Source organism: Chiroxiphia lanceolata, chromosome 2, assembly GCF_009829145.1.
Source record: "Chiroxiphia lanceolata isolate bChiLan1 chromosome 2, bChiLan1.pri, whole genome shotgun sequence".
In the NCBI taxonomy this organism is placed as follows: Eukaryota; Metazoa; Chordata; class Aves; order Passeriformes; family Pipridae; genus Chiroxiphia; species Chiroxiphia lanceolata.
Window position 1 is genome coordinate 14,464,810 of NC_045638.1, and position 121,896 is coordinate 14,586,705.

At 39.2% G+C, this 121,896-nt stretch overlaps 1 protein-coding gene, 1 long non-coding RNA gene and 1 other non-coding gene across 3 annotated transcripts; 2 read left to right on the forward strand and 1 right to left on the reverse strand.

The window, feature by feature from the left end:
• The first annotated feature begins 7,993 nt into the window (after positions 1 to 7,993).
• LOC116783554 lies at positions 7,994 to 8,190 on the forward strand. The gene has a single exon (XR_004355750.1). It is a non-coding gene; the product is annotated as a U2 spliceosomal RNA (small nuclear RNA).
• A 10,133-nt stretch (positions 8,191 to 18,323) lies between these two features.
• PHEX (phosphate regulating endopeptidase homolog X-linked) lies at positions 18,324 to 114,699 on the reverse strand. Its single transcript, XM_032680664.1, has 22 exons — positions 114,152 to 114,699; positions 109,905 to 109,973; positions 108,572 to 108,733; positions 93,518 to 93,604; positions 91,675 to 91,901; positions 88,412 to 88,480; positions 86,108 to 86,224; positions 81,695 to 81,778; positions 81,251 to 81,396; positions 74,872 to 74,965; positions 70,361 to 70,489; positions 66,757 to 66,858; positions 50,440 to 50,517; positions 48,748 to 48,851; positions 41,212 to 41,270; positions 31,247 to 31,301; positions 28,069 to 28,136; positions 26,165 to 26,295; positions 23,165 to 23,230; positions 22,965 to 23,069; positions 21,125 to 21,201; positions 18,324 to 18,673 (listed from the first exon to the last, which is right to left on the reverse strand). Exons 1-22 carry the CDS (start codon positions 114,261 to 114,263, stop codon positions 18,571 to 18,573), a joined length of 2,244 nt encoding a protein of 747 aa, XP_032536555.1. The 5' UTR covers positions 114,264 to 114,699; the 3' UTR covers positions 18,324 to 18,570.
• LOC116783271 lies at positions 52,101 to 54,753 on the forward strand. Its single transcript, XR_004355595.1, has 3 exons — positions 52,101 to 52,349; positions 53,363 to 53,425; positions 54,553 to 54,753. It is a non-coding gene; the product is annotated as an uncharacterized LOC116783271 (long non-coding RNA).
• Positions 114,700 to 121,896: the final 7,197 nt, after the last annotated feature.

Genomic DNA, 121,896 nt, shown 5'->3' on the forward strand with positions numbered 1-121,896 from the left:
ATTGAATTTGTCCCAGGTTCCCCTTGGAAATCCAGTGGTTTATTATTATGTAAAGAATTATTTTCTAGGCAAATGTTTATATAACAATCTAGGACTCGTTAACCTACCAGTGAATTTCCAGACAGAAATTTACTTTGGGTTTGGAAACATGAAAAATGGAGTATACATCCCTCTAAGGGACATTTGTAAGGGGTGGACCAACCCACTCTCCAAAAGCACTCCCTGAGAAGGTCTGTCCTCTTTGTGGAAAGTAACCCCTGTGTCTCAGATTTTGTATCTTTCCTCATCAAACATTGTACTTGTCCTTTGCCCAGAGACAAGGTCTGTGGTTAGTCAAATAGGACTTCAAAGGCATCTCTTTTGTCCTAGTAAAATAATAAATTATTGACTCAGATTGTGATATAAACACGTTCACCTAAAAGATAATTACTTATGTTCTTCTGGCAAATAACAAGAAGGAATCAGATTAAGAGCATTTATTCCATAAATAAAAAGTAAGATTGTATCCAAACATCTGTCACCAAACTAAATGTTTCTGCAACCCAAATCCATTTGTTAATTGTCTCCTCTGCCTGGAATGCAGCTGTTTAAGTAATTTCTGAAGTAGCATCTATGTCATTGACAGACATCTGTGCAGATAATACTCTATAAATAGAGAGGCAATCACTTCTTTCTTTTCTTTCCTCCTCCCACCCACCACTCTCTGCAGTGATATCAAGGGAGTCCCAATCCTGGTATTAATTTCTTTTTAGCTGAAATGCACCCATAAACTTTTGCCAAGAACAAATGAATGAAGGAAAGTGAAGATCATTTTTCTTAAGCTGAAAAATATTTTTAGATACCAACCATGGAGATTTCTTAATATTAGAAAAGGGCAGGATTTGCTGAAATAGAAAGAACTTAAAAATAGCATTTAACAAATAGTACAGCATCTATTATTTATCACAGCAGTGTGTGGATAAAGGCCCAAAGCAAACTATTTGACTTTGAAGATGAAACAAAAAGAGGAAGCAACTACTATAAAAATTTCTTGTATTTTCTTTGTGAAAATATTTTCTTGAAATATAGCCTCCACCTAAAACAATCTTGCTGAAGAAAAATAAAACTAAAAAAGAGCTTTAGTTGTTTCCAAATACTCAAACGTTTAAAAGAAAGAAGAAAATTCTGTACAATGTTTCATAGGTGAAAAACATTTTGTGGAGAGACCAGTTCTGTGGCTTTCTGTAGAGCTACAATTCTCCCATTGCACTGCAAGCACACTGCATCATGGACTTATCACAGAGTAGTTCTCGTGTTCCAGACCCAGAACATCTGAACTTGATTGAGTACTCCTTAGGCAAAGGAATGAAAAAATTCTTGAGAAACTTTGTCATGAAACATATACTAATTATAGTATTATTTAAGAATAAAACATTTCAAAATGTACTTTATTTTACAGTTTGAGGGACTATTCAAATACGAAAGTTCGTATATTATTCACTTACAAAGAAAATGAGTTATTACACTAAAATGGAACATATAGAGCAGGGCAGAAAATTCTGTCATGATATAGTTGTGAATTTGAGGCATTCTAGCTAGTAATTGTTCTGTTTCCAAGAAACCTGTGCTTGACAGCAGGCTTTATATAGGGACAGTTTAAGTAAAAAAAAAAAAGCTCCTATGAAATGTCTTCAACAGCAGAGAAACAACTGCACAGGTCCAATGTGAAGGGAACTTAGCAGGGTTGTTGCTTACTGTTGGCTTCAGAAAAATATTTTTGCTTAACTTTCTGGATTGCATAAAATAAGTAAATTCCATACACTAGCTTGCACCTCTCTGCTCGGAACAGCAAAGGATCTTACAATGACTTTGAGGAAATCAGGGTGACTTGGGGTTCTCATGGCTTTGCTGGGCTTCAGCAAACAACAGTGCAGAAAATTAGCCAAATGTTTCATTATTCAACAACTTAATTTAACTCAGTGTTATTATGTGCAAATTTTAGCATATGCACAGTCTGTACTAACAGCACCAACTTCCATTAGAAATACTTCTAAATAATATGAGATACTTGCAATTATCAAGGGATGCAACTGCTATTTCTGAACACCTACCTTTCAAAATATCTTAGTTCAGTTCATATCAAGGTTAGTGTTAGCTGTTTGCATAATATAGCCTGCTAATTGAAATTAGCATCCTCCACAATTAGCTGAAAACCTTTCTTCAGCATGAGTGTGGTGATCTGTTGGGTTTTCCTTGCCTAAGTGTGATATCACAGCATTTAAAAATACTTTGCATGGACCCAGATTGCCATTCGAGCTATACTAAAAGGCAGCACTGCAACTGATTGTTGTATAGACTCACTTCTTGTTGCTCCAGGCAACCTGATCTAGTGGGTAGCATCCCTGGGGAGGGGGGTTGGAACTGGATGATCTTTAAGGTCCCTTCCAACCCAAACCATTCTATGATCAGCAAAACCAGACTTGCATTGCTCATTCCACCAAGACCGTAAATAAACCCATAAAAAGAGTGCAATTCATTTTTGCAAACTTGATAAACCATCCAGGAGACTGATCTGTTTCACCCCAAGCTAAAACATACAAGAGCCCAATGTGACTAATGAGATATGTTCTACACACTACACAGTTTAGGCACAGGTTTGGAAAGTCTGAACTGAAACCCTGACAAGTGCACTGTTCACAACCACTAGTGCTCATGGTAGAGAAATATGGAGAGTCTGACCAAACACTTACTAATTTAAAAGCCCACATGGCAGAGCACATCACAGAGAGTCCTGAGTCCCCAAGCAGCACTGCCCCAGCAGAAAGAATGCCAGGAAAACATCTAGCAGAGAACAGCTTGAGGCTAAACTTTGCGTTAATTTGCTTCCCTACCTCAATCTTTTCCTTCTACTGAGGGCTTTTACAACCACTGCATTTGTCAATGTCAGACATAGACAAAAAGGAAGGCAGTCAGGACAGAGATTAGTGGAAAACTGGCCAAGGGTTGCTCCCTACATTCAGTCAAGTCCTTGTGTCTTGAAGCATGACAGCTTAAATTTTTTAAAGCAGTTATGTAAAATTGAGGCTGCATTTTTGTCCCTTGCAGCAGCAGGTCATTCTACCCTCTGCCCTGGCCAGGAAGGCTCATCTTTCTGGCAGGGAGCAGAGAGAACATATTTTAAATTAACTCCTTGGCTGCCCATGAAGAACTACTCCACAGCACGCTGGGAAAGTGCCACACCACTTCTGAAGACAAAACCACCTTCTCATGATGAAGGACAAAAAGTCCAGTTTAATGCATTGTCCATGTGTGTGGTGCTCTCTGAGCTTTATCTCTTTGCTCCTAAATGATGAGGCCGCAGGTGTATTTGAAAGCCAGGGGGTAGACAGACGAATTTGCTGTCATCCTTTTTTTTTCAGTTTGTGTCAATTTTACTTTATTTTGCCAACAACCCCACAAAGGAGTTTACTAGCTGACCTTTCTTAGATGTGTTGTTACATGTCTGGAAATCAATTTCTAGAGTTATCTGTTGTCTTTTTTTCCTTCCCTGTAGCACTTTGAAATGTGGAGGCTGGGGAGAGATAAGTGATATAGGTTTGCTGGACTGGCACAAATGTAGCAGGGACACAATTTATGACTCACCTCATTCATGGTAGATTATATGCTCTTGAGATGCTTGATGATTTATAGCTGATGTAAATTGTGATACTTACTGTGCCATTAGCAAAGCCATTATCTCTGTCGTGAAAACTTAGGATCAATATATGTCAGCAGAGACAGAAAGAATATTGTGAGTTTGATGATAAAAATGGGTTTGTGGAGAAGGATTCTAGGATTCCATTTGACACAGTCCTTTCAAAATGCTAAGAATAGCAATTTTAATAATGAAAATCCTGAAGTCAGGTAGTTGTGCCCTTTCCAGTTGTGAGGTATGTGGTAATGGCTAGAGTGCATTAGCACCCTACCTCAAAAAAAAAAAATTTGCAAATCACAACTAGGAAAAACTAGCCTGTGACATGATGTGCCAGCCATTTCCTAGATAGAAACTAATAATATGTTGAAATTTTACTTGTTATAATGAAAATTAATTCCCAAAATTAATTCCCAGAATTAATTTTATTCTGCAATTAAAGAAAATGTGTTTTGTAGTACTAATCAGAGCCTTCCACCAAAGGAGAGAATCAGCACCATACATTTAGGTTACTGAGCACAGGCTGGGTGTCACACTGGATAGGCAAACATCTGAGATAAAGCTTTGGTAAGCAAGCCACTGACTACAGTCAGTTCACAATAAATAGTCACACAAACTACTTACTCAAAGTAACTTTAAAAATCATTGCTCTTCAGCTGACAATGCTAAAGATTAACTTCAGTTGTGTTCCAGTTATCAATCCCTGAAGACCATCACTAGTGACCACCAACATTGTGCTATTGATTAAAATTCTTTAAGACCCATAGTCCAGGCAATTATCCATTCACTTAATTCCTTACTGTCTACTTAACCAAACATGTCTCACCAATTTGGCTATTAGGATATGGAAATTGGCTATGGAAAACCACACCAAATGCTTTGCCAGTGTCAAAGTATTCAACATCCACTGCTCTCTCCTCATTGTGTCATCAATCTTGTCACAGAAGGCAATCAGTTCCATCAGGCACAATATGCTGCTGGTAACTCCACGCTGGTTGTTTGAAGTCACCTTTTTGACATTCAAGCACCCGGATAGGACCTCTAAGAGGACTTGCTCCATAAACTTTGTCATGTCCTTCCAAAGCTGCTATAGAGCAGCCACATGGTGACGTTGGCCCACTTGTCTGCTGCTCCTAGAGACATCCCATCTGCTCCATCTGACTTGTATATGTCCAACTTGCTCGAGTACTCCCTTACTCCATCTTCCTCTCCTTTGGGTGCTGCTGCACTCTCACAAACTCTGCAACGAGGTTCAAGAGCATGAGAGGTCTGAAGGAAAGTCTTCAGCAGCATAAAAGGCAAAAAGGTACCAATTCCCTCTGCCTTTCCCACATCCTTTGTCCCTCAATCTCTACTGCATTTAACAGCAGGCTCACAATTTCTTTAGCTTTCCTCTTTAAATTCTGTTATAGAAGCCCTTCTTCTTGTCCTTCACATCCCTTGCTAATTTAAACTCCAGCTGCTCTTCTGGTATCTCTATGTTTTCTTATATTACAGTAAATTAGTTAAATTCATCCCACTGGTAGGAAGAAAAACTCTAAGGAAGAACTCACTGGAGCCATTTACACAAGGGAACCAGCCAAATACATCTAAATCTTTCAAGACTTGGAAGCAGCAACCAGATGGAAAGGGACAATTTCCAGATGTCAACCCTCCATGGAAGATTTCAAATCCTGGAAGAAAGGAACTCATAGAAAATTCATCTTATAAGAGACATTAGAGAAAGAAAATTCATTGTTCTCTTTTGTTGCTGTGTAACTCAAATCTTTTCCCAAACTCTGACTCTTGCTCTATATTTTTAATTCCCAATGCACATTAATTACCAATTGTATTTTAATATTCTGTCAGCACATTATATCTATTTTCTCTTGGAAAACTGGGGTTTTTTTTTCCCATGGGGCATAAGATAAGCACTTTATTAATTAAGCTGCCCAGAAATGAATTCACATGATTGGGAGTGCTACCATTTCTGTCAAGTATGGAACATCATTGTTTGGAAAGATGAAAGACAGCTCTGAAAAAAAAAAAGAAAAGGAAAAAAAAAAAGAAAAGAAAAAAAAATTAAAAATCCGTGGTTGAGCACACACTGGAAGGACAAAGCACTGTGTCGTTCAAATCCTCACTCCCTAAGGACTTCCTAGGAGAATCTTGGTGCAAACAAAATTTTGAAAAAAAAAAGGGTTATAGTCTTCACAATGAAAGACTAAAAGGTTTTCAACATATATATATAATATAATATATATTTATATATAATATATATACAAATATAAAAACCCTAGGAGAAGACAATATGAGTTCTCAATCTTTCCTTCAAAGATTTTAGTTTGCTGCCAGGCATTAACCTTCATATTTCATGTGAACTACACTGTAGTTCATCGAGGGTTCAACACATTCACTGTCTTTGCTACAAGAAATTTGTGACATTTTTTCATGAAATACATTAGGTGTGAAAATAGCAGGAAGAGAAAATAGTGACTATCAAAAGAGGACTGGTCTCTTGTCTTTTTTTTCAAGTGACTTTCCAGCCTGAGGTTGCCACCGCAGAGCTAAGACTAGAATTCATATCAGCTATCTTGCCAAAATTATCTCCTCTTGTCTTTGATGGCAAATGTTTTATCTCTTTTTGTTTTGAACTTTTTTCAGTGACGCGTAAGGAAAGAGTCCCAGTTTCACTTCATTTTCCACTAAAACAAAGCCCTCACTTAGTTACACATTAACATCTGCTGCTTGGTATATTAGTGCCCAGAGCCAGCCTGGCTCCTCCTTTAGTCCCTGCCTTCAGGCACACTTCTCTTTCCATGGCAGGGATCTGAAGCAGCAGGTTTCCAGTTGTATTCCAACTTAAGATGGCAAATAGTACGTTGCTTTGAAGTAGTTCCTTTACACATCACCTCTTTCACTGTTGTACATTGCCCCTATGAAATGCTCTTCTGGGATGATATAACTGTTAACATCTTGATTTCTTACACCATACATGTTTTTTTTGGCTCCTGCAGCCTCTTCCCGTATCAGCTTGAGAATCAGCTTTCTGTTTCTCATTTCATATGGTATTTTGGCTGATGCCCTCCTGTATAATGAGTGTCTAGTCACTTAAGTCAAGGCCTAGAAGGTTTGCCTGGAAAATGAAAGGGCTTTCATGAGGGGGTCATTTTAGATCTTCCTAGATGCATTCATGCTGCATATTTTGACTCAAATTCCACTCAGTACCTGTCTCCTTTTGTGCAGCTTGTGAGACCAGCTTTTAAACCCTTGCTTTTAAACACTCAGGATTTCTATCACAGTTTCGCTTCTCTGTTTTATCACACCTATAATCATACCTCCTGTGTGTCATCTTGACACAGAGAGCAGGGCTCTTTCAGTTCCTGTACTACATAACATAGTTAGCCAATTCCTGCCATAATTATCTGAAAATTGTTTTTAAAATCACATATTTCAAAGTAAAATCTTTCCAGGATTAAAGGTCGCTTATAAGGAGTTGTATTTGTTGGTGATATCCACCCTCTGCAGCATCAAAACCAAGCAAGACTTGGGCACTCTTCATGCGCCCTCTGAACTCCTGGGAAATTTAACTTTGATGAGGAGACATTCAGTGTTTCTGTTCTTTCATTTGGAGCCTCCCCCACTGTACTCTTGACACCAAGGACATTTCACTCAGTCACCTTAAGAGAGGGACTTGTCACCTTCAATTCCACCTGATCTGTCCTTGTTTCCTGAGCTGTCACCTAATATAACACTAATCCAACAAACCAATCTAGAAATACCTTAAAATGAAAGTTTTTCACAGCAGGCATCAAATCCAGATCAGCCATTTTTTAAGCCCATACCTTCCTGTGTGAAATCATCTCTCTCCAGCTAAAACATCCCTCTTGCACTCCTCTGTCCCGCCAGCTTGTCAGGAGTTAGGTACTTTGTTGCTGCCATACCCTCTGCCCATGACCTGGACGCGGTACAGGGATTGGTAGAAGGTGAACACTGTGCCTGTGATCTCCATGCAATGCAGGCCTTCTCCCAGTCAAGTTAAACATTCCTCTTTGGGACTTCCATTGCTTTTGGCAATGTAAACACTTGAATAACTACACCAGTCCACTACAAGTTAGGCTCTGAAAAGTTTTGATGCCGTGGGAGGGCTGGAAAAATAGTTAGGGAACCATTATTATTGACAGAAAAGACAAAACTAAATTTTGAACTTGAGTTCTCCATCTATCACAGAGCAGAGTAAAAATGGTGTGTACAGGGGCAGCTCTGAATTCCGGACAGAAAGCACCAAGTACTTTTTTTATCTATAAAAGCAGGCAGAGAGCAAGGCAGCACATAAAGTGCCACGTCACTTCTCGACCTTTTGGCTAAGATCAAGTGTAGTATCTGTTCTTATCAGTTTAATTTTTTTTTTTGAATATTAGGAAAAAAATTTTTACAAAGAGAGTAATCAGACATTGGAATGGGCTGGCTGGAGAGGTGGTGGATTCACCATCCCCGGAGGGGAAACTGGATGTAGCACTTAGTGCCATGGTCTAATGACCATGGTGGTGTTGCATCAAGGGTTGGACTTGATGATCTTGGACGTCTTTTCCAACCTGACTGATTCTGTGATTCTGTGATCTCTCAAGGTTTCTGTGATCCTTTGCTCACAGGAGTGTGCCTGGAGGCTCCTCACTCCTCTAGTGCACCACAGGGAGGCCAGGTTTTCAGTGTGGTGAAAGGTCCTGCTTGTGGATGGTCTGCAGGAAGTGCTGTGTGAGTAGGCAGTGCTGGTGTGGTGATGCACAATGCAGGGCTGGAGGACAGGAGAGGAGCAAAGCCCCAGGCCTCCAGGTGGGATCTGCAGAAGGTGGCTCCTGAGGCAGGGAAAATGGTCCTCGTGCTTTGATTAAGGGTCCTGATTTGCATGCCATTGGGGAGAGGGTGTAGGTAGGAGCAGGATGTTGGATAAATCCATTTATAAACACTTAGAAGTGACAGGTAGCAAATTCCCACCACACACATACACTTCTCTTTTTTAAGGAACGTTGTAGGGTCAGCCCAAGGTTTAACCAGACACCAATTGCTCCCAATAACACAGAGAAATGACCTCTCACAGCAGTGCAGCTCCACACTCCTTCCCCTGGCTGTGCCTCTATAGCTCAACTCAAAAGAAGGCACTGGAGGGTTGCTTTGTGGTAGTAAATACACAAGGAGCAAGACAAAAACATCAGACCCTGAAATTTGGGGAATGACTGCAGCAGAGCTCCTAATCCCACTTGAAAGGATGGGCTCATGTCCAATTACAGGTTTTTTCCAATCCACTGGGAAAGCCATTACACTGATGGCAATCAGATTGGTGCAGCCATGGCAATCTTGAAAGCATTTAGGATATCTTTGATTAAATGATATAGTGGACAAAGACTGAAATTGCTTCTCTAGCAAAACCCCAGCATGAATAGTTTTTTAATTAAAATTAGGTAATCTGACACTTTCACTTGTAAAATCACTTGAAAGAGAGAAAACAAAAGTGAGCGACAGGAGAAAGGGAAAATGCCTCTTTGTTTTCTCTACTGACTGATTATCACAACACTGGTTTTAAAATCCCTTTGCTTCCCTGTGTAATGAGGTTGATCAAAATTCTCTAAAGAAATAAAACAGCTGCACAGACCTCCAAAATCACACTCTTCTCTACTGCATGTGCATTGTATTCTTTTCAACAGCTTTGTTTCCAAATTATTCTTTCCCCTTCATTGCCTCTGAAAGTCTATTACTGGATTTATTAAAACAAAGCTGAATAAGCATGCTGAATACAGACACAGTGATTGCCTCAACACATGTTTGTGCAAGGACTACTGTGCTAGCAGGTCTGAGCTGCTGGCTGTCACTGAACTGAGGCAGAACAAAGGAAAACCCAGCTGAAAGAATGAAAGTGTTCACTAAAGAAAGGTTCCGTATTTTGCCCTTCTATCCTACATCGAAGACCTGAAACATTAATTATTAAGCTGAAGTCACACCACGACATTTTATTTCTACCCAGGCTGGGAGGACAAATGTTTTTATATTGTCTCTAACATGACCTGACACCTTTCCCCTGTCTGAGGCTGGGATGAGGTAGTGCTGCTGCTGCTGCAAGCTATGCCTTCCAGGGAATTAGCTGGTCTGGAGTGGCTTGGGAAACGACCATGCTGCTTGCTTCCCACTGCTGCCTGGCTGTGATTTGTGAGGGAGAAGGGATGAGGAGAAGCTGGTGGGCAGAGCACACCCTGCATATACACTGCACGTGCCCACTGTGTGTACACACAATGCACACAGGCATTGCACACATTTGTGCTGCACACATGCATTTTACATACATGCACGGGGAGGGAGAGGGAATGCATGAACCCTGGCAGATGGGGAGGTGGCACACCAGTCCTCGTGCCATTGCCTGTGTCAGTGCTCATGCAAACCAAGGTGTGCCCAGCTGCTTAAGCAAACCTCTCTGGGCCAAGCCCCTTCCTCTTCCCATTTCATTTGTTTTTACACAGGCAGGCTTCCCTAAGGAAGCAGAAGGTTTAACCAAAGGGGGTTATACCTGACACAGTGAGGAGGAAGCATTGTACCCATTGCTAAAGTGAGAAGTGGTGCTGGAGCTGCTGCTGACTCCCCAGGAAAGTGGTCGAGCCACCATCACCGAAGGTATTTAAAAGACATGTAGAGATAGCATTTAGAAACACAGTTTAGTGGTGGACTTGGCAGCATTAGATTAACCATCTTTTCCAGCCTAAGTGATTCTATGATTCCTCTCTGGGCAGCATGGGGGGAGAGGCAGTTCTGCAGATGCCCACAGCTATAACACTGCTGGAGTTTGCACAAGCAAAATGCAGGTTCTTTCATTACTGGCCTCAGTCATCAGGATGGCTTGAGTTTTCCTACCTTCTTGATTTTCCTGAGAAACTAACTTTAATTTCTTGGTTGGGACAGAAGATTTTTTTGTTTTGCTAAGTGGTACCATTTTAATGTCTTGGATGTAGTGCAAGGTGCATGGGGTAGGCACACACTGCCTTCTTGGTAAGCAGCTTTATGTGCTTGTGGTAAACCACCCATCTCCTCCCCAGCCACCCCACACCCCAGCAGCACTGTCCCTGCCACGGGCACCAACTCCAGTAACATAAAACTTTTCTGTCTAATCATGGAGACAAAAACAAACAAAAACACTTCAGTGTCATAAATAAGCCCACACTCAGTTCAGTAGGACACATGGAGTTTAATTATTAATAGAACTGTATCTGGAGAAGTCAAATTGAAAAAGCAATTCTGAAATGGTGATAAAGTAACCCTTAAAGTGTTTTAAAATATGAAAATGCAATATCTGCTAAACAAGAGCAAACAGAGTCAGTCCTTTGCAAATGACCGAGAACAGGGCAGATTTTGAAAATATCAAAGGCTAGAAATTTTTTTCTGTCTAGAAGAAAATATGTGTTCCAAGTAGTTATAAGTCAATAAACTCTATGTGCAGTTATCCAGATGGAGTAAAACGCTGGCCCCACAGATATTTATCACTCAATGAACTCACTGAGGTCAGAATTTTACCCTGAAATTCTATTTGTTTAAAACTAATTAATATTTCTGATATTTTTATGTACACTCACATACCATGGACTTCCCATGCTGTGTCCATACATATATACATATATATATATATGTGTTTTTATATATACGTATATATATACATAAAATCTTTTATAGCAGTACTTGTACTAATGCTTTATAAAAATCTTTTACTGATTTACAACACTAAAGAGTTTCTAATTTCTATTTATCATTCTGTTCAGAGGTCACTCTCTTCTCTCTGATGCAAACCACTGATGCCCCGTTCTAGCAGAATGACATGAAAGTATATGTGTTGTCTGATAAAGAGCAGCCCTATTCCACAAAACTCACAGGTGTTTTTGTGATGCAGCAGCACTGCATTGTTTAGCAGCATGGACCTATAAAAGTACCACTTTTGTCAGTTAAAATGCCATGGTATGGAGATTAGTTGATTCATATGATACATGTGCTTTGGTGAAAAGAACAAAAAAGATGCACAAAACTAGAAATCAGTGGTAGAATTGCAGAGATAACCTTCCTGGGTGCCCAAGAGAAAGGAAATAGCCCCTCAAGCCCCATGGCTTATTGGGGTGACCTCTGAGGAGGCACAGCGCTGAGCCCCACCAAAGGACTGAGCTATAACACAGACACGCTCCCCAACAAGTTACAAAGGCAAACAGGTCTCCTCCCCTCAGGCTTTCCTCCCAGCAGGAATTATCTGTCAAGTTTGTAAACCATTCCCCTAGCCCAGTTTGGCAACTGCCTTTTCTGTAAGAACTTTTTATTTCTTGTTCCATATCGTGGCATATGCTCACGTTTCCCTAATTGTTGTATTTGAGAACATAATTTTTTTCCCTGGTTTTACCCAAATACTTTCCTAGTGTTGAAGAGGATGTGACATCATGTTTTTTTCAGATTCCTATAATGAAATATCTGCTGCTCACATTTCAGAAGAGGAGCATGCATCATCCGTATAAAACAACCAAATCAATCATTATTCACAGCAGCGCTGGTATGTTAAATAAACTTTGTGGTAGAAAACGTTTTAAATTCCTTTTGAAGGCATTCCCCAAGCTTTGTTAAGCAGGTCACTTTTTCACCAGTCTGGACAGTAAATATGGATGTGATAAAACTTTCAGAGACATTTTGAAAAATGTGCATCTAAGTTTGCAGTTACTGTATGCATCTGTTTAACCTGGTACAGAGAGCTGTTTCAGTTTTGGTGCTTATGGATGATTAAAATTATATCATTATATCTCTTTCTTTGATCACAATTTAGCGTAACACATTATCTTGATTCTCAGTAACTTCCAACTTTGATGTTACATTTAATAAAATATAATGCTGTGCTGAGGAATCCCACGGGTATCTTTAATTTCTTTTCTTTTTTATTAATATATATTACACTTTAAATGGGATTAAATTGTCTGATTAGTGAAGCAGGCTTTTGCTGCAGCAGTTAAACTCTGAATTCCTCAGGGCAAGCTATAGACATTGTTAAAGCATCTTTCCAAGATGCTGATAAACCCATGAGAGTTAGGCAAGACATTTTCCTTGTGCTGAGGCTGATTTCATCCTCCAACCCCAGCCTTTGCTTTGTTCATTCATCCTCCTCCACAGAAACCTTTGGTTTTGCCCATTGAAATGCTGTAAGGCTGCCTGGTACAGTAGGTGACAGAACTGATGCAGGCTTTTGAAGACAAAATCTACCTGCCACCCCAAACCCAAGAGCTGCGTGGAGAGGCTGTGTCACCACTGAGAATCATTCAAGAGACGCAGCAAGGCCAGCATCAGCCACTGTGCCCACCAGGCACAAATGTTCCTTGATGCTCATAGGCTGTATGCTGTCTTGAAGTGGGCCAGTACCACTGCTTATGGCCACCCAAACAGTGACAGGAAACTGGACAGAGCCCAGGAAATGGGGCACTTAGTCCAGAAAAGTCAAGTTGGTCATGTATAAGGCCTTGGCCCAATCCCTGTGCCCAAACAGCCCTTGACAAGTGCCCGGTCAGGCTCATGAAGTACACGGTGCGCTGAGCTGAAGTTCAAACTCAGGTATGGCACAAGGGCTATCCTATCAAAAACACTTCCAGAAAATGCTTAATAGCAACTGAAAAGCAAAGAATGGGCTGAGAGAGGCATGGACTTGGGGAAGGTTTTTTGGCCTTCTGTAATTTTTTCAGCATGCAGTCCTGTCCAGAACATCTCATTGTATATTCATTTTAATTGCCTCCAGCAGGGTAATGAGGGCAAGTGGAGCTTAATAAACACTGGCTGAGGATGACTATGCAATTCTCTAAGCGAGGAGGTCCTTAGCCTGTCAAGCAGTAATAGCAGCCTGGAGAACCTGGGGCCACATCATTATGCTCTTTATTACATTCCATTAAGACTATATATTACAGAAGTAACATTGTAGAGTTGGACAGTGCCAAGCCAAGCAGCTCTTGCCATACTGTGAGCATAGGAAAATTCTTCATCACTTCAGCTTTTATTGGCTAACACAATTGTCTTTAAAATGGTCAATCAATACAGTATGCAAAAACAAAAATTAAAATGTACAATAGGCTGACTATCAAATAAAAATCCAGATTCAAAAGAATTAAACAGAAAAGGCCTTTTAACTTTGTATAATTCTCCATATAATACTCAACGAAAAGTTGACATAAAAATGCATATAACAATAAAAACTTATATGCAAACCTATCTGATTATTTTATAAATAATTCAACCAATTAGAGTCATGATAGCATTTCAACCTAAAGAATGGTGAAGTCCCTCTGCACAGGGCATGAGGCAGAGCTCTATAATGCACCTGAATTTTTTGGTCCTTCAGCATCCAGACCCAGCTTGGACATTGTTTATGTACCTAAGCAGTTTACACGGGTGAATAGCACAGTTGCCTTTTCAGAGAGCTACTCGTGTAAAGCTAATTCCTTCACAATAGGATCAGCAGAAATACTCACAGTGTGTAAGGTGGTGGTTTTGCATTTCAGGATTAATGCAGAAAAAGAAGGAATAGACTAGACTCAACTAGGATAGAATAGAATGTTTCCATATTTCTAGGACCTGAAGAAGGGGACATGGGGCAGGAGTGGAGGTTGTTTCTTTATGTATACACAGTAGAAAAATATCTCTTCAAATTTACACAGATAAAAATGTTTTGTTCATAGGTGATCCTTCCCCTCCTGGTCACTGAAATAGAAGATTACTGAGCTAACAGCAAGAAGCATTTCACGATATTACTGGCAATTGTAAAAAGTAACAATCTAAAAGCTCTAGAAAAAAAATATGTATGATGAAGGATCCTTTTGCATAGATATAATAAGTGAACCTGAGTGCAACACAGCAAGGCACACATAGACCCAGGAGGCACAACAGGAAAACAAAGCATAGCCAAGTAGCCTGATAAAATAGAAAATGGGAAGAGCCCTCACAAACCATCACTAATGTCTTGTCTGTCCTTGATGATAAAAGTTTTATCACGTTTAATTACCTTCTGCTTTGCTTTGCAAATGATATGAAAGTATCTTACTTCAAAGTGAACTGTAAATTGCATAATCAGCTGTTTGGTTTGAGGTAAAAAGCAGGCAGGTGAGGCAGACCAGGATCCTTGTGTGGACATATGCAAGACCTAAGCCCAAGGCACAGAAAACCTGAGTTAACAGCAAGGATTCCCCAAACTAGGATACTACCGATGAATGTGCCAGTCAGCAGCAGGGACTTCTGACTTTCCTGGCAGTGTGTAGGTGCCATCTCAACTGCTAAAATCAGGGTACAAAATCTGGTCATATGCTTTCTTCTTCTCTTCTAGTGCATTTCTCTCAAACCTTTCAGCTTCCTATATCTCCCCAGCCCAGAACCTGCCCCCTGCCTCCTACAGGAGATGTCCTAGCAAGGATGAAAGAGTTTGCAGTGATTCCTTTGCTGTTGGGAATACACATGCCACAGTTCAAAAATCCTTGGTATTAAACATGAAAGACCTGAGCCTAGCAAGGAGCAGGAGGAGTGACATTTAAGGCAAGAAATGTCAGACATTTCGAAGAAATCACTATCCAATACAGAGAAACAACCCTATAAACAACAAAAGACAGAATCTATCCCACTGGAAAATAACCATGAGAGAGGAGTTCTTGCAAGTGCATCTCTGATTTGAGAGATAAAATTAGAAAATTTAAAGTCACCTGTTGTGAAACCATCTTTGCATAGTCCAATAATTTAGCAAATTTAGATAAGTGTTTGAGTTGATGTCCTGACTTTTCTGAGGACAACGACCGAATTGGTACTACCTTTAATGGGGCCAGGATGTCGACCCTGAACTTTGTGCTGTTGTTCCAAAGCAATCAACATCAAGTTGTGTCAGTGCTCATATGAGCACAGAAATGAAGTCACTACAGCACTCAATTTGCTAAGGAACTTTCCCATTACCAGGCAAACAGTATCCCTTTGCTGAAGACCAATACCTGCTTGTTTGAGGAAAAGGTCTATGAAAATACTGCCATCACAATTTATGTGAAAAATTCCTCTAGAAAAAGTGGCAATTCAAATGATAAATTGTAATCCATGGAACTCAGAAACAGAGCTAGCATGAAGGAAGCAAAAATACTTTTCCTCTTAAGAAAACTTTGACTTTTTCAGGGAAAATTGATAAAAGAATGTTCTTGTTCCAAACCATAATATTTTGTTTCCAAAAAGGGTCAATAGAGCCTTGAGTTTAGGAATGTCTGCTTCTTTCACACTAGAAGGTAGTTCGAGATCCTGTCTTTTTCCATAAATTATGTTTCCATTATGTCCCACTTCTTTCTAAAGAAACATAAGAAAATAATCCCATTTGCTTCAGTTATTTAGCTTCAGTAAACCTTCCTCCACCTTGACTGATGGACAATCATAAAATCATAGAATGGTTTGTGTTGTAAAAGGCCTTAAAGTTCATCTAATTCCAACCCACTACCTTCCACTAGACCAGGTTGCTCAGGGCCCCATCCAATATGACCTTGAACATTTCCAGGGATGCAGCATCCACAACTTCTCTGGACTTCCTGTTTCAGTGTCTTACCACCCTCACAGCAAAGAACTTCCTCCTAATATCTAATCCAAAATTGCTTTCTTTCAGTTTGAGACTATTCCCCCTTCTCCTGTCACTAAATGTCCTTGTAAATAGTGTGTCTCTCTCCTTCTTGTAGGCTCCCTTCAGGGACTGGAAAGCTGCAAATAGGTCACCCCAAGGCTTTCTCTTCTCCGGGCTGAACAATCCCTATTCCCTCAGCCTTTCCTCATAGCAGAGGTGCTCCAGCCCTCCAGTCATGTTGGTGGCCTCCTCCGGACTCGCTCCGACAAGTCGATGTCCTTCCTGTGCTGGGGACTCCAGAGCTGGATGTAGTTCTCCAGGTGGGATCTCACCAGAGTGGAATAGAGGGACAGAATCCCCTCCCTCAACCTGCTGGCAACACTGCTTTGGATGCAGCCCAGGATACAACTGGCTTTCTGGGCTGCAAATGCACATGGCCAGGTCATGTCCAGCCTCTCACCCACCAGCAGCCCCAAGTCCTTCTCGACAGGGCTGCTCCTGATCTGTTCATAATGGGGGCTGCCCCAATCCAGGTGCAGCACCTTGCACTTGGTCTTGTTAAACTTCACAAGATCTCCATGGGCCCACTTCTTGAGCTTGTCCAGGTCCCTCTGGATGACATCCCATCCTTCAGGTGTGGCAACCACATCACTCAGTTTGGTGTCATATGCAAACTTGCTGCAGGTGCATTTGATCCCTTTGTTTATGTCATTAATTAAGCTATTAAATAACACTGGTCCAAATATGGACCCCTGAGGGACATCACTTTTCCGTGATTTCCATCAGGACTCTGAGCCATTGATCACTACCCTCTGCATCTGACCATCCAATCAATTCTTTATCCAACAATATTTGACAACTCCTTGTAAAAAAAGTTTATCTTACTAACATTTCTATACTGATAAAATAAACTTTAAGCATATAAAAGAATTTATATTTTTTGTATATATATGTATAAAAGTACATACACACAGAGATCTATATGGATTTGCAGTAATTAAATCTAAAGAAATTCCACCATGTAAAAATGAATTAATGCACAAGGTATAAATATATATCACTTAAATAAGTATCTTTCTGTTAGAAAAGAAAGAGTTGTTTTTTGTGTGTGTGTGTGTCCCAGTAACAATTATGTGTTAAAGTTTTTCTCTTCAATAAAATGTGTTTTCATGAATATTGTTAGAAATCAAATTAAAGACTCAACTGGCCTGCATTTTTAGTGTATTTATAAGTCCTCTATTCCTAAATTGCTCTTTTTATCCAGACAAGTCAAATGCTGCTGGTAATCTGTTTTTCTGTCGCATATTCTTCCTTCTTTAAAATCACAAATCATCCTGCTCCATCCAGAACATGAGGGCAAAGATGCACACTACTTACAATCCTCTGTAAGACCCAACACTAAAATACCCATAACTTACAACTGGTATAGTATTTCAGGCTTGAAAATAGATGTAGGTAAAGCTATCTTCAGCACAAAGTAAAAACCACCCTCGGGAAAAAAACTACCCACAGTGTGAACAGGAATACATGCTGCAATATTTATGAGTATCATGGTGCTGGGAATTCCCTCTGCAAGCCTTTGATTTTCATCATATATTGATTTTTATCATAAGCTGTTCTAAAATTAGAGGAGGCCACAATCTGACAAGTATCTTTTGTGTTTTAGTTGTAGCAGATGGATACTATGAGGTACTTTCTCAGCTTGAAACTGTTCCAAAAGCTGAGGCACTAATCTGACATATTAAACTGAATTTATATAAAGTCTTGTGTCTTTACATCACACAACATCGTTTATGGCATGCTGGGCTGTGACAGTTTAAGTTATGAAAATGTTGTATCACTCAGCAGATCAGATCTGACTTTATAGCAGGTCTCATGAATTTCTTCATCCAGAAAGAATAAATTTTGTGTAGGAGCATTCTGCACAGCACCCCTGCAGAGCAATAGATTAAAACTGGATTTTAGCATTTACCTCTTGCTCAACTATAAATCAGGAATTAGAATTGATAATGGCAGTTATCCATCAAAAGCAATGCAACTGCAGATGAGCAGGAGTAGTTTTATGGATAAAATGAGTTACTTTTTATTATTATCATTAAAGGAAACCTCTTCTATTTGGAATGTTTCTAGGCTCTAAACAGGGATGATTAGATCCATGCTGGTCATCAACACGGATAAGGAAGATGCATTTGAAGTAACACCTCTCCAGATTTCAGAACATTATTCTGAAATTCTAGCAGTGGTCTTGAGCTCAGCAGTTCACATTGCAGACTCCTGTTGACAGAAGACCTGGAAGGGACATCTACCACAGCCGGCAGGATTCTGCTCCTCGGTTCATCGTCGTATTCCTCGGGCAATTGAAAGCTTTACGGAACTCTTCAAAGTTGCTCATGGCTCCAATAACTCTGCAAAGAGAAAAGGGGTGACCATGCAGCTTGCCTTCTGTTAAACACTACAGGTCTGCAAGCGTTTCGGTGTGTTCACTTCAGGTTGAATTTTCAGGCTTTCATATAATTTTTCCATAAATGAAACCAAAAAGTTCAGGAGAAGCACTGCCAGTTAAAGCTAATAGGAGGACAATCTTATTTTGTTTGGTGCTTTGAGAAGCATCTTGCTTTTCTAGAAATTCAATGAAAAACAAATGCGTTTTGTAATACTATGTCCTCTAGAACAATTTTCTAATCTGACCCTTGGCAGCAAGGGTGGGAGATCAGCAGTAGCCTTGCACATTGAAATCCTTCTTCCAGCACCTGCCAGATGCTGCAGTCCAACAGGCATGTGCATGTAAGCACACACTGGGGTTGTGCTGGCAGTGGTTTCATTTAGATCACATCAGCCAGCTTCCCATAACAATGCACTCTGCCCACCATGGACACACACAAACATTGGGACTTCACAGCTGGAGGGGGCAGTTAGACCCTCTTATTGGGCAGCTCAGCCTCACACCCGTCAGACTCAGCTCCTCAGCTATTTTGGAAATGCAATTTCTGAGCCTTCTGCCCTGACCAGCTTCCCATGCTCTCTTGCTTCCACCACAGGTGGTGTAGTACTGAAAGCGCAGCACATCTCTGCCTCACACAAGACAGACAATGTGTCTGCATCACACACTGGCACCTGCAGGCATAGGGGAAGAGCTTGCTCTTTGTACGCAATCATGGCTCCTGCTTTCATGTCTTCATTATTTGATGTTCTCAGAAATTATTATTTTACCATTGCTAGATTAAGATTGTGTTGTTGCCTGCTTTTTCCTATGCCTTTAAACATCCTGGATCTTACTAGTCTGAAATTTGCAATGGTATTAAAGAGTTTCCTGAGTTAAGAGCAGAAAAGTATCTACTGAGCTATTAATTGTATGCCTTTCTATTGTCTTTGTTAGGCACTGAGAAGGAATTTTTCTATATTGCAGACAATCAGCTTCTCAGCATAGCGCAGCATGATAGAAAACATTCTTATTACATTGATTAGACTTTCTATGAGTAAGAAAATTTGCAGTCATCTGGCACAAAAATGTCTAAAAGTCAGTTTTGTAGGGAGGATTACAAAATGAGGATAGGCTTCAAACAATATATACAGTTTTACTGTAAAAATATTGCAGATACATATTCAGGGACTGGAACGGCAAGAGCTGGTCATTTAGAACTGCTGTTGAAGTTGGTGGGAATTCTGCCTGCCATATCAGGGATTTCAAAGTGAAATTGGCCTCCAAAAATAGCTAAGACACATGTTAATACTGAAAATCTGCCAATTAAAAAGAAATAAAACCAGAATCTATCTAGTGAAATATCTTTATGTGTGCATGCATGCCACTTTTCTACCCAGGTTTGATATTACCACACATTAACTGTGAAATCAGAGTGGGCTGTCTGGATTTCATCCCACTGAATCATAGTAGAGGCACCTTTCCCTGAACAGGTTACCCTGAGCTCCCTTGGTAATCAATAGAAAGATGTACTTGCAGAGTCTAAGTAATTTAAATTTATTACCTGATGAAAGATTATATATATGTATATATATACATAGAGAGAGAGAGAATACTGTATTGGAGACACTTCCACTATGAATCAGCTTGTGGAGTTAACATCCTTCCTCCAAATAAAGAGGTAATGTAGCACTTGACTGAGGGCAAACATACAATTCTTAGTTAAGTAAATACGGCTGACATGAATCCCAACAGAAACAACTTGTTCTTGGTCACACAAACTCTCTGAAGAAGCTGAGAAATAAACTCTGGCTTCCTAATTCCTATGTAATCTTTAAAACTTCCCCCTTCCAACCTTTCCTTGGAGTTCATGAGTGTCTGTGGTTAGGGGAGTCTGTGGGAGGCCTTTTGGGGAAAAGCACAGTTACTCTGGACTATCACAGCTCCTTCAAGCAAAGTGCCACTTGAAGGCCAATGGAAGAGTATAGTCTCAAATTAAATTTACAGGGCATGTTTTGCTTTGCATTATCAATATAATTCAAGGTAGTCACTTAGAAGCTTTTAATGAACTCAGGCAGATTAAATCAAGGATGCTCCTAATATTTGCTGTTTTCTAAACTAGAATTGCTTAGGGAAAGAAAGTGATAGATGAGGCATTTTACATACTCAGGCCATGATTACAGGACATCACAGGGATCAGACTGCATTCTGGTTCAAATGCTTTTGAAGGTAGATGCAAGCTCCTCAATTTTACAGAAGAGCATTTGTAACAGTGAAAGATAAGCTAATAAAACCAGTTCAATTTCAATCTAAACCAACAGCACAGTCCAATTTTATGCTTGCTCTTACCCCCCTCTTAAAATGCTAAATTTCAGCACTTCTGTTCTGCAGTGATTGATTCTGTATGTATACTGAGGAAATACATTATTTGCACTACCTGAACTGTGGAGGGCTGTGAGCTCCAGTATATATTTGCTCCCTCGCAGCTTCTGGTCTAAAGGAGTTGCATCTTACCTAATAAAATATAAAAAAAAAGAAACAGGCACATTATCTGGGATGACTTTGTAAGTAAGCAGAATGTAATGTCATTGTTCTTAAGATGCCTATTACTGATAGAATGCATTGAAGGGAAAGACACCATAAATTCCTGCTTTGTCTCACCTTCGCTAACCTGCAGTTTTCTGTTGGTATATTCTCTTGTTTTTCAAATCCTCTAATGGATCCACCCACTGTTTTTCTCTATCCACTCTATCCCATCATCTAATCACAGCCACTTTACTAATTCTTTTTTTGAAATTCTCTATAATGGTAGCTTGCTTTTCAGCTTATACTGCAGCATCTCACACCTTAATAATTACCAAGCATACTTCTTGGTCTCAAAGCTATGCCATTTTTATAAAAGGTACATATAATGATGCTTATCATCTCTAGACTTGAAGATATATTACCTGACATATTTATTCCACGCTGAAATGTCAGTTTCTTTTGAAATTACATATTTTCCATCAGCATTCCCTAATTCACTAATTCTGATAAGATACTTAACCCAATTGCAACTAACTACAAAACAGGGTAGACAGAATATTTGCACAGCTGAATAATCCCTCTTGTGCTGTATCCATTGCATGAAAAATCTCATTTAAGCTGCCCCTGCCTTACCCAACTCCCTGCATTGAATGTTCCTATCGACAAAATCCTTTAAGCCAGATAGCCTGTAGGATTTCAGTGGACTTCAGTGCAATTTTGTCTGGCTGAAGACAGCCCTGACAGTTTGAATAAGTCTATTCAGTTTCTGGAGCTCTGTGGAAATAGGCTGAGCTCAAGGGTACCTTGCATACCCTGCTCTCACTGTGCATGTGCCTCCCCTATGAGGGTCCACTGGACACGTAATTGCTTCAGTGGTCCTGTAATACTCCTACAGCTTTGAAAATTTCTTGGAGAAAAATTCACACAGTATGAAACTTAATTCAGCATAAACTACCAAAGTGGAATCCTTTCTCTGCTCAGTGTTGTCAAACTGAAATTGCCACAGGCCCGTAGGCTGCTACACTGACTCTCAGAAGAGAAATGATTTTCATCCAGGACTGGTTGCATTGGGTGCTGTTTCTTCAGTCTGGGATGATTTAATTCCTTCAACTGGTGCGCAAAGTTTTATAGTCCAACTTTTACTTCTCATGTAGGGAGTTTGTCTCAACTTGTTTAACCAAATAAATAATTTCTGATCCTCTCCTGCTCTACATTTTTTCTAAAAAATTCACACTGCTTATCAAAGTTTTGTTACAACATATTTAGTGTGCAGATGGGAAAAAATACACTAAGACTCTCTTCATTGCTGCTTAGTTTCATTGAACAACATTAACAGTAACAAATAGTGGTGATACATTTTCAACAGGAATCTGTGGTGGAAGCAGTTAGAAACTGCTGTGTATTGCAAGCACCAGAAATCTGGGAAGTTGAAAAATGGGAAAACTGAAGGAGGCTAAGGACTCAATACTCACAAGAAGACCCTTAGTGGAGGGAAGTAGCAAGAATAAAGAAAGCTGCTGTAACAACACTGTGCAAACACAAAAATAATTTCAGCAGTTCTGGCACAATGGATAGATGAGGACAAAGAGAAAAAGAGAAAAGAAATAATAGTCCCATGAAAAGTCTCTGCTTATATTCTGAAAAGTCTGGTTTTGGATCATGTGGATTGTTGAAACAAAGCAGGCTCATCTCTGCACTGCACATTGTGCAGGTTAATAAATGGGGACTTGTAAAACATTTGTGTTACTCACATGGGCATAACTCAGAAAGAAAAGCTGGTTGTGTGTGAACTCAAGGCCTGGCAGTAAAGGCTCTTCTTCTCCTCCCCTCTTTTCTGTAATCCATTTCCTGTATGCCTGATAAGAAAGAGTTACTAAGTGCCTTTCAGCAACATGAAGATATCCACAGCTTTTTTTCATACTACTGTTTCAGATATTTTTCGTCTGCTTACCCTGAAAGCTTCTCTCAAACCTCCATTATCTGCAATGTTTTCTGCCAAAGTCCTCTTGCCTTTCACCTGACAGAATGAAAGAACATCAGTCATTTGACCCGTTTCTGAACTTTCTTCTTGATCAACTTCTAGAATGGGAAAAAGTAAAACAAGGAGAGAATGACCTCAATCAATTTCAACAATCATAACTTTGGTTAAGAAAACAGGGTTTCAATGGGAAAACTGTCAGTAAAAAATTTTCTGTGATGAGTTATCCTGGCTCTGGTCCTAGATCTATGTAGCACAAAATATAGTAGATAAAATGCACTCAAGAATCCAGACCCTGATCTTTGACCTGAGCATCAGTAATTTTCCCCCTGAGGACTGTTTTTATCTGTTTACATGTGAGATCCAGTAGTCCCTTTTTTAAACTTTTATCTAAAAGGTTATATTTATTTCTCTACATAACTCTTCATATAATACTGGGATACTAAAATAACTTTTAAGTTGTAACATAAACAAGCATAATTAAAAATAACTGTCAGAGACAGAATTAATATTGATAGTATATTCAGTGCTCTAAAAATGTCTGTGAAGAAGATTTCTGTTGCTTCTCTCTGGTATTGATTCCAAGAGCAAGAGTAATAGCAACAAGGATATATTTCAAGAAGCAGCACTACATAAACTTTGTGAGAAATCCAGCCTCCTGGCATTACCAAGTGAAATAGCACTGTGAAGAAATCCTAATTTCTGCTAGATCAGCATTACCTCTGCTCACCCAGCGTACTAAGGTCTTAGTGTTACCAACTGTAATTGTAATTAAGCAGTTTTGCTCTCTATTATGACTTGAATAAGCAAGATAATTGAGCAGAGTTTTGAGCAGAGCTATGAAGGTCAATGCTGGCCTGCAGCCATAGGCTTTCCCATGCCACAGGGATCAGTATAGTGGGCTCACCTTAGTTCCAGGATGCTAAAAGGGGGGTAAACGGAGCAGAAGAGGTAAAAAGATCCAGGACATAGCTACGTACCTGTGCCCCACCACTCAGTGCAGATGAGCACCCAGATTGGCCTCAAAACAAGTGGCTTGATGCCTTGGGTACAATGTTACACCCAAGAGTGCAATAAAGGAGAAAAGGGAGCATTAGAGGAAAGGCCAACCCTTTCCTGTCAGCTCTCCCCTCCACTCAGGAGGCTGGAGACGGAGGTGAAAGAGAAGCTTTTAGGAGAAAAGGTGCTGGGACACCAGGGAACTTTCACACACACCAGCTACCTTTTTTTTTTGGCCTTCCCTTGCAGTGGGCTTGTGAAGGAGAATGATTTAGAGTGTAAGATGAGAGTAACCTCACAGTAGCACTTGGGCCACAGGTCATTTTAATAAGTGGAAGAAGTCTTTCTGCTGACCTCAGGCATCTCTGGATCAAGTATTTGAGACTAGTCTGTGCAGACAGTTTGTGACAGGGCTCAGGGACCACGATAAGCCCTTTATTTGATGAGATGACTTTGTGTGATTATTGCACTCTGAAGCTATTTCTATATCCACTTTTTCTTTCATTACACTTCTCTTCTGCAGACATTTTTATTGTAAATCAGAAGAGAAGGAAGAAGAGTAAATAGGTTTCTTGATCCATGAAAAATATTCATACAAAGGTAAATAACCTGCAGACTATTGATGTAAGTGACAGGTAAAAATAAAAAAAAAAGATCTTTGCTTGCATAGCTCTTCATACAAAAGCTATAAAATATGGCAGAAAATATGAGGATTTTTCTATCATCTAAAAAGTGCTTTTGGTTATCCTGTGGAAATGGGATGACAAGGCTGTGGGTAACAGGATCTCTCTAGTAAGCCCATTTATGGACTTCAAAGGCAGTAGCTACACTGGAGAAGAACTTCAGACCTACCTCACCTCAAGGAGATGAAGGGGATAGCTAAACCAGTGGCAGAGGCATGGAAAGGGCTCAGCCACATCCCTGGGGAAGGTTTTAATGACCTTCTTTAAGTGGCACTTTCGTATTGACAGTTTTTTGTCCTACATATATTCAGGAATGAGCCTGAGAATTTTTATTTATTGCTGGACTTCAGGCTGGACCACAACATGGCTTTGTTGTCTCTGAGACTAACACAAGCAGCCTGGGAAAAGTGTTAAAATTATTGCTGAGCATTCTATGTGACCTCTCTATCCTTAAAAGGCAAAGATGAAATAGTATTTCTAAAATGTAAATAGAGGTGATAGAACTGAGTGGGGATTTCAGTATGTATTTTTTCCTGAAACTTAAGATTAAAATCATGTCCCAGCCAACATTACTGGAATTTCAGCTATTCATTTCTGAAAATCTGGGATTTATCCTATTTATCTTCATTTTGGACATATATATAATGTGTACATTTTCAGGGAAGCCCATAGCTCTGATAAAGAATCAAACAGAAACCATTCGCTTGCACTTTCTTTCTCAATCCTTTTCTATGACCTACTGCTATCATACTCCTTTGATTAGACATACAAATGGGGTCTGTGTGCATGCATGGAAGAAATTGCCAGAGTTCAATCTGAAATAAAGTAGGGTTTATGCATCCATTTTATAACCACAATAAATAACAGGCAGAAGTGTTAAAGAAATCTATAAAACATGCTATTATATTCTTTCTAAAAAGAGTGACTGCTCAGTTTTCATTACAGACCTCATTTTCAGAAGACATTTAACATGCTCACAATAATTAGACCAGCCCTGCTGAGTGGCTTCATCCTCTTCCTCTGATTCCAAAACAATGTGATGGGGAGAAGTAGTTTAACCCTGTCACCTGGATGTGGGTAGTGGTATTTGACTGGACTAATCAAACCCGACAGACAATTTTTAACACAATTATTCACTTCAAAAAAATCATTTGTTGTGAGAAATGAAGTTGGGAGCCTAATATCCCAATACACTGAGATTTATAAAAAGAGAACTTAAAAAAAAAAAAAAAGGCACAACAACCAAAACTCCTAATGTACAACTGTTTTCAGTCACTGGTGGTTTACATACATATAAGCCAGCTTGCTTCCAGTAGTAATTGTTGTATTGATCAATCATGCACTTTGTTTTCTCTTTAAATTTTTCTTCAGAGTTAGTTGTCCACCAAGGGTCTAAGTTTCCATTTTTGTCATATTTCCGACCTCAAAAAGGAAAGAAAGAAAACAAATGTTTTTGCAGGAGAAAACTTTTCCAGTTTAGGAATCTATCACCTGCACAGAAATGAGAGGTGAATGTCTTCATGCAAATGTGTGTACAAAATGGATAGGATCAATGAGCAAAATCTTGACCCCACTCAAGCAGAGCAGTGAAAAGCTGGCATTCTATTTATTGTCATCATTTCCATTTGCAGAAAATGATAGCAATAACTAATGAGTTCTATAGTACATTTTATAATTACATAGTGTAAGAGGCATTTGAGCTTTCTCGTAAGTCTAATTGTGAGTATTTTTCGTCCTCAGCCCATATGTCCTTGATTCTGTACATGTGATGATAACTAATTTATTATTAATTAATTCTACACTTGATCAGAAAAACAACCCATTTCATGGAAAATTCTAAAGTTTCCATTTTTTATTTTGGAGCAAAACCAGGACATTTGAACCCTATTCATGGAAACAAGGAGAATACACACATCCCGTTCCCGAGGCTGATGGTTATAGTACTGGCTCATGGAAGTTGCAGCATCAGATCCCTGCTCCCATCATTTGCAGAAGAGTATCTAATCTCCATCATGACTCCAGCCAGTCAGACACAAGACATTTCTGGACCTCTGAAAGCAGGTTTAGCTGCCCATGTGGATGAAGAGAGGTAAGGAGCAATGATAGACAATACCAAGTACTGAAGATGCTTTCTTTCATCTTTTTATTTCTTTTCTTTTTCCCTGTCTGCTCTCTTGTTCAAGACGACAAATTCCCTAGAGATGTATTTATTTCTATATTTGGAAAGTAAGTACCTGGCAAAAAGTCGGGGTCTGCTCAGGGAATCAAATCTTAGGTTCCTTTCTGATTGGCAGGAGACAAGATGGAGGTTAGATACTTACCTGCTCAGGAGGTGGGAGTTTATGAAGAAAAATGTCTTCATTCTGGAATGTTTGCTGACACAAAATGTTGTAGAGCAGTGCCAACAGGATACCAGGATACAAGACTTTATTTTTGTTTCGGGAGGAGTTGTTTGTTTGTTTTTGTTTGGGGGGGTTGTTTATTTGTTTGTTTTCTTTAGTTAAAGGTGTTCAATGTAGCACAACATAAGCCAACTCAAAATTTCTCGCTGGAGGAGGTTCATGTTTCTCTCCCTCTGCCCCACCCCTTCCCATCCTCTTTCTCTCAGGAGCCTAATTTTTAAAAGCACTTTACTGAGATAGCCAAAGCTAGATAGTGGTAATGCCCCACTCCATCCAGCTTGTCAGGACAATTGGATTGACATTTTCAGACCATTCTTCTTTTTTCCCCCTCTCTCTCCTCTTTTTTTTTCTTTAATTTTAATATTTTGCAACACCTTTTTTTGTACCACTCTTGTTCCAGTATTGTATTTTAAAAGTTTCATATTGTCTTCTGAAAAATGTCAAAATTGAAACGAAAAGTTTTCTTGGAAGTAATTTTTATGAATCGGAAGTTATCCTTTTGCCCTTCCCACTTCCCCTCATCAGGACTTTCTGAACCTGTTGCTGATTTAGTTTCCATTCAAGACAAACAGAAAGAATCAAACTTGTTGCATTTCTTACCAAACAAAATCCAGTTCAGACAAGCAAGATTCTATGTAAATAAATCTAATAAATATAACTTTATAATTTTTTCATACAACTCAGCACTGTTAAAACCCCCCCAAATAATAAAAAACCTAAAGCACCTAGAAGTCAGCTTTCTAATCTCTCAGCTCTGTAAAAACAAATTATCAACATACTGTTAAACACTCACCATTGCTATCAAATCCATGGGTAAACTCGTGGCCAACAATTACTCCTATGGCACCATAACTTAATGACCTGTAACATAAAGAAAACATTTTCTCAGAAAGTGTCCACACTCATGAACATCAAAGGACAAAAGACCTCAGGAAAGATCATTATTTATTTAAAAGGTGTACAAAAGGAAAATCACACCTGCACAATTTTTACTTAAAGTTGTTGAAAGTCTTCATGTTAAACTCTTTCTTGTTTAAAAGCAACATTTAATCTAAAACTCTGAAAGCATTGTGATGTTTCACTCTTCTAACCAAATCCCTTATGAGCATCATATGAGCTCCAAAATATCTCCTTCAGTTGACTGCATTGTGCATATTCTAATTGAGAACAGGATAAAGTTATAGGTGTAACTATTCTGTCAGCATAACCATGAAAAAGAAGAGATCAAAAGTGGCAGTGGGCTTCCATCCTGTTGGCTCCAATCATTCTTCCCTGGCATGCAACAAAGACTATACTTTGTAGAGCACTAAACAGATCTCCACTCAGTTTTAAAAATAAAGGTCATACAATTTCCTTGCGCCTGTCCTGGAACAGGGCATGATACATAGTCAGATTTAATGTACTGGGAAACAGAATAGAAAGAAATATTTTGTATTTCTGATTGGTAATTAATTATATTTTCCTTGTTATATCCAAATAAAAATGCATCTGAGAGAAATAGGGATGAAAGGGGGAAAAGTTCAGGCTTTTTAACACCAAATGCAGTAGATATCATGTGTGTAGGTGATGTACTAAATGCATCTTTTATTTGTTAAGCTGGTTTTAATGATTTTAATTATTTCAGTTATTGACATGCTATACTTCAAAGTGGCTTATAGTATTTCTAACGCATTGTATTGAAATAGGAGAAAGGCAGAGGATTTTGAAATAACGTGTTATTACTGGACCTAATGATCCATAGTACACTAGTTGCTCATCTCAGACATGCCCAAAAAGTATTATATCATTTAATTCTCTCTGCTCCCATGACAATCCTTCACTTTGCTTTTTCTTTCATGAAAGGTACTTTCAAGCATGTGATAAAATCTTCCTATTGTTTTTTCCCCAAAGTGCTATTACAAACCTTCTCTAAAAAATACTGGTTAAAATTATGTATTTCAGCAATGGAAATATCATCCTTTTGTGCAACAAATTTGTTATTTTGTGTAGCACACAGTGATAATTACCCATAATAAATGCACTATGTCAGACTTGTTTTCCACATCTGAAGTGAAGTGGTTATATGGGATCTTTTGCAGCTGGAGAAGTATAAATATCATGGCACAAAACCCATAATGAGATCAAGGACCAAGCCCTATTACTAAATACATCTTGTTTTTCCTCTAAAGTTCTCGGTCACCAAGAGTGGCAGGGACAAAGGACAGGCTGGTGTTCTGGTACTCCTACATCTTTCCATACCTCCAAAAGATGGGGTGAAGTTTGGGGTGAATTTTGGCCTTTGCTTCTGGGAACTCCCTTCAGCATTTTGTCCACCTCAACAACACTTTTTGCCAGCAATTTTCCCAGCACTGTTCATGCCTTTCACTTCTGGGCACAGTTGGATAGAGATGGAGGGAATTAGGTGCAGCCCAGCAGACACTGTATTAAAGGGGAACTTTCTAGGACTGAGGAGGCTCAGAGAACTGTAAGGAAGCTACCAGGTCAGGTAGTTTGAACTCTCTATTTCAATGTATCTGGCAGTGAAGGCTCATAACTATGAATGATGGCATTTGAATGATATGTTATTTCATGTACTGAGATGTAAAAGTGATAACTAAGCTTCCCTTTATGCAAATATAGATGTAACTGGTTTTTGGTGGTTATGCTGGAACTGGACACTAAAATGCCACTAAATGTTAAATATTTTCTAAATCAGTTTTCCAGCAAGCGCTGATGACTTTTTGATGGTTTTTCTGTTCCACTGCCATGTACTCTTTCCTCTAAACAGACAGAAAACATCTAGAATATTTCAAGGACAAAAGCAATCTGTTGTCTGATATAAACCAGCTACATTTGTTTACTAAATTTCATTTTGATATGTACTCAAGTAAAACCAATTTAAGCTAAGGTAACCTTTAAAGATGAGAAATGAGCAAAGCATAATACTTCGAAAGAACCACAATTTTATCACTATGGTAGAAGGTCAGAGTACAGAGAAATCTCTTCAGAAAGCAAAGTTGGAAACAGGCCTGCAATAACCTTAACAAGAAAGGACTTTCTCCTATCCCCAATTACCACTTAGAAAGTCAGCTGGCTCATAAGAATTCTCTTTGAATGCAAATTAGTTTGTTCCTAAATTGAACGTGTCTTTCTGCACATATTGCTAAATTTTCTGTTTACAAGGACACAATCCAGATAGCAAGATGGTAAACCCAAACTCTTCAAAAAGTTTGATTTTTTTAACAAAGATTTATTAAGGATATGTTTCACCAGTAACTGCCTTTATATAACTCCAAAATAACTTTCAGAAACTGCCAATAGAAACTTTTCATGGTCTTATCCTGCCCTAAAATAGAAAGTTATTGAACTGCACAAAAGCAGTGATTTTTCAAAATTAAATGTGTGTGACCTATAATTACTCTTCCTCAGCTACAGTAGCACATGGGCCAGCTCAGGCAATCATCTATGCACATGGACATATTCTTAAGCACCTCAACAGGCACAAATGAAGGCTCAGTGTTAATTTTAGATATTAGCAGAAAGTGAACAATAAACTGATAATAATTGGCTTCTCAGGGTATTCACGTCTGTTCAGGAAGTGTTAGTTACCTGATTTACAATTCTTTTTAATACCTGCCATGTGCACACTGCTGCATCTTCATGCTACAGCATTGAAACACTTCCACTTGGGTGCACTTAATTAGCAATTCCTGTGAGAAATCAGTCATCAGTTTAAGACAACTGACGGCAACACATATGGCTCCCAAGGGTAAGAAAAGTTATCACACAAAGTAGCACTTCTCAAAGTCAGTTCTTTCAATGGTAAAAGCAGGACACAGCAGGTGAGAACATACAACCCAAGGGCCAAGCTAGCCCTACAGCAAGAGTAGCCTTCTTCTCCATGCCCTCTTCTTTGTCCATGTGTATCTGCAATACTTTTCCCTGTTATTCCTCATTCTCAGGTGTATGAGAGTCCCTGGTGCAGAACTTACCTAGGATACTCTGTTCCCCAAAAGAAAGGTTTTTGTAGTTCTCCTGCTGGGAACCCTGCAATAGCAAGAAAAATAAATAAATAAATAAATAAATATATATATATATATATGTATAGTGAGGTCAATTCACTACAGCTGAATAACTGTCACAGTGTCCAACAAATGACCTCATTTGTTCAGTTTCAGAAGGTGAATCTTTGAGAGGTAGTAGAGATCCTCCTTCCTCCAGGACCACAATGGCAATAAGATTCTGCACTGAAAGAACTTTATTTTAATTCATAGCTACATACATTGTCTGTGTGAGTAAGTCATGTGTTCCTGTGAAAAAAACAGCTAGTGTTTCTTGTGAAGAATACTCAGATGTGGTAACAGATCAACAAACAATATATAGATAAAATGAAACAAGAATTCAAATAGTGTTAGCTTAGTGAGGCTTCAGTGCAGCAAAAACATGAAAGGGATAAAATGCAAGTGTAGTTTTATTTAGTCTATGAAAATCAAAAGTAAATTAACATAATTAGGCACTTTGGTAAAGGAGAGCTGTAGATTATTAAGGCTATAGAGTCAGTCTAGCTACAGGAATTACCTGGGTGCTTCTGGTAGACTAACTAATTATGTAGGAATCAAAATTGCTCCTCAAATTCAAAGTTGCACGTCTGTTTTTAATTCCAGGGTAATATTTCATTGACAGGGTACTGAAGACAGTGGAGCTGCACATGGTAAAAGTTTAACACCTCAAAGAACTGCTAAATAAAGCAGTCAAAGTTTTTATAACATGGCGAATAGTGCTACCCTTCCAGTCACAAATGTGGAATTTACTGTCTTGGGTCACAAACTCCCGTCTGTTAAGCACAGGCACACACCTACTTTGAAGGTTACCCCACACAGACATCACCTTGTTGAGGAGGAACAGATTTCCGCAGGTGATTCATTTGTTTTCCCAGGACCTTGTTCAGCCTATGGGTCTCTCTTCAGTAAGTCACCTGAACACTCAGGTCAAAACAAAAACTATATTCATTCCTTTCTTACCCTATTCAATCTTTTGTTGATAGGTAGCTCATGGATTTCTTTATATGTGATAAAGTGTCAGGCACGATCTTTGTCTTTTTCTTACAAAGTCTTTAAAAAACATACTTTGAAATAAAAAAAAAAAAAATTAAAAACAAACAAACAAATAGAACAGTATGCTGAGTGTAATTCATGTCAAATGATGTGGTAAGTGACATGTACTCCAGGCCTGCTTTTTTCTGTTGCTCCTCTGTGGCTTCCATGATTACCTATTTGCAATCAGCTTACAAAAAGCATGTGTTTCAGACTTATTTTCTGAATGTTATTTCCACCTTTTTCTTTTACTTCTCCAGATGCTACTTTGTTGTTTCAAGAATATTATCGTTTGCTTTTCCATCACCTTTAAACACAATGTTACCAATATCAAGTACGAAGTTTTCCTGGTCTAACTCTCCTTGCCTCCCGGTGCACAGATAAGAGTATTTACTCTGCGTGTTTTTAAACATCTCACAGTAATGGTACCTCCATTCAACCTGATGAAAATGGCTTGTTAGTGCACTAAGTTAAGAGCTGGAAAGCTAATCTGAACTGGTTCCTTCCAAACACTGAACCTCAGAAAAGGTTTTGGAATTATTAGGTTCTACTAACTCTGAATGATTCAAATGGTCCTTTCCCCGCAAGAGCAGATGAGAGGAATCATGGCCAAAATGAACAAATGAGCCCACACTGAAAATGGTATGAACCAAGGTAGCACAATCACTCCACAAATCATGTTTAATGATCACACAATCCTCTGTGCCTGTCACCACACCAAGAGGCTATCAAGATCTTTTAAGGAGCTGCAATTATTTTGTCCAGGTATAGAACTGAATATTGAATTTGCGCTTGTCTGCAGTAGAGGTAACATACATTATTTACAGAAGGTGTAAACATTCGCTCAGGCTCATCCAGCTATGAAATATGATCAGCTGCGAGTTAAGCCACGAGACAAAGTTTTCACTGAATAAGTCATGTGAATGAATGCTAAGAAGCTCCAACACTGAATCCATATAACAGATTGATAGTTATTTTACTCAGAGTCAGGATCCATTTTAGGTAAGACATCACTGAGCAAAATACTGGTTAAAGGAGTGGCTCCTGCTTCTAGGTATCTATGTGAAACACCTCTGTAGTTTGATTGCACTAAAGGAAGCTTAGGAAGTATTTTCAGGCCAAAGCAGAATGAGAAGCCAGTACAATTTAATACACATCCCAGAAAAGTTCAGGAAACTGGAATATATTACTCCTGAGAGGTTTTTGGGGTTTTTTAAGAAAAATAATTATCTAGTTTTGAGACTAATTCTTTGGCAGCAATTATAGCAAAGGGGTTTTGTTCTCCAGAGGTTAGTAGCACTAAATGAGGGACAGTCTTGTCCACTATCACAAAACCAGAAAGAACAAATTTGGAATTGGCAACACACGGCATCCCTTTTTATGCAATGTCTCCCTCAGGCAAGCATCAACTGCATCATCCTTGGAGGGAGCAAGGATAGCAATGTCATAGACCCAGAAAGTCCTTGAAATTGTAATAGGAGATAGATCACCTGACAGTTTCTTATTTTGTGCTGGTTTGAATTCCTCAATTTAAGCAATTCCCTTGTGAAGTCTGTTTCTTTTTTGCTTGGCATATTGCACCTAAAAGAATTAATGACAAAATTCAGAGAGTTCATAGTAGGTTGCATTTGCAATAAATACTAATGGGATTATTTATATGCCACTGGAGTTCAAGCAAGCTAAGAACTGATCTGAAGGAGTAAGACAGACAGACTTCAGACAATTTCACATCTTAAGGAATGGGTACAGGCACTGGGAATGTACTTTGAGCTAACATTTCACCATAAATTTAATCTGTAGTGCACCTTTCTCCCTCTACACAGCCCCAGAAGAGAGACAGAGGCTGAAAGTCTCTCTCTTTGCACACTATATTGCTAGTGCAGGCTCAGAGCCTACACTAATGGCTATTACTGACCAACAGTGTTGTTTTATTACAGACCCCACACAAATGTATGTTATAATTAGGATCTGGACTTGCAGAATCTGCCTTGACTACCCTCTTACAACCTACCTACTTTTGGAGCAATGTCATTGGACATCATTCTGAGAGAGACACTGGTGTCACGTGCCACAAGAGCACTGGTCTGTGGACATCTGAGTTCTGCCTGTCATAGAACAGCACTGGTGCCCTACATCCATGCATCTTACCGGTGGCAAGGTGGCACAGCCAGGCTAGATGGACTTTGCGCCACTGATCGCAACATTTTAGAGCCCAGGTGTTCTGATCACAGCCCTTTAAGCCCATCAGTTCAAGCAGTTTTCAGTCCACCTGACTATCCACTTGAGTAGCTCACTGTTCAGCAGATTGAATTTGAGAATGTTAGGGGAGACAATGCTGATATTCCTGCTAAAGAGCGAATCACATTCACATCTCTCTCCACATCCACTGAGCTAGTAATCTTATTGTAGAAAGCTGGTCAAGAAAACTGCATCTAGGATTTACTTTATCATGTACACAGAGATTGATGTGAGGCTTACTAGCTTGTAATTCCCTAGATCTTCCTTCTTGAAGATAGGAGTGACATTTGCTTTCTTCCAGTTCTCAGGAACCTTTCCTAATCACCACAACCTTTCAAAGATTACCAAGAGTGGCATCACAACAACATCAGTCAGCTCATAGGTGCACCCTGTCAGAGCCCATGGGCTTGTGTATGCCCACTGTTTAAATATTCCCTAATCTACTCCTCCTCCACTGAGGGTAAATCTCCTTTGTTACCAGGTTCTCTGCCATCATTCAGCACTGAGACTACATTTTCCCTAGACTTTCTGCTGCTACAGCTACACTTCTGGAAATATTTCTTGTTGCCCTTCACATCCCTTGCCAGATTAATCTCCAGGGAGGTTTAGCTTTCCAAAGCCCTGTGTCTGGACCCTTGGACAGTGACTCTGTTGAACTTTCCTCTTACTCATCTTGCTGCTCTGGAATGCAGGGGCACTTCAAGCAGTGGAGTACATTACTGCAAATATTTCACTCTGAATTTATGCTGATCTTGTAGCTCTGACAGTGCTCTACCTGCACAGACTACTTTTAATGTAATTGAAGGTTTCTAGCTTCATTTTATCCATTGTATCATTTTCAGCATCTCCCCGCAGCAAGGTGCTATAAAGCTTGTTAGAATGTATTTAAATCTTGAAGTTTTTCTTTTTTCAATTTTACAGGGGCTTTACTGCCATTAATGAATATAATAAATACCTTCGTGGTATTATTATACGCATTTTGCAGATGAATAACCTTAAACTCAGTGTAATACTGTTAGTTCACATGCAATCACATTTGATCTGACAGTTCACTGAAACAATGCAGACTAATAATGGATGATGTAACTAAAAACACATGAGATGACTTGCCATATCATGAGGAAATTTGGAGTTCAAATCTAAATATGAATTCAAATGCTATAGTTCAGTTACATTATGCAGTTATATTGCAAGATGTTTTTAACCGAGCAAGGCAAGATCTAGTAAAACCTTATTCCAAGTTAGTGTCTTTACAATTTCCAATAATTAGATTGGTTTGTTTAAAGCAACTTCTGACAGTCTAGTGAATCCCATATGTAAGTAACAGATAGGGCAGACAGCTGTGCTAAACTGTGTGATATACAGGGTACTCTGCCAATTGTTGTACTGGCAATTCTCAGATGTGTTTAAAAGCTGTAATTTGCTTTTTCAAGTATCACTGAAGGAAATGTAGAATTTTAAAGGGATAAGATACAAGCAGAAGACTAACTGCTAGTCAGTAATCAAAGGATATTGAATTCACATATGGAATTTAAGGTGAAGACAGCTAGGGAGCTGGTTAGTTATCTAAAAACAGCACAAAGGACAGGATACATTTGTTTAAAATGGTTCCACAGACTTGTATTTGGACAACTGAATCTCATCCCAGTGATGGCTTTGCATATCCTGTTTGGCCTCTAGCTGTCAGTCTTGGTGGCAAGGGTCTCCTGCAAGTTCTCTCTCAGACAAAACACACATGAGAAAACATATCAGACACTATTGAGCACCACAGACAGCTTTGAGCATCTATATGTAGGTGGCAGGGATCAAACTCTGTCATAACATGGACCCAAATTCTACACTTAATTTCAAGTTTTGTCCTGTGGACAAGGAGAATAGAAAACAAAAATTGTGTAGGAATAGAAAATATCAATTGTGTAAGGCACAGTAACTGTTCCATGTCATGCACGAATACAAAGCTTAACTTTATGAAGAGTAGTGAATAAATTCATTAAAGAGGTAAAGGGAAGTGATGATCTTAAAGTAAAGGACTCAGCAGCCTCTAGTTTAATTCTTGGTTCAGTTTCTACTTCACCTGACAAGAGGCTTTTTGCTGCTCATGAAAAAGAGAGAACCCAGTATTTCCCAAACTCTGTGGGGCAAACATGAGGAGAAACATGAGGTGGTCTGTGAGAGGCCAATGAATACTCTGTGCTAAGAGACTAGAAAACTTGTGAAAACATCTGTTTTTACAAGAAATTTTAATCTTTATTTTCTGAGGGAAAAAACCTGATTAGATTCCCTGGGAGAGGGGTGAAATAGGAAAAAGAAAAAGTTCTTCTATTTTATACATTCATAGATAAGAATTTTAGGATGAAAAAATAAAGAATGGATGTAAGGATCATGTGTCATCTCACCTGTGACCATAATTAAATAAAAGAGAATAGTGGTCATTAGTAAATAGGGAAAATTGAAAATGAGGGCTCACTTAAGAACATTTAAAGCTTACTTAATAACAGGGCTCAGAAAGTGTTCAGTTCAAATCCGTTATGTTCATTAACCTCCTGGAAACTAACGGCACACTTGAAACTACTTCATCAATAACCTTCCAATTAGTGTGGTTCTTAAGGGAAGAGAAAGTGCCTCTATGTGCAGGCCCCTTGTCCTCCCCTGGCCACGGCACCGTGTGCTGTTTGCCAACACTCCCCTGCCTCCTGGCAAGATAAGAGTTCTCCCTTGCAACGCACAGCATCAGCAAGCTGCCAGCATCAATATCTGCCTAATGCTTCCTGTAAAGATGATACTTACTGGCTAATATGAGCTCTCATCTCTGGTTTTCTCTATGGAAGCTAATTTGAATGCAATTTTTAAATTCTGTTGTAGATTATATCTCCTTCCTGCAACATGTAATGAAGCCACTCTCTAAAGAGGCCTCTTGACTTTCACTAGAGAACTGCAGTACCAGCACAAATGACTTAGAAGGAGCATGGATATAAACTTACAGAGATAATATCAACATTAGTTAATTATCCAGTACATCTATTCAAACTTACACCTCGTGTGTTGCTTATATTTGTCTCAGTTCACTGTACATCTCCTTTTCATTACTGTTCACAACCCATAAATGTTACTTTTTTTGATATATTCTAGAGGCATAAGTATGGGAAAAAAAAATTAAACACACCAAATGTCTGATGAACAGTTCCCTTCTATCCCTAACATATTCAAGGGGCAATATTTTAGTGCTGTAATGAAATAAAACCTTTTCTTGAACAGAAGTATGCTAGCATACTTTGATCATCACTTGTGTCTATTTTCAGCACATTTTTGTTGACTGCTCTAGAGTGCATTAAAATAAACTAATCCTTTAGGAATGTGTTTTTGGTGTTCCAATTATGATAATTAAAAAGATAGTATTCATGCTGCTTAGATTATATGAAGTGTACTTAGATACAATTTGAGACTCTAAAAGCAATGACACATACCTGTTGTCCCTATTAAGTACCTATAATTGAGTAGAAATTGACGAGCAAATGAACAGAAAATTGAAAAATTATCCAAACTAGGATTGAAAAGTTATTAACAACCATTAGAAACATGCATAGTAATTAATCTAAGTCACTTTGAATTATGGAAAAAGAGGAAATAAATAAATAGAACTCATGTAAAGAGAACATCGGGACTAAACTTGCAATAAGATAAATTATATGTACCATATTTTTAAACTCTGCTCTTTGCAGGACATCTTACCTAGAAACAGATACTTATTTTTCCTTATTTATTCTTTGGAGATATTCACAGAATTTTTGGTCATTCAGGCTATCAACAGCTTAGTAATGGAAATTAAATAAAGCGATAGCAAACATAAGGCTATGTGCACTAAAGTGCAGCAAAATTCAGCACATGTACTGCATACATAAGGTTTGCTGTATTCTCACGAATCTAAATATTTTCCCAAACAATCTAGTTTCTATTTTCTATTAATTTTCACTTTTAGTGAAAAAAGACTTTTTCTTCCAATAATTGAGTAGCCAAGTGGTCAAATTAAGAACACTAACAGATTGCATGTATATGAAGATCAAATGGACTTGTATGGAGATTGTGGAGATTTTTTAATGCTTATGTCAGTGATACAGACTACAGAGACAGAAGAATTTGTGACCCTTTGCCATACCTATTCTTCCTGTGCTGAGGCCACTATAAGTGATAAGCTATACATCAAAGCAGGTTGTTCATCAATGTCATGTCTAAGTTCCTTTGAAATACCTGGGAGAATATTATCCGGTCCTTATATTTGTCACAGTTCATTGTATGAATTTCTTCTACAGTGCCTTCCATTGACACTAGATTTTAAACATTTTCTGGGACTTACCTCTCATAAGAAAAAGCTCCAGGATTAGAAGTTCCCAAACTCTTCCAATGCAATGAATTATCTCACTAGAAACTTTTCTCTTTCAGTGTATTTGAAAGAAGGTTCTACTATTAGTTCTTATGCTCTTAAAAAGTTGGTCCTCAAAATCTTTGTGGGCTTGCTATATGACAACTATAAATTTCATTTGGTAGAGCTCATGCTTAATTCTTATTCTCAAATTATTCTGGTTAATAGAACTTTTTTTTCCATTGTTTAACTAGGCCTTTAAAATGCTACAGCTTTTGTAGCGTGTGACCAGTCCCTCTGAACTTTGTATGGATTAGTACTGAAAACACAGTTGCAAAGTAGTAAGGTAGGAACTGCTGGATGTGAGATTTGCCCAGTGAGATTTACCCAGCAAATATATCAGGCAATACGAGTATGCATAGGCTTGCAAACTTCATTCTCCAGCAGAGCCATTCTTTCCCAGCGGCATTAATGGAAACGCAGTAGTGATGTGTCAAATATTTATCAGCAACTTCAGACCTGAGAATGTTCCTCCCACATCTCACAGGGCCTCTTCCCCAATAAAAACACACCAGCCAGCAGTGAAAGACTGTGCTGTGCCTTTCTATGACTCTTCCCTCCTATTGCACATCATTTTTAGGGCATGATTACATCTGGACCTCTCTCTCTGGTAGGAGAGGGTTTTGCTCAGAAAGAGCTACATTAATCCTTTTCCTCTTTGAAACAGTCGTAAAAGGACTGTGAATAGCACTGTCCGGTCATGTGCTAGCAGAACAAGAAGGTCAGGAGTTGCGACAGAAAATACAATTGCCCCTACACCCACGAGAGATGGGTTACATTTGAAAACTCTCTGCCTCGTGACACTGCTACACACAGTGAGTGTGAAATTTTCAGTGACCCCAGCCTCTCATTACAGTTTTCTCTACTGTGCCATGGCAGAGAAGCTGAGAGCGGAGCGCTGCTGCAACTTGAAAGAATACAATGTTAAAGAAGCTGTAACAGTGATGGTTCTCATTTCGTGCTGACTGGGCTTCCTCTCCACTCGCACGATGCATCTCCAGCATCAGTGGTGTCTGGTGCTGAGTTCCTCAGGAAGAGCAGCTGTCGTGCTTCACGGGCACCTCAGAGCTGTGACCGGCTCAGGGGAGCCTCAAGTGCTCCCTCAGATGATCAGCGAAAATGTGACTGCTTAATGATGGCAGGCCTCTAATTAAGGCAGAGCTATCTAAACCTAGAAATAATTTTAATCAAAAGAGCTGCCTAATTATTATACACACTTTACAAATGAGGTCATTTAGACACAAAAGAATTTAAGTGAGAGGTTTGAAGGCAACATTGTTTACAAAAATTGATAGAAGCAGATACCAGCAGACTCAGATTGTCAGTCCCCTGCTGTAACTTCTTCAGTGTGATATATTAATTTTGTGCCTTTCAAAAACTACTTCTCTGCTACCAAAAGAGATCCAGGAAAAAAAGGGGGAGTCAATTTTTGATGGTCCTGTCTCTGGGGACCAAGATCACAGAGAAGATGGCAGCCAGCTTCCAGACCCTGATGGCATAGAACAAGAAGGCTGATTCAACATCCAAAGCTAATAAGAGCAAAGAGAAGTGCCAAGGTACAGGTGACTCTGTTGTACACTGAAATACTGGTATAGAATTTTAAAGCCCATTAGAAATTTGCAATGCAAAGTCACATTAAAGCAAACAGAAATGAACATCCAAATCCATACACATCTTTTAAGAACTCTTTTACCTTACATGTTTCCACACCTTAATTTATGCTATCTAAAACAACCAGTAACTAAAATTAGAATAAGATAGTAATGTACACACAAAATAATTTCATCAAACTATAAAGGTAAGAATTTTAAGTTAGCTACAGATACCACTCTTTGTGCTTGAATATATTGAACAAATCCACTGGACACCTCTTCTTAGGTTTTCTGGTCTATATCACAGTCTCCTCTAGTCATTTATTGCTGCATATCTATCAATACTAGAGGACAGAATTGCTATCACTGTATATTTATGGAGCACACACACATAGTCACTGCAACTCAGCTGACATCGAGCAACAGGAGTTCAAATCTGTGAGAGCCCTAAATTTTACAGAACTATCCTCTCACTTAAGTCTCACAGCTGAATTACCACGTTTGAACTTTTAATTTTCAGTCACAAACAACAAAAATGGTACAGCTATTATCTGACACTTGACACATACAATCCCAAACAGGCACTTTATAATTAGGCTCAGAAGTCAGATACTCACTGATCTGGTTGGTAGATGCACTATAAAAAGCATTTACAGTAGTTGGGCTTGTAAACCACCTGTAGTAAGAGCAAAAGAATATATCTGTCAGTACACTTACTCATCTCTATAAATAAAAGGAGTAAAGATAAAAATTGAACTCAGTAGAAGGAATTAAAAATATTAAGGATCTAGAATACATTAAAGCTTAAGTATTTCTCCATTTCAACACATGCTACCTACACTTTCTAGAACATTGAAATCTACTGTTCTCTGAGTTCAAGTGCATACAGCCAATGAATGCTCAACTGGAGTGATTCTTAAGCTTTCTATTACCTAATCTGTTTAATTTCTAGGTGACCATCGTGCTTGAGAGGTCTGCCGTGCTGATGAACTGAAGTTCAGGCAGCAGAGGCTGCCACACTGACAGCAGCTGTGAAAACTCTCTTGGGTGGATTTTAATCATGTGTGGAGAAACTCCCTGTTGAAATTAGAGAGCATTTTGAAACAAGTGTAGTGGTTTCAGAGGCTTTGCTGAACAACTACTTGAACAATTAGGTTTATGCCAGCAACACAAGCTGGTACTTTCTGGGAATGTAAATTCAAAATGAACAGTTTCGTGTTCTGTACCCTACACAATGAACATGGCCATGAGTGTGCTCCTAAACAAATAAACCTAATGCAAAGCATTTCTTCCCGTAGTTTGATTTCTCATACATACTGGAGGAAAACCTAGATTTGAATCGGACTGGACTTCGATGATCCTTGTGGGTCCCTTCCAACTCAGAATATTCTGTGATTCTATGAATGGCAAATAGGATTTAAGAACCTCCTTAGCTTAAGCTCATATATATTGACAGTGGCTTCAACCACAGACTGGGAAATCTCAACTGACTTCAGCAAGATCCAAATCACCTCAGACGAAAGCCTGACTTCAGTGAGCCCAAGATTTCACCTTATGATTTTGTAAGGAAGAACTGAGATAAAAATAATAAAGATGATGAGAATTAGTGGTTAATTCATAATAAATTAGAAGTGAGTCCAGTAAATGTCCAAACAGGAACATCCTGATGTCTTTAGCAATGCATTACTCCAAAGTTTCGTAAAGCTACATGAATGCAATATACTTGCTTTGGAAAATTTCTTTCAAAGAGAAGCGATAGGAGCTGCAAAACAAGGAGTAAGACGAAGGAAGGTCTACAAGAACATGGAAAATGTGTGATATCGGTAACAATCATGTACACAATCTGTGTTTTAAAATAGCACCATCAAATAAATGAGTCATCTGTAGATCCTGACTCTTTTTCTGACAACTAATGTCCTCACTTAAACCATGTAACAAAGGGAAGAGTTTTAAAATGGCAGCATTTTGTGTTTTATCAATAAATTTAACTGCTTCTCTTATTCTTCAAGCTGAGCAGCTTATTTTACAATGCATCAAATAGAAAAACTAATCGATGAAGGCAACAACAATGGTAGCATGTACATATCTTAACCATCCATCACATTATAGGCTCTAATTGCCACAGATAACTCTCCCTGGTTTGTTTATTAGGAGACTGTGAATGGGAGGAGAAGGGGGAGGTTGTTTTCTGGTGTGTTTTCTGTTTTTTTCCATAATAAGGAGATTAAATGTTAGAGGTAATATAATGAGATCATGGAAAATTGAAGGAAGAATGTGTATGGTGAGGGGATAAAGAAAAAAATTAGGAGGTTTAATCAACTACATTTCAATGTCATGTTTGTTCAAAGCAGCAATTAGCTGAACTGTTTTGAAGGATGCAAGCCTGCCACATATTCTCTGGGACCTGTTCTCCAGGCTTAGCAGTAGATCTGGGGGACTGCCCCGTTTCTGACAAGGAAAGAAACAATCCGAAAAGGATCCACCTGAAACACTCAACACTTTAATTTACATGTTACTGTAAGCCTGATCAAAGACACATAGTGTTCTGACTTCCACCTCACCCCGTTGGCTTGTTCTACCTACAATAGCCTTTCTGTTCTCACAAACAGCAACTTTTAAGCATGAAAAAGGCTTCTGGAACAGCAAATTCTCCCTTTTTGCAAATTCTTCTTAGCCTTTCATTTCCAGTTAGAGAATCAAGGGCCTGAGACAGACAACAGATACTTCAAAACACACTAATGTGCTTTGCTCTTCTCCCCATCCTCTTTGCTGCTGCAGCCCTTGGGGGCTTACCACAGCTAATTGAAGGCAGGAACCACCACAAGCAGTGGTCAAAGAGCTTTTCATTGACAAGTGACACCTCTCTAACAGGACAAGTTTGCACCCATTTTTATTGAGTGAGGAGCTAGTGACACATGTACTTGTCACCACAGGAACACCTCAATTTGCCCAAGAACAACAGTGAATGCTGTTGACATTTGACCCACAGTTACTGAGGGAGGACATCACACCATCCTCTGGCCAAACTTTCATACCTGTAAATTCACAGACTTGGAGCTTGTAGACTACCTACTAAGACATATCACAGCATCCCCATCCCGAGACAGCTTCTTTCTTCATGATCTACCACAACAATAACAGAGCCCATCCTGTTTCCTGAGCTTAGTATGAGCCAAAGACCAAGAGCAGCCTTGATTTTCTCATTGTAAAACTGAACTAAGTTCTTCCTAAGTTGCTTTTTCATAACAAGGCCTCAAAAATGACCCTGTATGAAGTTCTTGTCCTTTTAAGCAGCTGGGAAAAAGAGACTTAGGAGCCATACAGAAAGAACAAGAGTTCTCTAGCTGCAAGCAGAGTATAGAGCTTAATTTCATGTCTAACACTTTGAAAGGAGCATATTTCCATTCCAGCATTTTGTTGTACCATTCTGAGCCACTCAGAAAGATTTAGGAAATATTTTCCACAAAAGAGTAGAAATAACCAAGAATGCTTCCATTCAGACTAGCAGAACAACTTCACTTCTCATCTGTTATCCTCTTTCACTGAGCTGCTTGAAAAAGCTGAGCCTTCAGTGACAGACCTTAACTAATAACACACCAAATTACAATATGAAGGTATGTAATAAATAGCTGTTGCTGTTAAATTTTAAGATGAAGCAATTTTAGAAATAACTCTCTCATTTCTGTTTGAAGTCAGGTTGCCTGGGCATTTGCTCTAGGTCTGGTTAGAATTTCAGTGCAGTTTGTCTACTAACAGAAGGATAGAAAAAAGAGACAGGCATAACATATTCCAAGCTCTTATTAATTATGACGTAAACAAATAAAAAAGGCTAGAATTGTTTGTTGTTTTCATTTGCTATAAGCATGTGAAAAAGGAACAGCTTTGAATGATGTCCTATAGCATTACCTATCAACTACTGTAGCGATCAAAACCTAATGCTGCAGACTCAACAATTTTGAGACTTCTCTTGTAGAAATGTAATCTGAAAACCACACTGAAATAGCAAGTGAGGCAGATACTCTCTTCGTTTGGGTTTCTTTAGGCTCCAGTTTTCTCCATGATATCTTCCTTTGTGATTTAAGAGTATAGAATGGTACACTGTCAGTCATGAAGAGAGGCAACTGGGAACATTTACATCACAGGAAAAAGGTTATTAAACTATTTAATTTTCTGTAAAACACAAAGGTAAGTTGCAATTTGTTTTCTCAACTTTTTGAGTTGGAAAAAATCACTCAGTTTGCTGTTCAACATCTGAAGTAAGAACTTAAAAAAAAAATCATAAATAAAGAAAATGAACTTGTGAAAGTACAACGCTTAAGCTGGTTAGCAGTGAAAAGCTGTACAGAGTTGCTGGATGATGGAAAATGTTTTCCCAAGAAAGTACTATTAAAAAAACCTTCTAAATGGGAGGCAACCTTCAAGGTGACTTTCAAAAGTGTATTTCCTGTTCTCATTGTTAATCTGTTTTATACATTTTCTCATGTAGAAACAGAAGATTAGCATCCCAGGCCAGGCTGCCATCTGTCTCCCTTAGGGCTAGGCAAGAAAGTGGGATGGTAAAGCTGGGCCCAGCCTTCAGTGCCACTTCAGTGTTTAAAACAAGGTTCAAAGACCAGGACAAGGCTCCAGGAGAGACTCCTTTCCAGCCTCTCCTCTCCAGGGCAGGTACCACCCATACAATTTCTGAGCTCTCCATCAGTGTCTCTCCAACAGACAACAGCCTACCCAGTGTTTTTCATGGCTGCTTTTCCCTTTTTGCAGAAGGAGCTTTTACACTGTCCTTAACAGCATCTAACACAGCCCCTCTCAGAGCTGCCCTCCTTTGTGTCAAACCAAGAGTCAGGGCTTACCAACAACAGTGTGTGGCCAAGAAAAATAGGAATAGGTCCTAGAGAAGACTCAGGAATCCTCTCATAGCACAACTTCTTTGTGTCTTCTGATAGAGATACCAGATGTCTACATCCCCAGCACTGAAAGCTGAGTGAAAAATGAATGATTTGTCCAGGTCTAAAAAGCTTAGATTATGTCCTCCCTTCAAAGGAGAGAGATGAATAATAATGAAGTGGTATGTCCAAGAAGTCCTCTGATGCTTTGTTATTTACAAGTATGATATCAGTGTTCAGAAGGACAGATTCAATCACTGATAAAAAGGTGCATCAGGTGTGTGTTTGTATATACATACACATATATGTATGAATGTGTATGGCTCCATGGATGGATAAGTAAATGGAACTAAAACTCTGACTCTCCTTTATTTCTCCCTTTCATATGGCAATCACTTCCCTCTATACTGTCTTTCATTTCCCTCTGCTCTACCTGTGTCTCACCTGGGTTATAGTCATTGTCTTCACACCTGGTGCTCATCCTCCCACACTGCCCCCTTCCAGCCTCACCTCCTCCATCCACCCCCTCAATGTAACCAGTGCTGGTTTGTGCACCATATTCCTCAGCACCTGCACAAATCCCTTTTGTTCGTCTCTCTGATGATACCTGAGCGCTTTTTTTCTTGTTCAGTAGAGCCAGCTGTGAAGATGACAGCCATCTCCCCAGCCAGCTGTGACGATGGCAGCTGCATCCAAAGCGGGTGTTGAGGACAGCAAGTTACACCTCCTGCAGCTGTGGTGCCCAAGGAGAACCTGGCTCCTGGGATATGCAGAACAGGCAACTTCAGCACCCCAATACCTTGTCACAGCTCTTTGGTACCAGTAGCTCCCCCACCCACACCCTGAGCAATGCCTCATCTGACTTCCTACGTGCTTCTTTTTCCTGTCAGGCAGATACCTGCTAGGGATGGAGGGAGCAGAACAGAAAACAAAGAATTTTGATAATTACTCCTGCTAGGTTGTTGGTTTTTTCCTCTTTTTAGATTAAAAACCTGTTGAATTTCCAAAATAATTAATTTCTACTTTGATACCCACATTCCCTCTTGTTTTATCAAATTCCTTTATCTTGTATCCCCCAGCTCCTCTGTCCATCTTCTCATGGGGTTTCCCTGGTGCTTTGTGTGAACCCTAATTTGGATTTTCTGTTAGTTGACAGTGCTGAGGAAAGTCATTGCAGTTTGAAATAATATTGTTGAGAAACAGGGACCATCTGCTAAAAGAATATTGTGGTTTACTTTTTGGGTGTAATTACTTTATTATCTGGTAACTTATTTCCTTAAACACTCATTTTCTTATTTATCTCTTTCAGTCCACAACCTTGACAATATTGCAGTATCTATCTCTAAATGCTATGCTAAAAGCTACTAAAGTAGGGAAAAGAAGAAATGAACTAAACAGAAACAAAATCCTAAGGGTAATTATCTACTAACACAGCACCAAGCTTCACCAAAAGATCTGTGGTGTTCTATTAAAGGTAAAAGTTTAGAAAAACAAAATCAAACAAAGAAAAAGAGAGAGAGAGAAAGAAAGAAAGAGAGGAAGGGAGAAACAGAAAGAAAATAAGATATGTAAAAGCAACAGAAAGCAGTAGAGCATGATAGTTTAAAAGTGGCAAATGGCTAAAAAGTGGCTGATATTTTTGAGGCCATGCCTCAGACTGGTGAGTGGGAGTCACTGGTTTATTTTAACAAATTTTAAAAAATTTACTGGAGGCAGCAGTGACTCTCATGCCTCGCTACCCATCAGCAGACAGTGGCACCACTTTCAGGGCCCTTTTCTATCACTGAGTAGTTGCAGAGACAGAATAATCTCCCAGCAGGAACCCTAATTATTCCTCCCCACCAGGGCTCAGGTGGAATTACCTCCAGTCCTACAGAAGGCAGAGCACATAGGTGTGCTAACAAAGGAAAGAGACCAAAAATCAAACTGCCACCCCCCAGGCCAGAATGTGCCCTGAGGGATGACAAGAAAAGCACAACAAAGGTGATGAGGGGTCTGGCTATTACATGGTCCTGGAAATAAAATGGTAAAGACAAACATGAGAAAGTGTTCCATCTTGGTAGTGGGCAATCGGATAAAACCTTCATTTTTTAAGCATACTCATGCCACAGTTCTCATACTGCAGTCCTTGAGTCAGGGACCACCTACCAGTTAATTTCCTTATAGGGGAGTTTTCCCACCATGCCAAGAATCTACACAGTCTGTATTAGTGCTGCCCCAATGCTGATCACGAGGAGGAGGTTGCTGATCACAATTGCCATAGAGTGGTAAGTGTTATTTCACTGCTTTCATGGAACTGTTGCTCTGAAGAGAATATACTATCATGATCTAGTCCTGACACCCAGGAAAATCCCTAAAATGATCCCCTGGGATTCACCACTGCAATGTCAGAGAAAGCTGTGATGAGAAGGTAAAATTCAAAATTAAAATAGTCCCTTCGATATATGGGGCCAAATTACAGCACTCTAACTGGCATGTCCTGCTAACATCCTCCACCTTCCTCACGAACAACACGGAGACACCTTCAGAACAAGGTATGGCTCAGTTTCAGTAGGATTTTCTGGAGTCCTAAGGAAATACCAGCACAGGAGCTCAGCAGCAGCACCAATTTCAAAGTCTGTGTGTAGATGGAGTAATTTTTAAGTATCATGATTACACTAATTAGATTCTGCTTAGGTTTTAATTTGCATTTTAAGGATTTGATTACCCACCAGTAAAAAAAGAGACTGATTCTCTCATGTATTTTATGACAGTTTGTGACACAATCTGCACTCTTGTGTTTACAAATAAATAAAAATAACATATGTAAATTAAATTATGTTTCATTCTGTACCATTGCTATCAACAGCAGGTAACTAACAATGCTGATTTATATTACTAATAATAACATTCTTATAATAATATTCTTACAAAATTTATTTCATAAATCCCTGCTGTACCATTTCAAACTCTAACTGTGACCAAGAGACATAATCCATTTTTAATTGCGATTCAATTACCCCTTTTTTCATTAAATTAAGTTTAAGCTGCAAGAATATGACTACTGTGCATTCAAACAGGGATACCTAGAATTAAAAAAAAACCCAAACACGTCTCCCAGGAGTTTCTGAATAACAGGAAGGTTTGCCCATAGGCTTTTTGTATCATAATATGTTGCCATGTATATAATTCTATTAAAATTAATATATAATAGTATTTGTCCTATAAATTAGATAATATAAGTTAAAACATTGTTAGAAGAGTATGTAAATTTGCCTTTTGTCTACTCACTCTGTTTTTGGAACTTCTTTTCTAAGCCAGTAGAAATCAGATTGGGCTACGTATTTGCGAGTTTGCATTACATTGCCAAAATAGTCACTTTCTGTAAACTTCAGCTGTATGGATAAAGCGCAGACATTTTAAAAGCATATCCAAAGAAACAAAAGCTGTCATAAAAAGCATAACTTCTATTTTTTACAAGATAATCACCTAATTTTTCAGCAATTATGGAAGCAATTAGAATTTTCACATTTTGGTAGGAAGAATAAATATTTTATGATCTTAGTTAAAACACAGAAGTGGAACAGATGTATACAAGGGTCTGGAACGCTGGAAAGGCTCTTTCCTGTGCAGAGAGGTGTTGAAGAAATCATAAGCACCCAACAGTGGATTGCAGATGGAACTTCTCTTTTCCAGGAGGAAGTAGGCTTACATTTATTTTTAAAAGTGCATTTTAAAACCACTTCTAACAATGTCACAAAGTCCCCTTTCTCAGTTTTCTTTACATTTTATAACAAATACTTCATACTCTGTGCCCACTGACGGTTCTGCCACTGCTTTCTTACTGTTTCTCACATTAAATATATACAGCCATAGGGCTCCGTGCTTCCATAAATTTCCAAATCCAATAGCAATTACACATACACATACAAATAACCATGCAGGCAAAAGGGATGTTAATAGTTCATAAATCCAGATGATATCCCTGTCATCAGCTTAAAGCAATCCTAGGATTTGAGAGGAAGTTGTATTTCAGATGTAAACTATGGTTTTGCAACCATGATTAATAAGTATTTTTCACCAGACATTGCCACTTGTCTGGGCAAATGCTTTGTCTCATTACACTGTCTTCACAGCACCATCTCACCCTATACTTCCCACAAATAAGGACTAGGCTGGTAGAGTTGGTTCTTCAAAGTTTCCTCAATAAATTAGGTCTCTATTTAGTGTTTCTTCATGTGTTCTGGCAAAGATGACCATGTCTCTTTGTTTTACTGGCTCAGGATTGAATTTATGGTTCTACTTTGCCTGTGACTTTCAGTAATACAATTCATCACATGCATGCCTCAGTTGGAAAATGGTAACATATATTGTTATTGTTGTCACTGATGATGATGATAATAATAATAACAATAATAATAATAATTTGCCTTCCTGCCTTAGGCTGAACAGGTCAGGAAGGAGTCCCCCCATAGTATCTTTGCCCAGCAGCCAGCACAATAGGTCCATACATTGATTAGGACATCTTGACAAAATTATAAGCAACAATCATAAATAAGATTCATAGCCTGGAGAGCCTATATAGGGCATCATAAAGTGTGATATTCTGAGGTAAAGTGCTTGTTGTGTTTTTGAAGACCATTATTTTGAGAAGAAATGCTTTTGGTTTGTTTCATTTTTACAGCTAAATACCAATTACAGTGTATGTTTAACCTTTAAAATGCTTATTATCAGGAAGGTTCTTTGCACCCAGGTGCATTTTACTCCCCACAAGCCTCATGATCTCATTTAGGCACGCCAGCATTGACAATTTAGACACGAGAGCTAGCACACTTAATTAAAAAATAACACAAAAATAACCAAGCAAGCAAAACTCCAGGTGCATGCCAAACAAAAGACAAGCTTTGATTTTAGAGAGCAGTGAAACAGAACAAAGAATAGCTGCAATATGTAAAGGAAGAAAGCAGCAAGTCTGACACTTACTGTTTTGATGTCTTCATTAATATATGTGTCATTCATTATAAACTCAGGGTAACCAACTTTCGCCATAACTGCTTTTGCCTTTGAAAAAGAAAATGAGAAAAAAAGTGTTGACAGATAAAACTACTTATCAACATACAGCTTTTTTTTCCCCTGCTCTGTTTCCATTTTGCATTATTATACTTCCCTAGAGGCATCTTAATTTAACTTCAAATCAACTTGCCTACAAGGTAAAATTGGTGCCACAAATGAGCTCCTCATCACAAGGCAGAGGGTCCAGATTCTGTTGTCAGATTATCACAGTGGGTCTGTTGTTGCCTGCAGAGCTTTTGCGTAGTTACAGCTATGTGTTTGAGTGCAAAATCTCAACAGCTGACTTTCCCTACCAGTTTTTGTGTTAATCAGATGGTCAAATGTCTGTTTTTACAATGTTTTCCAAAGGACAACAGAAAACCATCCGTTTTGCTATGGCACAGTAGCTGGTACACATTCAATGCTTAAAATAGATTTGATACACAGATGTGAATGAACCTTGGTCCCAGCAAATGCAGACTGGTGTATTTCTACTGAGGGCCATTTCTATTTGCATCTGAAGATGGGCACACACTCTTCTGAAGGACATTGTGCTTTCCTAAAACTACAGGACTAATTTTTGTTTCGTTCTCCAGTTTTTGCCCTTTCCCTAATGGTAGTAAGGGTGTTAAAATAAGACACTTCAGTTTTCATTAACTTTGCTTTTTTTAACTCTTTTAATCATGACTTGGTCCCAGTATTTATGCACAGCCTGTGTAAACACTCCATTGTGAAGTGATAGTAGCTGTAGATGAGTATTACCACTTTGTAAATCATGGTGTGAATATATAAACAGCCTGAGCATTCTTCTCACAAAAACACCAGCAGGCCACCCTTACACCCAGAATCTCTGTGGAAACAGAATTTTCCAGAAGAAAAGCAAAAGGATACAAAAAGATAAGACTACATACCAAGATGTGAAATGTGACAATCTGTAAAATAAATTAAAGCTATGATGGACTAGGGTAGCACTAAGCTTTCATTTTATATGTTTTCAGGATGCTGAGTGTATTTTCCCCATAAGTCTTTGGAATTTCCTCCACCCCTCAAAAAGCACTCTTTTGGACGCTTGTTCTTCAAACTCAGATGTCAAAACTCAAATGAATATTGCAAGATATGAAATGCAGTAAATTAATTGGCCTCTAAACCAACTGCAGACATACCAACCCCGCATTCTGTTCTCATGAGCAGAGCCTGGACCCCTCTGGGGTCCACCAACTTCCATTTCCCTCTTCAGAGGGTGACTACTCAAAGGAAGATTCCCCTTCCTGCACAATTATATCCTTTCTCCCTTCTGCCCCTCCATAGTATCTCAATACAACAGGGCCTCCTATGACAGCCAGAATTAGAAATGGCTGTTCCACTACTGTAAGAAGGAAGCTGATGGAGGACTCCTCCCATTTAACCAAAATAATTCCATCTCCTCTTTTATTTTTCAAGAAGAAAGGCCTCTTTGCTTCTTCAAACTCCTTCAATTTCTCAATCTCATTTCCAATCCAAAGTCATAATCCTCTATTTGTGACATCACAATTAATTGTGGTTGAGATAATTAAGATGTCACAAACAGACGATAACAACTTCAGGTAGGAAATTAGCAGTAGGAGCAGATGATCTCTTAAGCAAGAAAGATCCCATTGTCATGCAAATTGCTCTAGTGATAAAGAAAGCAATGGAAGAAAAATGCTGAATGGGAAATATGAAATGAGCCAAATAACCTCTCAACAGAATGTTTTCTCAGTTTTCCAGAAGGTTTATCAGTCTTTCAAGATATTTTAAATGCTGTGAGGAGGAGGGAGAATAAAAAGCTGGGGAGGGAGCACTATTCATCTGCAAGTTTGTAGGTAAGCAGGAGTGTCTAATTTTTTTCCTAGTGGTGGTGTCAGGTCCAACTGACTGAACTTCGCAAGGAACCGCAAAATTTTCTTTACCATTTCCCATGTTTAAATCCCAGTTAAAACTATCCTTGAAAAAGGAAAGAGTAAAACTCATCAGTTTTAATTTCTGCTAAGTCAGCTGCTTAAACGAGTTTGGTGAATCTCATATGTTCTGCATGAGTTCCAGAGTACCTGCCTGAATCACAGTAACCTTTGTGTTGAATCTACTTAATTGATTTGAATTAAACAGATTTAATTTAAAAATTCACTTATATGATGAAGAATAAACCCCTTAAAAACAATTTATAGTGCAACATTTAAAAAAATCAACAGTGGTTTTAAATCAAATGTAAGGATTAACTGTGTCAGTACAATGGCATTTTACTAATGATTTAGTCAGTACAATGTCAATCAAAATTTTTTTATCCTGTTTTGGCATATAAAAGAACATTTTTTTTTAGAGCTAGATTACATCCTTCAAAAGCGCTCTTAATTTGTATACTGTCTTCCAAATAGAAGCAAATAAATTCATACCTCACTGGCTGTAGATGCAAAGGAGTATAAAGCCAGCCTAGATCTGGCAGTGCCTCTTTGCTGAGAGATGGGCTCTGCCCTTAAACACACGGTGCTAATTGTCTGGTTGTTACCAAAGTAATGTCCATCTCCACCACATGGACATTTTGGGATCTTTGTGGAATATCTGCCACATCCCCCTCACTCTCTTCTTCCACAGCAGCCCCCTGAGGGTAGCAGCTTGGGACTGCCAAGTTTTGGCCCTTTTAGACCTCACTCTTTAACCAAGCATCTCTAAGGGTGAAGATGATGCCTCCAGGCTCCTTAATAGCTGGTCTGACATAGGTTGAACTAAAGATCAAATATTATCATGTAGTCTCACAAGTAACCATATAATTAACTTTTATTTTAATTTTATTTTATTGACACTTAAACTCTTTACTCTTTTCATGGCCCTGCTGCATTAGGAAAGGAAGATGGGAAGAGTTCTTCAGCCAGACTGCCTCAGGAGAGCTGGGCACACTCATCAGGTGACACATACTTTTGCTTTGTGACATGAAATTGAGATTTCTAAAATTGAGAATAAAATAGTTGGGCACTACTATACTATGAGGTATTTTTTTATAAAGGCTATATAAAACCCTAGTAAATAACAGAGTTTGTCTTGGAGAGATTTTTGAAAGTAAACTCAAAAGGTAATGCTGCTTCCAGTACTTTGATGCTTTATCAATGTCTAAAGCTGCCTATATTTTGTAGTATAGATAGATAGATAAGGGGAAAATGTTATTTTATTGCATTTGTTACCTAAAAGTTCTTAGCACAATATGTGTAGCATAGAGATCTGAGCAGATAAGACAAAGCTGATGCTGACAGTGAAGGACGTGTGGCTCTTGGTTGGGGAAAATGTTTCCTATGGCCAAAGCAAAACCTATGAGAGGACACAGGAAGCCCTCTGAAGTCCTCGATAATCCCTCCAATTGGGATTTCTCCTAGGAGCTTTGCATCAGGTGCAAACCTGCTCAGCTGAGCCCCACACACAGCCCAATGTATTTACACAACTGACAAGGTAGAAAGTATCATACTGGGAGCAGGTTTCTGAATTTGCATGTTGGAAGTCTTGTTTCTGTGCCTATCTTCTCTGTTCGCTTGTGTAATATTTAACAGCAGTTTGAAGACTCCTTATTTATACAGCACAAGAAAGTGGAAATCTTTTCTACAACTGGCTTGCTCTTTGATAATGATGTCAGTATTTTCCCCTTGATAAGATTAAAAGTATGTTTAAGGGACCAGCATTCCCAGAGGCATCCATATGCATACAGGGAACTCAAATGAAATGTGACAAACGTACAGGAACCAGCCATGTGGCAATTGCACATGAATCCACCATAAACACACCATGCACAGTTTTATGGTGTAAAGGCTCATTTAATTCCTTTTTCTAATTTGCATATTAAATAGCCACGTGTACAGGAAGAAAAAGGGTGATGGGGTACTTCCCCCAGCTATTGTTAAGCGCTCAGCCTATGTTGGGCTGTTGAGTAAATTAAGAAAACTCATCACTGTGGTACTCTTCTGTCACTGACAGCAAGAGGCTCTCACAGGGGGTGACACAGAGAAGCAGCTCACTTTAGAGTAAGTCATGATAACTGTTTTCCAGCCCAGCAGCCAGAGAGAGCAGGCTCTGAGGCAGAGCACCCAGAGTGAGATTACTCCCTACACCTCTCATTATGCATGGAAGTTTCCCCACTGACTTCAACAGAGCTGAGATTTTATCATCAGTGCGTCTTTCTGTCACAATGAGAGCACTGCTATTCAGTTTACTACTGAGTCAATATAATAAAAGGCCTTTCACTCTTGACTTAACAACTTGCCAATGTGGGAATGCACAGGTATTTCAATACTCCAAAGCATCCTAGTTTCCAGTCTATTCAAATTCTCACTTGACAACCAAGTGTGTGAGCCATCTGAGAGCCTTTTTTGCCACTCAGAGTATGATCTGGATATTTTATATGCTAGCAACACTAAGTACTGACATATTTTACTTACTGTAAAGAAAAAAAAAACGCAACACATATCTTACCCCTGAAAAATTTTATGAGTCTTACACAGATCTTCTGTATATCAACTTGACTCAAAATAACTTTGTGAAGATCATTTTCAAGCTTCTAAATATATAAAAAATTAATACAATTACAGTTCACTGAAAAATTAGCATGAAATACATTCTGAAAGCTAAAATCATTCACGGCAAAGTAATGTTCCATTTAATTACAAAGATTAATTCAGCCTTTATGTACGTGTCTGGTCATTTCATTTTCTATTGAAAATAGATAATTCAAGAGCCATCTGGTAAAATTGCTGCATAAATATCACTGCATCTAACTAGGTCTTACATATAGAAAAACTAGGAAAATGGAGTTATGGATCTTGGCAAAACACAGAAAAGTTCCAACACAGGGCTAAAGCCCAGTCCTACAGATGTCAGTAAGAAGTGACCCATTGATTTGAGTGAGAGATAGACTGGGCTCACCTTAATGATGCATAGTATTTCCTTTGTGGGGCCACATGAAATCTCAGGGATTTGCACATTGTCAAATACAATCAAAAGTGAAGTGGCAATTCAAACATGAACACTTGGCCTGAAATGGCAATTTTTAACAGCACTTGATCTGCAGTGAACTGTGTGTAATCCATACTCCAGAATATAGATAATCATTAAACTATTTATTTTTAAACCTTGGCTTTAACTGTCCTCTTTTATTTGCATGTCACAATAATAAAATAATAGAAACTGAGCAGACTTTTCAGGAGCTAGTGTTTCATTTAATAATAATTCACATACCACCACCTCACACTGCACCATAACCATCCCCTATGTATTACAATAATTGTTTTGAATGCTCTAAAATAACTGATTATGAAGACAGAAAATACCGTTCTCATTCCATTCTTGTAATAGCTTGAGGCCAGGGGAAAAAAATTAAATCTAGTGACTTAAGTGAATAATGACACCCATCACATACACACAAAATTGCTTTCAGTTAAATACACATTGTAGTTTCAAAACCAGCTGAGTCTATTTAACAGTGCTAGGCCTCACTCTTCTTCCCTGTTCCTCTCATCTCTGTCCATACTTCTGGTCATGCTGCTTGCACCCACAGCCTCCAAAGGCTGCCTCAGCTCCTTGCCACATCTTTCCGTGATACTGCTTTCTGTGAAATTCACTACCACAGCAGGAATCTAACCAAATATTTCCCCAGCCAATTTTCCACCAGATCAGTGAGCTGAATTACTCACTACTGCATGGAAAGACCCAGCAAGTGCTGGAATTGCACAAGAAAATTTCTGGGGACACACGATGTGGGAAAGGGGAGAAGACTTATGTGATACACTAGTTACCTCCTCCTCTGAATCACGTTTTGAAACCAAAGCCTCACTCAGAGAAAACTTACTGACAAGAAAATAATACCTAATACACTTAAAATACCACACAATACATTATAATCCTAGGAAACAGAGAGGAAAAGGGACACAGCAATTCCTAAGCAAACTGTTCACTGGGATTATATGTTCAGTCATAATAGCTGCTATCTAGCAAGACAATATTACTATTACTAAGCATAAAGATACAAGCACTTAAAAGTTTAGTAGGACTACCATGGACAGAAGAGCCAGAAAAAGCAACAATGTACCTCAGTGACACTCTTTCCTGTCCTAAATCCCTTTCTCTTCTGGCTCTCTGGAATACAATGACTCAGACACTGGTTCGAGCACTGTGATGATAGTTTCACCGTAATTAACTTTTCAGTTTAAACTAATCCCACATTAGATTATCTTTTCTTTTTTTTTTAGCAATAGAACTGGACCAAGTCACTGAAAGTGGGAAATTAGGCCTACTCCTATTTTCTCCTACCATCTTGGTTCCAAACCCATTCTGCTGCCAGCTTTACTTTAATTTTGCTAGGAAAAAGAAGTCCTTTGCCCATTATATTTGAATGCCATTTTCCATTTGTAACCTCTGTATGACAATTATGATGATTCCATTATTTTGTACAGAATATTATACATGACACACATAAATTCTGTCTTTCATTAACAGAATCATAAGTCTGTATATTAAATACCTTCCTTTGTGGCATAAAAGAAACACATAAAATATCTTCATCTTTGATTATACAATACATAAGAGCACTTATACTGCAGACCACAACAACCAAGTCCCTGGCAAAGGATGTGTTTAACACCTTATAACACCATTCCTGTCCAAAGAACCTTGGTCAGTTTTAAGGGTCTTTGGATTCTCAGTGGAGCTGAAATGATGCTCATGGTCCAGAAAAAAAGGATGATGTCCAGCTATGCAAACAACTCAGCTATGGCATCATGGCACCACACCAGTAGTGACAAGTCTGCTCCAGCATGGAGATTTCTGCACTGGATTCCCCTCTGCACACCTGTGGATCACTTAGGGCATGCCTACGTGTGGACAGCCAGGAGCTCCTCCAGCTGCATGTCAAACAAGCCAGAAGCAAGTGTTGTGGTCTGAAGGCACAGACTACCATTAGCATCCTGCTGGTATATATATGTCTCATGGTATATGCTGCTAAACTGCCTTTGACAGGGCTCTAACAGCTTGTGCACCAGAGCTAAGCTTGGACACACACTTGGCACTTTAAAAAGCTGTACCTTCTCATGTCTTTATTTTCAGGAAATACTCTATATTTTTTAATGTAACTGTGTCTTGAAACAAAAAAAGCATTAGCCAAATACCCCTCCAACTGAAAATTCTCTTTGTGTTTTGAAATTACCTGAGATATCCTTACTGAATAAATTTTGCATCAGAATCCTAAGGATTTGCAATGGCACAAAAAAAAAAAGACACCTTTGGCTGGACTTTATTATGTTGGTGAGCTGCAGAAATTATTATGTTGCACTTTTAATAGAAACTCCTTCCTGGACTTGTTTCATTGCTCACCCCCAAAGCACCTCATGAGTTGACCCATACTCCCACTTTCATGCCACCTCTTGCTAGAAAAACACCCACCTTGCTGCAAAAATCTTTTCTGCTGTTTTTGTATTAGATCTGGGCAAGCAGCAAGCTTAACAAAAACCACAGCACTGGCAAAACAAAAGTCCCCAGGGACCCAAAACCCCCAGTGTGCTGAAGAGTGCACCAAACACTGAGAGAGGGGCAGCCCCAGGGATCAGGAAAGGGCAAGGAAGCTCTCTCCCCATTACAACTGTATGGGATGTGATTTACCACAGTGTTTCTTGTTCAGTTCTATGCAAAACTTTGAATAACCTGTTCCAGAAAGTGACAACTTCTGACCTTAGCCTCTGCTTGCATCAGTTCATATTCATTTAATATTTTCAAGGTTAAGCAAAGGTTGCAGGGCAATTATTTTTTTTTTTAATAATGAAAAGCACATGAAAAATTCCCTTTTCATTTCTCATTTCACAAGAGAGCTTCAGCTGCAGTCTAGATACAGCTGGGACCAGACAAGGCAGAGACTCCTTTTAGCACTACTCAAACTGGCACGGGTAGCAATATACAGGACATGGAGATCACCACAGCCAGGAAACGCACGTTTATTCGAAATCGACAGGGAATGCTAATTAAAAACCTGAACGTGCCCTTGTAGACTTCTCCATACAGAGAATGGGTCTCCCATATCTCAATATCTGTTACTGCTGAGCTGGGGAACTACACTGTCTTTGTAATTGTACCGCTACAGGAGACAGGTTTACTTATCAAAACAAAAAAAGATAATGGAAGTTAAAGCTGAAACTGTCCAAGACGTCTAGGGGTGGTGGAGGATCTCTTTGGATTCATTCTTTGGAAGAATGAATCTGTCTTTCAGCATACCAATGCTTTCATGTTGCATTTCTGCCACAAAAGCTTCAGATTCACTCTGGTCCCTGAGCATCTGCAGGTGTGTCTGTCCATCTGTCTCCCTTCTATTTCAAGCATGAGATTTGTCACAAGTGTTTTGATGTCACACACCCATTCTGGCCCTATGGAGTCGTGGCAGAGTCTGAAAAATGACAGCTGTGAGATCAGGGTTAAATACAATTTCCTCTCCCTTCACCTGTTTTCTACTATCTGTTTGCACGGTGCTCAGGTTATTAATGGAACTGACATCCCTGCACAACTGAGTGAGCAGTAGCAGCAGCAAGATAACAAGGGAGAAGCTGACAGCAGCAATCTAACCCCAGAGATAAGAGATAAGCAAACATGCCATGGCTATTAGTTTCAGCTCTGGCCAACGGAGAAGAACATCTCCTGTTGTTACAGAACAGGAAAGCCCAGTCCTCCTGAGAAGGTTAAATTAAATTCGAGATGTGAGAGATTATTCTTCAAAAATTAAAGTTGTGATGAGAAATAAATATTTGACTTAAAAAAAAAGAAGGCAATGTTAATCTGATGGAAAGCGAAGACCTATATTTATTCAGACAAAAATACTTAACACTTCTACTCTAGAAGGAAAGTACCCTACACTCTCTGTATCTTTCAGGTGAAAAAATATCACTCTAAAACTTGGCATTTTCCAAACAGTTATCTCAGTAATAGTACAGGAGTGGTAGCCTAAAAATCCTGACCAAATTCCAAACTAGGTAAGTAGTGACTCTGCCTTTTCTGAACTCCAATATATTTCAACCTTGTGAGGAGACTTGCTCATTGCTCCTTGCAATGCAACTACAAGCAGAACCTTAAATTTTCGAATACAGACAGAGATTACCTCAGAGGTCTTTTCTAACCTAGTTGATTCTGTGATTCTGTAATTTCAGAACACTCACTTCCACAAAGGAAAAGTGTGGCCAAGATTCCATTGGCACTCAACGAAAGTACACTTTCCAGTTTAGAAATGACAAGGTTGTTTCAAGAATATATGAATCAAACTTTCTAGTAAAACCAGTAAATTTGGAAGTCAGCAGTCAGCCCTATTGGCTTTTGAACAGGAATGAAGTGGCTAAATGCAGTTAGAGCCTTTGGAAATTTCTCCCTCTTTTCTTAGTTCTTCTGAAGTGTGTCTGGCAGCTTCTGTAAGTGCTCTGAAGCAGTCTTACACTTTGTGAAGTTCTCTAAGAAGTGCTGGCCTTCATTCCTGAAAAAGCCTACTTGAAATAAGGGAGGCACTGAGTCTCAGGGCTGGTCCTCTGTCATATTTTCACATTATTTTTCATAGGATGAGTACACAAACCCCACAAGAAACAAAAGGCATTTTTAATTTTTGCAGAGCACCCGGTGACCACTCTCAAGATTGGATGATTTGTCATCTTTTTGAAAAATTAGCATGGCATTGAGCAAGATTAATTTCAGCTCCTGAAGTTGTGGTGCCTGGCCTTTTTGTCTGGGCATGCCTCAGGTCTTAATGAAATGTTATTTTTCAGAACTGTATCTAGTGCATGCCCTGGACAGGCTTTGTGAAGAAAAGCAGGAGGCTCCATTCTCCCAGCATGTATTTCTTATGCCAAGGTTATACAGAAGCAAAAGTGAGAACAAGCATAGAACAGTCAATGAAGATTCTCTGGTTTCCCCACTACAAGAACACAGGGGGAAAAGGTGACATTTTCCAGACCAGCAAAAGAGATGCTTTCTCACACAGCACACAGTGAGGCAGTGGAACTCATTGCCTTGGGAAGTTGCAGATGATAAAAATTGTTGTGGGTTCAAAAAGTCATTAGACAAACTCACAGCAGGAAAATATGAATAAATACAAAGAGACCACTTCTGGCTCAGGAAACGACTGAGCTGCAGATTGTCAGAGGCCAGGAAAGGATAGCAGGAACATGTCCCTTTATGCTTGCCCTGTCCTTACATTTATCTCTAAACATCTGCTAATGCTTGGCCACTGTCCGAAGCAGACATTGGACCTCTGGTCTGAGCAGTATGGCAGTGAAATCACCCAAATGTGAAGAGAGAGAGACCATATAGAACTGGGAAAGATGGCAGGGACTCAGATAATAGACTGCAGGGCTGGATACGGCCAGTAAGTTCCAGCTGAGAAATGAATGGCTTCAGTGGGAGAACCCACGGACACCTACCTCCTTTAAACTACCTATACTTTGTTAAATCGGGGCTTGTACAGATGGCTCTTGATTTCCTAAGGGCTATTGGCCTAAATTACACTGTGTTATTTAGGGAGGTTTGCTATAGCTCTCTGAAGCAGCAGAACAAACCCTGTAGGCTAAACAAAGGCACCAAACACTGCCCGAGAGAGCCACCTATAGCTGAGTACTGTCCATGTATTTTCCTGTGCTCCTCTTGACTCAGAGAGATGTGAAGAAAACAAATGTTGCATATACAACTTCCTTAGAGAGAAATAAAGCAAAGCAGCATGCAAGTTCAGTAGGGAAAAAATGATTGCACAGTGACCTTGGGATTTGTGCTCCATGACCTAAGGAGGTTAATAATGTTACAGAAAAATCTTACTACAGGAAAAACAAGCTTTTTTGGCTTATCATCCATGTTTTAAAAATAGTACTGCAAAGCAAAAAAAAAACAAAAAAAAAAAACTTCCTAATCGGAAGTTATTCTCTTGCCATATCCTAACAGAATATTTTACAAGAGAACCACAACCTTTCAGAAAACAGGTTTTTGTGTAAAAGTCTTTTTCAAACCTCCAGTTAAACTCAAGCACAAAGGGCATTTCAGGAAGGAAAAATAGTGATTAATAAAATAATGGTTCCTGCCCAGGAGTGGGAATAATTTAACATCTGAGGGATGATCTTCCACTGAATTATCCTTTGAAGAGAAGCAGCAGTAAATTATCATTTTAAAGATGTGAGCCCTCATCATACAAATTATGTCAATGGAGTTTCAGTTGTGGGTTCTCCCTTTTCCCTGTGGTCCACCATGCCAAAACACAGCTGTCAATACTGTTTGGCTGCTGTAGCTGGCTGCAATCTGCACCTTCATTGTAAGGGAAACAAATGGCTATCCCTTCTCTCTCCCCCCCACCTCTCATCTGCTATCCTTCTCAGAGGCTGCAAGGTGGCACAGAGATCACCAGGTGCCTGGGCAGCCGACCAGGGATCTCTCTGCTCAGCTTTGGTAACTCACAGACCACATACTCGAAGACTGTTGCCAGACCCACCCTTGGAGCTGCACTCAGTTGAATAATTTCTCTGTTCCTCAAATAAGGATAAAATTTAATGACCCTTACAAAAGTGAGACATTAAAAGGGTGAGAAGAGGAAGCTTTCAGGGGTTTTTTTGTTGGTTTTTTTGTTTGCTTGTTTGTTTATCAGAGAACTCCACTGAAAATTCGGGAGGTTAACAGGCACACTTCAAGCAAATTTGAGATGATAGTCAAATACAGTACAATAAAGCAAGGCTTGAATAGAGCAGAGGAGGAAGGACAGGACAGAAAACACAGTGAAGAGCCAAACGCTTGTCTCCGACTCGAGCTCCTTTGGAAGCAGCGTGAGCTCCATCCAGAGAGCTAGGTGAGAACTGCGTGTAAAGGCAGAGTCACCTAACCCTGATAAAAACCTTTTTTGTAAGATTGGCCTTCAGATGCTCTGGATTAAATTCATGTTTCAATCACAGAAAGGAAGGGATGGAGGAAGATGTTATCTCATTATATTGTTTTGTTACAAAAGGAGTGTAAAACCTTAACTCCAAAGTATACAAGGGCTAAAGGGATGATTCTCAGAAATCAAGGCTGCAAGACAATTGTTTCCTATGTCTCTTGGAGTAGTAGATTTGATTCTTTTAACATGGTTTGACTCATCAAATTAGTAGTGTCCTCTCTGAGTAACTTAAAACAACAGGACAGACACAAAGAAAGTCAGACAGAGAAACATCTTGGCGATTAGACGGAGCTGATGAGCTGCCTAAAGCCAAATTCAAGAATCGATTCTACCAGAGGGTCTTTTGTAAGTCCTTTGGAGGTCGATGGTTCCTTTGATTGCAAGGCATCAGGCTGACAGACAGGTATACAAATCTGGCCTCAGCCAAGCGCAAAAGAAAGGTGGGCATCAGTCAGAAAACAGGAAGCAGAAAACACAAACCAGTGAGTATCTGAATCACAGAGAGGATTTGCAATTAATTCTCCTTCAAAACTGACGTGTCATTTACATTATAGTGTTGCCCTCTATGATCACTGTACAGACACCCAAATCCTGCATTGACTTTATTCTTCTTTCAGGAAATGAGTAAAAAAATTGTTAATGATCCAAATATGTCTTTAGTTAAAGAAACAGCTAAAGACAAATTAAATAGATCACATGCAGCAGGCCCAATAAACAAAATCACTACAGGTTTCTGCAGTTCTTTTCTTTTCAGAGCATTCGAACATTTCAAGAATGTAATGAGATTAAAAATACAGAGGAAAAGTAAAATATATGAATTGTGGTCATTTCCACACAACATACAGTTCTGCCATAGCACTTAGGGCAGGAGCTCTAATTGGCATTGTTATAAGGGATAATGCAAGTTACTGATGAAAACATAAAAGACCAAGACATTGTTTACCTAACTAATAACTTCCTCTCTTTACTTAATTGATAGAATATAATAGGATATAGAACATTTCAGTTGGAAGACACCTACAAGGAACATCTAGTCCAACAGCCTGACCACTTCAGGGCTGACCAAAAGTTAAAGCACATTGTTAAAGGCATTGTCCAAATGCCTCACACACACTCACAGGCTTGGGATATTGACCACCTCTCCAAGAAGCCTGTTCCAGTTTTTGACCATCCTCTAGGTAAAGAAATGCTTCCTAATGACCAGTCTACACTTCTCCTGATAATGCAACTCTGAACTGTTCCCATACATTTTGTCACCGGATCCCAAGAAGATGACATCAGCACCTCCCTCTCCACTTCCCCATCTCAGGAAGCTGTAAAGAGCAATGAGGTGGTGTCTCAGCCTCCTTCTCTCCAAACCAGAACACCCCAAACTCCCTAGCTGTTCCTCACAGGACATTCCTTCCAGCTCTTTCACCAGTCTTGTTGCCCTCCCCTGGATACATTCAAGGATCTTTGTCAGAGGACAGAAATTGTGTGAACAATTTCTATTGCATTTCTGAGACCTTTACCTTGGTATGGCTGGGTGCAGATAGTAATAAATACTGCACCACTATTATGGCTGCAGGCCTTGTGCCAAGGTGAAGGAGGAGTTCTTTTGACAGGAAAACAAGTTATATGGACACCTGCTGTTATCCAATCAGTACTGTACACCACAGTATGTTTTCCTTATGTATCCAATGTAACCTGGGGAAGAATCACATGTCTCTGTGCCACAGGCAGCATATAAGCTGCCTTTCCTCTAATAAAGGGGACATTTTTGCCAATCATATTGATTTGTGTGCAATTCTGTCCGAGCCCCTCCGCCGTTAGATCTTTAGATTCTTCTTGAGTGGGAGGGCCCAGAGCCACACACAGTACCCCAGGTGAGGCTGCACCAATGCTGAACACAGTGGGATGATCCCCTCTGGTCGTGCTGTGTTTGATGCACCCCAGGATGGGGTTTGCCCTCTTGGCTGCCAGGGCACACACTGCTGACTCACATCGAGCCTGCTGCTGACCAGCACCACAAGATTCCTTTCTGCAGGTCTGCTCTCCAGCCTCTCCCCTCCCAACTTACACTTGGTGCCTGCTGTTACTCAATCCTTGGTGCAGAATCCAGTATATGGATGACATTTATCAATAAAGAAACATCACTTTTACAGATCTATATAATAAAGTAATACTGAGGGGTTTTTTAGCCAACCAATCTCTGCCACAGAATTCATGTTGTCTGTGCTGCTTTATTAAAGCTTAAATAATAAAAAAGTAAGCATAAAGTGCTGGGATCATGAGATTTAATTAGAACAGTGTAACAGATTTTGAAGTGTCTGTTGTACTATAAACTTTAGAGTTCCTCAGTGAATTATGTGACCATACATGTAGTAATCTATTTCTTGAATTAGAAACATGCTCATCCAAGCATTCTAGTATCTATCATTAGCAATAAATAATATTTAATAAATATGCACACACTCCGTGTCTGGAAATCTACCAAAATGTCTCTCTAGACTCTTTTCTTCCGGACAAGTAGCTGTTTCTGTGAATCTGAAATTAAACTTATAGTTGTACATGCTACCACATAATTGTTGCTACAACATCTAAGACCTTACATAATACTTGTATCTTACAAGCTTGACCTGGTTCCTAGGTCATTAAACTATAAAATGGTTGTTCAAGTCAGTGAGAATGGATTTAAAGCATTAGCTATTCATTTGCTAGTAGTATGGCTCGTAGTATTGTTTTTGCTGCACTTCTTGAATTTAGTTTGTCCTACATTATTCAGCCCAGACTCACCCCAATAACTTCAGAAACTTCAGGGAGATGCCTAAATTGGGAGTAAAGTACCATAAGCTTCCAAAATGTGTGTCAGCAGAGGAAAACAGGCATCTCTACTGACCTAAAACCTAACCTACCTTCTGATGAAAACCCTCCTCAAAATGGGAAAGGGAGAGCTTTTTTAGGGAATTCATTAGTTTGTAGCAATGTTTGTGTTGTTTCCCTAATGAAAGGCAGGTAGCAAATGTTGAACAAAATCATTAAGCAGATTGTTATATAGAAATATCCTTATCAAGGAAATTATTAGAAAATCTTCCTGCTCTTATTTTGCACCAGTTTTAACAAATATCTAAACTACAGATCATTATATTTCTAAGGGTATTTCTAGTAAAAAAACCAAGCATAACAGCCAGTAAGAAGTAATAACTGCAGTCCATTTACCATCAGGATAGCAGGAAATAAATGGCATTTTACTATTATTCTCTTGGTATAGAGTTTATTGGTGCATTTATGCAGCTCTATTTCATTTGCACATATATGAAGAGCACTGCTGTATAAAATGTAAATGGCTGTATATGAAATCTAAATCTTTCCAATGATAAAATGTTTCAACAACCTTTTCATTAGAATTACTAAAAAGCTTTGAAGGCCATGTTTGCTTTTTAATCAAAACACTGCTACTTTCATTCAAGCACAGTAAGCAGGAACAGTTCAGCTGCCCTTGCATGTCAATTTTTTCAAAGAGGGCTCTTACTAATTCACTGATATCCCATTGCCTCAACAAACAAGGACACAGACTTACACAATGCCCTCCACTTGGCTTTTTATATTCTTCTTCCAGTTTCTGCTCTGGGGACAGAGCTCTGCTTTTGGACAACTTTTTTTTCCACACATCACGTGCTGTAAATGTGGGAAGAGAGTGAAAAGGAAGCTTTGAATACATCCTTCTGCCTTCACCTTTACCTCCTGCATTCTATTGTTCCCCTATCTGAAAGCAATGGGGACAAGTAATGCCATCATTGATCATAGCACTTCGTAACTGGCACTATTCTATTGGGATGTTTAGCTGTGATGGTCATTACACTCTTAAAAGATGGCTTTCAAGGTAGGCACTGGAGAAAGTATGAAACCTGGACTATTCTCATATCCCCTTCTAGGCTGGATCCTCTGTCTCTACAGCAAACACCCTCAGCTGTCCCAGATGTTTTAGACACTGTTTTCTGTTTGTAGATTGGTGTGTCCCTGATATCCCACTCAAGATGAAGACCTTGTCAAGAAAAGCCACCGTACAGGTAAGTCTGAAACAAGCTCAGAGTCTGCATCAGCCAGAGCTAGATGGGGAAAAATGGAGGCAAGGTAAGAAGAACAAGGTAGGAAAAAAAACTTCCCCAGAGAAGTAGGAGCTCAGACAGCTCAGCTTCTAGCAAAACAAATGTGGCACATGTGCCTTCACAAACAAAATGATGAGTAATTAACTGGAACTGCAAATACAGTCCATGGCATTCTGTTGTTGCTCAAGTCAGATCTTTACCATAACTGAATTTTACTCATTCGACATTTATATTTGTTACCTTCTCATGAGCTTTTCTTTTTGTTTCAGAGTCCATCCAGTCATTTTCTTTTTCCAACATGTCAATAAAAGCCCAGCGAATTCCTTCTGTCAACTCCTCCATCTGCAAAACATTTAATAAATCCCTCTCCAATAAAATATGTCATGTCAGAATCATTGTAAGAAAAGATCTGGTGTACATAGGAGCAATAGATTTGGTTAGATCACAAATGATTTCAAATCAGCTGGTATCCGCTATCCTTTCTTGAAGCCTAATTTCTGTTTTCTCCAGTTCTCAGACACTTCTTCTGAAATTAAGGGGTTTTTCCATGTTCTTTCCCTTAAGGAGTACCACACAACTAGTTCATTGCTGATCCTTTCATGTCACATTTGTGAGAATATCCATCTTGAAATCATTAAAAATACTGAGAGATTTGTAGTCATTGGGGGACATTTCTGACCCTTAGGTTCTAGATCACTGGCCCATGCAGAAGGAGCCAGCTGCAAGGCATTTGCACAAATAAAGCCTTTTCCGCAGAGAGAACATCTGTAGCCTTGTTTGGCTTATGTCAGACTAAGACATGCCTTATAAATACTGCCAAAGAACTGAATTTGGACTGACAGTGCCATGATCCAAATGCAAAGAAGTATCCAAATATTTAGCCTCTACTTAGCTACATTTGTGAAGTATTCCTACCATTAACTTACTGCGGGGATAGAGGCCCTGGCTGCCAACACTGAGCAGCCTCAACTGCTTCTGTGGTCTTGAACCACCAGTGACAGCTTACATCTGTGCAAAGCTAGGAAAACCTGCAACTATTTTAGCTTGGCTGCTTCTTCAGACACCTCTACAAAGCCACAAACGTATCACAAGCAAGTAAAAGAAATAATAATAGAACTGTTTAGTGAGAACACACACTAAGAAAACCCTGAAATGACAGAAAACAATTATTGTAATGGCTAAGAGATAAATTGTATGAGTATAAAGAGCCCTCATGCCTATGCATCTGTCTGGAAGTCCAGAAAGGTGTACACAACCAGCTGCCTCTATTTATATCAACAGATGACCCTCATGACAGCCAGCCACTGAGAATACCACGAGAGTGAGGCAGTTAGGGGGATCAAGCTGTTGCCTGAGTCCTTTAGCACAAATCAAATCAGAGCTGCAGTAGCATAAGATATGACAGATAGCCATTAGATGAAGACTTATTGGAGCTTTGTGTTACCAGTTCTGTTACATTTAAAAATAATGAAAGTAGCAGAGATTTATATAATTTTATTCTATAAATCTAGTAGTTCAGAAATGTCATTAAAAGCAGGGACTAAACCCTGGAAAGTAACAGTACCTTTAGCTAAATTGTCATTTATGTATCAGATGTGTATTTTAATCTGGAACTGTCCTTTATCTGTGGTGCAGTCAGACAAAACACAGCAAAATTCCTTTGATTATTCATTTTTTCCTACCCTTTTCAAAAAACATTTTCTTATTTTTAGTGGCAATATGGTATAACTGGAGCAGGTCTAGCATTAAATATGACTAAAGAGTCAACATTCACTGCATCCCAGGGAATAGGGCAACTTGAAGATATTGATGACAGAGCACTGACTCAATTAACTTAGTGCACTAATGAGGTGAACTCCCTGTATTTGGAGGTTACAAGTTCAAACTCAAGCTCTGCAGCTGGGCACTAGTGTATACTTAGGCTTTATGTAGCAGCTGTAGCTGCAGGGGGCAGGGGGAGAAACCTATTCCTGCTATCAAAGTTATTACTGAAACTGCTCAGGCGTATCTGTAAGAAACACTGCAGGCACTCTGAGTTAGAAACAGTGCTATATTTAGACACAAATAATGTCTTTCTTGATAAAAGGAGAGAAGTATCTAAGGTATGAAACATTAATCACAAAACATGGGGGGGAAAGGATCCATATTATCCATAAGTCAGGATTTGCTTATCACAGACAGATATATGCCATGAGCCAGGAAAAAAAAAAAAAAAGAAAAAAAGAAAAAAAGAAAAAGGAAAACCTATACAAATAAGAGTGCTTTACTCACATGCTTCCTTAAGAAAGAGAAATAGGACTGAAAACCAGTGAAATGAAAATGATAACACCACAAACTATTAACTTGAAAAGCACACTTCTAAATGGAATGCAACGAATTTCACCTGTATCTAATTTTATCTCCATGGGCAGTTCACTTTAAGGCTGAATGTTGTGACCTACACTATGAATTTTATATGCACTTCTCTCTGTGGATGCTACTGTGAACTTAGACTTGATAATTTTTCAAAGCTTTGGTCTAAAAGGAATGTACATGCTAAGAAGCATTCTAATTAGGTCACGTTTCAACAGAAAACTATTTTCTTCTCTATCTGCTTCTCAGAATTTTCCCTCACATATACAAAGATGGAAAAGTTTCCACCCCCTCCATAAAGTGTACATTTCTTACACTCCTACTCTTCCCACTTATCCTGTGCAGATATCATACTGTATATCCCTGACATATTTTTGCCATTAAATGGCCAAATAGCACATTACAAGCTATCAAGAAGCAGAGGATTGAAAAGCTGGATCTCAGAGAGGAAACTCCAGCTGAAGGCAAGTAGCAAAAGAAATGCAGAATCTGAGAGGAAAACAGATGACAAAGATTTGGACAAGCCAAACAAGTGTGTGCTGTCTAAAATGGAATCCTTCCCTGACAAAGCAGTCAAAGTAGATAAAGTCAAACAGACAAACTTAGGCTACTTAGTCAGGGCAGTGTGAGGCTATCACAGAGCTGTTGCTCTCAACACATGATGCTATTTTACATGTTTCCTAAATGGTTTTGCCTCTCCTGCACGGAGAGCTAAGTTCAATGACTAAATTAGTTAAATTAAAACTGATTATTGTTGGAAAATCAATGGCAGTAAAAGCAGATATTGGAAAACCTCATAAGAAAAACATGAACTGAAAATCAGTCAGAAACTATTGTGAAGGGTAATTAATTTGAATGTATTATTAAAAGAAGGGATAAAGGAGCTATCTTTGAAGTTTAGAATGAAGACAAACAATCCTCTGGACTCAACAGTGTGGAGTTCAGCGAAACAGATTTGATTCACTCTCACCGTGTGGCTTTAAGCTTCCCTTAATTGGGCCAGACATCATTTACGTGTTTCTTGCTTAGATTACAGGTGTAGCACAGTCACAGCTTTCAAAGAGTAGCCCCGAAGCAGAGCAATCTTGACCAGTTTTTTAATTAGTCAGTAAAAGCTTTACCATAATGAGTTACTCTAGCTATACTAAACCATTTTTCATCAATGCCCCTCACTCCATTCCTGAACAGCCTGACTGTCATTATTCACACCATTTAACAGTGTTCAGCCTGGTTTTGATGTGGCTACATATTTGTCTGAAGGGATGCAGATGGAAAGAATGGGCAGTACCCACATGGGCAAAAAGTTAACATTTCATCAAATTTGTTCCACTTTCTCATTTTCTCCTTCTCCTTTTTTTTTTTTTTTTTTAATTCAATCAAAGCATTTTTAGGAATCTTATCTCTTTTTAAGCTTTGATCTAACATCAGAGGCAATTTGTGAGGAGGAAGCCACTAATCGAAAGTTTCTAGATAGACGTTGCAGAGGACTCACCATCTCTTTCTTGTCTTCTTGAAAATGGGCATTCACAAACATCTTACCCACAACGTAGGGGAGTGCGTTTTCAACAAGGTCCACACATTTATCCCACTGAGGCAGCAAAGTTGTGGTTCCATGGATCACCTGTTGGCAGGGGCCATAACATCATACAGTTTAAGAAGTCTGCACTCACATACAGTATAGTCTAAAGCATATTTGTCAAATAGCTACCAAAAGATAAAACAATGATACATTACAGTTATTTCTACTTTCATCAAGTGCTATGGCAAATCTTTTGAACACCCCAAAATACCTGTAAGATTTTAAACTTAGGAACAGTACAATGGGTCATGTAAGCAATAAGCAGCATTGATTTAAGAAATTTTTCTTATTTTCAAGGTTCAAAGTGTTCCCTTTCCACTTAAGGAACTTATGCTTTTCCACAGAGAACAAGCAAAATTCCAGTCTAGTAATAAACACCTGTCAGCTGTGTAAAAGGAGAGTACAGTCAACATCAGGCCAGATCACGTAGGATATGGATTTTTGGCCTCTCACAGATTATACAAGTCTCTTAAGCACTGATTTTGCAGTTTCTGAGCCTCTTTTTTTTCCCCATTATTCTCCTCCTTTGAGCACAAGGTTAGATATCCAGCAAAACTGAAGGATTTGGGTTTGGTTTTTTTTTTTCAACAGGAAAAGATTTCATTGGAAAATTCCAAAGCAGCTTAACCCTCGGCCACTGAAGGTGAGATATTTTGGTTGTTCAGAGATTGATTTTCCCTATCATATTGTCTGTAATTAAACTTAATCAATGACTCACTTAAATACACTAGTGCATTGCATTTTCAAATGATTTTTATTAATAGTGTATGTGCAGTAATAGATTTTCAATGACAGAGAGTACACTGCTTCTATAAAAAAACATATTAGCCAAACCAATATATAGATGATATTGTTTCCTAAACAGAGCCAAATTTGAAAATCAACTCCTCTTCCAAATTCTTCAACCCTCATAAATAGCACAACACTTGAAAAAAAGATAAGAAAAAAAGAGAGAAGAAAATTTCCCTCTGGGGTCACCGTAAACCCACAATGGAGCTTTTTCCTGATGCAGGGGGAAGAAGGGGAGTTATGGCATTAGTCATCAGAGCTTGAAATTCCTTCCAAAAGCAGCCATTGAAAGAGCCAAGAGACAGAGCTGGCTTTTAGACTGTGACATACTATTATTACAACATAATAATTATCATCATTTTGAGCAAGGCTTGACTGTAAAGAGGACATAAAGGCAGCACAGGCTGTGAGACCAATAAAAATAGAGCTGAGAGGAATAGATTATATCTCACAGCTGGTTTATTGATATTTATGTTATAACAGCCAACAAGAACTCCCTCAAATGGTCCTCCTAATATTAATGTACCACTCTAAAACACAGTACTCCAGGTAGTAACAGTGACTATAAATAGCAGGTTTCAAGCCCTCCCAGTCAATTCAATGCTTCACAACACAATTAACCAATCTCTTTCCCAGGTGCCTCTGCACATTTACTAGGTCTCAAAGCACCACTGCAGAGGAGCTGCTGATAGTTGCTGACGTGGTTCTCAAAGCACTTTCTCTGGAGTCAGCAGGTTTGTCCTATTTCTCAATCCGAAGCTTTTTTGAAGTTTCATCGTGTCTTTTCCCTCTCTGCAAAGATTTTAAGGTCTTGATGCCACAATTTCTACATATAAGTTGTAAAAGCCACTAATAGAAAACTAAAACCTGGTGAAAAAAAAATACTATACTTATGATAGGTGAGGCTGACTGAATTAATGAAACAATGCATGTATAAAATATATCCTTTCCTTTAAGGGTCACTGATTCATCTCATGGTCATGTCTTTTCAGTAGCCATTCAATCTTTCATTCACTTAACTGGCAAGAGGTTGGTGGGTCGTTCTTATGATCCTAAAGTGCCTTTAGTTTTCCATACTCTGACTGGACAAATCTATTCAACAAGGCCTTTGCCTTGGATTCCATTTCTCATGTTATTTCTGCTGACCTGTGAAGTCTGTTCCACCGAGCTGTTTATTCCACTTAAATTTAGCTATTAACTATTAGCTACTGCTGTTTACTGCACTTAACAAAATCTCCATCTCCAGGTCCCACGGGGAGATAATGGGAATGAGCTGCTGACTCACTGCCCTCCGGGTGCTGTAAACTTTCACAACCATTTATATGGCCAGAATTGTTTAATTTATTCATCAATGACTTGGATGAAGGGGGAGATGCCTCCTCATCCAGTTCACTGATGACACAAAGCTGGGAGGAGTGGCCAATACCCCAGAGGGCTGTGCAGCCCTTCAGAAGAGCCTTGACAGGCTGGAGAAATGGGCAAAGAACAGTTTGAAATTCGAGGGTAAATGCAGAGTGCTGCACCTGGGGAAGAATAACCCCAGGCACCAGTACAGGCTGGGAGCTGACCTGCTGGAAAGCAGCATTCTCTGTGGAGAAAGACCTGGGCGTCCTGGGGACAACAACCTGTCCATGAGCCAGCAATGCCCTTGTGCACCAGAAGGCCAAAGGTATCCTGGGCTGCATTAGGAAGAGCAGTGCCAGCAGGCTGAGGGAGGTGATCCTGCCCCTCTGCTCAGCCCTGGTGAGGCCACACCTGGAGCGCTTTGTCCAGTTCTGGGCTCCTCAGTACAAGAGGAGCTCCTGGAGCAGGTCCAGTGGAGGGAGACAAATATGAATAAGGGAATGGAACATCTCTCTTATGAAGAAAGGCTGAGGTAGCTGGGCCTGCTCAGACTCAAGAAGAAATGATGAGGGGACCTCATCAATATCTGTAAGTATCTGAAGGGAGGGTGTTAAGAGGGTGCAGTCAGGCTCTTCTCAGAGGTGTTAAGAAATAGGACAAGAGGTAACAGGCAGAAACTGATACACTGAAAGTTCCACCTGAATATGAGGAAGAACTTCTTTACCGTGTGGGTGACCATGCACCGGAACAGGTTCCCCAGAGAGACTGTGGAGTCTTCCTCTCTAGAGATATTCAAGAAGTGTCTGGATGCAATCCTCTACCATGTGTTATATAGGATGGCCCTGCTTAAGCAGGGAGATTGAACCAAATGACCAGCTGTCATCCTTTCCAACCTTACCCATTCTATGATTCTGTGGCAGCCTTGATGAGATTATTAATAACCATTGAATCAACTTGAATTAAATTTCTCCCTAAACTTCTGGAGAAAATACCCAGAGAAGTGACAGTAGCTAGTCACCATATTAAAATGCACAGTGTTCAAAGCTTAACATTTCCTTTCAGGAATTTTTCTGGCCATTATATAATTCAATGTAACTCAGTATTATGCTGCAGACTGGCTGATGGCCAGCATCAATCTATCTTACCTGACTAGCAAGGAATGTCCCAGGAGTGGACACACTTACAAACATGTCACTGTGGTTCTGACAGTCAGTTTCATTTTACATGAAGGAAACAGCACCTTTAACAAGACTGATTTGAATATGATTTCAGAAGAGACTGCCTTTCCTGTGCAATTTCTATCAAAAATCTCTTGGAGTTTATTTTTAGGTATGTGATCAGCTCAGAACAATTCCAGTACTATCCGAGGAAAGACATTACAGGTGCTTCAATTAGTCACTTTCATGCCTCACCAGGGAGGACAGAACACCCACACCTCCTGTACCACATCACTGCCAGCATCACACCAGCCTCCTATTATCATGATGTCACCAAACAGCTAATTTTCATAATAGCAAACTGAGTTCACCATCTAAAGTGGCTTGGAAACGAGACAAAGTACCAATCCGTTTCAGTTTCATTTTTAGTTTACTTAAAGAGCCCTCACACTGCCCACAGGATTACCAAAGTGTCTTTCTATTCAGGGTTCACTCAGGAAAATACACATGTTTTACATAAATGCCCATATTACTTAATAGATAATTAGTTCTGCTCTCATAGCTTGTGGCAGTCTTCTGGTTCTTCCTCCTCCCCAAGCTGGAAGACACCTGATCACCTTCTTTGTGGAAATGGTTCATGTATGGATGTGCTAGAGCTCATGTAAAGTTGGTGTTAGAGCATGAGAGAGGTTTGAGCAAGCTTAAAAAACCTGAAATCTTAAGATTTCTGTTTTACCACAGTTATATTCACACATGGACAAACAGTAAGTTTTTCAAAAAGTTTAGGTTTTGGCCAAATGGTTTTGGCCTGCAGGAATAGCATAGGTCACAGCCCACATGACCTAAGTCAAAAATGTTCCAGCTTTCAAGTTTCTGCAAAAGAAGACCAAGATTTTTAAAGAGTAAGTCCCAAAAATTGTTTAACTTACTCTAAAAGACATTTCTTTTAGTGTCATATACAAATATATGTATGTCAATTGTTTCAGAGTTAGTCTTCAACAAAAAAAAGTAAATTCAAGAAATTCATCCAGCATAGAAAATATTTTGTGTTTTACAAAAATATAAGCAAGTATAAGGGTAACCAATAGTGTAAACACTAATACCATTTTAAATGCTATGAATGCATTAACTTACCCGAGAAAATTCTAGCCACCGATACTGGAAACGTCTGCTGAGATTAAATAACCTTGAATAAACCATCCTCCACACCAGGTAGTTGGCAAGAGTCCTGTTAAATCAGAAATATTTTTGTCAGACATCTAAACACATATGATGTACCACATAGCACTCAGAGAAATATCTCTACAAACATTTCACCTCAGTGGTGGAAATTTCACCTTGGAAGTTAGTGATTGATGACCAAATCAATAAAGCCCAATTACACAGCAGAATCTGTATGACTGCAACCAGTTATTATGTAATTGCACCATGATAACCATGTTCTAGGGGTTATTTATAACAAGTCTATCACCTTTTATGTCATTTTTAGGTAGTCTTTTCCAAAAGGCAGCTTTCATTTTCCTTAGAAGTGACAAGAACTGTGTTATAATAATAGTCGCATAAAAGTTCTATCCAGAGATAACTGATTTTTCTTTTGTAGATCAAAGTGAATGTTATCTCTCCTCATTAGTAGGGCACATAAATGGTAACAGAGTAGATAACAGTCCGTCCCATATACACTATCATTATCTCATATTTGTATCTTTCATTAGAAGTTATCAATATGCTTTAAAATTTCCACTCCTCTCAGAGTTATTAAAGTATTACCACTCTTATTTTGTCAGATGGATAATTGAAATACCAAGAAAGAAAAGTCTCAGTAACAAAAATCTCCTAAGAATTTAGGCTGAGAGAGCCAGGAAGAGTTTGTTTAAAATTCCCAGGAGACCTGACATCCATGCCCCTTCTCTAAAACTTCAAGCACCTGACTGGAGGATTTATCTAGTCTAGACTTATCTCTTCTCCTGTTCAGCAGTGGCTGTATGAGGTAAAGGTGCATTCTGAAGTATGCAATTCAACTCTAAACAGTCTCGAAACAAATCCAGTAATGGCCTACACATATTATTCTCATCTTCTCTTTTACATAACATGTTTTTTCAAGGATAGTCATTGCTTTAAAGCTATGGATATCCAAACATCATTTGCTCTACACTGGGATATACATAACATTTTGGGCAGGCCATAGACTTTTCTATAGGTAGGAAAATTGCTTCTTTGCAACCAAAGATGCTGTTATGGACTGTCTGAACAACACCCCCACCTCTAAAAATCCCATTTCTGCAATCTCTCATTGCCACAGGTGTGGGGCAATGTAGCTGTTGCTACATTGTCACTCCATTAGCTTCATTCACAGACACATCCCATACGTTTCCCTCCTCTGAATCATAACATGACATAATAAACACACTTCGTGGGCATGTTGTATTTTCCTGAGACATAACTTCAGTTCTCCCTCTAACCAAGCTCCAGTCCACCCACACAAAGCCTTCAGCTCAAGATGCGTTATTGCATTTCTCACTATGGGCATATTCCCTCTTTTAGTATACAGATATATCATATAGTGCACCTAAATGCCCACAATAATCATAAAACAGATCTGAAAAAGCTTTTTAGCATGAATAATGTACATTTATAAGACAGTACATGTTGCAAAAGCCAAAATAGTTAGCTCTGCTTAGATGATCAAACCATTTTGAGATAATGCTTTGGGTCATTAAAAATTCATTTCAAACTGTGAAATACCAGAAAGTACAGAATTTCCCCTTAACAGATTTGTGACAATGTGGAATTTTCTCACTCAATGGCAAGTGAAGCACCCTAAAAACACTCAGCTCTCATTGTTTTTGTAAATTACTCAAACTCTATAAACCTCACAACTATCTGCCTCAGATATTTCAACAGAGCTGAAGAGCATCCATGCTCCTACATCAACTACTGTGTGTATCTGAAACAGGATATATGCAAATCTTACAGATTAAAAGGTTTAAAGATTTAATTTTTATCAAAAGTCTTAGGTAAAAAAACTCATCTAAACAGATCACTATCATAAACCAATTATGTATTACAATTTGGTACTTAATTGCAACCAAAAATCAATTCTCTCTTCTGTGTGCTTCTTGTTCTCATATAGTGATGTTTGTCCTTACATTTGAGTTGGGGAACCTCTTCCAGATTGGTAGTGAATAAAAGACTGAAATTTGTAAAGGATGAGTCTCAAAAAGGTGACTTATTGAAAGACAAAAATATCAACAAGAATTCAGAAATGTTTGTGCCAGACATAAGTAATGAAAGCAGCTGACAGTTGCAGTAAATATCTCACAATTAATTGAGGTTTGTTTTAACTTGAGAAGGAAAAGGCTGACACATCCTAAAGCCAAGCTGTCTGATGAGACTAATAATTCCTGAATATAATCACACTAGGATCCACTGATTCATAAAATGCATAAAACAGGAAGGTTTCACTTCAAAGTGCAGAGTTATGTTTATTTGCTGTGTGGGTGGGCAACAGGGGGAAAGGTTGAGGGGGTTTGTTTTTGTTACATGTCTGAGGGGTAGTGTTCTTTAGTTTGTTTTTTAGAACTATATAAAAGAGTAATTTATCTGAATTTGTTTATCAATTTTGGGGATGATTAGTTTACCTTTTAGGCTGACTATAAAAATTTCAAATCATGTTCATCTTCAGTTGGTTTAAAAACTGACACATTTTGTTTATGAAATGCTTTCTGTGCTTATCTTGGGGTGATTTCCATCCCAGTTTCACAAATAAGTTCACTGAGGCTCAGATAAGTTAACCTCTACACATGGAGCAAAATCCAACACAAAAATAAAACATAAAAATCCTCTCTGCTCTTTCAATGAGACCAGAGCATTTGTTGTTATAACCTTTCAGAAGAGTACATAGCCCTCTATTTTAACTTCCAAATGGCTGTTACAGAAAGTGTAGGCTCAGTCTTAACCAATATGACCATTATTGTGACACACGCTCCCAAAGGAAGTGGTAGGGAACTTGTTTGTTGGGACAGTTAAATTTGTAACAGTGCTTATGAATATTTACTAAAGTACTCTCTGTCCTGTCTGGGAATAAAGTAGGTTACTCATGTAAAATTCTGTGAGTTCGCAACATTTTAATCAACTGTCATGGTAGCAATTAAAGAGGACAGATTTAATATGAGATAGATGGACAAATTAATTGACATTTTAAGAAAAAGATTCCTTTCACAAATTTTAGATCTATTTGAAAATTGTATTTAGAATTGAGTCACTAATCAAATTACAAGTACTGAAAAACTTCTGCCTTATTGCTAGAGGCACTAGTTCAAGTTAAATTATTTTAACTTCTCTCTCTAATTTTATTCAGAGGCTGGACTAGAAGGAGATCTAGTGCCTCCACCCCTCTCTAAAGACAATTCCTCATGCTATAGGAATTGAAGTACTTGTCAATTAACAGTATCAGGCTGCAAAGATAGGGTAAGGTAAGACAAAGGAAAAAGGGGCTACAAGCAAACTGGAAAGGGACTTTTCAAAAGGGCATGTAGTGATGGGACAAGGCTTAAAACTGAAAAAGGATAGATTTATCTGATAACGGGAGGAAATTCTTGACTGTGAGGGGGATGAGGCACTGAACAAGTTGTCCAGAGAAGCTGTGGGTACCCCATTCCTGGATGTGTTCAAGGCCAGGCTGGCCTTCCCCTTAAGGGTGGGTCACAACAACAGAGTTTTGAGCAACCTGGTCTAGTGCAAGGTGTCCCTGTCTTCAGCAAGAGGGTTGATACTAGATGATCTGTAAGGTCCCTTCCAACCCAAACCATTCTATGATCCTACGAAACTAGTTATCCATTTCGATATCTGTAAGAATGATAAAGCTGTTTCTTTCAGCAGCTGCAAACATCTCCAAAAAGGATACAATTTACAGTGTCCTATTTATGGCTCACAGAAAGCACCAGCACACAGATAACAGGGGAGGAATATAAGGGGCTCATAACTGGTGCCAGCACAGCTCTATCTCCCCCCTCACACGGCACAGCTGTTCCGGAGCTCTGCTGTTGCTCATTTATTTCACAGCTACATACAAACACCTCTTCCTCCTGTAACAGAGATAAACCCCACTAAAAATTAGTCAGTACCCCAAAAAAATTGAAGGAATCCCTGAAGACTTCTTATGAAGAAAGTGTGACTTAGTCCAGCACCGAACACATGACATGACTTAGGATAGCTGTCCCAGAGCTGATGGAAACTCCTGCGGGCTAGTTGCTCAGCTTCTTGGGTAGCTTGTTATGGAGAGCCGTGCTCCTTGACTGGAGTTGCAGCAGTGCCCTGGCTTGGGAACTTCAGACAGATCCCTGAACCACACTGTTGCACCAATTTCAAGCTCCACACAGTAATTTGGTTATATGCAGTCAAGTAAAATTCTACTAAATTCACTCTGCACTGTGCCGATGTACTACCTTCTAATACTTATTGCCATATGAATGATTTCATGATTCAAGATTGCTCAGTAGGTTCTCTGAGGGAGAAATTTTTAATACAATTATTTTGAGTCCATATGACTTGCCACCTCCAACACAGAGAATGGCCTCTGTAATCAGACAATTTTCACTCCATTCTTCCCTCCACTTGAAACAAACTTCATGGAGTATTTTACCAGATCACTGGGGCATGAACCATCTTTTTGTGATATTTTGAATTGTACCCATGCTAGCAGGATGCTCATCTGGGAATAGGACACACAAGGCATTGGAATAAAAGTATACTTTAGGGATAGATTTGTAACTAAAAAGAATATGAACTTTGTGAAAGTACCTGTGTTTCATAATGACACTGCATCTCCTGAAATGATGAGAATTTAATTCACATTCTAAACACTGAAGCAAATCTAAAGATTTACTAGGAATTTGATTGGTATAGATATTTACAGTAACAAATAAAATTCATAGGTGTTTACATTTACTTAACCTTTAAAATATCATGTGGAGAATGACAAATGAGATTACCTAAAATAAAATATCCTTGTTAAGCTTCCAGAGTTCACCCTGACCTCATTGTTAGGAGTTCACATTAAGATGACTTCCTAATTTTCTCAGGCCAGATAACAAGGTTACTTCTGGAGCACATTCTGACATTTGAAGTAATGAACATTATCACCTAATAGATAAACATGATCTTTGTTATCATGCAAGGGCTGTTGGGATGCATTTTACACACAAGAATTTGAAGCCTGCTTGGGTTGAGTTTAAGCACTATTTGCCATTTCTAACACTTTAGGATGCAAATTGCTTAAGGTAAGACTGGACAGAAAATGCCTAAGCCATTATCAGCTACAACATATGCAGTGAGAACATACTGGAATGAGAGATTACTTTTGCCCAATCCCCTTCTCCCAACCTGTGGGGCCAGAAAGCTGGTCTCCAGCTTTGCTGAAGACAGATGTTGCCATTATTTCTAGCCATTACTACAGCCTCCTTCTGCCATAACACACAGGATGGCTTAACTTCTCTTGAATACTCAGATTTTCCCTGAATAAGAAATTACTGGAAAAAAGTCTCCAAGTATTTACTCCATAGTTACAGAATATACTTGCATGTAACTCTATCTGTATACCGGGAATAACTAATTCTCTGCTATATTGCTAGATGTGCATCCTCTAAATCACTGCTTTATCCCCACTGGTGTAACTAACTTTGAGATAGAAAGCATGGACAGCCCAAATAATCTAAAATACTTTCTTCAGTAGATTAAGATTGGTGGCACACTAACGGTACTTGTCTGAATTTTATAAAGAAAGGATATTTGATGATCTGTACGCAGATCAGTAATTTTTATTTTTCTTATTGTTTGATGTGTGTGCTATTTTTACAGGTACCATGAATTGATGTGAGCATTCCATCACTAGAGACATAGAGCAACCATATAAGAATAACTCTTCTGAATTAGGTTTTTTGGTGGTTTTTTTTTCTGAAGCATACTTTTAGTTGTGATATTGTACAATCAGCAAAGATTGATATTTGGAGACAGCAGCTTAACAATATTTTTTTAAAAGTTCAGCAACATGCCTCAGCAGAGAACAAATTATCACAGAAATCCCTTAGATGTCATCAGTAATGATGCTTCAAATGGGGTGTTGCTTTTTCATCACTGCTCAAAGCTGTCTTGCTTCCCTGTGCAAAGTACATCTAATATGTTTAATCTGAGATACCTGCATTCTACAACAATATTCTACAGATGTAAATCATTTCACAAGATACAAGACCCTATAAAAGTAGGAGATGCTGAATGCATCTGGAAAATGCAGCTTTACTGCAACCTGAGTTTTCCATAGAAGACGAAAGGTGTTGAAACTACAAATTCTCCTGCTACACACAAGGTAATATCTATATCCTCATTCAGACAAAACCAAACAGATCATTTTACTAGAGACTTGATTCCAAGAATATCTGAAACTCCTGAAAAATACAGGAAAAGCCCAGTATTTCATGTAACCTTATAAGTGTGGGTGAAATCATCATAGGATCCTTACTTTTTCCTTTCATTTTCTAGTATCCTGAATAAATCTTTGAAGTACTGGGGAACACGGACAATCACATTTTCTGAAGGACCTATATCTTTAAGCTCAGGATAGAGTTTGGTGTCAATCACCTTCTTGATGTATCCCAGCCAGTCAAACTGCAATGACAAAGAGAAGGCTGGTTAAATCAGATTATGAAGAGAGAAGATTTATTAACTAAGTTGCACCTTTAATGGTTTCAAAGCTTCTAAAAATTTAGAAACCATTGCACTTTGTCATTACATGTGTTTTCAATCCTCAGTAAAGTCGTAACTGTATTTAAAAGAACATATATTGTGAATGAGCACACACATTCCTAATGATATTCCTTTAACATGCTTCTCTGCACACTAAAGGCAATTTTAATTACATAGGTCAGATATTAAAAGAATAATTTTGCAATTATCCCCAACCAACCTGTGGAATCATGGCACTAAGCTCCGATATGTTCATTTTATTGTACATCACCTCACTTGTTCGATTTTCATATGGAATCATGATCTGGGAAAGAGAAAAAAACCACAAAACCATCAAAACAAGGATTATCTTGCAGGGACCTGCTCTTACGTCATTACTGTCCATCATAATCCCAGTGCAGACATATCTCACCACTTGTTTTCCAAGAATTTAGGGCATTAACTTCCCTTTCCAAGAATGACATTTAACTGGAAGAAATGAAACTTAGTTCATTTTAACTCATTACTGGGGAATTTAATGAGGTACATGTCTTCTTTGAACATATTAGACCAATTTCAGCTCTGATTATACCAAGGAAAGACATGTTAATTTATAAGATATAAAAGTACACCTAAACTATTAATATTTATTCATCCCATCATATCAGGTAGGAGCCAGCTCCAACCTATATGTTTTAAAAGGCTGAACCTGAGATAGGCATACTGAAAGTACAGCTCATGTCTTGGATTTGAACACGTTCTTGCTGTAGCCTTACTCCACCTGAGGGAAGAGCCAGATGCATACAAGTTTCTCCTCCTTTCACGCCACCATCCTGATTTCCATAGAAGGAACGCAGGTACATAGGCCAGACACAAATTAAAGCTTTCCCCAACCAGGCCTTCCACCTGGGTGACCAGAGGAGCTAGACCTCAAGTTCCCCTGTAGTGTCACAGCAAAGGAAATCCTAAATATAAAGCAAATCCTTTTATAACAAGAGGGACATTCAGACTCCAAAGTGGCCCTATGGTACATAATAGAAAAACAAACCAAGTACAAGACATAGGTCTAATTTTTCTCAGTGCTAAAGAGAAATAAAATTTCCTGATGGCAATTCCAACCCCACTCTAAGGTAAATCCTATGCAACAAGCTGTATGCTGTGCAGTTTAAAGAGGACAGAGATTGACGCCAGACTAACCAGACAGCTGGCAGTTCTCCAACCAAAATTCTCCAGTAAGTGTCTGCGGTTTTACTATTGCTCAAGCCACACAGGAAAATAAAAAACTACTTTCTTCTCCCTTTCTGCAAATTTGATTTATCTGAAAAACCTTTAAACTCTTCTTGAACCCATTTACTCTCTTCCTCTCAGAACTTTCTCTCCTTCTCCAGTCATTCAATCCTAATAAAAATCATCCTTGTTCATAACAAGTTCTCTTAAAGCATGCCACTCTTTCTCATATTCAAAGTATTCTTGCTGCCTCTTCTTTAGCATACAAGTTCTCCATTATATACGTTTACTCAGAACAAATGCAGGGGGAATACAGGATACAGTAAAACCTTAAGTGACAAACAGGACTACCTCCTTTGAATCACTAAAATGTTTACATACATATAATCATTGTGCTCATTAGGGATTATGTAATAATTCATATCCCTGGACTCACACCTAATATCTGGACAGACACGAGGAGGATTATTCATACCAAAGGAAACCATAAGCAAGCATGGTTTGTCACATAACAATGTGTATTAACGATCCTGAGGATTTTTACATGATCTGTGTCATCTTATATGGCAACTTCACCTACATACTTTGTACTCTCTGTAAGACATTCGTTAAGTAAAGCATTAGAGCTACCAGAGCTAGCAATGCATCTTCTAATCACATCAACGATAAAAGGAAGAAATGTTTACTGTTTTTCAAGTCTACTGGGTCACAATGAAGTATTTGCTCATTAGTCCATCCACGCTAAGTAACTGAAGCTGAATATTGGGCTTTATTTAGAGGTTTGGCAAATTTCGTCCCTTTCAGCAGAAAAAATGGAAACACTGACTTACTACTATTGCGGACGGCCCTCACTTCTGTACAAACACACCATTAAGAAGCATCACTGCCTTTCCTCCTGTAGACTGCAGCTGCAGAACCCAGATAAAAGTCATCTGTTGCATCACCTGTCCTGTGCAATAGGCTTCTCTGTTAACAAGAGACCACCATTTCAAAGGGAATAGCCTCTCAGCTCAGCTGGTAGTTCTGAAAACCAGTCTGTAGCCCTAAACTTTGCTGTTTTCCCAGCACTGAGGCTAACTCTTCTCTCTAGCTTTAGAAGTTGAAATGATAGTGGAGTTGCAGCTTCCAGGGACGGGATTCCTGTAGTAGCCATACTGAAGGAGGGATACACAGAAACAAAAATGCACCTTCAAACAGTAACAAGCCTAATGCATAAATTAAACTCCACAAGGGGGCAAAAATGTCTCCAAGCAAATGCCAGAACCAAGTACTAGATTTAAATACCTTTAGCTTTACTAAATTCAGTTGGTCCCCTTAAATTAAAACTCATGGAGTTTCTCATCTGCTCTCCCTGAGTACTCCATGAAAGCACCTCAGGAGCTAAGGGTGGTGTTACTGTAAACACCACCCTCTCACTACCACCTCCAATATCCCACCTCGGTCTTGCACTGCTTTCAGACTGTTCTACAGAGAATTAGCCCAGTCTGCTTATTGAACAACAGGGTAATATATTCGCAACATGGATGCACAGCAGGGATTCAAATTCTACCCAGCTTCACAGTTACAGTATCATAAAATCTCTTAGGTTGGAAAAGACATGTAAGGTCACTCACTGAGTCCAACCATTAAACTCATCTCTGCCAAGTCCACCACTAAACCATATCCTCAAGTGCCACATCTACATGTCTTTTAAATACCTCCAGGGATCGAGACTCAATCACTTACCTAGGCAGGCTATTCCAGTGCTTGACAACCCTTTTGGTGAAGAAATTTTTCCTAATACCCAATCTAAATCGACCCTGACACTACTTGAGGCAATTTCCACTTGTCCTGTTGCTTGTTACTTGGAAGAAGAGACAGACCCCCACTCACTACAACCTCCTTCCAGATAGTTATAGAGAATGATAAGATCACCCCTGAGCCTCCTTTTCTCCATGCTAAACAACCCCAGATCCCTCAGCTGCTCCGCATAAGACTTGTGCTCCAGAGCACCTCAATGTTTTTCTTGTAGTGAGGAGCCCAAACCTGAACACAGGATTTGAGGTGCAGCCTCACCAGTGCCAGGTAAAGGGAGACCATCACTGCCCTAGTCCTGCTGGTCACGCTATTTCTGATAAAAGTCAGGATGCCATTGGCCTTCTTGGTCACCTGGCTCATGTTCATCCAGCACCCCAAGGTCCTTTTCCACCAGGCAGCTTCCAAGCCACTCTTCTTCAAGCTTGGAGTGTTGTGTGGGGTTGTTGTGACCCAAATGCAGGACCTGGCACTTGGCCTTGTTGAACCTCGTACAATAGGCCTTGGTCCATCAATCAGGTCTGTCAAGATCCCTCTGTGGAGCCTTACTACCCTCCAGTAGACCAATAGAGCTGTCTGACTTGGTGCACTCTACAAACTGACTCAATTCCCTCATCCAGATCATTAATAAAGATATTAAACACAACTGGCCCAAATACTGAGTTCTGGGGAACACCACCTGTGACTGGCCACCAGCTGGATGTAACTCCATTCCCCACCACTCTCTGGGCCCAGCCACACAGTCAGTTTTTCACCCAGCATAGTGTGCCCAAGCAGCCAGTTCCTCCCAGAGAATGCTGTGGCAAACAGTGTCAAAGGCTTTACTAAACTTTAGGTAGACAACATCCACAGCCTTTCCCACAACCTCTAGGTGGGTCACTTTGTCATAGGGGATCAGGTTAGTCAAGCAGGACCTGTCTTTCATAAACCCATGGTGACTGGGCCTGGTCATTTGGTTATCCTGTCATTTGATTATGCTGCATGATGGCAACGGCGATGATCTGTGCAACAACATTTTAGAGCACTGAGGCCAGGTTTACAGGCCTGTAGTTTCTCAGATCCTCCTTGTGGCCCTTCTTGTAGATGGGCATCACATTCGCTAACTTCCAGTCAACCCACCTGGTTTCCATGACAGTTATATCACAGTTTTCCAGCTGCACAATGGGTACCAGTGCACTGCTGTAGATGCACTTCAGCTGGGATATTGATCCCATCACCTTGTCAGGGGGAGAAGCCCTGATTCCTATGGGACCAGATGAGCTTCCAGAGTTTCTAACACATCAACAATCCTTGCATCTTTGTTGCCACATGGATCTCCATCCCCTACTTCCACTGAGATGGCAGACTAAAGGACCTCGCTAGCACACTGTTCCTTAAACATTGCCATGCTACCCCCAGGTTTATCTGTAGTGAGCCTGGTTCACATTATAATTTAAGAGACCAAAGTTATTTGACTAAGGTTTTTTCCCCTGAGAATAAAATAATGAATTTAACAATCAATTAAGGGAGAAATATTATTAATCCTTTCTTCATCAGGATCTGCTCCTTTCCTTCAACTTCTAAAAAACACTATTGCTACCGCTGTTGATATAATGGATTTCATTTTGAAAAAGGATTGCATTAGATTACCAACCTCTGCTATTTTAACTTCCAGTTTTAGAACTGATTTCATATCAGATTCAGCTCGTGAAGCATTTGCACCCAGAAGCACTGCTGTATCAACCATGAACTGCAAAAAGGCATCTCGGTACTGTAAAGAAACAAAAAGAATGATGTCACTACTGGATTTGCTCTTCAGCAGAGCTGTAGCAGTAAACCAGAAATGCCCAGCTATAGCAAGGAGTATAATACTTTCATGCTTTAGCAACCAAGGTTGTGCTTTCCTCACCTTGAATGTCTGCTGTCAGCAAGTTAAAAAGGAGAAATAACACTGTAAAAATACTTTGTATGACAGATAGAGATACCTGCTGTGGTTCAGGGAGTACAGATCTCAGGAAATGCAAATGACACTTCTGGATTAGACTAACACTTTCAGTTATTATAAATGGATAAGACAATGTGTATGACTGTACACAAGTATTTTAGGCCAACTCATACAGTAATCACTATAGGACAGTAGAAGCACTTCTATACAAGTGCAAGCTTAGTGCCTGAGAAGACAGGGAGATAAAGGGATGCTCTAATGAGCTCTCTCCTCTGTTCCTGCCACACACTACAACACATGTGTCTGCTACAGTGCTTTTCTTTGCTCTCCCCAGGATATCCTAACAAACCATATTTTAATCTCTATGTGTACACAGATGTTAGCAAAATACACTGTATTTAATGATACTGTAGTGATTTCTGTGCTGCCTCCCCCACAGCATAATCTTTCAGAGATTTTGGAGAGATCAGATTGCTCCTCATCAGCTCCTACCAGTCCACAGTCCAACAACAGTAAAAACATATTCCAACACATTTCCACCTTTAATCTTTTAGCAGCTACCATTCTTTGTATCCTGGCATCATCTAGTCTGATAGAGGTAACTAAAAAACTTACTAACCTCTCAGGAAACTCAAAAGGGAAGTAAAGCTGTAAAAAATCAGTAGCAATGACTCGTCCCCCAAATAACCCCCGAGGTTGTTTTCTTTGAGTTTTGGGCTGCACATGACAGATACTTGCCCACAGGTCTTCACTGAACAAGGGGGAAAAAGGTGTTGTTGTCATAGTCAAGTATTGATATATTAAAGCTCTTGATAAACATAATTATTTCACAACTGCTTTCCACAGAAATGCTGCAATAAACTAAGCTGTATACCCAGGAGTTGCTGACAGATCTTGCAGTGATATGGCTAGGAAAGCCAAGGCCAACCTGGAGTTCAATCTGGCAAAGGATGTGAAGACCAATGGGAAAAAACTCTATAACAGGAAAAGGAAGAGGAGGGAGAATGTGTATCTACTACTAAATGGAGCAGGGTAATAAATTACACTGAAAAGGCCAAGATACTCAATGCCAACTTTGCTCTAGTCTTTACTAATAAGACTGACTTTCAGGAATCCCAGGCCCCTGAGTCCAGAGGGGAAGTCTGGAACAAGGAGGACCTATACTCAGTGGAAGAGGACCAGATTAGGGAACAAAGTGGACCTAAGTAGATCCAGGGGATCTGAAAGATTGTACTCATGAGTCCTGAGGGAGCTGGCTGATACCACTGTAACTTCACTCTGGACAGTATTTGGAAGGTCACAACTATTGGGAGAGGTTCCAAAAGGGTGGAAGAGACCAAGCATCACCCCTGTCTCCAAGGAATGCAAAACAGAAGACCCATGGAACTACAGACTGGTCGGCCTTATATCAATTACTGGGAAGGTACTGTAGAAAATCCTCCTGGAAACTATTTCCAAACATATAAAAGATAAGGTGATCACGGGTAGTGAGCGTGGATTTATGAAGGGGAAATCATACTTAACCAGGCTGATAACCTTGTACAATTACATTAATATCCTGGTGGATGAGGGGACAGCAGTTGTGGTTGATCACCAAGGTTAAAAAGTACAGGGCAGGGGAGTGCACAGTGAGGTGGACTGAAAATGAGCTGAGTGACCAGGTCCAGAGGGTTGTGATCAGCAGCACAAAGCCTAGTTGGAGGCCAGTCACTAGTAGTATATTCCAGAGATAAATTCTGCTTCAGCAGAGAAGTTGGACAAGATGAACTCCAGAGGCCCCTTCCAAGCGGGAAGAAAAGTAGGGGGACCCCAAATCTTAAAAAAATCTTCGTTTAGGAAACTTTGCAAAAGTGTTTGTGGTAGCGGTGGTGTTTTCTGACAGAAGATACCTGAAAAATCCAAATCCATACAATGCACGGCCCTTTCTCAGTTTGGAGCTCAACAAAACAAAAGCAACAATGAAAAAAGCTGAGGGAGAAAAGTGGTTAATAATTTCCATTTGAGAGTACTTACAGATTTGGCTTCTGTGGTGTTTTCTAGGTAATCCTCTCTAGATGCCAGAGAGAGGCTTGCTTGGTCAAGCTGTTAAAAATAACAAGAAGCAGCATTTATTAGCTAAATTCATCAGAAATCAAAGCAACCTTGGAAGAGTTTCTCTGGCAGTTTTGGTAGATGTGTGCAAATATACACAACACACTGCAGCAGACTGAGCTCCATAGGATTTCAAAACAACAGAAAAATCTTATGCTGTGCTGACAGATATTAACTAAATCAGATTACTGTGATCTGGGGAGTCTCAGATCCCCCCTGCAATATCTAAGCCACCTACAGAAAAGAATTACCTATGCGATGTAGGTGTTTATGGTTCCATTAGTATTAGATAATGCAATAGGACTGGGCCTACAGGATCAAACAGTTGGTGCTGATGACCATTCATCCTGTGCACATTTCAGGGGCACAAGAGTCAGCTTTGGGACACACTAGCCTAGTGTATGGACCAAATGTCCATGAGGTGCTGGAGCATATTAGCTGTTCTGTATCTGGAAGGCACTGTCAGCCTTTCTTGACTGAAACTGAGATTACACTTTTGACCTTCACCCCAGACCAGCACTGGGTGCTGTATTTAGCTTTTTGAACAGATACGAAACAACTGGATACCAGCCAGGATTGCATGCATGCCCAGGATGTTGTTATCTCTCCAATACATTACCTAAAGGTGTCTGGTAGGTCCAGATAGATCTTTGACTTTCACTTACCTTTTTGATCTAAGCATGGATCAAATTTGATAGTCTACAGTCACCCTAATATTGGAATTAGGGCCTCAAGATAATTTCTAAACCAGACCTCAAAGTTTGAGATCTGCACTTAGTGTTGAGTGAAATATCTACATGAGAATATATACATATGGTTTCAAATTCCTAAGCAGGCAAAACTCACAATACAGCACATATTTTAGAATTGATACTAGGAACTGAGATTTCCCAGAACTTTTCAATGCAGTGAAGTTAGGCTAGGGTGTGGAAGCCGAAGCTGAAAACTTCATTCAACCAGCTTCCAAACTCTGAATAAGATACTGATTGGAGCAGAAACAACAGTTTTGATGTTCTAAAATTATTGGTTTGATGCTGTAATTGTTTTTAAAAGATAAGTCTACTAAAGAGAGATTGCATTGATTCATACAATTTCATGTGCCTTTTTTAATCTAAATTATTTAGGTTAAACCACTTATATTTCACATTTTGCACATTTATAAAAAAAGTTCCAAATAAATAAATCTTAGAATCTAAAATGGATGAATAAATGTAATCTTTTCCTCTACTAGCTGATGTTCACAATCTTTAAAATACACCATAAACAAATAAAACAAATCTTCCTCAAAAAGGAGAGTAACTGTGATGCTCAGTGCAAATCTGGTTCTTTGAAAAACAGTATCACCTTCTTTTCTCAGCATATTGGAGCAAAAATAATATACTCATGCTTTTTGTACGTGTGTCTTGGCAATAGTTATCTGCAGACTAATTGGGCTGTTTCAGTTATGTGACTGGTACAATAAATGCTTATCCAAATTTCCTAGGCTTAAGACTTAGATCTGACAACACATAAAACCAAGAGAGCACAAATACGAGAAAGAAATAGAAAAGTTAACCAATTTCTTTAGCCCTCAAAAAAAAGATCATGTTGAATGCTGAACAAAGTTTTAATTGGAGTTTTTACTTTTTTACGATCCATTGATGATTTTGCAATGCTGAACAAAAAGAATTTTGCAATAAAGTTATTCTCACAAGCAGATTGAAATACTCCATGGTACATCTACACCCCTGGGAATTTGTTAAAACACAGACAGGGAAGAATACTGGCTGATGCAATCTGTAGATCAAGATCTTAATAAAATTAACAACAGAATACCCTACGGAATAATACATTATTCATAGCATGTAGTGCTTCAGTTATTCAGATACTTAATTCTTGGGCACCACTAAGCATACCAAGGAAAGGTACTGATAGTTATAATTCATTTTCAAGAGACCAGTGGTAAGGATATCCCTGCCCAGCCCTTTGCTAACAGGTGACTTGGACTGAAATATTATGACAGGAGATACCCAACTAAATATCTCTCTGATTCTACTGCTTCAGTTCATTTAAACAAGTCTCAAACCAAAGAAAACCTGACAGGATCTTAAAAGCATCTTAGCAGAACGAGATCTTATTTACAGCAAATGTTGGTCTGCTGTTGACTATCCAGGAAAATATCCCAGAGATAGGGAAAAGTTACCCTTCAACTTTATACTGGTTAAATGCCTAAGTCAGAAGACATTTTGAAGAACTGACTCAGAATTGACATCCACTCCAGCACCAACACAAATTAACTGTTGTTTGATCTCTAGATACAATGTATTCTTGGCTACATTCCTACAGCCAGCCCACATGCCAGCAAAATAAAAGGCCATAGATCCTACTTTGCTGTGATGAATGGCATCATAACTTTCTTATTTGCTCCTTCTCTCTTGCCTTCATAACCTATTTTCTTACAGCAGCGGAGGGCTGGTCTACTCTGGTTACTCATCTGTAGTTCTTAAACAGCAATGCATTTGGCCAGGTACTCAGACTTGCCATGGTGACATCTCACAGTAATACAATTTTCTCTGGAGTTTTGTCAGACTACAGAGAGGCAACATTTCTTGGATCTTTTTCTCACTCAACTGTTGTGCAATGCCACACACTGTTAATAAAATGGTAATGCTTTGGTCTAAATGTAATAGCATTTCAGGAAAAAAGGTAAATTCTGTATTTCAGGTCTAAAAGTGCTATGGATACATCTGTGTCATAAGCTGCTATATAAGAGACAGATTATGTGTTTCCATCTTAAGTAAAATAGCTCAAGTTCAGAATATCTGCTACTGATGCACCATTCTTCATCTTCACAGACAAAAAACCCCATTCTTCATGCAACTAATGAGTCATAAGCAGCATCCAGAACTAGATATTGACCTCTTATTCTCATGCACATAGACCCTGGAGACTGGTCTACTGGGAACATTATTTGTACTTTTTTGCTGGCATTGGAAAGAAAAAAGCAATCTGTAGGAGATATTTTTCAGTAGCATGTGGTTGCAAGTGGCTTCTACATTCCCATAAACTGGCACCTATGAACATCTGTGCATCAGTAGATAGTGACAACAATAATCAAGTGTAAACATTTGGCATGTAAACATGTTTTAAAAAAGAAGACCATAAAATACCATGCAAAGAAACCTATTAGATATGCTATATAGTACCTTCAGGATATAGCGATTGGAGATTTTGTCATCAGCAGCCACATATAAACGGATGAAGACAGAGTTACTGTATTGGCCACGAAGAGTTGCCAAGGCTTGGAGTAAACTAAATCTCCTTTCTGACCACAGTCCTTCAGGTCCAATATTGGATTCCAACACAGGCCAGCGGAAAGGTGAGTGCCTCAGGATACTTAAGAGGGGCTTCACATCGGCTTTTTCAATTTTATCTGAAATGCCAAAGTGTGACAAGAATTACATTCCAGATAATTCAAATGCAGCAGCAGCCACACAAGACAAAGATTTAACAGCATCAATTGATTTCTAGGCAAGATAAAACACAATAGCTGAAACCCAAAGCCTCTGCTCTGCTTGTGAGCACAGCAGCACAGGAGTCCAACCCTGTTTATGTATATTAAGAATAATAGGGGCAAATCAGTACCTTTCAAAAAAGGCAAAGGCTGGAATTAAGTAAATGTAAAAAAAAAATCTAATTTAGAAACCAGCACAGAAACTTCACTGTTTCTGTGGGGCCGAGGAGAGGCTGGTTATTGTATATAATCAAAGCTAGAGGGGCAGTATCTTGGCACCAAGGCTGCAGGGCAGGCTGTCTCAATTGCTGGCAGTCAGTCTTGGGCCATGTTGGAAGAAAACTGTCCAGGGAATAACAGAATCACAGAATATGCCGAGTTGGAAGGGACCCAGAAGGGTCACCGAGTCCAGCTCCTAGCCCTACACAGGACCATCCCCAAGACTCACACCATGTGCCTGAGAGTATCCTCCAAACACTTCTTGAATTCTGTTACCCTTGGTGCTGTGACCACTTCCCTGGGGAGTCTGTTCCACTGCCCAGCTACCCTCTGGGTGAAGAACCTTTTTTAAATATCCAGTCTAAACCTCCCTTGTCACAAATTCAGGCCATTCCCTTGGGTCCTGCCAGTGGTCACCACAGAGGAGAGATCAGTGCCTGACCCTCCTCTTCCCCTCACAAGGAAGTTGTAACTGCAGTGTAGTCTCTCCTCAGTCTACTCCAGGCTGAACAGACCAAGTGCTCTCAGCCGCTCCTCGTTCAGCTTCCACTCAAGGCCCTTCACCATCTTGGCTGTCCTCCTTTGGACACTCTCTTAGAGCTTAATATCTTTCTCATATTGCAGTGAGTAAAACTGCACACAGAAGGTTCAGAAGAAACCTTTGTCCAGAAGGACAAAGGGCACTTCTAATTCATCTTCCACCTGTGTAGCTACATAAGGGCAGTGATGTGTCCCAGACTAGTGTACATCATCTGACAGCAGCATTTACAAGCTGAGGAAAAGCACTGCAAACAGGGCTATAGGGCTTCCCATCCTAACTTGCTTGACTTAAAGCAGGTAACTCAAAGAGTCCAGGGCTGTCTATACCCAGTCTTGGGGAAGTGTTTTGATTAAACAGATTTAGAGAAATGTAGAAGGTGCTGAGCCACAAGCTGTTGAAAATATCAGTATGAGAATTTCCTCGGAAGCTCCTCTGATTTACTGACCGCAGGCACTAATCCCACAACCCTGGGGCACAGTTTTAGCATTCTTTTGCATAGATAAATATCTATTCACAGTTACCTGACAGTCAGAGGTCTCTCTAAAACTGACTTCTTGTGCCTGGGTGTACCTCAGCTTCAGAAATGTGTAAAAGACCCTCTGCATTCACTTGAATCCATATCAGCAAAATCCATGCATCTGCACAGAGCTCAGCAGAGAGATAAAACCCCTGCCTTTATAAACACAGGGAACTCATATATCTTAGAATCATTGAATATGCTGCACTGGAAGGGACACATCAGGATCATATGTCCCTCTCAAATCAAGCCACTTACTCTCATTCATGCAGGATGCGTAAAGGACCTTGGCCTTCTGTACAGCTTCACTGTCTCGTCTTTTGCTGATGGGTTTCTCAAGCAATGCTGAAAAAACAAATAAACTTGTTTTTCAATACATTGGAAAATGTAGAAACTGTTTGCTTGTTTCAGCATTTGCTTTAATCATGGCATTTGTTTAATTAACGATGAGGTTCCACATATATTTTTTTAAGCAGTAGCACAGACATAATTACAACTTTTTCAAACCCCAACGGAGAAGGATTTTTTAATTTATTTATTTTTAAGAGGACTGATTTAAAGCCAGGTGACAGATGCTGCTTATTATCTGTCCTCACAACCAGCCACCCTCAGCAAACTGAGGGGCAGGGAATTATGAGGTAAGTGGGAACAATCACAGAAGGTAGGGAGTCAGGAATTCTTTCAAGTGGCTCGGTTTCTGGTGCTGGTACCTTATGAAATCAGGATCTAACAAAGAAGGTTAAAGAATCCTAGGAGCAAGACTACTGGTGTTCACTTTTGCCAGCTCTGCTGCTGCTGAAAGAAAGCAGCAGAGAACTGCCTCATTGTCTGTCAAACACACACAACCTCAGTCTTGGTAATGACACAGAAGACCAAGTGTCCAAGTATTACTTGTAAAGTTGCACCATATACACACTCATATCACACTATAGGTGTAAACATCCTTGGTGTTCAGCTTTTTTTAAGCTGTCATCTCTCTACGTTCTTCGCATTCCTCACATTATGTAATGAAAGGAAAAGAGCATGAAAAGTCCGTCTGAATCTCAGTAGTCCCCTCTTAGTTGCCTTAAACTGTTTCATCCAAGTTGTACATCAGCCATGATGCAGCTGCAGACACACATAACTATGGCTAAATGCAGAGGCATTAAAAAAGAAAAAAAGAATCAAACCAAAACAAACAACACCAAACTCATTTTCTTGGACCCTTAAGAGATTTAATGAGATAATTCCCTTCTAGTTATGGATAAGATTTTCCCTAAAAATATTTCTGGACAGGATCCCCAATACTTTTGATTTCAAATCCTCAAATTGCTAATATTTTCAGCTTGTTAAATACAATATAATGCCAATCACTGACACATATCTTCAGTGTGCACAATTCTTAGTAGAATAATCAGACCCAGTCATGTTTTAAAAATGGTATTTTAAAAGAAACGATACATGAAGCCTAGATAAAAGTAAGGATGAAAAAATACCCTCCTATTAAAGCCATTACAATAATTTCTGTCCTTGCCAGTGAGCTGTACAAACATGAAATTTTGAAGCTAACAAAATCCAGTGGCTAAAGCCCAGGTAAAGATCAGGAGAGATGAAGAGGATGAGAGTCAATAAAATAAAATCAACTCTAGAAATACACCTGCATCAAATTGTGTTAAAATCAGACCTGGTGTTTTCCCAGTATCCATCTCATTATGTGACAGAATGAAAGAGTAACACTCACTGTACTATTGCAGAGTGAGGTGGGGTAGATGTTGCCAATTGCTGAGAGTTCTTTTATGAAGACAATTCTTGGTTCCAATAACAAAAAATCCAGTTATCAAACATGATAAGACTTAATAAGATGGTTGAATCCTGTGGATACTGAAATAGGGGATGCGATCCATGAGCGTTCTTTAGGCTATAAAGGTTTCTCAGCTCTAACCTCAAGTTTTCAGAAAGGTTTAGAAGCTCAAACATGGAGCACTGCTCACATCCACGTGATTTCTACATTAGCTAGTATAAAATCCAAATACAAGATTTGCTTCTTATTTAGCTCACAAATACATATGGATTTTACGTGTCCTTGAGTATTTAAACTCTTAAACATGAATAGCAAGAAAAGGCAAGAAGCAAAGCATATTGATCAAAAATATGTGTAATCAATTAGTCTGTCTCCAGGTTGCTTATTCATGGAAAGAAAGTCACTACTGTGATTGAAATCAATGTAGACACATCAGGCTATCTTTATATTGGCAATGTTGGGTACTCTGAGTAGCCTGGCCATAGCTGCAGGCTCTGACAAACCCACTCCTGCACTGAGCAAATCTGATCGTGTGGGTCGATGTACACTGTGCTTCTACAGGGCAGCGTTTTGGAGGCTGCAGCTCAGAGCTTCTGCTCTCTGAGGACCTCCACAGGTTGATCAAACCTGCCTCAGGGCCATCCCTCAGTCTCCCCAGCATGGAAAGGCACTCTCTGAACAGTGTTCCATCTCTTGGCACATGACATGGATTTCTGCCAATACTAAGGGAAATGCCAGTCAGGGATACAGAGAGAGCAAATTCAGCCCCTCTGAAAAAAAATCAACGGAACTGTAGCTGTCTGGGAGGATTTTATCACCTTGAAAGACAATAATAGCTTCAGATATTTTCTGTTTGGACACCAAAATGTAAGCAAAACCTATAAGGTCTTTCAAGGTATAGGAAGAGAAAGACCACAAGAAATCAAATGTTCAGTTTCATAAGTTACCCACAGACCTGTTGCTTAGTTCGCTACTTTGCCTTTCCAAACTGCTAGTCTCACCCCTCACTAAGGAATTGTGTGTATTCACATGAATCCACTGAGAAGTTCAGTCTACTAGGCTTTTCTTAAAGTATAGTTTTCTTAAACTTTGACCTAGTTAGGGAGATGGGGGCTACTAACATTTTGACTAAAGCAGCTCACTTAGCACTGAAAAGGACATTGAGTTTGTTCTTCTTGCAGCTTTCTTTCTTTCCATTTTTTTAAACTCAGTTTTCTTGTTTCTAATTAAAAGTTCTAATTCCCTAAAGCAACCTTCCATTTTAGGACATCAAACATTTAGCTTTAAATAAGAATTTTTAGGAATAAATGGTTTTGATCAGACTAGGAAATATACATCACTCCAACAATATCAAAAAACACCCTTATATAACAGCCCATCTGTCAGCTCCCTATTAAATGTTACAGTGTTAGGCAATTTGGCTGCAGAGGTTAAAAAACCCCCACAATCCAAGCTGATTTGCAACCACCTGAAAAGGCATAGAATTGTTATTAACGTCAACTAAAATTTAACAATTTATTACTGCTACTGAATTACAACACTAGCCTGTCACAACTGCAAAGCAGAATATCATAACCAAAAATCACCAGAAAAAGCAAAGTGAACCAGCATAGCTTAGGCCACCAAACATAAAGTTTGGATCATGTTTCTTTGGCCAAATATCAAGTACAGTTTTCAGTGGCTTTTCTAACAAAAGCAGCTCTTCTTCACTCACATCTTTTACTCTCTTCACTTTTAAATTATTTCCAAAGTCATTCTCTTGGCAATAAAAAAAGATCTTGGCCTGTGGCACTGATCTCAGCACCTCATTGTCCACATTTTCATATGCACAGGATGCCCAGATGCAAGATTTATATTTCCCTTCACATAAAACTTAGTTATGGCAAGTGTCAAAACCTACTGGCAATTCCACTCTACAACACTGTAATAACGTATCTCATTAAGCAACTACCACTTGAACAGTTAGAAACTGTTTTAAAGGTGTTCACGATATCCTAAACTTTCTGAGATTGCAAATTGCTTCATCATTCAGTTTCTCCTACCAAGGGGCTGAGGGTGGGGAGGTTCCCGTTGCAATCAAAGTTCTGGTACTTCTGGTACCCCAGGTCAGGCAGGTTTGAATCATTGTGCTCCCTGGCTCTTCTACAAAACACAAAGGCTCAGCACCACCAGCAAACAAACCCACTCCACAGCTGGGAGTGATCCTCACTTGTCTGAACTGGAGATGCTCAGATACATAGTCAAGGAAAAAAGCCACAGCTGGGGGTGGGGAGCTGAGAAGGGAAGGAAGAGAGTTTATATTGAGTTGCCTTCACATAGTTCTTTTCCAGGGCAAGAGGGCTAAAAAAGGCCAACTTCCTGTGGTTCACTACCCTCCAGTAAGCAGCAATCAGCTGCTGTTAAAAGTGAGAGCAAGGCACATTACAAAGTAAGCTTTGCATGAGTGTTTATTTAACTGCATACTATTCTGAAGCTGCTAAGGATAATCTTGTGGCCAAGTGTTACCTTTAATCTTACTTTCCATTTCCAGCCCTCGTTGATTTTCCAGCCCACTGTCTTGCATAGCTTCACTTTTCAACCATCGTATTTTATTTATGGCACCAAGAAATCCTGTACCTTTCTCTCTTCTGACATGGAGTGCACAAAAAAGGGATTGTAAAGCCAGTTTTGCAGAGAAAAGAAACGTGCATGCCATTTATTTCAATTAGAAATATTGATTCAATTTATCAGTGTCCTGATCAGCAGATTGTATATATTCTTTGTGCTATCAGATAGTTTTCTACATATATAGCTGAGTTGCAATCCTGAGAAACACTATGTGATTCATGAAGCTTACTTCCTATTCTAGAGAGAAAGTACAAGTTTTCTCTGCACTTTCCAACCCAAGATATGGAGAATACATCATGCTAGTAAAGATAGTAGCATTTTTTTCCACTAATTTCTGTCCTTATCCTTTTACAAACATTTGCTCTATGTGGAAAATGCAAACTGAAGTGTTTGCACAGCAGTATCTGACAATGATCTGAAATATATTATAATGCTTTGTATCTTGAAGAAAAACAACTGCATGTGCAAACATCCCACTGGGAATATGCTTGGACTTTATAAAAAACAAAGATTATACAAGAACCCCAGGGGACATCCCATTTCCTGGAGAGTTGTAACCCTGGAAGAGTGAAAAGCTAGAAGCAGACAAATAATTCAGCATGAACTCCCAGGGTAATTCTAGAACAGACAGCAGTCTTGGACTGCAAAACCAGAGAAGTACCAAAGCGAGGAGATGATCTTATTGTTGTGCAGGCTGGTGAGACAGACTGGAACACTCTCTGCCCTTCAGCTGCCTGTATTTAAAAACAATGTTGAACAGCTGGACAGAGGGCAGAAAAATATCAAAACAATTGGTTTTTTTCTTTGGCTTGAGAAATAGAAGGGAGGGATTAAAAAAAAAAAACAAACATGCAATGAGGAAACATGATTTTTCTCACAAAAGATGCGAAAGGGTGATAGAATCACAGTGTGAAAGCACCAACCGTTGGAAGATGAAGACAAATTCAGCAGTAACAGTGATTAACCACTGGAACCAGCAAGCAGAGGAGATAGTGGCTTCTCTGCCTCCTAACATTTTCAAGACTTGAACCTTTTTTGGAAGATAAACTTTATTCCAAAGTGAATTATGTTTTATCCCACTGAAAGCTATTGAGCTGCATTACATGGGTAATGTAATTGTGACACAAGAAAGGTCATGGGAAATAATCTAATGGTTGCTCCTGGAATTGCACTCTATACATTTAGGATACAGATCTCAAAGCGCTCTTAGACATGAGGAATCAAGGAGACACAGCCATTATCCATTGCTGCAGATAAAGTGAGCCACAGATTCCTCCCTATCTGATTCATGCCAGACTCCTACTGATAGCAATGGTGCTCCTTTATGAGTATAAAGCTTGCTGAACTTGATCCAGACACTCAGAGAGCTTGATCTTTTGGAGATGGTGAATGTCCTTTAGTCCCTTTGTCAGTGACAGTGGGAGTTGCTCAGTATTGCCCAGATGATGCTCAATACTAAAACTAAAACTTATAATGTATTCTTTTTGGGATTAGACTCAGAAAGCAGCCCAAGGACCTATTCATTCAGTATGCCACAGTCAGAAGATGCTTTCATGAGCTACATCCACAGAAAGGCTCTATCACAGCCTCACACAACAGCATGCTCTCCCTTTGGTAGCAGTAACTAGCAGTCAGATATTTGTTCCATATTGGATATTTATGAGCTTCACTTTCTTAGACCAAAATGCAGGAACTCTGCTCGTGGAAAGGGAGTTTATTTGCAAATACCTGATGACAGTGAATTTATCTTTCGATTCTTGAGCAATAAAGACTCTGTTCTTCACCTGCCCCCCTATGCTGCTCTACAGCTGTAGGGATTGGGCTTCTAAACTGATGAGAAGAATAATTAAAAGAGCTGTTCAACCATCTTCAGCTATCACTGAGAAGCTTTGTTTGCTCCCTACGTTAGCACTGTCACATGCTACCTCTGGAAAGAAACAAAACCCAAGTTATCATTTGGAAATTTGCAGAAGATCCTCTGATGCCAACAACAGGTTGTTTTAAGGGTATTCTGTGAGGAATTACCACCTAAAAGTCAAGAAAAACCTACTCGAACCTTGGTTTGAGTTTGGCAAACAAATCAAATGCACACCACCTGTGTGCAGAATGTAATTCCTTGATGTCCCTGAACTATAACATAATTATGATTAATATAGTCCTCATTAAGAATGTCTAACCTTTAATTCCTATATTTTCCTCACACTTAAGAGCAAAAGAGTTCCTGGGAAGCAACTGCAACGCCTGAAACCCAAATAGCCAACTGCACTGTGCCACAAGGGTTATCCAAGGATTCCAACAGTGTCATGGAGGTATCGCCCTTTCTTCAAACTCTCAGCACACTAGATTTAAAAAGTCAAGTTCAGTACAGTTCACAGAGCAAAGATTTGGCTAGGATGCCAAAGGGCACACAAAAAACCTTTAGAACCACGCTGCTGTTATGGAAATCACAGCTAGATAAACGTATAATCTTAATTAACATGAGCTTACATGTTCCAAGAGTGATGATAGAGAATGGTTTGGGGTCAGCTGACGTTCATTTAGAGTATCTGGTTTCCAATTCCTTTTTTCAGAACCCAAAATGAAGTGAAGGAGAGCTGGCAGTGGTAAATTTCATAGTGTCTACAAGGGACACAATGTTCAACCCCAAAATAAAAGCACTGGCCACAACATCCAAAATTATACACAAGACTGTTGAGAGCACTCAACCAATGGTAACATTCCTGTCTTGCTACATGAAAATATGAATTTTAAAGACTGCAACAATTCAGGTCGCAAAATAGTCAAAGAAGAGAATCTGATACATATATTTTTATTCTCATCAGTTTGGAAACCTGATCCCTATAGCTGGAGAATATAGAAGGGAGAGTGAAGAATATATATATATAATGTATTTTATATATATATAGATACATGCACCTATATACACATACACATATGTATATTCTAAAAGGAAGTGACAGACTTAACTGACATTTCCAAACTATACATATTTTTTGTGAACAAAACAAGTATTGTCAAGCCAAGATTATTCTCAGAGTTAAATCTGTTCTCGCAGAGCACTCTCCTGAAACAGACATGCACATCTCCTATTGTAAGATGCAACACTTAATGTTTCCATACAACTTTATCCCTCCTAGCAGTTTTATTAGCACAGACCAAACTCCCACACAAATGCACCTGTCCAGCTTCCATTTCAGAGCTGCTTTGCATCTGGAAGCCTTGGAAGAAGAGCAAAGCAAGATCTCGTCTGCTGGAAAATACCACAGAGATAAACCCCAGTGGATGTGCAGAAGCCTACTTACAGTTCTCTTCTGACACCAGTGTAACCCAACTTCAAGTGCATAATTTCAAAGCATCAATAAATTCCTTTATGCCTTTAAAACACAAGTTCTTCTGAGAATTTCTCCTGATATGCAACTTTAGTGTACAAAACAACTCATTTCCTCTATTAACAATTGATAGCAATATTTGGATTTTGAGGCTTCCCTAAAATATGAGCTAATTTAAATTTATTAACTTTTGTAAACTACTAGTTCTACTAATTGCTCTGCAGTGTTTCTTGTTATCTCAGATGTCTTATCCAAAGTCTGACGAGCAGTCTGGAGTCCTCCTCCCTGCCTGACTATTTACAAGAAGTGAGCTGCAAATGATTGGTTTTCAAACAAAAGTTTGTTTCCAGAATTCCAAAATATGAAAACACACTTTTTAAAGATACAATTTTCACTCTCTCGCAACCAAAAAAACAAGCAATGAAAAATTTTCTCATGACTGTAGTTAAATAATAGTTAAAAGTACTGACACCTTACTGACATTAAGGCTCTTCCCTTTTTTTCCTTGCTAGCTGTAAACAATTCTCAGTTTCAGAGGACAGGAGGGGAAGCAGTCCAAGCCTAATGCAGTAAAAAATTATTTCACTGTATGTTATAAATACCTTTTTTGAGTTTCTGATGCATTATAGTCCAGATTTCTCTACTGTTTGCTAAATATATATACCTATATGGAAAACCAAACTCGCATTAAAGACTTGCAAAAGTCTTTCTCCATATGCTTAAAATTATCCTTGCCTAATTAAAGCTTTTCACTTTGAGTCTAAAATAAATAAAACAGCAAGTCAATACACCTTTCTGGCGCTTATAATGCAGCTTTTACATTTTACCAAAGCATGTATTATTTTCACTTTCATGTCTTTTTCATTTTCTTCTTAACCAGCCTTCTATTGCTTTCTTACCTTTTTTATCTCAGCTCCCCATTGCAAATACTCAGTCACCAGAATCCTCTTACTGAAGTACATAAGGACTTGAAATAATCACTCAAAGCAACTTTTGTAATGGCAACCTCCTTGTTCACACAGGAATATGAAATGATGCAGAGTACTAGACAACACTGAGATTGCCCCACCACCTGCTGTATTGTATGTTCCCACCTCTTGTGAAGGCAGAAGCATCCAGGATGTCAATGAATGGGGGCTAAAAGTCCCTTTTGGAAGGCCTTGTGTTGGCTTACATAGCCTGACATATACCTTAAATATAATAGTTTCCATATTTTTCCAACCATTAATTTTTTTTCTTTAATAAAAATCACAATGTATTCTGCAGCTCCATGAGCTTATTCATCAGAATGGTCTTTGTGGAGCTAATGCCTTAATCTAGGCCTGCCTTGTTTTGATAAACTGCATCTCCCCCACCCACTCCATGATCTGGGGGGAGAGGGTCGTTTGGTTGGTTTGTTTCAGGGGGTTTTATGTTTGTTTGTTTGGGGTTTTTTTTTAAAAGCCTTTAATAATCATCAACACATTTCCCTTATCAATTCAGGGTAATATGTTTTGTATTTGATACAATTAATGTCCCTCAGCCTATTTCTTGATGGCAGCGTCTGTCTCACCATGGATAGAGCAGTGACTCTTGAAAACAACCAGCCCATCATTATTAATTCTTCTGACATTCGGATGGAACATTTAATCATTATGAATTAATTTTGCATTAACGAGGACATAATTAATATGCATTTCCACAAGAGTTCATGAAGATCTAGTAATTAATCAATACATATAGGTTCTAATTTCCAAGGAACATAAATAAAGTAAATCAAACAAATGTTCCCACATACCAATTTCATGAAAAGATGCTGTATTTACACAAATAAACCCAATCAATATACTGACATTTTAGGGTTCCCCCTTGAAAAGAAATTCCCCAGTTCTCTTCTTGAATATCCATTTTAGCAATATGGAAGTTCTCACAGAAATGGCATTGACACAGCTGTGCTTACATAAACGTTTCCTAATGCTGTTCAGTGCCCTAATATACAGCACATTTCCTAAATGGAAATGTTGTTTGTTTACAGTTTCAGCATTTTGTAAATTCTCTGAGTTTTGTATATCAAAAGATAAGCCCATCATGTGAGTTCCTCCAAAAGTCAACATAGCTGCACACAAACTGCAGCTAAACCAAAAATCATCTTATGGGGATGTGAGAGCCTCTGTTCATAAATCTGATTTCAATAATAGATCTTACTCTTTTGAGTAGTATTGCCCTTTTCCCTGCCATGCCCCTCTAGCCTCCCAGTGTTATGCTGTAGGGGATAATACTTGTCATTATAATATTAGGCAGAAGAGTTTAAACCACATTTAAACCAGAAGATAGCAAGTTTCCCAATTGTTACAATATAGGTGGAGCTCTGTACTAAATGGCAGCATTACATTTACTTCATTACAGTAATACTTTCAACATGTACTTGCTTTTTGTCAAAGTATGAATCCTCATTCTGTAAAATTACCAGTCCTGATACAGTCATCAAACAATTTTTGAAATTCAGTATCTACAGATATGAACATATAATCCAAAACAGAGGTTCACTGTAAATAAAGGGGAAATATTGTGCCACACATGGAACAGCAGTGAGCAGTGTGCCCCACTCTGGTTGTAGCCCAGGGCTCAGAGGAGGATGCCATTCTAGTCTCCCAGTCAGGGAGGTGCTGTGGGAATCCTGTGGCTCAGTTACTGTGCTGCCTTAAAACCTCATTCAGGAACCAAAATTATCTCCTTTCTGTATTCATGGTTTCCCAAAATCACCCATTACAAATACAACTTTCATTCTGAGCAGCCACAGAGCCTGGAAAAGTCCTGGCTCCTCCACCTTTGATTTAGGTACTTCATTTTACCAAACAGCTATAACTTCTTGCCCATAGAGATTTACCTGACTTGTGCCACTTATGTTTTTTCTCACATTCAGATGAATAGGCCACTGTAGGAAAGATCTGAACCACTGGAAAAAAAAAATGTCTGTGCGATTGAAAAGAGATGCATTTATAGCAGAAAAATCCAAGTAAAACAGCATTAAATGCAGTTGCTGTTTGCTGCTATCTTGTTATCCAGGAGCAGCTATCCAACAAGATACTGGAGACAAAGCCATAAATATCCTCTGAAGCTTTTATTTTAATTACTGCTGGTATTCTCCCTCTTACTTGGGACAGCTTTCAACTAGCTACGTTTGAAGTAAACAAATCACAGCTAGTACAGAAATTTGAGGATGAGTGTCAGCAGCTACATTACAGGTTTTATGGGACACATCTGAGTTATCCCAGTGGGTCCGTCTGAGCACCAGCTGGACTGTGGGAGAAGAGAAAACAGCCCTAAAAGAGCCCTATGGCACAAGGTCCTCTGTCTAGGACAGCAACCACTCAACAGCAACTTCTCAACACCAACTTCTGGGATTAGTCTGAAAGGACCACCCTACAGATAAACAGTATAAATTTCCAAACTGAGATATTCTTACCTTAATGGTTTTACTTATAAAGAATTCATTTTCCAAAGAAAACCATTGCAGATTTTACTGGGAAAAGTGTCTACACTGCCGAGTTATTTTGTTTTCTGTTTGTCTCATTTTTTTAAAAAACCCACACACCATGTCCTGCTAAAAGGCCTCCATTTCTTTCTCTTTGCCATGATAGAAATTCCTCATTTTAAACAGACTTTCAGAAAACAATCACGCTACAAAGCTTAGCACAGCAAATCAGTCTGAGGTAGGTGTCTCACTGGGCTAGGAACAGTATGGAGACTTAATTTGTAAACTGGTTTCCACAGACATAAACTAAATTTAAAAGGCCTGGAAGACATGTTAATAAACAATTCACCTAATTTAAGTCAGCTCCTTTGCAGTGTTGAGATTGAGGAATGTTTGTGTTGTTATGTATTGTTGTTGTGGTGGTTTTTTTTAATTTATTGCTTCCTGCATGGTCATTCAGAGAAAAAAAAATAATCCAGCTGTACACCATTGTTCTGCAGACTTCAGAGAAAGGAAAAGAAACTATTTGTTTCATAACAGACATTCACCATAGGTAATAGCTACTTATTTACATGCCTCAGATTTCCAGCTCTGAATTATCCACAGAAAGCCACCTCCATTTCAACAGTAAGACAATAGCACTCCCAAAAATCTTACTCGAGATCAGCAAATCAAACCAGAAAAATTCATCAAGAACACAAATAGCTTTGCAGAAAATATTATGGTAAATGAAGAAACATTTATTAACTCACAGAGACACTGTAATCTTGACCTCACTGAAACTGTTGCAGTTTGAGATCACTCTCATTCATACAACATATGCCACAGACAAACCATTTTTTCCATTTTGAAGGACTCCAAGAGTACCTCAGTCCTCTCCAGGACAGTTCTATAAGGAACCAAGAAATTCTAACCCAAATATTACATATCCATTACCTGGATTTGGATCATAACCAAAACCATAACTCTCTGCTTTCGACATATTACTGTCTATCTAAAATTATCTTCTCTACTTTCCTCCACAAAATATGAAAGCCTCCTGTAAGTCACGTCGAAGGAAAGATCTAACACTTTTTTATTTGCTAATATTTGCCAGGATAGGGCTTTATTCATTTTGTATAGCCAGGAGATCAAAGTAAGTTACACATGTGGTTTGTGGACTCCTCTGAGAGCAGAAAAAGAAATCCAAGTGACCCTCAAACAAAGCATGGAAAAGAAATTAAAGGGGAAATGATGATATGGTTTTAGTTTGAATCCATTCTAAGCTAGAGAAAGTCATGGGAGTACTATATATATATATATTCTTAGCCCATTATAAATCCAAATCTTTAAAAAAATATTTTTAACTATCATATTAAGTTTTACAGATCTAGAGAAACCCTGAAATAAATGTTTCTTATCCTGTTCCTTCAATCAGCCAAAGATATGCAGGCAAAAAATCTACAACCCAGTAGTTCTTAGCTATTTTCCATTGACCCATTGCCATTCCACTCTTTGGAATTCCCTTTTAGAGCACCACAGACCTTATTTAACTACACAAACCCACTACACCGATACAGAAAATGTTCTACACTTTTTGGAAGCTGACATCTGCAAAGTCATATGCTCTTCTGTGTCTGTAACCTCATAAAAAAACCCCAAAACCCCCAAAAGGAATAGAAAAAAAAATTCTTTGTTCTCAAACCCAGTAATACCTAATGCAAGGTTCAGGATGTTATACAGCTACACCTACCTTTTTTTGGTAAGACAAAATTAATTTTTACATATGATACCCATTATCAACTGGAAGATCTGTAGCAAAAAAATATTAAGCTTCAAGAATATTTAAGAATTCAAGAATATTTGTGTAACCAAGGCCACAGGTCTTTGCCCAAACTCCCTTTCTCAGGAACAGGAACAGGCTTAGGAACATTCAGGGACCAGAAAACAGATTAGATGTTCAAATAATTTATTGTAAGTAACATCATTTTTTAATATATAGCCTGAATAAATGCTTCCATCTATATCACACCATCAAAGAATATCAAATATGAAAAATGTGGCTTTCTGGCAGAGTCATGTTATCACTTCAAGATTAATTGTTTTCTTTAATATGATAAATATTTCACAACATAGAGCTTGCGTAATAATCAGCTCTTTAAAGACTGGGGCTTTTTTAATGTACTGAGTGTCAAACAGGGACATTTACGATGAAGTACAAAGTTCCACTAAGAGTTCTCAAAGAAGGAAAGATTAAATTGGCTTCCAAAGTCTGGTCAGCCGTATAACTGTTTCTCTATGCAAGAGTTATTCCTCTCACTAGAACTTTTTCTAGCAAGACTGTGGTCATACACAAATTAATAACTCAGTGTTGAGCTAATTTATTGAAATAACTCAAGTGAAAACACAAATATACCTAGAGGCTGAAATTATGCCTTGTAATTTCAGCTGCCAACACTGATATCCAACACTTTTTTTCCCTTTTCCTTTTTTAATTACAAGGAATATGTTTTGAAAAGTTTATTAAGTTAAGGAGAAAATGACAAATGTTGTATTAAAAGAACCTGCTGTACACCAACCAGCATTTCAATATCTTTGTCTCTGTTTCATGCTAAGGAGCAGTTTAGGCCTCCTATTAAAATATTTATACACTCTTTTTTTGATATAAAGTTTCCATTCAGCAAATACTTGGCATTTGGGTGTTTCTTTCTTGGTCTTGTGTTTTTCTACCTATGGATTAACAACTTCTAAAGGGACTGCAGAAAAAAATCAAATAAAAATGTGGCTTAGCATGATGTCCTTGATTAGGTTCTGTAAAAGAGGAAATTAAGGATGACAGTCACAGTTTGCTACTCTATATTCAATTAGGACAGGCTTTTTGTGGCTGTGGTTCATGTAGGATATGCAGTTATCTAATATAGCCCAATTCTGGCAGCAGAACAATTAGAATGCAAAGCATAACTTAAAACAGGCTCTGGCAATATTTCTTTCCCTTTGGTTGTGACATCTTCAGCAGACTTTAAACAGAAATCTTGGGATCATATCCTACCCTAACAATCCAAACCCATATTCTGAAATCAAATGCAGCTTTTAAAATATTTAACAATGTGAAAATTGAATACGATATGACTGAAGAAAGCAAGTGGAGAAGGGCTTTGATGCTTACATACATGTATAAAATCCAAAGAAAAAGAAATCCTATATTTAAGCATAACATCCTAAAACTGACCTCTGTTCTGTGGTGAGCTCAGGGCAGGCTCTGATGTCAATAATGTGCTCTAGGTGCTCAATGCTCAAGCACACCAACAACAATATTAAATCTTGCACATCTCCCTTCCTTCATATGATTCACTTTTAGCAAAGACTGTAAGAATCTGGCTGGGTTTTCCTACCTAAGAATAATCACCATCCTTTCTTCCCAGTTGGTCTGCGGGGCTTCCTGATGAGGTGGCTGCAGCGCAGAGTATAGCACAAACTCAAGTCACATGAAGATTAAAATACCTCTCTTCCTACACGTTTCCACCTTGGGGCTATTTTTTCCTCCAGAAACACATTCTTAAACAGCCTTCTGTTTCACTGATGATAGCTCAGGTACTCCAATGGCAGCCTGAATGGCAACATGAAGGAAACCCAACACCCAGCTAACCTCCATCTCCAGAAGTCTGTGAACTGCCTCTGCCAAGAGCTAGGTAAGTATACTGGAAAATATCACTCTGGTTTTGCCTTATTATATTATTTCCTGCTGTTGGCTACTGTTAGACTGCTGTACCAGACTGGTAACTGTCTGATTCTGGGACATTCTTAAACGTGTGTGCTGTGCTCCTGCACTCTGGTCTAACCATTTACTACAAGAGGGAAAGAGTTAAATGCTGTTATCTTTCCTTTTGGTATAATGAGTATCATTTCACCTCTCCATTCTTCACTGGTAAAGTTTCCAGGAATTCTATTCTTTCTCCCAACTTCTGTTTCTGTTATAATTCACTATCTTTCAGTGTGATTTTCAATAAAAATAACAAAAATACACTTAAAAGAGAACATCAAGTTGGGCTGTTGGATGTGATCCAATGATCAGAAGTGTGCAGACTTTTGGTCATTTCAAAACCAGCCAATTAACAAGCTACAGTGACAAGCCAATCAGATACTTTCAGAAACGACATATTTACCCTTTAGTTTGAGGTCCACATTGTGTCGCAGCCAAGGATAAACACCATAGTTTGTCATATCTTCAGGAATAGGGTTATTATATATCCAGCCATCACATGCAAATCGATAGAAGTTCTCACACGGATCTATGGATTGATTTATCTTGCTCAGGATGCCAGCAGCTGTAAAAAAGACATCACTTAGATTTTGTGGAACACTTTTTCCTAAACAGAAAATTACACAGGGCTACAGTCCAGAAATGAGGATTAATGAGAAACAACCAACAACAACAACAACAAAAGACAAAATATCTACAGTGAATCTTCTTGAGTGCCATACAGCAATGATGACTGAATTTAGCACTACAGGAACATGAACTGCTGTAGCCAGACACCTGAAGACAGGCTTTCTTCATTGTTGCCATGATAGAATTAATTGCCTGAGGAATTTAGTAGCAAAACATATTAAGTAGATTGTGATTAGCATTCCAGAAATTATGCACTGTTTACCTTTAGCTGAATAACTGTACAAGAAAACAAATAAAGTTCTAATCTACCATACATTGTAAAAGACAATTGCGGTATTTTCAGCTCCATCCTGTGACTGCATCCCCACCAGTTTCTCTTGCAGGTCAAACTGGTAAGAGAGAAATCAGTCTGACAAGCCAGAGACAGTTGCTTTTGAGTACCTAACCATCAAATCAAAGAATAGTTCGGTTGGAAGGAACACGTAAAGGTCACCTAGTCCAACCTCTTGCAATGATCAGGGACATCTTCAACTAGATCAGGTCACTCAGAGCCCCATCCCACCTGTCCTTGAACACTTCCAGGAATGGGGTGGCCACAACTTCTCTGGGCAACCTGTGACAGTGTTTCACCACCCTCACCATAAAAATTTCTTCTGTGTAACTAGTTTGAATCTACCCTGTTTTCATTTAAAACCATATAAAGTGTGTGCCAGACCTGGCCCAAAAGCATCTCTGTGCTTAACAATTCACTTGCTAGTTTTCTGACTACCGGAAAGGAAGCAAAAAAGTACACCTGAAGGTCCAGTCACTCAACATTTTGTTTCCTATTAAAAGAAAGAAATGTAAACCCTATGGGAAACTTTGAGTCAACCTGGTGAGACTAGCATTAGACCAAATTAAAGTATGAATTTTAATTGTACGAAATAAACAGAACTGAAGTAACTTTGACAGTGGCTTTTAAAAAAGTTTGGGGTTGTTGTTCTTTCCCTCTCATTAATTAAGCTTTCTGAGTAAAATGTATAATGGGTGAAAAAATTAAATGGCATAAATATCTCATTAACATACTATAATCATGATATAATTGAGAGGATAAAATTGCTGCTTACCAGCTTCAATGCATTCTGCAGTCAAACAGTACTGTTGTTTCGGATGAAACTTTATAAGACCTTGGCTAACTGCAAAATAGAAAATCATAATGAGATCATTTGCAATGAATTTTGACAATTGCAGCCAAATGTTGTGTACTCAGTCATTCAAATGCCAGTGCAACCTCTGGTCCCAGTGCATCTCTGACTACATTGATTTAGAGCACTTAGAATGTATATTAAGTAAATCCTGCAGCTCGTAACAAATAATTTTCCCTTCCTGGGCCTACTTTCTCCTTCCTCTCTCTTTGCTCACAGGCAGCGCAGAGCAAGTGTGTATCCCAGTGTAAGTCTGCACAGTGCCTGGAGCAGCATCACTTCAGCCCTACTCACTGAGAGTGAACACCACACGATACAACAATCGTTGTTATCCTCCTCCAGAGATCCTAGAAACGCAGAGTCATCGAATGGCTTAGGTTGGAAGGGACCTTAAAGGTCCTGTAGTTCCAACCCCCCCGCCATGGGGCAGAGCCACCTTCCACTAGACAAAGTTGCACCTTTTGCAGCTGGCTGTGCAGCACAGAGCTCAGCGGCCACCCTCTGCAGGGCTTCCACAGCTCCTCCAAGCTGTGGGGCTCACGCTGCCCTGCAGCAGCTCTGCACTGCCCAGCACAACCCAGTACTGATGGGAGGCATTCAGCAGATAGTAATGGGCACAAGGATAGTCATGGTTTATAAAGCACAGCCCAGTTTCTGTCTGAACTGTCTCCCAAAAGTACTGTAATAGTGTTTGCTTCCAAAAACCTTGCCGAGAAGAACTATGAAATTGTCAGTTAATTTTGCTCATCTTTTAAAAACATGTGTTACAACTGCCACTGAAACTTAAGCACAGGAATTGCTAATCTCAGACACTGCTGTCAGGCAGCAAATATGCAGATAATTGATACTTGGGATTAGGAAGGGAGAATCTCAAGTGGCAGGTGAAATAAAACTCACTAGATGTGCTCAGTAGACACAAAGAAATGTCTCATTATATTCATTATCTTGATAACAGTCCATGGCAAAAACAAAAAGGCAAAAAACACCAAACAAAAAAAACCAACAATGGAATATATTATGGTTCTGTAACTTTAGCAGTGCTGACAGTTATAAAGCAATTTCTGCTGTAGTTATATATTGTTCAAAAGTGACAGGAAAATGTGAAATGGTATTTCAGCCCAGGAAAATTTTATTATAAAAAAACCTAAAGCTAGAATTGACTATAAAGCTGTTTCACCTCTTCCAACCTCACAGCTTTAATGACAGAAATGGTTGGATTTCAATCAAACTTTCTTAGAAGCTGAGAAAGTAAAACTATTCTGGACGGCTTTACCAAAGCTTGCACTGGCTCAGTGAAACACAATACCTTAACCACCTTCGTAAATTAGCCAAGAAATACACGAGATTTTGAGGCATACAAACAAAATTGTAGATGGAATACCGAAGAACAGTAAAAAATAGAGAAATGAAGATCTCCAGAACATGATTTTCAGACATTACAAATAATGAACTACAAATAATGAATAATGTCCCTATTAGCTAAGTGTTGCACTCCACTCAACTCACCGTTTTCCTCACTCTGAATTTAGCCTTCTAGAATCTGTCCAGGTCTTGAAAGTTTGCTAGACTTTTTGTCTTAACAAAGTAGAGAAAGGAGGGGAAATCCCAGACCTCGTTTCATTCTTAATCTGAAGCAGCCCTTATGGATTTGATACTTATAAACAAAAGCAAAATACCATTTCAGCTGATTTTGTTCCACTTACAACTTTATCACTAGAACAAATTAAAAAAAAAAAAAACCAAACCTTTGGCAGTAACATTTTCCTTTTAATTACCAGCTAATTTTGATTGAAAAAACTTTGCCTGGTTTTATTCTCTTGTCTTTTTGTTGCTAAGAGAATTAAACATTACATTATTACCTATAGTTTTGGTTATAACTCCCAGTGAGCCATCTTCTTCCTTTATAAGCCTGTTTCCAGATTCTTAAGCAAATACAACCGTATTTAGTTTCAAAAAAAATCTAAGAGGAAAAGGTATACAAACGTGCAGACGCAAAGGAAGTGAATAATCCTATAATCTGAGAAGCCCAAAGGGCTACCAAGTCAGGAAGAGAGGCTATCAAATTGAACTTCAAAGCTGCCTGACTTCTCACCCAAGGGAACTAGAGAGTGATCGTCTTCCCTTTGCTCTGGCCCCAACTCCCAAGGAGGAGGTGGCTCCTCCCTGCCATAGCCCACACCACTGACAAGAGCACAGCAGGCAGGACCCTTGGGATGCCAAGTGATTCCCCTGGTAGCTCCCCACTGAAATCACAGTGAAGTCACAGCCCATATGAGTAAGGAACAGTAAATAAAAATAATGATTCTCCCATACTCTTCTTAGAGATGTAGGAACTCTGAGAAGAAGAAACAAGAGAAGCAGGAAAACACTATGTTTCACTCCTCAGGTTGGAAAATTGATTTCAGATGTACCAGAAACAGCAAGTTTTGAAGACTAAGTGAGACCTGAAGAAAAAAAGAACATCTTGAGGTGCCTGAAATGACAAGAAATAATGATCTCCTTTTCTGCAGTCTAATAAAACTAAAAAAGAGTTAAACTCAAACTTACAAACAAAACACAGTGTCACAATGAAACATGGGAACACCTAATTGACAAAATGTTAGACCAAAACAATTTAACTTTTATTCCTTTATTCTTTTTGGTTGAAAATTTCAGACAATTTCCAAAAAAGTACTAAAAACATTTTGGTTGACCCAAGGCCAGCATTTTTATTTTCTTAGCAGATATGCCAATGAAAATTTTGACACTGAATCCCTGGCTATGGAACACACCACAGCTCACTTGGAAAGCTGATTGTAAGAATTAATATATTCGCTTGGATTTTCACACCTAGTCTGTGGATAAAGCACTTATCTGAGAAGCTGTGGTGGTAAATGTCTATTGCTTTTTAAAAGCAATAAACAAACAATCTAGTGCAAACAAAAAGAAATAAGGTCTCTCCATTATTACTCCCTGGTGTTTATATAGCAGCCTCAAAGTGGAAAATGTTTCGGGTTTTTTTTCCATCTAGAAAAAGTATTTTGCACTAACAAGTTGAAGATTCAATCCTGCTCACATTTATAAAGAGTTTAGTTAATTGACTGGGATCACTCACACAGAAGTCACTTGCCTGCAAATGTTGCAGAATTTGCTCTAGAGCAGACAAACACCAACCAAGTGTGAGCCTGGAGTATTAAATATTCTATAGAAAACCTGGCATCATCTTCTGTGTTGTGATTATAAACGAAGGAGACCGTTGAAACAAGATCATAAAGGATTGGAGGGAAGCAAAAGATACACTAGAGGTAAGGTTTCCTCCAGCCTAGGGGAATCTGTGTTGGTCTAAAGAAATTACATGCTGGGCTGAATTAGCCCAGAAGAAGATCCATCTCTGCAAGTTCTTACAGGATAAAACACTTCTTCCTCTTCTTTGCTTGGAGTTTCTGGGTACATTTATACTTCTTCATATCATTTCAGAAGTGTAGGCATATGCTTTCATTTGATATTGCAACAAAACCAATCTACATATGATTCCAAATCCGGGAGAGGAAAAACTAATTCCTTCTCTATTGCTTCTAGTTACAGCTTATAAATCTGATCAAAACATTTTAATTTCATCCCAGATGCACTCTTTATGATTTTTGCAAAGACAACTTTGCAATTCATCATAGAAGAACAGAAAGATCTAAAAAATGTGCACACATATGCACTATTTGAAGCTTTCTACAGGCATTTTAGACAAGCCCTAAATGAAAACCAAATGTAGGAAAACCCAAAAGATTCTATAAAATGTGTGCACTACAGATTAAATTTCAGGAAACAGAGAATATTGCTCCACATTGGTCACAACCTGTGAATTTATAATCAGCATTACTGATATGCATAATCTTACCCATTTCTGGCCATTCTGTCAAAGAACCCAATTCTAGCTAGAATACATTCAACTGAGTATCCCAATTTAAATTCAGCATTCAGAAAGTTACATGAGCTCACATTGCATCTTCCAGCTCTGGCATTCCCACAAGAAGAACTCCTTTCCTGACACATATCCCCTTCAGGATAGACAATATAAAATGGGGGAAGAGGAGATCAAGATTTTCCCCAAAACACGTTGTGAAGCACAAACACTGGCACCAGGCAGACAAGCTGGGGAGGGTTGGGTTCAGGTTAGTTCCAATATTTGCACTTACCCAAGAAAAGCGCGGTGCCAAGCACAACAGTGCTACTCACAAAGACACCGAGGGCGATCCGTGTGGCTTTGCTGGCTCCTCTTCTGGCCTCTGGTGCCGTCTCTCCTTCCATCAGGATAGCTTGGGGTGTGCTTGCTGTCGCAGAAGTCTGGTTTTCCCCTGCTGCTGTGGCGTCAGTGTTTCAACTGTTCACAAAATGTGCCCATGAGCTCTCCTCCTCCTCCTCCTCCCCTCTCCTATTTAAAACTCCATGTTTCTATCATGAACCATTTCCTAGGCACTTCCTGCTCTCTCCTTCTCAAAGGAAAATCACGTGTAAAATTGTAGCTGTCTCCTATGTTTCCCTCTGACCAGGAGGAGGGAAGGCAAGCGGTGACCACTGTACGTACAGCCCTCGCTGCCTGTAGAGCCTCTACGAGCCAATTGCTCAGCAGTCCCCCTTATCAGGGGTTCTGAACATGAGGATTTCACAACGTCGCTGAACAGATGTTTTAGCTATTCAAACATAAGGCTGTAAACCCTTTACAATCAAAGCAGGACTGCTGACAACTTCTACAAACACAAGACTGATGGAAGGTTTCCTTTTTTTTTCCTCCTTGCACTTATTTAGAGAAGACTAATTATCTGCTGACTAAAGCTTTCTCCTTTTATACCATTCCCACTACATCGTTTGGTTTCACCAGAAGAGGTACCCACTCAGCAGACAAATCTCTTTTAAAAGTTTCCTAAGAACTCTTAGAATATCATGTAGCATTTTATTTTGGGAATTTGGTATGTGACACCGTGTGCCAAAAATCACAGTCATGCAGCACAAAGCAATAATCAGCACAACCTACAGAATAGTCCTGCTCTAAAAGCTAGATATGTTTTTTCCAGGCAAGATATTTCAGTCTTTGCTGATGCACAATACATTTTAAGAGATGATCCTACGCTTCCAAGTCAAGTACTACTATAGGCTTAGTGGAAACGTATCTATTTGGCACTTCAGGTTGGTGGGGAATAAAAATATACATTTATTGATTTATATGGGTTTCTCAGTGTCTGATGTACTCTTGATAATCCTTTCTCCATGTGGCAAATTTTCCCCATTCCATCAAGTAGTCATTTCAGGGTGAATTCTCTGAGCTGAGTGTGACATTCAGCCCTCTGAGGAGCTCTTGCTTTCTCCAGAGCTGGACTATCATGAAAAGTATAAGGATGCAAGGAGAGGGAGCATTATGCTCATGCTCTCAATAACAATTTATGTGCCTGAGTTACTTTTTTTGTGGACTTACAAGTTCTTATCTCAGCCCCCAACCATCCTGATAAAATGCTGCACAAGCAGAGAGAAGAAAGACGTATGTACGTCACAAAATGTGCGTGATGGCAGTTATCAGTTTGCAGACTGAATGTTTTTTCCACGTGAGTATCTGTACAGAAGTTGTCCTAGATGTCACATGGATACAAAGGGAAAGCCCACTCTATCTAGAAGACACAGAGTCTGAAGGTCCTGAAATCCGCATTCCTCAACCCCCTCTACGGCCTGGCTGGTGTCCTGCAAACAAAACTCCCTGAGTTCTTATTTCTGTCCCTCTTTACCAGGAAGCTCCAGGAGGACATTCTCATCTCTGCTTGGTGCAAAACAGGAAAGAAGTATTTGTTTCTTTTCACTTGCCCACTTGTCCCACATATAATCCATGATTTTTGACATCCATCAGCAGAGGAAGGAGAGGGAAATGATGCCACGGAACCAGGAGGACCACATACCTCCCAGTACTAAAGTTCTGACTTACACATGAATGACTCCCTGGATATGAGCAGATCTCTGATTATAAACAATACCCAGTACAAGACTGTTAACAGCACAGGCTTGAGAAGGTATTTAAGCAATGTTGGTGCAACTGAGTCTTCATATCAGAAGTCACTATGAGTCTCAAAGGGGCTACCAAAAGGGTAGAGTGTTGACACAGAAAATGCACGGACATGGTGTGATCTCAACACTTAATCCAAAGTGCCCACAATCTGAATGCTGAGTACAACTCAAAAGGACTCTTTGACAAGAATTTGCTATTGGCTGCCTGATGGTTTTCCTTTTGTGTCAGTACTGAACCCGTGACAGTACAAATGCTGAACAGTTATTAGATCTGTGCATACTGACCATCAGCTTGATATCCCCCCAACCAACATTGCATTATCACATCCCTACTCAATTCCCTCATACTTTATAACTTTCAAGTTTTGCCCCCTCGTACTGACTACCATGCTCTATCAGTGTTTCACTAACATGATTTTGCTTTCAAGGCATGATCTCTTTCTAGGACAACATCAGGCCAGAAACCAAGAACAGCTTTCAACAGCACAAAGCAGCATCCAGTTATTTCTCTTCGGAAATATGGTTTGGGGGAAGAGGGAAAGAAGAGATAGGGAAGCAGATAAGAGGGAGAGGCTGGACAATTCAGTCCCCTCTCCCAAATATCAAAAAGAGAAGGTGAGGACTATGGCAACATGGAGCTATACCAACAAAAACCAGGAAGTTCCAATGACAGGACTCCTCTGGAGAGTCAGCCCCATGCAGCACAAGATCTTTGTGACAAGAAAAATCACAAAGCAGCTGTCAGCAACACTTTTCTTGTGTTTGGCTTATTTACACTGTGGCACAGCATAAATGTCTAGCATAAGTGTCCTTCCCTCTGGCTGTAGAGCCTGGATGTAGTCAGCAACCCATCTCGGTTTCTCCAGCATGTACAGAACTACAGAATTAGGGCTAAACCATAAACAGCTGCAGGCAACAGCTGCAGAGGTCCATTTCTGGTAGGATTTGAAAAGGTGCATGGAACACATGCAAATAAGTTCCTGAGCCTGCTGATCTGTAACAGAAGTCTGTGGAATTTAATACAGGTTTCTGATGAGTGTGTTAGGATTTGGTTTCCTCACTCATCCTAAGTCCAGCGGCTCTTTGGCAGGTACAGGATACATGGCCACACTTGCTGCTGGAACTGCTAACAGCACTCCTGGCCATTGCAGCCCAGTGAGGCACTTAATGAGGCTGTGCAAAGACTGCACTAAGCATTCATAAAACATTGAATAGGCAGAGGGGGGAAAAAGTAATAACTAAATGCTACATGCTCCAAATCACTCTTCATTCGCTCAGATTTGCCTCTGACCAAGATCCCAGCCAAACAATGGGATCACTCTGGTTCTTATAACAAAGCCAGGACAATGACAAACAACTCCACCCAAAGCCATATGCCAGAGCTGGCAAACCCTCCAGAACATGCTCTGGGCTGAACCACAGCAAGAGTGTCCCAGTTTCTAGAAAAGGTCTGTCTATATATATAAGCGTGCATGCACATGAACGTACACACAAATACACACGTGTATTATCTTGCTGTTTCACAAGCAGACACAATTCTCACTTCTATTCATTATGCCAGACAAGAGCACTTGATTAGAGATGAAATCAATAGTACTGTGAGCTTCTCCTCACATAGCTTGGTTCAAAAGAAGTTCCCATTAATTGAGGTTTGATTATTCAATAGACACACAGAATCACACATTTTGCCTAGTTTTCACTGTACCAGTCAAAACCGGTTACACAGGTGTTGCTGAATGTCTGGAACAGCAAAACTGCTTAAGGTCAGCACATGTTCAGCCTAAGTTTGCTGAAAGAACCTGCCTGCAAAGAGCCTGAGGCTAATTGGCGGGTTACCTTAGTGCAAGTAGAGCTTAACAGAAGCAGTCCACAATCACAGTATCACAGCTTTGGTGATGACTTATTGAGCATTTTTAGCTCATGGTAAAAGAAAGAACACAGCCACTATCACACTGATGGAAGCAGAGCCACCAGATACAGCTTGAGTGGCTTCCTCAGAGAACAGAGGTATATGCCAGCTTCACTGAAAGAGACTAATTAGTGTGGGACAAAGTAAAGGCTGTGTTCCATTCCATTTCCAGGGTTCCACCATTGGGCCTTCAAGTGTTTTTTTCAAACTATGCAGATGTTGGAGCCAGAATTGGCCAACTGGGCTTTATGTACACAAAATGTGCTTGAGAAAAGCCCAACATGTTGCATTTGAAGACAGCTTGACCAGTTGTCATCAGATCTCTGAATCTTATAAATTACACTCTCTTGGCTGCAAAAGCCCCCAAATTTCTGTGCTGAAGCCAACAGCAACCACACTCTGGCACAACTTCATGTCCTTTATTCATGTGACAGATACAGCTGGAAATAAATTACTCCATTTTCCACTGGTTTCCAGTTTTCCACTGGTACAGCCACATCACAGAAGGCCTCAGTGCATCTATGAGAATGTGGGTCATTAATGAGGAGTCAATACTGAGCCAACAGGATTTGCAGGACTCCAAACACTGCTGGTGGCAAGCTTTTCAACTAACTATGACTGCAACTGTGGGAAGAATACCCTGCAAAGCAGAAAACTCTGTCCTCTGACACTTAACTCCCCAAATCAATTTTCTTTTCTTTTTCAATTCCAAGTAGGCTAGGCTATTCTCATTACTCCAAGAAAAATTTGTCCCTGCTGCTGGAAACATTGCATTCTCTGACCAAAAGGTGCGTATATCTAACCTAAACAACAACTGACTATGAAAACCAACATCTGGGATGATTAAAGTTAAGCCACTCCAGTCTGCAAACTGTTTTAGAGCTGCTTTTGAAAAAGCACTTTAATGAAACAATGCATATGTTCTCAAGCAGAAAGAACTGCTTTAGGTCTTCTGGTGATTTTTCTTCAAGAAGCTCATTAAATTATAGCTAAACAAAACACAACTTCACCTAAAGATCACATTCACACCACAACGAGAGTGTGTTTACACATATACATCACATGTGCATACTTCTCATCTGTCATCCCCCTGTACAGATTAAACAAGCATGCATGCTGACATGCACTGTAGAAAAGTATGTTACTTGGGGACTAAGAAATTTATAAGATACCTTGGGGTAACTCAGAGCAAATTTTTGCGGTTTTTTTTTAAATGATCTAACTGCGAACGCAGGCTGAAAAGGCGTTTAAAAAGACATTGCTGGGAAAGGTCACTTTTTCAGTGGCCATGGTAATAGGTGCAGGGATGTAGACAGGACACAACTGTCTGTTGTTTCCTTCAAATATTGCATCAGGCCACCAGAGCTTTACCCACTTATTTTGCTTCGTCCAGATGTTCACTCACAGCTGTTAAAGACTATTTATATGAACAGTGGAAGCAAGGAAGCTTGGTTAGCAGCGAGTTTGTGTCGCGTGGATGAATTTTCAGGTGTGTAATGAGACATACATTCACTGGCATTTTAAATTAAAAGAGGAGAGCCACCAGACTTGCATGTGACTGCTTTCAGCATCTACTAGAAAGATCCCCTTACTGTGACCTCCTGTCTCCCAGAGAAGCATGACTGCCTCTGCAAAAGCAATGGCTCCTTCCGCTCTCACAGTTGGATCTTCAGCAGCACAAATCTGTCTTTGAGAGCAGCAGAGCTCAGAGACTGCTGGAGCCAAGAGAGAGCAAAGGTGCCACTGAACAGTAACAGGCACTCTGTCACTGCTAACTACTCACGTGCTTGTGCTAACTTCTGTAGAAAACCAGAAAAGGTGGAGCAAAAAGTCCTTCATATGCCTTACTACCCAAGGCAGTAGAGTTCAGCAGTCCCATAAGGTGCCAGCTCTTCTCACACAAGGGCTGTTGGGTCACATCCCTCTGCACAACAAATGCACCTGCATCTACCAAGGGCTACACTCACACTGAAGCCTTCGTAGGATAAAGAAGAGACCTTTTCACCCAGGCTAAGAGTTGTCAGAATTTAATATCTTTGAACCCACATCCTCTCTGTCAAATTTGATTGAAGTTGGCTGACAAGGTCCAGTGTTACTAAGTAAGGCTGTGTGGGAGAGAGGGGGCACAGAGCCAGGAAAAGCATAAATGCATAACCTCTGTTTTCAGAAGAAAACAACCTGGTAAAAAAAATCCTGAAAAACCCAATCCTGGTCTTCCAGGTTATTACTGCAACCAGCTCAGGATCTTCCTGAAGCTAGTTTTATTTTAAATCATTTTACTCAATTGAATTCCTCCTCATCTCAAAATGACATCACAATTAACTTTGCACACAGTTAAAAGACAGAAAAACCTCACATTAAATATGAGGTCCTAGGTAAAATGCCCCTTGACAACTTTTATCTATCAGTTCAGTGGAGGAATTTCTAGATATTGTCTGTTCTTGTCACCATCTTGGTGCAACTGCAGTAGTTATGCACATATCTAATAATGACAACCAGCAGTCCCTCAGGAGAGTTCAAATGCATCAAGTTCTTCAGAAAAGGAAGATCAGAGTCAGATCAGGTTGAAACCACAGCATGAGGCCCCACAGGACATGATCCTCAAGACCAAACATACGCTTTCCTGAAGTTGCAGAAATCCTCAAAAACCAAACAGTTAGGCACCAACTATAATTATCTTTACAAGTCAAATTGCTATGTCTCTGACAGCCCTTCCCTGAAGTTTCCAACATCTCTATTTAAAATAAAGATTTGTTGTCTTTTTTCCTATTAACACAAGGCTGTAAAACATACACAGATTTGGCACTGCTTTACATCTTTATGGATTTACAACAAAACGTGACTAAAAACAAGAGAAAAGAGTAAAACCCGCTGACAAATGTACTACATGCTGTATTCATATATATTTCTCCAAGTCAATGTTTCAGATTTTCACTAAAACAGAAATTATTAGTGTATGAACTTCAAGCTTATTGCAATGCTTGTGTAGAGGACTTATCTAGGACCAAAGGAAAATATGTAGTGATTTTCTTCTTTTGTGACTTATCTGCATACACTGGAATGGAAAAGTAGGTGTTTTGGTTTACTTGGTTTCAATTTCTGCTATTGCAAAAAATTTGCATGAGGAGAGCGCACATCTGAAAAGGGTTTCAGCAAAATGTCAAACATGGTTTCTGCTCTGAGTGGAATAATTAGAGAAAAATAGTCATGCCTCTGTAAAAGGCAAAAATGGAACAGAAATTTAGCAGTAAAGTTAAAAATAGCATTAGAAAAGGTGGTTGCAGCTTGTAAGGGGACCCAAAGAGTCAGGCATTGTATACTGCTGAAGACATCCACAACTTGGCTTTCTTAGCCAAAAGATGAATAAATGGAACAATGAGAATTTGAAGAGAAGCTCTGACAAAGAAAAGTGTGAGTCTGCAGCTGCTGAGTAGCTGCAGGATGAAAAAATCAGTGGCTGTCGCTGTTTTCAGGTACCCCAAGGAAAAAGTAGAAGGTAAAGCAAGCATTAGAATAAGGATTTCTGTACTGTCAAACATACCCAAACTACTTAGATAAAGCTCCATCATTATGTGGTATTGCTCCCCATAAATTTTCACGAGACCCTAAGAACAAGTAGCTGGACTAGAGAACCTCTGATGGAAGGGTCTCAGTATGACTCTAACTAGCTACTCTTGGATATTCAAATAACTAGGCAAGGAAATTAGCAATGCTGTTAGCAAAGTTAACAACTATGACAAAAACAAAAACTATGACCAAGCTTGCTTACAGGGAAGGAAAATCATGTTGATCAAAGCTAAATCCTTTTCTAAAGCTTGCAGAAGACATCACACTCTTCTGAAAAAGTTTCCTTAGCTTCTTCAATATGCACTTCCCAAGCAAATGACAGAATGATAGTCCACTAAAAGATGCTGGTCACTTCACAGATCTTTAATAATTTAATGCTATTTCTGTTGATAGTTCTTTGAAATTACTGCAAACATG

Excerpts from the sequence above, each read along its gene's own strand:
- PHEX (XM_032680664.1), bottom strand. The coding sequence starts at position 114,263 with ATGGAAGGAGAGACGGCACCAGAGGCCAGAAGAGGAGCCAGCAAAGCC. Across the intron at positions 91,902-93,517 it reads CGCATCCTGCATGAATGAGA|ATAAAATTGAAAAAGCCGAT; the intron begins GTAAGTGGCTTG and ends TTGGCATTTCAG. Across the intron at positions 50,518-66,756 it reads AAAGAAAAGCTCATGAGAAG|GCAAAAGCAGTTATGGCGAA; the intron begins GTAACAAATATA and ends TCTTTTTCAAAG.